This window comes from Onychomys torridus, chromosome 12 (genome assembly GCF_903995425.1).
Source record: "Onychomys torridus chromosome 12, mOncTor1.1, whole genome shotgun sequence".
Lineage (NCBI taxonomy): Eukaryota > Metazoa > Chordata > Mammalia > Rodentia > Cricetidae > Onychomys > Onychomys torridus.
In genome coordinates, this window is record NC_050454.1 from 46,985,725 (window position 1) to 47,129,903 (window position 144,179).

Below are 144,179 nucleotides of genomic sequence, written 5' to 3' on the forward strand. Positions count from 1 at the left end.
CTACCAGGGGCCAAACCAAGAATTATTGTCCTTCCATAATCAATTCTCTATTTCCAATAGCTCCTGAAAAAATAAGTGGCAGGTCCTACCCCACCTGTGCTGAATTTTTGCTGGCTTCATACTTCTTAGAGACCCACAGCTGCTGTGCTAATGAGTAGTATTGCAATACCATGTTAAACATTCTTCACCATCCAACTTTTGCCTGGTTTATTGCCATGTTTAAATGAGCTAAAATTTCAAGTCTTAAATAATTTCAATGATCACAGAGCCTCTATCCTAATAAGTACTCCAAGGACAACTAGACACATCTGAGGAAACCATTTATTGATACGTTACCTGTTTCTTACCATATATTTGCTCACCATATTTTCATACACACACACACACACACACACACACACACACACACACACTCACACACTTGCACACATACAACACAAATACACAAATACTTAAGCACACACATGCTAATGCATATAGATTGATTTCTATCCATTAAGGATCTGTATTCTCTTATCTTGTCATCATATCAGCCTATTTTGCTGATTTTTTCTCCATTGTCGTACCTTAAGCAGACAGGGCTTGGGGTAAAAGTAAGGTATTTCAAATTAGCAAATACTTGTTTTTATTTTGTTCATACACACACACACACAAAAAATATATAATGTCTAAATATTTCAAAATATTACTACTCAATTCCACATAGCTTTATCTGTTAAATGTACTAAACCACTACAGTTTAAATGGGGATTGGCTTCATTGCTACCAGGAAATTCTAGTCTCAGAATCTTTATATAAAAATCCAAGAAATCTATCTATCCCTCTCTGGTGACCTCATTATCTTCCCCATATGTGTCTGAGGTGAAGGATGATTTGTCAATCACTGTCCTGAAGGACCCGTTTCGGCTCACTGAGATGATCCCATTTTATCGTTGCTGTCTTTGATCTTCACAGGGTGCAATTATCAGGCCACTGACTCTCCTGTCATATTTGTCTTTAGGGAAACACCTGGGAGCTTCAGTTCTTAGTACCCTGAACCCCAAGCTCTCTTTTATCCTACATTCATATCACAGATACAGTGTAGGCACATCACTACTTAATAACTATTTTATCAAATTATATTTGGTGTTCTATTTTACTTCTGGAATGTGTACATCCTTGAAATATTGTTACATTTCTCACACAGTTACAGAATAATTTAATGTTACTTTTTTATACAAAGTTTTACATTTATTTTTTAAAACATTTGTGTTTTATTACTAATCAAACAAATTCATATAGTGAAAAAGGCAGTGTTATCAACAATAAAATGACTATAAAACTTTAGTCTCAGTTGATAGCAACTTCTCACTTGAGAAGTTCAATAATTACCATAACTTACTAGTTGAAGCCACAGTATTGTAGTGCATGAAAGCCATTACTGTGCTACCAATTGTGTTTGCTGTTAGATATCTACTCAAAAGAAAAGAAAACACATATCCACACAGTGACATTTACATAAATATTCATAGCACCATTTATTCTAATATCCAAAATGTAAAAAGTATTGAAGTGCTAATTGTATTGTGCTGCATGTATCCACACAGCAATCAGGAAGAATCGTGTAATGGTGTTTCTCACTGCGTGCACAGCCTTTAGACACCTTGAAGAAAAAATTTCATTGTAAATGGAAAGTGGAGCTTAAAAATGTAAATATTTGTGTATTAATTTTTTTATTTTTTATAAAATGTTTGGGCACATGGAATGGGAAAAGCTGATAGATTATTGCTAGCCTCTGACTAAAAATAACTTCAGGTTTTTTCCTTCATTATGGAAATATTCTATTTCTTTATGATAATTTTAATTATGTGTGTATGTATGTGTATGTGTGTTTATGTATATATACACCATATGTGGTGATAATACTATCCCCATACAATTGCCATAGGCTACCTAAAGAAACTCTGGTGGTAGACAAGGGGTATGCTTCTTTCATTTCTTCGTCAGGGTGATCCAAGAAATTCCTCATAAAATGTGCTATTGCAAGTGTCCTTGATTACCTCCCATACTTAAAGTTATGACTCTATTACTGAATAAACCATTTAGTTTGTGTATAGGAGTTAGAAAAATCAAAATGAAACTGACCTGGATATAGACAAATTTCTAAACAGTTTTATTAAATAAGAAACACAGAGCCAAATACAAGGGTCCAAACCATAGAGATCAGAGCTATAGTGATAGCCACCAAACTAACCTCAGCTCACAACACCACCATTGTTTCCCAAGAGAAAAAAACAGCTTCATCCTGTCTAACCTGTGCCTTTATTGCCTTGCTGTTCTGCCTTGTCATTGGCTCTAAGCCCAGTCACATTACTTCCTCATCACTGACTGTCTATAAAGGCCTCCAGATCTTTATAGTTGGTACTGGGTTTAAAGGTGTATGTCACAATGTTGGCTGTGTCCTTGAACACAAAGAGACTCTGCCTGTCATGTGATCAGATTAAGGGCATGAGCTACCACTGCCTGACTTCTGTTTATGACTGACTATGACCTCTGATCTCCAGGCAAACTTTATTTATTAACAAACAAATAAAATATCATCACATTTCAGCACAAATAAAATATCACCATATTTCCCTTTTTAATAAAAAAGAATTTAAGTTATAACTAATATAAGAAAAACTACATACAATAAGTACAATAACTACATACAATATATACAAGCAATAAATACATAAACAATGTCTGGCCCATTTGCATTTGACAAACTCAGAGAAAATATTTCATTATCTATCCTATTTTGGTAAGTCTAAAGTGTATCTGGTTCACTTTCTATCATAACTTATATTACTAACAGGGAACTATCTTATAATGTCTTTCAAATTTATACACTTCACACCTCTACAGTGAGTTTCTGTTTTGAAAATTTTAACAAGGATGTAGCATGAATCTTAAAATTTCTTATTAATAAAAACAAACCTGAGGCCAGTTATTGGGGTGAATGCTGGAAAATCAGAGAAGCAGAACAAGCCACGGCTATCTCAACTTGCTAGTTCCTCAGGTGATCTTGTTTCCTCAGACTGCAACTTCTGAGTCCTCATTCCAATGGCTCTCAACTGAACTGTGCTGCTCCAAAGCCTGAATACTTTTTCAGTTATGCTTAACTAACTACATGCTTTACTCCTCTAGTTCCTGGTCCTCACGCCTTATATACCTTTCTCTTCCTGCCCCCACTCCCCGGGATTAAAGGTTGGGTTTCTGGGATTAAAGGTGTGGGTCACCATTCTTAGCTGTTTCTAAAGTGGTCTTGAACTCAGAGATCCAGCTAGCTCTGTCTCCCAAGTGCTGGGATTAAAGGTGTGTACCACCACCTCCCAGCTTCTGCTATAGCTTGCTCTGTCCCATTTTCTAGCCACCATTTCTGGCTTTGTTCTAGTGGCTGTCTGTTCTCTGACCCCAGATATGTTTATTTCGGGGAACACACAATATTTCAGGGAACACAATACCCACAACACAAGGAAAACTATAACTATCTTATCTTCAACTCCCTAAGAGACCCAAGAATAATAAATAATATCTCCTAGTAAAACAGGAAGTACAAACAAGCAGCTTCCAAAAAAACAAAATGTGAGTTGACAGAAACTTCCAGCTGCCTGGACAGTCACCCAAGGTTTCTCTGCAATGTTGGGGCATCATCTTCAGCCTATAGGCTTAGCATATCTGACAGACTCATTTATGAAGTAGGGAGTACGTAAGGCCTACAGTTCGACCTCACATTTGGTGAGAGTAGTCCATGTACCAGTGTCCCATCATGATTCAGGATTTTAAATTCTAGAAATTGTCGGTGTTTTTGGAATTCAGCTGCCCATTCTTCTTGACTTGTGAGTGGCTTCATCTCCTTTATTAAATGCCAGTCTACCATTGAGAGGTTACACTCCATCAGCTTTGGGATGACTCATCCCTAACAGGCTTGTGGGCCATCTGGCCCAAACAAGTAAAAAAAAGGATACTTTCTGAGAGCCAGCCTGAGTCTGCCTAATGGCCTTAGCAACAGCAGCTGAAACATGATCTGGAGATGACCTGGACCAATGAAAGGCAGCCATGTCACAACAGCAGATGCATATTCATCAGACCTTCTCCCAGGGTGGGGTGGAGGGTATATAAGGCTTGCCTCTTCCTGAATAAACTGAGCTTATTGTTTTGACATTCTCCTGTAGTCTGTGTGTTTGACTCTGCGCCTACTTGGTCCCCGCCCCCAAAGGGAACAACATCAAGGACCCTGCTACAGTCAGCCTAGTTACTCCTTCAAGAATAACTGTTTTAGCTACAGTTCCACTGCACACCAGAAGCTATTGGTCCACTGCCTGAGTAGCTACCTTCGAGGAAAGGGGCACTTGACCTTTTCCAGATTGCAAATGCCATTTCAGTGATGGTGCCATATTGTCCTGGCCTGAGAGGACAACTGTTACTAAAGTTGCAACCCCACTTGCCTTGGCAAGGATCAGTAGTCGTTTGTTTTGTGTCATGTTTGTCCATTTTGTATAGCATACTGTCAGCAGACGATTTGAGGACACTTTGTTCTCCAGTGGCTAACTTTTTCCACAATGATAGTTACCTCCATATGCAGTTTCTTTAATGCCCATATCTTGTCTGAAGTAGATTAGTGCTGCCAGGAGCTGACCTGTCTCATAGTCATAAAAAAGAAAAATTTCCTAAGTTGCTAAAACATTTTAAATGTCATATTCTGTAGATCTATGAAGGACTTGAAGATGACCTGTCTATCTAATATATCTCAGCTCAATCTTGAAAACATACCTAATATGACTACAAGTTCTATTGTAATGACTAACTAACTTTTATTACTTTATATCCTAATAGTTGGTAATAGTAACATTCAAGGATTAGCAAATTATATTGCACTGCTAAGTGAACTGTATAAGTACAATATCCTGAACAAGATCAGAAATATACATATAACATTTTCTAACAACATCAATCTCAATATATATAATTTGCATACAATATACTAAAATCTAATCCAATGTAAAATATTTAAAACTAGTAGTTATTGTTATGCCCAGATCATGACCCCAAAGAGACCACTGAAGACCGTGGATGTCCAGAATGCAACAGCAAGGTTTATTGTGTTTAAGTTTACAAGTCTAGATAGGGAACTCGTTCCTACACACAATACAGTGAGGCAGGGAGGAGTTGCTCTTCCTTTGTGAGGCTAGCTATTTAAAGGCTAAAAACTGAAAGCCCTTCAGGGCGATTGGGGGGTTGGCTTGGGTGCTACTGGGATTGGTTTATTTTTATCTCTATTCTCTTTTAATTGGGTGAGGGTATGTAACCTTTTAATTTATTGGTTGGGGGTCACATTTATCATTTTAGGGGCTGTCTGGGACAAGTCCCAGGGTTTGTTCTTGAGCTGCCATGGGGGCTGGCTGGACTATAGGGGCTGGCTCAGTGGTCTGGGCTCTGTCCTTGAGCTGCCATGGACATAGTGAGGGGTCCTAGACAGTAAACACCTGGCTAAACTTTGAGCAGTAAGAGTACATGCAAAAAAGGGAGCTACTGCAAGGACTATGTCTATTGTTCACGGCCCTCCTAGAAACTTCTTGCTCAAGTCTCAGGAAACTGAAATTGAGGCTTGATCTCTGAGAGAAGACTGAGCAGCCTGTTGTGGTATCTGCTTGGTCCTTTCAGTTATCTTAAAAGTAAATTCAATAATGTACCTTTATATCTGTGTCATGTACATATCCTCTATTTTGTACAGTGTAGATTCAATAATCTACCTCTTCTCTATATCCTCTTTTTTCCTTTTCTTCAAGCAAGAACCCTAAGTCTAATCTATAGAAATGTAATACATTTTTAAACAAGTTGTTACTCTTTAAAAGTAGGTTCAATAATCAACTCTTTTATCCTATCATATCTATATCCTTGAGGTTTGCAGGCAAATGGATGGATCTAGAAAAAAATCATCCTGAGTGAGGTAATCCAGACTCAGAAGGACAAATATGGTATGTACTCACTCATAGGAGGATACTAGATGTAAAACAAAGATAAATAGACTGCTACACAACTCCAGGGAGGCTACCTAGAAAACGGGACCCTAGGAAAGACAAAGGGATCACCCAATGACAGAGAAATGGATGAGATCTACATGAACAACAAGGACAACAGTGGGAGTAATGAAGGGCAAGATTTGTGGGAAAGAGAGCTTAGGGGAGCAGGAGATCCCAGCTGACAGAACAAGGAGAACAAGCAATAACAGATCATGATAAATGAAGACCACATGAGAACCGGAATAGGCAGAGTGCTGGAGAGGTCCCCAGAAATCCACAATGACACATCCTCTGTAGACTACTGGCAATGGTCAAGAGAAAGCCTGATCTGACCTAGTCTGGTGATTAGATGGCCAAACACCCTAACTGATATGCTAGAACTATCATCCAATAACTGATGGAAGTGGATGGAGAGATCCTCAGCCAGGCCCCAGGTGGAGCTACAGGAGTCCAATTGTTGAGAAAGAGGAGGAACTGTAAGACTGTGAATTGTTGACACCAAGATTGGAAAAAGCACAGGGACAAATAGCCAAATGAATGGAAGCACATGAATTATGAACCAAAGGCTGTGGAGCCCCCAGCTGGATCAGGCCCTCTGGATAAGTGAGACAATTGAATAGCTTGAACTGTTTGGGAGGCATCCAGGCATTGGGACCGGGACCTGTCCTTAGTGCATGAGCTGGCTGTTTGGAACGTTGGGCTTACACAGGGACACTTTGCTCAGCCTGGAAGGAGGGGACTGGACCTGCCTGTACTGAATCCACCAGGTTTAAATGAATCACCAGGGGAGTCTTGGCCCTGGAGGAGATGGGAATGGAGGGGAGGGGCTGGGAGAAAGGTGGGGGGGGGGGGAGGAGGGAGGACAGGGGAATGCATGGCTGATGTGTAAAATTAAAACACAAATATAATAATAATAATAATAATAATAATAATAATAATAATAAATAAAAATAAAAAATAAAAGTAAGTTCAATAATCAACTCTTTCATCCTATCGTATCTATATCCTTTTTTTCTATATCATATTTTCCTTTCTTCTTTTAGGAAGAGATTGACTATGACTAATAATAATTTGCTACCAACAATCTAAACAAAGATAAAAATTCTTACTTCATTTTTTGCAAATGTGGGCATAGTTTTCTAGGCTACTTCCTGTTGATAGAGGTCACTGTATTCTTATGGGGGTCCTGAGAAAATTAAGAATTACAATTAAGTCCTGACTGGAGTAGTCTGTGAGGCTGCATTGTCTGAGCCAATTGCCTTGAAGCCATTCTAGATGTTGGATTATCTGGGCCATGGTGTCATTGGAGACCTTTTAGGGCATCTTCCCTGGTCAAACCTGATGTATCTTAATCTGGAACAAATCCATAACCTCTTGCTTCCTGTGGAAACAAAAACAGAGCCTCCTTTCCAAAGCAACATATCCTTATATCCAAATTTTGAAGTCAAAGTACCTTTAAAATATACATATCATTTTAACTGAGAAGCTTTTACAGTCAAATGTCTTTCTGTAGTTAAAAATATCAAAGACAACACAATTCAGAATCTATGTGTAATATCCATCTTTATGTGGCTTATTTTTTATATTACTTTTACTTTCTCTTCAAAGAGTTTTTCTTTTAAAACTTTCTATTTTTAATATAACTGTCTATATTCCTTTTCATTTCTCCTACAAGCCTACGTACATTTTTTTACACATTGTAAACCATTTAAAGTCTTATCCCATCTGAATCTGCCTTATTGCGAATCTATTGCTTTAAAATGCAGCATTACCAGGACTGAAATGGTAGCTTTGGCTGCTGGTTCTGCCCACCTCAGCTTTCCAACATTTACTCCCAGATCTGGGAACCAGGCTGTCTGCTGACTCTGGGAGGCAGTAGGTTTATGCTTCCATCCAGCAGGGTATAACCTCAAATCCTTTTCTTTCTTTCTTTCTTTTCTCTCTTTCTTTTCTTTCTTTCTTTCTTTCTTTCTTTCTTTCTTTCTTTCTTTCTTTCTCTCTCTCTTTCCTTCCTTCCTTCCTTCTTTCCTTCCTTCCCTCCTTCCTTCCATCCCTTCCTTCCTTCCCTCCCTCCCTCCCTCCCTCCTTCTCTCTCTCTCTCTCTCTCTCTCTCTCTCTTTCTTTCTTTTTTTGTATTATCAAAGGCTAAATCCAGCACCTAGTGTAATTTGCAGCTTGGAGATGAATCTGTACCATGGGAATATGTTTGGGTGAAGCCCAAACGCTGTTGCAAACCTACCATACTGTAGCTAATGGCTTGCCTGAGTGACACAAGTAGGAAGCTGTTTTAGCTCCATTTCAGAATCTTATTTTTTAATTTTTTTTTAAGTTTTCTCAGGTTTTAGTTGGAATCTCTTGTCCCACGTTGAGCACCATTTGTAGCTGAGGTTTTCTCCATTCCTACCCAGACCCACAGACCCCACAGCTTCTTATAAAATAATCACTCAGAAGCTCATATTAATTAAAACTGTCCATTAGCTCAGGCCTACCAATGACTCTCTCTTACATTTAAACTCAGTCCATTTCTGTTAATGTATATTTTGCCATATGTTCCATGGCTTTACCTGTGTGCCATTACATGCTGCTCCGTGGATGGTGGTCTGCCATCTAATGACTCAGCCTTCCTGTTCCCAGAATTCTCCTTGTCTGTTTACCCCACCTATACTTCCTGCTTGGCTACTGGGCAATCAGCTTATTTATCAACAAATCAGAACAACACATGCACATCATTCAGAATATCCCACAGCACCTGGGAGACTTTTCTCTGAAGACTAGCTTTGTTAGATGGTACTATGCGAGCTCCCAAGGAAGAAATGCAATATAGAGTCCTACCCAACTTCAAGACTAACAAAGTACAACAATAGTGAAAGATATTCAAGCCGGGCAGTGGTGGTGCACGCCTTTAATCCCAGCACTCAGGAGGCAGAGGCAGGTGGATCTTTGTGAGTTCGAGGCCAGCCTGGTCTACAGAGTGAGTTCCAGGACAGGCGCAAAGCTACACAGAAAAACACTGTCTCAAAAAAAAAAAACAAAAAAAAAGTGTCCCTGTGTAAGCTCAAGGTTTCAAACAGCCAGCTCATGCACTAAGGACAGATCCTGGTCCCACAGACTGGATGCCTCCCAAGCAGTTCAAGCTATTCAATTGTCTCACTTATCCAGAGGGCCTGACAAAGCTGGGGGCTCCACAGCCTTTGGTTCATAATTCATGTGCTTCCATTCATTTGGCTATTTGTCCCTGTGCTTTTTGCAATCTTGGATTCAACAATTCACACTCTTACAATCCCTCCTCTTTCTGGACAACTGGACTCCTGGAGCTCCACATGGGGCCTGGCTTTGCTCAGTCTTGAAGGAGGTGACAGGACCTGTCTCTACTGAATCTACCAGGTTTAAATTAATCCCCAGGGGTGCCTTGATCCTAGAGGACATGGGAATGGAGGGGAGGGGCTGGAGGGGAGGTGGAGGTGGGGGTGGGAGTGGGGAGGACAGGGGAACCCATGGCTGATGTATAAAATTTAAAACACATAATAATAAAGAAAAAAATATTTATTAAAAAAAACAAAAAAAAAGAAAGAAAGATATTCAAATGGTACAATAATTTCATTTTTATCTGGTCAATAAGCAAAAATTATTTCAATAAATTTAAGATCCACTCCACTGATGAGAATACATGCCTAAATTTCGGCAAATAATTATAGTTTGGCTTGTTGCTAGCCACCATTTTTTTTTTCTTATTTAAGTTTTTTTCACTTTACATACCATTTCTTAATTTTATATTATCCTGTCTATCTTGACCTTGGGGCTTTTATGTTTCTCTATTCCTGTATACCTTTTCTCCGTCTTACTCCATGTCTGGCTGGGTAGCTGTCCCGTGAAATCCTTCTCCTTTCTCTCTTGTACCCTCTTTGATCTTTCTTACCCTTCTCTAAGATTTCTCCTTCTAATTCTTTTCTGCCAGCCCCACCTATTCTTTGTCCTGCCTCAACATTGGCTGTTCATCTCTTCATTAGACCATCAGGTGTTTTAGATTGGCACAGTAACACAGCTTCACAGACTTAAACACATGAAACATAAACAAAAGTAACACATCTTAAGATAATATTCCCAACAAGTATGTTTGTAGTAGATTTATAGTTGTTGGATTTAGAATTATTTATTTGAATATCTAGAATGCTAAAAATATCAGACAATAAAGTAAGACTTATGTATATGTACTATTACACATCTTTAATTATAGTAATTAAGAATGCTAACAGAATAATTTACAGATGTTTTATTAAACACTTAATCTCAATCAATTATTAATAAAGTTATCTGTGAACATAAATATTGTAATATTGGTAGGCTACTTGTACAATCAGATGATATAAATGCAAGGCATGAAATTTAATTTGAAGTTTGAATATACAACTTAATAACTAATTTTTTGATATTTGTTTATTTTTTAATGTGACATAAGCTCTCTCCCTAGAGCTTAGGCTAGCCCTGGACTTACAAGTGTTTGGATTAAAGGCATGGACCTTTTAACCCAGTTCAAATATTTCTATTAACTACTGAACACTACCCTTGGAGATGAAAAATTGAGGTTAACATTCTATAGTGGAGAATTGTGTAAAGTATTTTTCTCAAAAGCATTACAGCATGGTTCTTTTACAGAAAGCAACAGGTTATCAATCTCAGAAATGAAAAGACAATAATGTGTCAAATATAAATATCAAGTGAAGCCCACACACTCATTTGAAATTTAAAGCTGATGAGAATATTTTATATATTAGATAAATAGATAGATAGATATGTATATATATGTATATATATATATAGTTAGATAGATAGATAGATAGATAGATGTTAGATAGATAGATAGGTAGATAGATAGATAGATAGATATAGATGTATATATATATATAGATAGATAGATATAGTTAGTTAGATAGATAGATAGATAGATAGATAGATGATAGATAGATAAGAGAGAGAGATATTTTTCTTCACTATTAACTTTTTTTTTCAAGAAGAAAATAAAGTAAACTGGCAGGATCTAATGGGATTAAGGGAAAAGATACATAATGGATGTCAATAAAATTAACATGATGATAATTTGGAAACAATAGTTAAAAGTGAGAGTGCCTGAGCTGACCTACTCTGGTGATTGGATGGCCGAACACCCTAACTGTCATGATAGAACTCTCATCCAGTGACTGATGGAAGCAGATGCAGTGATCCACATCCAAGCCCCAAGCAGAGCTCCAGGAGTCCAATAGGCAAGAGAGAGGAGGGATTCTATGAGCAAGAGATATTGAGACTGTGATTGGAAAAAGCACAGGGACAAAAAACCAAACTAGAGGAAACACATGAACTGTGAACCAATGGCTGAGGAGCCCCCATGGAACTGAATTAAGCCTTCTGGATAAGTGAGACAGTTTTTTAGCTTGAACTATTTAGGAGGCCCCCAGGCAATGGGACCAGGACCTGTCCTTGGTGAATGAGCTGACTTTTTGGAATCTAGGGCCTATGCTGGGACATTTGCTCAGCCTTGGTGCAGGAAGGAGGGAATTGGACGTGCCTCTACTGAATGTACCAAGCTGGGCTGACTCCCCAGGGGAGATCTTGCCTTGGATGAGGTGGGAATGGGCGTAGGATTGGGAGGAAGACTGGGGGGTGGGAGGAGGGAGGACAGGGGAATCTGTGGCTGATATGTAAAATGACTAGAAAATCTCTTATATAAAATAAAAAAAAGGGTGAGAGCAGAACAATAGTAGGCACTGTCAAGAAGTCTACTGAGGGAAAGATAAAGTATTTGGACACTGTTTGATTTACTGAAAAGTTCCAAACTAGAGCTCCCATCTAGGACAGAATTCCACAGTAATGTTAATCAGCTGCAAGGTTATTTAAAGGTAATAGTAAAGAACAGAGGTTGATAAAATGGCAGGTTTGTATGACTAATTCATCATTAGAGAGCATATGCATGGCCATTACAGGAAGTGCTATTAAAGAATTTAAATAACGTCAACAAGATCTACGTACTCACTGGGAGTGATAAAGAGGCCAAATACTGGGAGAATGAGATCAGGGAAGTAGGGATAGTACAACATGCAGAACCTTGCTTTTATTTTTAAAAAGAGAGATTGCTTTTTAATACCATAAAAGAGAAAGAAAACATAATATTTCAGTCCATCATAGTTTTACTTATTTTTCTTATATTATTGAGAAAATAGAGTTATTCCATTTGTCCACAATCCTCCCATCAAAACTTCCTTATTTTCCCTAAAATATATGTAATATATGTCATCTTTTTTTCTTTAATTGCCACTGCATGTATACATGCACATGTAAACAGATGCTTGAACATATACATCTGTGTGTGTGTGTGTGTGTGTGTGTGTGTGTGTGTGTGTGTGTGTGAAATTTAACCGTACTCAGTCTGAGCAATGTTACCTGCATGCATTTCTTCAAAATGATTTTATAGCATTAAATTGCTGTCATCATTTGTGTGTGAAATATTCACTGACTGGCTAATGATTTGATTCCTTTTTCAGCAGGTAGCATTGTATGGAATTGAGATGGTATTTTTAGGAGGTGGGGTCTAGGTAATAGAAATGGGCACAAGAAATGTGTGTTTGAAAATTAAGCCCAGTGATAACAACTTTTAATTATGCTCTGGTTGACATGAATGTGCCTATTAAGAATTATGCAGTGAAAACTTTTGAAAACCATGAGACAGAAAAAATCTTTGAAACTTTAAATTATTTTTGTCAGGTGTTGTAGTCAGAGCAAGACAGATATAAATAATACAGTAGTGGAGTAAAGTATGAAGGAATTTTTTAAAAATTTAATTGAAGGACTTTTTATTGTGTAAAGAACATAGACAAGGTGCAAGATTGGACCCACAACTGCACTAAATAAATAGTAAGCATCTATTCTTACTTTTTATTTCATAAATATAGAACAGTCCATATGGACATATAAATGCACGTGTATACTTGCACAATGATGTACATGCACAATTTGTCTCCCTGACAGTGTCCTGAATAACATGAAGCAATGAGAAATACAATCCCAGCTGAGGAAAATGTTGAATATAAGACTGAAAAGATTCATCTTTGGATGTAATATATTTATATAAACTATGGAGTTTATCATAAGGGATTTTCATATGTTTATTTGTGTGCATGTGAGTGTGCATATGTCTGTGTTTCTGTGTAAGTGAATGTGTTTGTGTGTGTGTGTGTGTGTGTGTGTGTGTGTGTGTGTGTGTACCCAATGTAAGAGGACAATTTTGGCAGTTAAATTTCTGTTATCACTTGTGAGTTCTGGGGGTTAAACTCAGGTAGTCAGAATTAGAGCATGTGCCTTTACCTTCTATGCCATCTCTCCATCCCTATCACAAGACCTTGAAGTCAAGCTGACAGTACTATTCCTAGCCAAAATTATAGAACTCCTCTTTTGTATTTCTAATAATTAGTGCATGTTCTGACACATCAATAAGCTTAAACCAATGAGGAAATATATTAACAACAGTAAGCAATATCAAACAACTTCAAAATTCACAAATCAACAATTTATTTTCCTGAAAATACTTTAATAAAAGATAGTCATCAAATATGTATGCTAACTTCCCTATTCTTTTCCTTTTATTGCAGCATCCAATTCATGAATACATGTTAATATTATTCATATATTGCTGCTAACAACTAAAATAACACGCACAGACTTAGTTGTGTTTACCACAGTCTTAAGTAGAACAATTTCTAACCCCTATAAATTGTCGATGGTTAAAAAAACAAATAAATCATTATTCTATCAACTCCTTTAGAGAAATTGCAGTTGTCTCAATTCTTCCCCCTTGAAATTATTTATCCATTGATATTTGCATATTATGGTACTTCTTTTCTGGTATCTGGTATCATCTTCTTTTAGTTGCTAAATTTTGTGACTTCTCAATGTAAGAAGAATGTTGGAATCAATTCATAGATCATTCCATAATCTCCTCACCTGAATGTCTCAAAACTAAACATATATTTATCATCTCCAAGCTTGCTTTTTTTTACATTCTCCTTTATTATAGTACTAAAAAAAATTATCTCTAATGAGTAAGACGCCAAAACCTGAACACTCATTTTCATACTTAATTATTTGCCCATATTTCTAAAGCTGGACATGAATTGTACTTGCTTCAGCTCCCTGACATCAACTGGTATGATTTTCTTCTCATTTTCATCTTCATACAAAGATCTATGTTCATTCCTGAAGGTTTTAATTACAAATTGTATAAAACAAAATTCCTTTGGCATATACTATAATGTATTTCTGCTTATATTTTTCTTCTTCAAAATCATGAGGTCTTATGTACCAGATTTTTATTTGCTGAACTTATTTATCTAAAAAGATTTTTTCATGGCAACGTCAATTCACTAAGGAATGAAATTTTGACTGTTTATTACTGTAACATCTGTCTTATTTAAGCTCAAACCTAATAAGCATTACATATATATAATTTAATATATATACTTGAGGAAGTTAACACATATGTTGTACATAGTATGAGGAAGGGTAGTTTGGAAAAATAAAATTATTTTATTATTAATTTGAGCTACCGATTAAAAGAAAAGAGAAGAGTGTAATTTATACCTAGAAATATAAATATGGCTTTCACAAAGAATCTAAACGTCATTAAATTCAGTATTCTCATTTTGTCTGTTTTAAGCTATGCATCTACTCAAAATAATGGAATGAACAAATGCATCCATCTAATGCTTGCAGTGAACTGTATTTCTTTTAGTTGGTACTAATTTAAATCTTTGTAATAAATAAGATTATTCTTTAGAATTTATAGTGCAATAATTGCCAAATGCATAAAAAAGCTTTTGAAAATCCATTTTACAGGGAAGCAGGAGAAATAAACTGAATTAAAAGCGAGACAAACACAAAGAAACTCCAAGGTTAAATTCTCTAAAGTGAAAGAGAAGATTTTCAAGAGTGTATTCAACAGTGCCAAATTCTGCACTAGGATTAAGGAGGATGAAAACAAAACCCAGGGATTGGATATATTGATGAGGAATTCATTAGCAGTTGAAGCAAACTATCCTTCAGTGTAGTCATAGAAATAGGGACCAAATGCAATGCATTAAAGGATGAAGTAAAAATAAAGACATCTCTGTTATCCATTAATGGTCATGAAGTTTGTGCTAAAAGGAAAGAAATAGGCTGTGATATGCTGAATTTTCACTCCTTAGGAAAGAGCAGGAGGGTGTCTGACTGAAGAAAAATAACAATAGCTGGTGACAGAGGTTGTAGGACAGACAGCAAGAACAGCAGAAACAGCCAAATGAGGACAGAGCAGTCATCTAAAGCTTTACAAAGAATATCATATCAGATTGAATATATTTCCTTGTGGAAGTACAAAGTCAAAGTCCAATAGCACGTGGGAACAATTAGTGGTGCACATCTTTAATCTCAGCACTCCGGAGGCAGAGCCAGGTGGATCTCTGAATTCGAGGCCAGCCTGGTCTACAGAGAGAGATCCAAGACAGGGCCCAAAACTACACAGAGAAACCCTGTCTCAAAAAAAAAAAAATAAAAAATAAAAAATAAATAAAAAATAAAAATAAAATAAATGTTTCATCATGAAAGATCTCAGGAGAAATCATTTTGGTATATCAAGTCACTGTACTTGGTTAAAGTTTGTGAAGCCAGTCTCCTTTCCAATACTTCCTGTGCTCCTTATTTGATTCTGTAATTTTAATAAGGAAATATCTGTATTTATGATTGGTACTATTCTGTTTTATCATATACTATTCAGAGACATTTCAGCATAAGTATATCATCTTCAATTTTATGATATTACAGTGGAGTAAGAAATAAGAATTACCACCATAGTGACAAATTTTTGATGGTGCCTGAAAACATGTGATGACCATTGAAGAAGATATAGAATAAGCTCTAATCTAACATGGACCAAAGACAGAATCAATGAAAACATTCGTATCTAACTAAATTCAAAAAGTTCTACTAATAGATGTTTTTTATATATACTAAAAAAATAGAAAAAGTGGTTATCTTTTTATGCAAACAATAAAGAATCCAAGAGTGTTTTAATACTTGAGGATAACAGATGGTAGACAGCAGGCTGAGGTTTCTTTGGATATCCATCCACTTTTCCATGAGCAACAATGAGTAATCAGTTTTGACCTCAAGTTAATAAGCAATGAGTTGTTTTTTTTTTTTTTTTTGGTTTTTGTAAGAATAGACCGTGTTAGGACACATGTAACACACTTTGTTCTGGGCTGAATTTTCTTCATATAAAATTCATGCAGATGATCTAATACCCTTAACTTGAAAAAGCCATGATATTCAGACACAGAGCTTTTAATGATGCAATGAAAATGAAATGAAGGTCATTGGTGTGCTATCATAAAATGTCATCATTGACCTTACAAAATAGACACACTGAGGTTGCAGGTAAATATATGCACAGAATAAGGCAAAAGAAAGAAGTAAAAAAAGAATCAACAAACCTGGAAGAGAGGCCTCAGAGGAAACCAAATATGCATGTAACTTGATCTTGGAAGTCTAACATCCTGAGCTCTAAGATATTGAATTTGAGTTGTTAAGCACACAGTCTGCCAGTATGGTGTATCTTGTTAGGCTATTCATATCAGAAGTGAACATAAGCTATTTTGTTATGTTTCTAATAAGCATTCTCAAACTTTCTATCAAATAATGAAAATAATAAGCTGTATTAATTAAAATAATGACATTAAAATTATTAATAGTATTAATACCTAAATTCAATATTTATTAATAGGCCATATTGAATATCCATCAAAAGTTATTGGCTCCATCAAAAATTATTGCCTCCACTCAACAAATTTTAAGTATTTATTTACAATAATATTTATAAATAAAAAATTAAAGGTATTTTAAAATAAAAAAAATAATTTCCCCAAATGCTAAGCAGTAGTGGCAGAAATCATGGCAATCATTGACAAGTTGATTTACTGGAATTCTGTATATTTCAAAAGATGGTTATATTACAACAAACTTAATTACAGGATAAATTGAAAACACTTAAGGGTTTATACAGGAAGACTATAAAACCCATGAAAACCTCTTTAAGGTCTATTATCAACATATATGTCATCTTTGTAAAATAAAATTATCTGACATCTTTTCAACCAACAGTCTCTGGAGGTAAATCATGGAAAACCAATTGCTAGATTCAGCCAGAATTCTGCTTTTATGATTTATTATGGTTTTAGTGGGATGTACCTCTTAAAAACTTTTGTGTTGAACATGATCTCATTTGGCTGTGATAATTTAATATGTGGTATCTAGATGGAAAATGTGGGACACTAATGCATTCCCCTTGAATGGTGTACCTAGTGTCTGGTCCCTACATTTTTCTGTTTCTAATTTGCATGATCCAACTTCCTCCATAATAGGATGGACCAAAACTATGAATGAAGTACTTTTTTTTTTCCTTCTTAAGTGTGTTACCAGTTATACCATTAGAGTGACAAGAAATTTAACATATCCATTTAGAGTGACATAAAAGAACATTTTGCATATAAAAGGGTATTTATAAATAATTTCCTATAATCTTTAAACATGACAGCTAAAAGCATAAGGGGAAATGATGGCCATGGTGGAGTACAAGAACTTTCATAGACTTAACATTGAAAAAAATGAATTAACCTAAGATGAGTTCTAATCAGTGAGCTGTATGTTAAACATTCAAATCACTGAGGGTTTGTCATGGTTAAGAATAATAATTTCTGCTTGTAGATCTATAAATAAGTGATTGAGAAAGCCTGTTATACATATCTTTGATAGATAAAAATTAACAGTCCTGAGAATCTTCCCCTGGAAAGATCATCTGCGTGCTTATTAAGTATTCAGACACCAGGAATTTAAACAGTAACAGTATTGGAATGAGTCTATGAAATTAAGTAGTAAAATAATCGAGACTAATGAGGGACTACACCAGAATGGATAGATCAGTGAAAGAATTATTATGAGGTAACATACTTATTATGTGCACTTTCCAAACTCATAGTGTGTGCTTGCCCAAGATTGACACAAACGCTCCCAAACCCTTTTATTGGTGACATTACTCAAGATGAGTTAAGAGGAGGTAGTGCTCTCAAAAGAACTGCCATATTCTTTACACAACAAGTCCGTGAAGATGACGAAAGATATGGAGAAAATTTAAACAAATTTAAACAAATTCAGAACATTACTGATTTATCACAAATCCAACAGAATATGGTAAAGTTGAAAAGGTAGGGGAAAGGGGAACATGGTGGAGAAAGTGAGTTGCATACAAATGGAATTGAGTCTTTCCAACATAATTTTTAGATCAGCATCGCTAGGGTCAAATGAAAACGTATTAAACCAAATAGGAACCAACATAGTCACCAAATATTTTCTGAAAATATGCTTGCTACTACTGTCTAACATTCCATGCTCCTGATTCTGAATTCTTAGAAAGAATTGTCTTCATTTTGTTGATTGACCAGTGCTGGCTGCTGATATTGAGTGTTTCCATGAATGTCAACAAGATGTTAAGATATTTCACAGATTTAATTGTTTCACCAAGACTCAGAAATTTATACTGGAAGAGACTAGTAGCATATCCCCACAAATTAAATATATCTTATTATGATCAGCAAGGAGTATATAGTTGTCTTTAGTAAGTGTTTATAAGCATTTTCTTCATTCACCCTCTGAGCCTGTTCACACTACTGTATGCAATTCACTTTTCATTATTTATGATTAGTTGATGGAGAAATGGTTTGTGTTTTAGTAGAGTGCATAAAACTAAAGTTGAAAATAATGATTCAAGTTTCTAATTTGTTCCATCGGTTGAATGATCTTGAATGGTTCACATTGAACTTGTTGACAACTCCCTTACCCTTTTAAGAGAAACAGTTCTGACTGAGAAAGGTTCACAATCCCTAGCAATTTGGGATATGCAAATTAAAACTATTTTGAGATTTTTTTTTAATCTCATCTCAATCAGAAAGACAAAGATCAACAAAACAACAGACACCAAGTGCTGACAGGGGTGTGTGGAAAAGAGAACCCTCATTTACTGTTCTTGGAATCAGGTACTACACCAGATACTCTGGAAATAATGAAAAATCATCACAGAGCTAAAAGTAAAGTCCCCATATTGCCCAGCTATATTCCTCCATGACATATGCCCAAAAGTCTTGACAACTTGCTTCACAGGTAATTGTTCAGCCATGTTATTTGCTGCTAAATTTGAAATATCTAGGTTTTGAAAGATACCTAATTGACTTTCAACTGATGAATGGACAAGGGAAATGTGGTACATATTTGCTATGAAAACTATTCACATTCAAAGAAAGGTAAAATCATAAAATTTATAAGTAAATGGATAAAACAGAATAGATAATATTGAGTGTTTTAACCAATACTTTTCAAGATAAATGTTGTGGGGCATGAAGTCATGAAAAAGCCACAGCCACTGGCACAGACCTTAGCTTCAGGCAGCCAGAATCACTACCACACTAGCTGAGTTTCTGTTGTAGCCTGTCTGCAACAAATTTCATAGGCTTTTAGGTTTCAAAACCAGCAGGAATCAGCCGCTTCAGCACATTCTCCAGTGCAGATGGCTGGCTCTTTGTCTTCTCTCCTGGTGGGTTGGGCTTTCCCTGGACTTCCTCTTTTCCCTGCTGCCACTCTAAGTAGGTGCCTCACTTCACCTTCATCTGAATAGTCATTGTCAGCAGATTTACTTAGTAAATTGAGATTTTTTAAAAGGGAGAATTAGTTAAAAAAAAAAAAAAAGGACACAGTTTTTTCCTACATTAAAAATGGGAAACATTTTTACAATGGAGGAAGTTAGGTGTCTCTCTGTATGATAATAGACTGGATGGTTTGAAAATGGAACAATTAAATGAGAGGATAATTAGTTTAGATGGAATTTACATAATGCCAATTATAAATATTATGTTTGATCTTTTTTGTTTTTAATTACAGAAGTCACTTAATATGAGTACCAATATAAAAAATTTTATAAACACTTCTTGAAACAGATCATAGAAATATTCAGACCCACAGTAATTTAAAGAAGAACCAATCTCAGCATTACATTATAATGTTACAGAGGAACAGTCTAAGATCTTCAAACAGCCAACCTTAATTTACCCAAACATAATTTAACCTTACGTGAACTGTCAAATGATACATATCCTCAAGACTGTATAAGAGCTGAATGGACTCCTGTGCAAATACTAGACTTGAGGAGATTCAAGGAAGTGATATTCTCATATGGCATGCATTCACCTTTTGTGAATCAGATGCTAAACTCACAGTCAACTTGTAATAGAATTTATACCTCAATATTAGAGATACTTGGTTAGAGCAGTCACAGAGCCTGGTCTTCAGTTACATGCCTATTGTAAAAAGCCATACTACTCTGGATGATAGAATAACTACAGAAAATAAAACAAAAATTTCAGGAGAAATTATAAATCAAAATTGATAAAGATTAGATTTGAACAAGAGAGACCTCCTAATTGAAAGAGATCATAGTTCATCAAATAGTGTGATCATTCAATCTAAACTAAAGAACTAACAAAAGCTTTTAATTTGATCAAATATAACTTGACAAATGGGAACCTTCCCAAACTTAGGGTTGGGAAAGGGTTTTGATTTTGTCTTTTCAAGAGAATGAAGTCATCCAGCTAAGGAATCTGAAGACCACTGGACAAATGAGACATGTGAAGAAAAAGGACAAATCATCTACAAAAATAATGTCACAAGAAAAAAAGTAAATTGGCCTATTGGTATATCACATTTTCAACAGGATGAAATTTCATAAATCTTCTCAAATATTTGTTTCTGCTGTTTGGTATAGAAACATAAAGCAAATGGTCTTTTAATCCCAGTTCAATTAAAACTTAAAAGCTGGATTTGGAACTAGAGTTTGGCTCTCTCCTTCCCTAAACACAAACATGCTTGTCAAAGTAAAATCCAAAATCTTTGTCTTATGTCAGAAGAGCCACCTGATATGAGACAGAAGAAAATAAAAAAAAAAAAATTAGGGACTATTTTATTGCCACTAAATTCATAATCCTTTGGTCTTTTCTTAAATTTTTAGAGCTTTTCTTAAAGTATAAATATTATCCCAAAATATATAAGATTAGTATATATTGAACCTTTTGTCATGATATTAATGATCATATAGAGTACTAACTAATTCTAGCAAAAGGCTTCATCTAGCTTCCTGTACATGATTTCAGGTTTGATTCTCTATCAGTTCACTAGGAATTAAGATTTTGTTCTCTGGATGTATACAACAAATATTGACCCTTTAACCTCTTTGAGTTCTGCTGCATATGACATTTAAAATGTTTTAAGTTTTCTACAGTGAATCATAACTATGCCTAACAGCAGCCTTTGAAGTCTCCAAAAGGATGATGGGGCCCCACAACAATGATTCAACATGGACTATGATAATAGAAGTAGCCTGACAAATAACACCTAAAGATCTGCTTTGGACTACAACCTGCTCAGGACAAATTAGAAATTTCTCTGAGATGATCTAGCCTCACAGACTACTCTAGCCAGGCATTGAGATATGTCCTTCCACTTTCCCACTACACATAGACTGGACAACAAATAATGTACCTACTTCTCCCAGGACTTGACAATGAACCCTAATTTTTCTTTTCAGGATCCCCTAAAGATGCCACCAATCCTAGAGAGCAGGAAGTAAATTTAAGAATATGCCATCCACATTTCCAAGAGATGGGTTGGGTATATTTTGGTCTTTCAATGGGCTATGGATATTTGTCATCATTTAGGGTGGTTGGTTACAAGTTGTTACTGGTAATGCTAAAGAAAAAAAAAATTGAAGGAAGAAGATTAGAGTCAGTGTTCTTGTTTGAAAAAAAAGAAAAAGTAAAGAAAAAGAAAAAAGCAGATATGATAAGATAAATAGGTAGGTTATTGAATCTACTCTGGAAAGAAAAAAGGGAGGATATAAATTGATAAGATAAAATGGTAGATTATTGAATCTACTTTTAAAAAGCAACTACTAGTTTTAAATATTTTATATTGGATTGGATTTGTGTATATTGTTTACAAATTTTGTATATTGATACAAATTTGAGATGTAATTTCATAGTCAGTTTTCAAAGTCAAACAGAAATATATTTTAGATAGATAGGTTGTTTCCAAACTCTTTAGAAGTCTACAATGTATGTTATTTAAGATGTTTTAATAACACAGGTTTTTGTTTGTTTTGTTTTTGTTTTCAACAATGAGACATGTCTGCTCCTGGCAGCACCAATCTACTTCAGAGAAGATAATGGGCATCACAGAAATTCCATAACGAGTTTACGAGTTTACTTTCTTTGTGGAAGATGATAGCCACTGGCAAAAAAAAAAAAAGCCCTGGACTGTTGACAGTATCCTGTATAAATGGGACAAGCAGGACACAAAATGAAGGAACGCTGAACTTTGTCAAGACAAGGACAGCCCTTCAGAAAATCCTGCTTCACAGATAAGTATAGCTGGAGTTTTCTCCAGTCCTGCCTCGCCCAGGGTCAGGACTAATCTCTCTCACCCACCAGTCCTGCAGCCACTCAGACCCAAATGAATAAACACACAGAGACTTATATTGCTTACAAACTGTATAGTCATGGCAGGCTTCTTGCTAACTAGTTCTTCTATCTTGAATTAAACCATATCTATAGATCTATAAGTTGCCATGTGGATTGTGGTGTACCGGTACCTTGTATCTCACTTTTCATGGAAATGGTTGGCAGTGTCTCTCTGCCTCAGCCTTCCACTTCCCAGAATTCTCCTCTCTCCTTGTCACACCTATACTTCCTGCCTGGCTACTGGCCAGTCAGCATTATATTTATTAACCAATCAGAGCAACATATTTAACATACAGAACATCCCACAGCAGATAAGTCTGTTGGATATGCTAGGCCTGTAGGCCCAAGATGGATGCCACAACATTACAGAGGTGCATTGGGTTACTGTTCAGGTAGTTTCTGTTATTTTTCACACTTTGGGGAAGTAGTTTGCTTGCATTTCCTGCTTACTCACTTAATTTTATTTCTTTCTCATGGTTTCTGAGGTAGTTGATGTCTAGATAGTTATAGTTATAATTTTCCTTGTTAATAAATTCAGAAAAGAAACTCACTAAAGGGGTGTAAAGTGTTTAAGTTTAAGAGAGATCAATAGTTGCTTTTGATGGTAATACAAGTTCAGATAAAAAGTGATTAGGTACAACACTTTGGACTCACAAAAATAGGATAAATAATTAAGTATTTTCTCTGAATTTGTCAAGTGTTAATGGACTAGACATTATTGATGTAATTATTGCCTTTATATAATATACTTAGTTGTTGGACCTATTGTATATAATTTTTCTTACACTAGTTATAATCTTTTATTTTTTTTTTATTTTACACAAAAAGGGAAATGTGGTGGTATTTTGTGTATGATCTAACAAATAAAGCTTGCCTACAGATCAGAGGACAAATTCAGTCACTAGTTAGTCATAGGGGCCAGACAGTAGTGGCATATACCTTCATTCCTAGTACTTGGGATCTCAGGCCTTTGCTCCCAATACTTGGGAGACACATACACCTTTAGTTCCAGCACTAGAGAGGTTGAGACAGTAAGTGATATGGCTGAGCAGAGAGGTATATAAGGTAGGAAGAGACAGGAGCTCAGTCCTTCCAGCTGAGGAGTTGGTGAAGTGAGAGGTGGCTATGGATTGCTCCTTTGTCTCTCTGATCATTCAGCATTTATTCCTATATCTGACTCTGAGTTTTATTATTAAAACCAATTAAGAGTCATGCTACATAAATAGCTCCATATCTTGAGATTTGAGGACTGTGCAGACTTTAAATACAGGAGTAAAATCTAAAATAGTGGCAAAGTAGACATGCTGATCCCTAAGCCTTCCGGAACAGTACTTATGAACTCCATGTGTGAATCTCTGGCTATAACAATTTTGTTGTTACAGTTTCATTCATTCAGAATGGAAAGCCCATTTCCTTAACACTATTTTCCTTCCTAGTCATCATAAAATATTTTTCCTCCAATGATTAACAATTCTGTTAATGGCCCATTACCTTTGAAATGAGGACTTATTTACACATTAATCATCACTTGCTAAAGAACTCTTAAGTTAATTTTTCTGACAGAATGAAATTTTTATTATTTGTAGATTAAAACTTAAAGGGGCTAGAAAGAAGATTCAGAATTGAAGAGCACACACTGCTCTGGCTAAGGAACTGAGTTCAGCTTCAGTATTAGCATGGATTGCTCACAATTATCTTTGCCTCAGCTCCAGGTTTCTGAACTTCTCTTCAGTCCTTTATAAGGATCTATGGGTACACTCTCCACATAATTCATGTAGTCCACATACACACATATAAAACTGAGTTAATAAATAAGTATTTAAAGATGTGTGTGTCATTTACAGAAGTGATGGAAATTATGAGTACTTACCAATGACTGTCTCACAAAGATATATACAGAAATGTTCCAACACAGCAAAAAAAAAAAATCTACAGAACATAAATATACTTATGTATAACCCACAAAATGATCACACAAAGAAAACAAATAATGAAGCACTTTGAAATGGAATATTTAGGTTACTAAATTATAGGAAAATAAATTACTGTTAAATAGACACATTCTTTGGGAGCTTAGTATAAATGATATCCAATTCAAGAAAATTAATTATATTATTTTATAGAAAAAAGATAATGTTGTAGTGATTAAAACCTCTACCATTATTATTTTAGTAATAAAGTAGCATATTATTTATATATCAACTACAACAACTGCTTTTTAAAAATATATCATTACATGTGAAGTGTTCTTTTTCATATATATATATATATATATATATATATATATATATATATACACTTGTCCCTTAAGAAATTATTGATAAGTAGAAGTATTTCATGTTAAGAATATGAAAGTTTCCCAGAATGATTTAATGTTTAGAATATTTGAAAAACTAAAAATAAATAAATATAAACAAAAGAAGCAACCCAATTAAAAATGAGGCAAGGAAGTAAAGAGAGATTTCAAAAAAGATAAAATATAAACCGATGAAAAAATAATTAAAAAATAATCTACATTTTTAGCTATCGTGTAATTACAAATTAAAACTACTTTGAGACGTCATCACACACTAGTCAGATTGTCTGAGGAAAATAAAAATATGACAACTGAAAGCATGCATATGGGGAAAGTGTATCACTTATTCACTGATATGGGAAGTGAAAATTGTTGCAGGCATTAGGGAAAAAAGTGTAGAGATTACACAAAGAGCTAAAAATAAATCTACCATAAAATCTTGCTATAACCCTGTTGGGTATATAGTAAAGAAATCCATATCCTACACTACAGATATCTTCTCATCTGTGATTATTGCTGCTCTATTAACAGTTGAAAGGAAATAGAAACATCTTAGATGTCCATCAGCTGATTACTGGACAATAAAAATGTTCTGTACTTATACAATATATCATTATTTAGCCTGAAACATTTATCTAATTATTTTTATCAATAAAAACATGAGAGTCAGATATAAGGGTAAGAACCTGATTGATCAGAGAAACAGCTGAAGAAGCAATGAGTGACCTCCTCTCTCACTCTCTTTCCTTAATACAAAAGACCTAGAAACTGTCTAAAGCTCTCCCTATGACATTCTGTGTCTTTCTATACATCCTCAGTCCTCCAAAACATCTATGGCTAATTTTGGTCAGCTAGTAGCTAGCTCCATCCTCTGATTCAAAGCAAACTTCATTGGCAGTCCCAGGAGTGTTACAGTGCAATCAAAATATCCCACAACATCAGACATTAAGGAAAACGAAATATTGACTCACAAGTAAGTGTATGGAGTTTGAAATAATCAGTCTGAATAGCATATCTAATCAATAAATACAAACATCATTATATCTTTTCTCTTGTGTGCAGATACTAGTAGTGAAATTTTAGATATGTGTGCTTAAGTTAGAATAATCATAGTAGAACCATGAAGCAAAGGACCATGAAGAAGATCTTACAGTGAAGATGGCACAGAACACACTGGCATAAAGTGTTATAATAACAGAAATAGAAGAATATTACTAGGGTGGTTGAACAGAAGCCAGGATAGAGAAGACAATATGGGAAGTGGTAAACATCTTTAAAACATTCCAAACAAAGGCATAGAGAACCTTCTACTGGAGAAGCGCGCTCTCTCTCTCTCTCCTTTCTCTCTCTGTCATATATATATATGGAAACATAAAAATAGTTGGAGTAGAATTATCTCATAAGAGGATGACAATGTCTCACTAGATAACAGAGGTTAAGAAATAAAAAGAAAGTGCTAGGAATTGGTAACTTCCTTTGGCGTTATTGTCTAGTAAAATATCTTAGAACTACAAACATTACAGGCTACTGTCATTGTGATTGTTTATCCTCCATAAATTGGATTGAGGACCCTATTTCTTTACATGGAATATAGATGGGTCATGGAACATGGGGAAATTATGCTGATACTAAGATGGACTCTTTGTCTCTATTCACAACTTTTCAGAGTGCTCAAAGGTTCTATGTACTCTGCCAGTATAAAAAAGAAAAAAAAATCATCAATCAAACTGAAACTGTGAGCCCTTAGAAAGAAATAATGTCTGGCCTGGAAAGACATATACCTACTGATGATACTATGGCACAAACATGGAGGTAACTAATGATTTTATGATTAAATTTAGGGAACAGTCCACAAGATAAATTCCATGCATGTTACCTTTATTTGAGCAAGAGCCTATGACTACAAAGGTCTTAAGCCATAGAGAGAGCCCACTGCTCTTTTTCTGCTAAATGGACACAGTATTATTCAAACTGAAATGGCTTAAGATAGTACTTGCAGACAAATCTCTCAACCCTTGATCAAGAAGTTTCTATTTGAAATACATAGTGATTAACACACAACTGAACAAGATGCAGAGAGTAAGAAAAGGGAGAATGTCCAGCACTAAAGGGAAGGTTTCCATTGTACTCCACTCCCAGGTTCAAGAGATTAACACTGAGGAGGGAACAGAAAGACTGTGAGAGCCACAGGGAGTAAATGATTACAAGGAAATAGTATCTTTTAGACAACAATGCACAAAAACATATGAACAAACAATGATTATAAATAGCATGAACAAAATTTGTGTAAACCCTAGTTTGTACCAAATTCCAGCATGAGGAGAGTTAGGAAAGTAGTGCACACCAAGTCGTGGAGATATTGACAACTTTTAGCTTCTGAGAGAGGAAGTCAGTTTTAGCTAAAAATGCAGGACCAGGTTGCTCTACTAAGAGCACATATCCAATATTATTTGTGCAGCATAAATCGGTCTTGAACCATTGTAATTAATTGTTTGTTTTGTTCTGTCTTACAAAAGAGGCAAAAATATAGAAAGAAGTCATGGATAGCGATAAAATAGCAGACCTGGAGGAGTGTCAGGAGGATAGTCTCTACGATAAAATTATGATTTTCAACTCTGAAAGAACTAACACACACAAAACACACACACACACACACACACACACACACACACACACACACACACACACACGAAATTAGACTGGTAGATTTTTGACTTGGAAAGAAACCAATTCCATTTGTTTACACGTGACTTTTGGGTATACATCTATCCTGCTTGTTCCTTCTTCTTATGTTGAAAGTAGACAACTAGCTACATTTTATTAATTCAGAGATGAAAAAGAAATGGAAAAATTTGTGTCTGACAGGAACATTATTTAAGTATCTTTTACTCTTGATATAGATATTTAGATACACATTTAATATTGATTAGAGATCGAGACTTCTCACTAGTTGGAAAGTGAGGAGATATATTACATGTGAGGAGGACATGATTTGGGTATTTTAGCTTCCTTTTATTGGATATGACTTTCTCTATGTGAGGCATCAGGTTAATACTGACTTCATTAAAAAGAATTTGAAGCATTTTTCCTTTTTATTTTATGTTATAATTAAACAATATTGAATTTAGTTTTAATTTCTCACTGAATTAATTTGTTTTATTTTTTCAGAATAGGGAGGCAGGTGAAGTGGTGGTACCAGGTCTTAGGTTTGTATTGTTGCTTAAATCTCATTGCTCATTATATCTTTAAGTTACTCGTTTGATCTTGATTTAAGAATTTAGTTCACCTGCATCTGAAAACTGATTCATTTACTTAAATTTTGCTGTCTGTATTTCATTGATATATAATGGATGTCTCAATTTTTGTCTCTAATTTGATTAATTTAGAAAGAAAGTACTTTTCTCTTTTGGTTAATTGGTTTAGGGCTTTTTAATCTTGTGCTTGTGAAGAACCAGTGTTGTAGAATATTACTTTAACTAGGCAAAGACATGTTACATTTGTTTATGCAGAGGTATATTACTTTAACTGTGTAAAGGTGCATTGCTTTTTTATGCTGCATTTGTATTATTATGAAAAGATGATTTGCATTTGTTTCACCTTGCCTGTCTAAGGCAAATGACTGGTCTAATAAAGAGCTGAGTTGCCAACAGAGGCAGGAGAAAAAAAAAAAGGTAGGACAAGCAGGCAAACAGAATAAGTAGAGGGAGAACTCTAGGCTGGAAAAGATGGAAAGAACAAGAGAAGGAGGAGGACAGAATGAGGAACACACACAGTCTGAGAAGCCAGGCGGCTGCCAGGCAGCCAAAACACAGAGAGGCAGTGAAAGTGAGATACAGAGAAGTAAGAAAAGTAACAGGCACAGAAGCAAAAGCTAGATAAAGTAAAACAGGTTAAAATAACAGAGCTGGTCAGAAACATGCCTCCGCTAGGCTGAACACTGAAAACTAATAATGAGTCTCTGTGTCTTGATTCGGAAGTTGGTTGGTGGCCCAAAAGAAAAAGCATGGTACAAACCAACTCTTAATCTCATTGAATATTTCTATTGCTTTTGAACTTCTATTAATTGGGAAATTAATAGACCTTAATTATTTTCTCTTCTACTTTGTTTTTTTTTTTTTTTTTTATAAGATTGTAGTATAGAGCATTATGATCTTTATTTTAGATAGCAGGTTCCTGGCATGTGTGTCTGACCTGGCGTGTGCATCTCACCTGCAGTGTGGAGGGAATGAGTAATCCACAAGTGTCACTTCACTCTGCTGCATGTTGGATTTAGCCTTTGCGAGTTAAAAAAAAAAAAAAAAAAAAAAAAAAAAAAAAAAAAAAAGGTTTTCTGGGCTATGTGCTGCTTTGATAGAACTGCTTCTGATAGTTGATGGTACACATGGCTCCAGACCCAGAGCTGGCGGTAAACTGTACCACCACCATGTTGGGAAGCTAAGGTGGGTGGAGCCAGAAGCCACAGCGGCGTTTTAGTCTTACAAAGATGGATATTACACAGAGAATCTGGTTTGTCTTGTCTTTGGGATTTTTAACTACAAAAAAAAATTTGATCATAAAAGCTGTTGTATTAAACAAATATGTAAATTTTAAAGGAACCTTGACTTCAAAATTTGGATATAAGGATATGTTGCTTTGGAAAGGAGTCTCTGCTTGTGTTTCCACAGAAATCCAGAGGCTGTGGATTTGTTCCAGATTAAGATACATCAGGTTTGATCAGCCCAGACCACCTGAAAGGTCTCTGATGACACAATAGCCCAAATGATCTGATATCCAGAATGGTTTCAAGGCAACTGGCTCAGAGGTTTACCCTCATGCACTACTCCATAATCTTAAAATTTTCTTTGTGTCTCCATAAGATACAGCGCCCCCTTCCAGCAGGAAGTATTAAAAAATCTATGCCCAAATGTCCAGCTGGCTTTGGAGATGGAATTGGCTCACTCCTTCCTAAACCCAAACACATTGTTTAAAAAAAAAAGGTTAAGAGATTCTTGTGTCCCACGTCAGAAGAGCCCTCTGGTGTGGGACAGAGAAAAACCAATATTTTTATTTGAAACAGGTTGATTATAAATGCCATCTCTTTCTAAAGAAGAAAAGGGGATATGATATAGATATAATATGAAGGGGTAGATTAAGGAACTTACTTCTAAAGAACAACAACTTATTTTAAATGTTTTACATTGGTATAGATTTTAGTCTATTGATACAAACTTAAAGTTATTAATTTTGATATACTGTGTATTTTTCTACTCTTGTTTAAGGTATTATGTTTCTATAGCTCAGTTAAAATTGTAATGGATAATTAAAAATAGATTAATAATTAGTCATCTATGGTAATCATACTCGTAGCCATGTTAGTTAAGTCTTCTAGGTATACACAGAGATATTTCAAATAGACAGGTAATCTTCAAACACTTCAAAGGTCTACAGAATATGGCATTTAAAATATTTTTAAAATTTAGACTTTCTGGACAGTGAGACATGTCTGTGCCTAGCAGCACCAATTTACTTCAGAAAGGAGGATGGGCATTGAAGACACTTCATATGGAGTTTATCTTCACCTTGGCAAAAATAGCCATTTAGGCAAGAAACTGTTCTTGCCTGGACTGCTTGATCAACTGGACATGCAGGACCCATAGAAAGGTGACCACTAAACTTTGCTTGACAAAATAGTCCTTCAGGTTCCTGCTTCACAGAGGAAATTGCCAGAAATTCTACAGGACACTGAGAGAAATGAACGAGAGACTCTAGCCCTGTGGTCTGAAGACAAATGCCCCAACTTTACAAAGGAACATTAGGTGACTGTCCAGGCTGCCAGCTGTCTCTGTCTACTCTTACAAGACTCCCAAAAAGTGCTTGCATCCTTCTCCCGGTTTTCAGGTAATATTATATCCTTCTGAGGCCTTTGATATGGTTAAAGACTAGATAGTTATAATTTCCTCAGTTATGATAAAAGATAGGTTAGATATAAAACCTTAAACTCACAAATATAAGATAGATAGGATATCTTCTTTAATATTGTAACTGTAATTCTTACTTTATAATTGTTTTGTTATCTGTAATTTTACTATGTGAAAGTTAACCTTCCTTTTTTAACAAAAAAGAAAAGGGGAAGTGCTGTGGATATCACTCTGTATAAATAAAATGCTGATTGGCCAGTAGCCAGGCAGGAAGTATAGGTGGGACAAGCAGAGAAGAGAATTCTGGGAAGTGGAAGGCTCTGGGAGAGACACTGCCAGCCGCCACCATGAGAAACAACAGATAAAGACACTGGTAAGCCAGAAGCCATGTGGCAAAGTATAGACTAACAGAAATGGGTTAATTAAAGATAGAAGTAGATAACAAGAAGCCTGCCATGGCCATACAGTTTGTAAGCAATATAAGTTTCTGTGTGTTTACTTGGTTGGGTCTGAGCAACTGTGGGACTGGCAGATAAGAGAGATTTGTCCTGACTGGGCCAGGCAGGAAAACTCTAACTACAAATGATAATTGTTTTATTATCTGAAATTTTACTATATAAAAGTTAAAACCTTGCTTTAAAAAAGAAAAAGAAAAGGGGAAGTGCTGTGGGATGTTCTGTAAGTCAAATGTGTTGCTCTGATTGGTTAAAATAAATAAAGTGCTGATTGGCCAGTAGCCAGGCAGGAAGGATAGGGTAGGTAGGACAAGGAAGAGGAGAAGGATGGGAACAGGAAGGCTGGGAGGAGACACTGCCAGACACTGCCAGGAGAAGCAACATGTAAAGACAATGGTAAGCCACGTGGCAAAGTATAGACTAACAAAAATGGGTGAATTTAAGAGTAAGAGCTAGACAATGGTAGGCCTGAGCTAATGGCCAAGCAGTTTAAATAATATGTGTCTGTATGATTATTTTATATGTGGGTTGTGGGACTGCGGGGGCTTGGTGGAACCTGGAGAGAAGCTCTCCAACTACAAGGAAGGGAAAGCAGAGAATGGAAACATGAAGGAATCCACTTGGGCAATTGAGGGCTGGATGGAGGAAAGGGGAGAGCAATGATAGGGATGTCTTGATAGGGGACAGCATTTTGGGATTAGGAACAAATGTGGTGCCAGGGAAAATCCCAGAAATCCACAAGGATGACCCCAGCTAAGACTGCTAGCAACAGTGCGTAGGGTGTCTGACCTGGTCTTCTCCTGTAATCAAATTGGTAAATATCCTAACTGTCATCAGAGAGCTTTCATCCAGTAAGTGATGGAAGCAGTTGCAGAAATCCACATCTAACCACTGTGCTGAACTCTGGGAATCCTGGTGAAGAGAGGGAGGAAAGATTGTATGAACCAAGGGTGGGTCAAGGTCATGATGGGGAAACCCACAAAGATAGTTGGCCTAAGCTCATGGGACCTCATGACTCTGGACAGAAAACAAAGGAGACTGGATGGGACAACCTAGGTCCTCTCTCTGCATGCCTGTGACAATTGTGTAGCTTGTTCTGTTTGTGGGGCTCCTAGAAGTGGGATCAGTATCTGTCCCTAGTGCTTCAGCTGGCTTTTGGAAACTTATTCCCCAATGCTGGATTCCCTTGCCCAGGGGTAGGAGCTTTGTCTTGCCTCAATTTGATGTACCATGCTTTGTTGATGCCCATGAGAGGCCTGTCCTTTTCTGAACAATGACAGAGGAGGAGTGGATTAGGAAAGGGGGGGATGGGGGAGGGACCGATGCCGGGAGATGAGGGAGGGGAAACTGATATGGATGTTAAATCTGGACTAGGATTTATTCCTCTGGATACAGGAAACAGTTATTTAGCTCCAACTGTTTGGGGGACACCCAGGCACGGGGAATCAGTATCTATCCCTGGTGCATGGGCAGGTTTTTGGGAGCCCAATGCCTGCAGTGTGGCACCTGCTCCAGCCTTGGTGAGGCTGGGAGGGGACTGGACCTTCCTAGACTCTGTGTGCCTGGCTCTGCTGACTCCCCATGGGAAACCTTGATTTGGAGGATTGGGGCTGGGAGGTGGCATGAGAGGGAAGGCTGAGAGGTGGCAGGAGGGAGGAGGTGGGATCTGTGGGTGGTATATGGAGCGAGTAGAAAATTTCTTAATAAAAAAATGAAAAAAAGAAAAATTTTAATTAATAAAAGTTTCCCTTACTAATATACCTTCAATCTATCCTATAGACTTTTATGTAGTTTGAGTTTACATTTTCACTCTACTGTAGAAATTTTTATTTTCTTTTTTAATGCCTCCAGTTATTTGAGACTCATTTAATAAATTGTTTCATCTCTTGATTTGTGTGGTTTCTGTTTATCTTTCTGTTTATATCAAGCTTTATTGTGGTTTGGTAAGACAGAATACAGGATACTATTACAATATTCTGTTGAGTCTTGCTTTCTGTCCTAAAATGTGATCTATTTTAGAGAATGAGCATTGATCTCCTAAAAACAGTACATATGCTTTAGTGTTTGGGTGCAATGTTCTGCAGCTCTCTCTTAAGTCTGTTTGATTTGTGGTTTTATTTAATTCCACAGTTTCTCTGTGTTTGTTTTATGCTGTTTTTGTTCAGAATTGCAATAGGGCCATTCTATCTTGTTCCCTTAATGTGTATAAAATGAAATAATATATAATTACTCATTTTAATTGTCAAGGTTATCATTACATCATTTCTTCCTTTTCTTTCCTTACTCCAACCCTGCCCAAATATGAACTCTTTCTTCTTCTTCACCTCTTCTGATCAGTTTTAGTACAAATTCTGTTATCCAGATTTAAGATTAATTATTACTCCTGTTTTCCTAGTTCTAATTATTTATTTACCTAGTTCAAACCTTTTATCTTAAGATTGTGTCTATCTTTGATGGTGAGGCGAGATTCTAAAAGGGAGCAAAAGATGGATCTGGTTTTCTATTCCAAACAGCTTGGCTGTGTCTTTTTCTGGGGGGTGTCAAGGTATTCAAACCTTTAATATTCAAATTACTTATTAAAAGATGTTTATTGATTCCTGCTACATGGATGATAGTCTTGATTTTTAGACCTCTTTTGACTACCTTGACACTGTTCATTTCCACTCTGCTTCAGTTGGAATAATTTTATCTCTCTTCATTTTCAAAACTTCCCCCTAGTACTGTCCGTAGATCTAGATTGTTGGCAATGTATTTTCCTCTATTTTTATCATGTACATTGTTTCTTTTGTGACAGGAAGTTTTGCTTTATTTGTAAAGTTGTGTTGTTAATTATGGTCTTCCAGAACTTGGAATACATCTTCTATCAAATGACCAATACTTTTTCTGATAGCTCATCTGTGATATGTGACTTGACTCTTGCCAAACAGGTTGTTAATGTATAATTCTTCTTTTATTTCCATGATTGATAGATTGGGTGTTTTCAGGGCATCTCTGCTTTCCTACATATTTTTGTGGGCTTTGAAAAAATATTATTTTCTTTGACTGAGTGGTATAGTTCCTCTGCTTGTCTTCAAGTACTGATGATCTGTCTTCTTCAAAATCTATGCTTCTGATATAACTTCTTCCTTAATTTCTGTCTCTTCAGTAAAACTGATTATCATATCATGAGCTGTCCTTATAAATTTATTCAGCCACTTGCTTATGTTTAAGTAGGACCCCTTAAAGGGATGTTAGAGAGAAATCCATGTGTTTTGGAAGAAAAACATCTTAGTAATCTCATAGTTTACCTTCTTGTCATGGCATATGAGCAACTGGATATTACAAGTTACTGGTCTTTTAAAATTTATTTATTAAAACAGTTTTTTTTTTCACTTTACATACCAATTCCAGTCTCCCCCTCTCTCTCCCCCTGCCTCCCCATTTTCCCCATCCCATCCATTCCTCAGAGAGGGTAAGGCCTCCTTCAGAGAGTCAACAAACTCTGGCATACTAAGTTGAGCAGGACCAAGCCCCCTTCCCCTGTGTCAAGGCTGAGCAAGGTATCCCACACTAGGGAATGTGTCCCCAAAAGCCATTTTATGTACCCAGAATAAGTCCTGGTTCCACTGCCAGGGGCCCCACAAACAGATTAAGCCACATAACTGCCACCCACATTCAAAGGACCTAGTTCTGCACCATGCATTTTCCCCAGCTGACAGGCTGGAGTCCATGAGCTCCCACCAGCTTGGGTCAGCTGTCTTTGTGGCTTCCCCCATCATGATTTTGACCTCACTTTGCTCCTGTGATCCCTCCTCCCTCTCTTAAGTGTAGGAGCTCAGCTCAATGCTTGGTTGTAGATCACTGCATCTGCTTCCATTAGCTACTGGATATAAGTTCTATGATGTCAAGTAGGGTAGTCACTAATCTGATTATAGAGAAGTAGCATTACTTGTCTTTTATTGTGAGCTATTGTCCACTAGACCTGAATACTCAGGAGAAGTGTCAGGTTTGATGGTTTGGAAGTATCTGCTAGAAATAAGTGCCACCAAATTGATGGATCAGTTGCTGAGACTGGCATTCTTGCATATTTCAAGGGATGCACTACCACATTGTATATCTGTCACCCACTTGTCTGAATACTGAGCAAGAAAGGCATTCCTGATGAAGATGGGGCTGCTCAGTGGACCTGAAAGAAACACTCAGATATAGCCAATGTGAGATTTGCATCATCTGAGACCAGGCATTAGATTATAGAAGATGGCTTCAGAGAAGAGGGAAGGCATGGGACAAGATGATGGCAGGATTGCTATGGGCAAGTGATGCTATAATAGTACCTGAAGCAAGGAAGAAGACAGAGTCTGGATAATGACAGGGTCAATTGCTAGGCTGAAGTGTTCTGGAACCAGGTACCAAGAGGTAAGAAGGGCAAGATGAAGTCTGGATGGGAGAAAGATCAATCCTATGGCATAGGCAGATTTATATGAAACTGTGGCATGTAAGGAAATTAGAGTCAAAGTAAAGTAAGTGGGCCAGGGTAGAGGAGATGGTAGGGTCTTTCAAACTCAGGTATGGAAACCCCATGGAACAAGGTAGGATGAGGTAATAAAAGGAAGCAAGGCTGGAATTTTTAACATTTATAGATTATATGATCTAATATTAATATATTTCAATGAAAAGCCTCTATATTACAGATACCTTTGTAAATACACTCCATTTAATGATTTTGAAGAGTTTAAGAAACATCATCATTAATTTGCCCATCTGTCTCCCTTTAAGTATCCTCTGAAATTAGGGATTAAAAAATGTCTTGAATTTCCACTTCAAATTTCATTATATGGTTGCTTATCTGTTTAATTTTCAGGAAGACTAGTATACCTAAAATTCAGGATATTTTAGAGTTTTGTAAGATATGTGTTGTATCATGCTCCACTCTATGTGTAGTGAAGGGCATCACCTTATAATCTATGTAAAAAATGTCTATACAAAATTATGTAAATTTACACCATGTTTATAAATAAAAAGTCCTAAGTATTCTCACCTTATTTGGTGCCAGATTTGTCATTTAATGAGTTCAGGTTAGATCAGCATTCAAAACAAAATGAATGATTAAAAGACTTACATTGTCAACAAGGTTTTAGAGTGCAATAATCTTAAAAATGTTGAATATTTATTATAACTGTATATTTGGAAGTTTATGTTACAAATATTTCTCTGGGCATTATGATTATTAACAAAGTGTATATTTGAGAAGCATTCATAGTATGCTACCTTTCCATTTAATAACTAAAATCAGAACAAAGATGAACATGTTGTTAACTATCTTGTACTGTTGGAGTTTTCACACGTTGTTAATGGGAGCACAAAACACTACAACTTACTTAATGATTTCATAATGTTCTATTATCATCAACCGTATGAATTAGAAATTTTCAGTTGTTTAGAACTTTAAAAACATTGAGGCATTTTATAGTAAAAAGATGTGTCACATATAGAACATATAAAACTTTCAGCAAAAGCTTGGTTTATAATAGCCAATGTACAAATAAATGATGATTTGTCTATAATGTTGAATATTATTAGGTTATTAAAACTATAATTGATGATTGCAAAATTACTGAAAATATTGAAGTGTTTATATCAAGATAAAGGAGGCAAACAGAAATGTGAATCTTTCTTAGATGTACTGACTCATGCTTGTAATTTCAGTGCTCAGGAGACTGAGGCAGGAAAATTTCCATGCGTTTGAGGGCAGCCTCAGGAAGATCAGTCTTAGTTATTGTAAAATCTTGCTTTTCACATCAAACATTTATATGTGTATGAAGGAATACACACTGCACACACACATGTATTTTATGTATGTAAGCATATGCTTTCATTTATAGGAAATAAAAAAAAAGAACTAGTTTATGTGAATCATAAGTGTTATTCCCAGATGTTCAGAGGTGGGAGAACACACAACATGCAAAGGCAAATTTGTTTGTTTGGTAAACAATGGGAATTGATGAGATAGTCACAAATTTATATCTGAGTATCAAAATGTCTTGGCTACTTATTAGAATGATATAATCTCAATGTCGGATAATTATATAGCATTAAATCTTGTGAAAATAAAGTTGAAAAGTCTGGATAGATGAGTGAAAATGAAAACAAACTTTATATTAGAAAAATATACATTTTAAAATGCTTTCCAATATTTTTCAGATTTCAGAATATAATATCCCATGAAACTAGTATTTATTTTCTCAGATATGATATAAAAATATTTCCATAGAAAAATATCAAATTGCAACATAATAAGCTGAAAACATTGATTTGTTTCCTTGTGTCTATCCACAGGAACAGAAAAAATGACCATGTTGCTAAATTTGGTATATATTTAATTTGGCTACCAAACGCCTAATATAGATTTCAAAGAATTTCTATTCCCACGGGCACTGATTCCTCTGGCAATAAATGAATAAAGGGTATTGCACTCTCTGAACACCTTTAATTTAAATCAACTTAATCAGCCCTCTTCATTGAAAGATTCTGGAGTACAATTACAGCTCTAATGTGGAGCTGTGGGTTCATTTCAGGCCTCCTAGGAGAGAGTAATTGCATTACATGTATTTTCTTGAGGAAATTGCTTTGTGCCTTGAGGTGATATTTTAAATAAAATAATTTCTTCTGTATGATGTAATTTTGAGTCATATGGAGGGCCTTTTGTATATAATATACTAATACCATTTTTCTTCATTTGAACAAAACCTATGTGAAAATAAGAATAAAAATTAGAATGAATTTATCGCTGATACATTGCAGGCATCATTAACATAACTAATGATTCTTTACAATAACATATTCTTTTGTTTCATATTCTGAATCAAAAGCTTAAGGGTTGGTTTTAAATTGGAAGTTTTGTTTTACACAAGAAAATTTGAACTATAATATCTTAATTATTGTTTTGTGACTTCATGCTTTAAAGACATTTTGGGACAAATCAGAAAACAGATTCTTAATAACTGAGTAAAACATATATTTTTAGTAATAGTGCATTATGTAAGAATTTTTCTGAAATAAAAAGTAAAGTTATAAACATTATTAAAGTCTTCATTTATAAAAGCAAGTCATATTCCAATGAAAATTGATGATCTAAACAACAAATTACTTATTGAGTATTTAGATGCTTAATACTTAAGGATTATCTTTCATTAATTAAAATTCCTTGGGCTAATTTTACTAAATATAAACTTACTTTATTCTGGTTTTCCTCATATGCAGAGTTTGTATTCCAGTAGCAGGTCCTCCTAAGTTTCACTTATAATCCCTTATCTTCCAATAATGCAGTGATTTTCAATAGCTTGTTGAAATCCTTTCAGAAATTCCAAATAAAAGTTATCTTAAAGAGGTATAACCTTTTTTCAGAAGATTTGGAGCCATTTTGAGTGATCATGTCCCAGAAACATAGATTTAGGTAACCCCAAATACCATGTGCCAGCATAGAAGCAGCTTCACGTAGTTTTTATAGCTTTACAGAATGGAGGAAGGCAAACTTTAAAATACTGTGACATGAATACTTCTTGCCCACCAAGTCATATTCTGTCTATACCAAGACAACTTTATCACCAACCAGTGAGAGAGACATGGATTCACAGCCTACAGAAGGACATCTCACAGAACCTCCACATGCTACCACAGTCACTTTGAGCTCATATGCGTGTCATTGTAGACTTAGGGAGTCTTTCATTGTTGTTCTACTTCCCCTGTGGGATTTACATTCTCTCTACCTCCTCTTCCATGGGGTTCCCTCAGCTCTGTGCTCAGGGATTTGAAAGAGATATCCCATTTAGGACTGGATGCTCCAAGGTCTCTCACTCTCTGCCTAATGTCTGACCATAGGTCTCTATATGTGGTTCCATCTGCTGTAGGAGGAAGCTTATCTGATGATAACTGAACAGGCACTAACTGATCTACAAATATAGCAGAATAACATTAGAGTAATGTCATCACTATTTTTTTTTCTTTTTTTTTAGACCAGTATTATTTGGTTTTCCCATAGGTCCCTGAGCTATCTAGTTTCCGTTTCTTGGTCAGCCAAGGCGTTTTGGGTTTGCATTAGATCATGATATATGGGCCTGTTACATGTATGAGGATGATTGTGTTGATTATAATTAGTTGATAATATTAGTTGATATAGGAAGCCCCTTCTCCAATTGCTGTGTCTGCTCTACCATACTTAATTTCGTTTTCTTCTCTGCTCTAGATTGTAGATTCAATAAGTGTTTCAAGTGCATGCCTCAACTTCCCCCAAATTGAAGAACAGGAGCCTTGGTTTGTGAGTCAAGCCGTTTCTTCTCTAAAGTCTTCATTAAATTATTTTGCAAAGCAATAAGACATATGATACAGGTATATATATCTTCACAAACAAAAGGCATATAGCTCAGTAGAAAAATTGTGCTAGAATTAAGCTTATAGCTTCATATTTAATCTATGCTCTTTGCAATAACTGCATTATTTAATAATAAACATTTTTGCCTTAAGAATCTCTCATTGATAAATTAGAAGGCAGTCTTATTTCTCATGAACAGAAGCCTGTTCATACCAGTGTTTAAATTACTGAGTTTTATTTGCATGGACCTAAACATGTTGCTACTCTTCAGCATTTCTTTATTGCTGTTACATTTCAAATTCTAGTTTGCATCTATTGTGACTGTAGAAGGACCAACTAAGACCATAAGACAGGTGGTTTTGGAGTCTATATTAGAAATATAACCAAGGTTATTATTTAGACAAAACATATTTGTGCAGCTATACTGTAGTTAGAGTTTTCCTGCCTGGCCCAGTCAGGACAAATCTCTCTTACCCGCCAGACCCACAGTCGCTCAGACCCAACCAAGAAAGCACACAGAAACTTACATTGTTTACAAACTGTATGGCTGTGGCAGGCTTCTTGTTATCTACTTTTTTTATCTTAAATTAACCCATTTTTGTTAGTCTATACTTTGCCACATGGCTTGTGGCTTACCAGTGTCTTTACATGTCGCTTCTCATGGCAGCAGCTGGAGGTGTCTCTCTCCAGTCTTCTACTTCCCAGAATTCTCTACTCTCTTGTCCCGCCTATACTTCCTGCCTGGCCACTGGCCAATCAGAACTTTATTTACACAGAGCGATATCCACAGCACTATACTGTTCACTAAAATACTGAAATTTCTGTGTTACTGAAAAATATGCAACCCTAAGAAGTCTTCATGGAGGATATGCTCTTCCTCTCCCTATCTGAAATAGTTCTTCTAATCTGCAGATTCAAAGGTTATTGCTTACCACACCATAAGACTTTCTATTCATCTTCTATCTCTTCTGCATTTGAATAGGCTATGTCTAGGATTTATTAACTATCATAATGCTCGCTTTTATCCCCAGGGTATATCTTTGTATGTGAGGATAATGCCTGCTTTGGTTTATAAGGGGTATCTAGAAGTGCAGAGTCCTGGGTCCAGATATGAAGAACCCTAAATTACTCCAAGATTCTGAGGCTATTCTTACCCTCGAGTGACAAGAATATGTTTAAATTTGTTACTGCAGTGTTAGCCATTCATATTTAATACACAATATGTACAGATTAAGTCTGGGTAATTTGCATTTTTATTTTCTTATTACAATTTTCTGGGTGGAGCCTTCAGTTTTCTCTTTGATAGCTATTTTAAGAAACATTAGTTTACTGAAAATTACAGTTACCAATGATGCTGATCAACATTGAATTATTTATTTAAAAATTCTCATAGGAAGAAGCATAGTACTGCCCAGTGCTGTGACAGGCTGACTGGGACAAAGAGAACAAAATAAATGGCCCGGGCACTCTGCCCTGGGCTCTGAGGGCAGGTAGTATTATTATGGTGAACAAATGTATGGGGTAGTATGAGAGAGAGACAGAATGGTTCATTTACTGTAGACAGAGGCCTATCTAAAGAGGTGAAAGAGATGAAAAGTGAACTGAGTGGGTGGCGTGATTGCTACCCAGAGCAATGATGATGTCTGGGCCTGGACTCTTGCCAGGGCCCATTGCCAAGATGCAGCCATGGTCTGTGTTGATATCCATGGGCCCTCCTATCACCAAAGGCCGGGACGATAGGGCTGTGCAGAATTGACCCTGCCCCTCATTGGCCTCAACACTAGGGAGAACTGGTCCTGCTACTCACTAGCTAAAGCAATCACAAAATACAGCTGACCTTGTTTGCGGGGGCATGGGGGAGCTTGCCCTGGGCTTCTCAGAATGGGAGAGCATGTCACACTGCCCTTGTCTGTCATGTGGTGTAGGTGAGGAAAAGATGCCCTCCTCCCCTCGCTCCTCAATGATACCTGCGGCAGGTGGAGGACCTGGCTAACCCCCTCACCAGCTGTGGGACTCTGAACCTTGCCTTGGCAACACTGTAGAGTTGACCCTGTAGACTAGGACATGAGTGAGCCAGCCCTGAGGGCATGGGAGGGACATACCTGGTACTGCCTCTGTCCTCTGCAGTGTGGTGGTGGGGGAAAGGGGAAAATGCCCCTCTTCCCCTATTGCTTTTAGCTGGCGAGGGAACTGACCTTCCACTTTATCAGCTGCAGGACCTCAGGAAAGCAGGAACTCCTCACCTGGGCAGCACAGTAGACCTGCCCCTGTTGCCAGAGGCACTGGTGAACCAGCCCTGAGGGTGTAAGAGTGGGATAGTTGGCCACACCCACTTTAATGCCATGTGGTGTTGAGGACAAGGGAAAAATACTGTTCTTCCCTTCCCCTATCACCTGTGATGAGCAAGGGAGACGACTCTTCCCCTTACCAGCTGGACCACTCGGGAAAGTGGATCTTACATCTCACCTGGGCAACACAGTAGAGCCTTTTGACTGAGGTGCCAGTGAAGTAGTCCCCACAGAAAGTGAGCATAGGAAATCTGGCCCTGCCCCTTAACTGCCATATAGACGTGTGGTGGGGAGAGTTGCTCTCCTCCCTACTGTGACATGAGGGAGAGTGCTGTGGGATGCTCTGTATGTCAAATGTGTTGCTCTGATTGGTTAAAATAAATAAAGTGCTGATTGGCCAGTAGTCAGGCAGGAAGGATAGGGTAGGCGGGACAAGGAGGAGGAGAATTGTGGGAAGTAGAAGGCTGGGTAGAGAGATACTGCCAGCTGCCGCCATGATAAGAAAGATGTAAGGTACTGGTAAGCCATGAGCCATGTGGCAAAGTATAGATTAATAAAAATTGGATAATTTAAGATAGAAGAAGTAGATAAAAGAAGCCTGCCATGGCCATGCAGTTTATAAGTAATATAAGCATCTGAGTGATTATTTTATAAGTGGGTTGTTGGACTAACAGGGTTTGGCAGGGGGCTGGAGAGAAGGTCTCCAACTACAAATGACGCACAATGTGTTGACAAGAGTTTCCACCTAAAACCTGACAAAAAGGTTCTAAAACAGAGCTAAAAACAGCTTCCTAGTTGTCTCCAGTTAGTGGCAGTCTGCCAGTTTGAGCTACTATGGCAGGTTCCTGGTATGCGCCTTTGACCAACAGTGTGGTGGGAATGAGGAGTCTACAAGTGGCACTTTACTCTGCTGCATGGTAGATTTAGCCTTTGCCAGTTAAAAAATAATGAAAAAGAAGGTTTCTGGGCTATGTGCTGCTTTGATAGAACTGCTTCTGATAGTTGATGGTACACATGGCTCCAGACCCAGAACTATACCTCCACCACTTTGGGAAGCTAAGGTGGGCAGAGCCAGCAGCCACAGCGGCTTTCCAGTCTTACAAAGATGGATATTACACAGAAAATCTGGTTTATGTTGTCTTTGGGACTTTTAACTACAGAAAAAGATTTGATCGTAAAAGCTGTTGAGTTAAACAAATATATAAATTTTAAAGGTACCCTGACTTCAAAATTTGGACATAAGGATATGTTGCTTGTAGAGAGACACTGCCAGCTGCTGCCATGACAAGAAAGATGTAAGGTACTGACTGGTAAACCCTGAGCAACGTGGCAAAGTATAGATTAATAAAAATGGGCTAAATATAAGAGTAAGAGCTAGACAATGGTAGTCCTGAGCTAATGGCCAAGCAGTTTAAATAATATAAGTGTCTGTGTGATTATTTTATATGTGGGTTGTGGGACCGTGGAGGCTTGGATACACCTGGAGAGAAGATCTCCAACTACAGGAGAGCTGGCCCTGAGGTTGTAAGATCAAGAGAGCTGTTTCTGCCCCCACCATCTACAGCACATGGGAGAGTAGCCCTTACACTTCACCTGGGCAACACAGAAGAGCTAGCCCTGAAGGTACAGGTGTGGGAAAGTGGACACTGAGGGCATGAGATCGGGAGAACTAGCCCTGCCCATTGCTCATCACTGCAAGGGTCCAAGGGGTGACCTATCCAGGGCATTGCTGGAGATCTCACCTTAGTGGTAAGTGAGGGCAGGGGAGAGCTGGCAGGCTCACCAAGCCTCCAACAATGCAGGACCAGAACCAGGGCTAAGAAATGGCCTATACCAACAACCACCCCATCTATGATGTGCTGGAGCATGTGAAGGAGCCAATTCTGCAGATCCAAAGCTGCAGGATCTCCATGAGTGCCCTGAATCAATAGTGTTACAGGAACCAGAGGGCTCAAACTGGACTAATGACTCTTTGCAATGAACACTGGCAAGTAAAGACATATGGATAAAAGGGTTTACTGCATGACTCAGTGTGTCACACTACAGCTTCTATGAGATTTCCCTCCCTTTTTTCCTCTTAAATATTATTTTATTTTATTGAGGGGGGGATTGCAAGGACAGAAGATCATGAAGATCCATGGAAATGACTGGAATGGAGATGCATGATGTGAAAGACACAAAGAATAAATTTTTTAAAAAGTTAAAAAAATCTTGTTATATTTACTCCAAATTTTACCCTGTTTATTTTCATGCTTCAAGGTTTCAGAATCACTGCTGCACATGCAGGTCTACCTCTGAAACTTCACCCCTGGAGTGGGGGCATGTAAAAAACATTTTCTTTGGTGACTGACTTTACTTAGTATATCTTATGCTAACATATTTTTTACTACAAATATTAGTAGGATTTCAAACTTGTATTTATGAGTACTACCCTCTCTATATAGATATAACTAATATATATTCCATCTCAGTATGCATAAATATTTCCTTTATCAATCTGCACATAGGCTTTTTGTTTCAGCATCTTAATGACTATATATAGTGCTAAGGTTTAAAAAAAGAGGGATTTAGTCATCTTTTGGATACAATAATTACATTTCTGGTTAAAGTAGATAGGCTATATTCCATATCTCTTGCTGTTTTGAAATACCTCTGTATTTATCCTTAATGTCTATACTACTGTTTACTGACTTATACAATATGTAGTAACATCTCTTTTCTCCCTTGTTACCACACTATTTTATCTACATCTTATGATAATAGTCATCCTAATTGAGGTGAGATGGCATTGTATTTTCCTAATACATATTGTTACTGGACTCTTTTTCCATATATTTGTTTACATCTTGACAATTCTCTTTGTTAAACAAATATTAAGATGATTTGCCTCTTTTAAAGACTTTTACAATTTTGTTTTGTTGATGAGAAATTTTCTTTTATTATATTCTGCAGCCTGGTCCATTGTAGAAAAATAACATTGAAGCAGCAACAGTTTCAACTCCTTCTTTATGTCAGGCATGAGAATGTGCAAATCAGCTTAAATATATATGTCACATTGTACATAGTGGTTTCTTTCCTTTCTATGTTGAATCCTCCAAGAAATACTTTAATGAATTCCACTTAATAAATTATTTATTTAGAAAACTATGTGAAACACAATAAAGATATTTCAATTATATATATATATATATATATATATATATATATATATATTAAATAACAAAGAGAAAATGGGGTATTTGATAATGCTTTAAGAATTTTGGTATTTCCAAGTTAGTAAAGCAGGAAAAAGTTTCTGCTTAAAGAGTACAATACCTCATAATCACAAAAGAAGCAAATGGAAATTAATATATTATTCTACCAATAGCATATATTAAAAGTCTAGCACTAGGAAGAATATAAATTATATAAAAATATTAAAAGCATGTGGCATATTTTAAATATTAACTATAGTCACAATTTAAAAGCAAATAAATATTAATCAATATACAAGTGGAATTGAATATTTTATAATGACAAAAGGAGACAAAAGTAAGAATAGTGAAGAACTGGAACATAACTTATTTCCTAGTATTTCAGAAATATTAAAAGCAAATAAAAAACTATATTAAATGAAAAACATTATTTAGTGGCTGAATGAGAACGTATAAACATATCTGAGAATAAGTAATAGAGATGTATGATTTTTGAATTTCCCTAAGTATGGATATATTTTTAAATTCATTTTAATATTTCTGAATAAATATAAGGCTTAGAACAGTGTGTCGTAGAAAGGCATTAAAAGTCAAGAATGAAAAAAGGCTTTTAATTTCGGTAGAAGCTACCATAGAGTGCTTCATCAGAATATATAAATATATGTAAGTATGTGAAAATAAAATAAAAAAATTCATTTCTAACAGTTTACTAGGAATGTACTGTGTGGTTAAAGAGATGAAACACTTGGGATACAAGTAATTCATTTCAGCATGAGATACTGACACAGCTGTAAATACAAAAAAGTTTTGCAACTAATTAATAACATTAAACTTAGGACCATTTTCAAATCCTCAGTACAACCATCAGAATAAGCGACATATATGAATTGTTCCATAACTGTCATCATATAGTCAAAAGTTCACAAATAACACATTCATTAAGAGAAGTAAATATGACCTACAATTAGAAACACTAGGAATTTATTGAGATATAGATGATGCCACGACCATGGTTTTAATGCTAAAGTTGTATCATTAAAAGTCTGAGGAAGAAATATTATAAATTTAAAGTGGGATCAGTGGGAAATGGAAAAGAATGGGCTTCATTTAGATGACATTTGAGAAACTGTAACAGGTAAGACTTGATAATGAGCTGCATATTTGAAATCAGGAAAAAGAATGGTGCTTCCTTTTGGCTTTGTATTGAGCTCCTCTGAAAATAAATTAGCAATTAACTAAAATCATGAAAGTAGGAGAAAGAAGGCATTTTATCCTCACACTAGGTAGCTAGGTTAAATATTCAGACATGAAATTAATAAATTGAGCTGCCTATGGGCTATTGAATTGAAAAAAACTTCCAGAAATAATTTAGTTCATATTATTGATAGAAGATAAAGATGTTAAAAGCTTAAAAATCTTTATAGTTTATATTGTATATTATAAATTGAAAACATACAATAAAATTAAAAATTAATAATTATGTGGATTTGTCTAACCATGATACTGATGCCTTCATGTGTAGAGCATATATTTACTATCTCCAGTGATAGATTTAAACACAAATATAAATTCAAAATAAAGTGTGTACCTTCAAGAGGACAGCTGTCTATCATTTGTGCCTAAATGTAAATAGAATCTAGACATTATTGCATATTTTATATCATGTAATCCTTTGTGGTCTTCAAAACTTCTAAAGAGCTCAGAAGTAACTCCACATACAGATCAAGGGAAAATTAATTCAATTGTATGTTGTTAATATTTTCTACAATAACTCTAAGGATGCAGTAATGGCATACTTACTTTGTTTTGTTTTTTATAATTTTACATATCAGCCACGGATTCCCCTGTCCCCTCTCCTCCCCCCTCCCAGCCCACCTCCCATTCCCATCTCCTACAGGGCAAGGACTCCCCTGGGCATTCAGCTCAGCCTGGTAGATTCAGTTAAGGCAGGTCCAGTCCGCTCCTCCCTTCACCCAGGCTGAGCAAAGTGTCCCTGCACAGGCCCCAGGTTCAAAAGGCCAACTCATACAATAAGGACAGGTCCCACTGCCTAGGGGCCTCCAAAACAGTTCAAGTTAAGCAACTTTCTCACTTGTTCAGAGGGCTGATCCAGTTGGGGGCTCCTTAGCTATTGGTTCATAGTTCATGTGTTTCCACTAGTTTGGCTATTTGTCCCTGTGCTTTTTTCAATCATGGTCTCAACATCTCTAGCTCATACAATTCCTAGCAGTCTAGTCATCTTCATTTTACATCTAGTATCCTCCTATGAGTGAGTACAGACCATGATCATCCTTCTGAGTCTGGGTTACCTCACTCAGGAGGATTTTTTCTAAATCCATCCTGCGAACCTCATAATGTCATTGTTTTTCTCTGCTGAGTAGTACTCCATTGTGTATATGTACTCATTTTCCTTATCCATTCTTCAGTTGAAGGACATCTAGGTTGTTTCCAGGTTCTGGCTATTACAAACAATGCTGATATAAACATAGCTGAGCAAATGCCCTTGTGGTATGATTGAGCATTCCTTGGGTATATGCCCAAGAGTGCTATAGCTGGGGCTTGGGGGAGATGGGTTCCCAATTTTCTAAGGAAGCGTCATATTGATTTCCAAAGTGGCTGTACAAGCTTCCATTCCCACCAGCAGTGGAGGAGAGTTCCCCTTGCTCCACATCCTCTCCAGCAAAAGCTGTCTTCATTGTTTTTGATCTTAGCCATTCTGACAGGTGTAAGCTGGTATCTCAGAGTCATTTTGATTTGCATTTCCCTGATAATTAGGGATGTTGAGCAATTCCTTAAATGTCTTTCAGCCATTTGAGCTTCCTCTGTTGAGAATTCTGTTTTGCTTTATAGCCCATTTCTAAATTGGACTGTTGGGCATATTGATGTCTAATTTCTTGAGTTCTTTATATATTCTGGATATCAGCCCTCTGTCAGATGTGGGGTTGGTGAAGATCTTTTTCCACTCTGTAGGCTGTTGCTTTGTCTTGTTGACCATGTCCTTTGCTAACCAACAATTCTCTAGTTGGAATTAAGACTTAACATATTGATTTTCTTCATATCTGTATGTTTATAGGTTTATCACAGGAAAGTGTAAGAGTGGATACTTTACATCACAGAAGTTTATTTTCTCACAGCTGAGCAAACCAAACTTTCAAACTCAGAATAAGCCTGGGAAGCATAAGAAATAGTGTAGCTTGGGAACAACATTTATTTTATGTTATGCACCCATATACTTTGTAGTAATACACTTCCAAGCCTTGTATATACATGAATCCTTCACCAAACCATGCACCCAGCAGCTTTACAAATTTTAGAGAATGTTTTGTCCCAGATAACCCCATTCAGTAATATGAAATTCCAATACAACCATTTCATTTCTTTTTCACTTAGGTGAAAAAATTTATCTTCTCTTGCTACACTGTTAGGTTTCATGCTACTGTCGTCTTTGTCAAATTGTCCCTTACTCATCAAATATGTCTCCACTCCTACATTACATTTTAAATACATGTCTCTGATGGTTTAAATAAAAATGGCCCCCATAGGTTCATAGGGAGAGGCACTATGAGGAGGTGGGGAATTATTGGACTAAGTGTGGCCTTGTTGAAGGCTAAGCCACTAGAGGCTGACTTTGAGGTTTCAGATGCTCAATCAAGCCAAAGTGTCACTCTCTCTGCTGCTTCAGATCCAGATGAGATGTCTAAGCTACTCTCCAATACGATGCCCGTCTGCCTGCAGCCGTGCTTCCCTCCATGACATGGGCTAATCCTTTGATCTTTAAGTGAGCTCCAATTGTATGTTTTCTTATAAGAATTGCTTTGGTCATGGGGTCTCTTCATAACAATAGAAAACCTGCAACAATGTCAAAAAAATACTGTTTAGAAAATTTTAAAAAAAGCACATCCTATCATAGCATGTTTACTAACAGTGAGATAAAATTAAATATAATTTCTATCCATGTTCAAAAAAGAACTTAACTGCTTTAGTGACAACAAGCATGCATCACTTCATGGATACAATTTAAAGGGCATTCTAAGGCAATTTCATATAACACATTTTGCCATTGTTTGAATGTCAAAAGTGTATTTACCTGATCTTTATGATGAAAGGTTAATCAACCACTGTGTCTCTAGAAAGGGAGGAGGCAAACATGGTGTATAGAGTGATTTGGGGAGAAAATCACAGCTTACAGGATTATAATTTCAAAATATTGCCTATTATACTATGACACCATCAGATTTTTTTGTGATCTGTTACAATCTTTACAGAGGAATGGCTCACTCAGACCATCTTTTTCCTGAATATCACTGTGTAGTACACAGCCATACCTAAAACATCTATTTTCTAATCAAGTTCATGTTGCCCATCATAGCAGTAGCAGAGAGAGCACGTTCTGCAAGTCTTACCCTTAAAGAACAATAATAATTTGTTCAAAGTAAATTTAGTTTTTATTTTGCTAAATTGAAAAAAAAGAGTTAAGAACATTTGAAAGAGAAACAAAATAAACTGAGAGTAAAAGCAAAAGAAGGATTGAAGGAAATCTGTTTCACAATAACCGACTTTGGGCTTACTGTACAGAAGGAACAAATCTCTACAGCATTAGAAACATACAGCAAACCAGTTAAATCATACATTAACTTTTCCCCGTAGAACACTAAACAGTAAACCACGCTCTTAGTAATGATTTCTAATAAGGAAACATTTAATTCTTTGGTAAGTTTTAAAACACATATAGAAGCCAAATCAGAGAGAAAACATACCAGTATGGTTTTGTAGTGAGGTGGTATGCTATAATTCCATTAGGTAGAGATAGATTAGTTTTCATTTATCATTCTGTTCTCTTAAAAGTGCCAATGGATTTTCATATGTATAATCACTTGCAAAGGAAGCTTCATTAGACATGTTTGCTTCCCATTCCTCAACTTTAAGTTTTTATGAGAAAACTTAGTAATGTTCACTGCAGGCATTATAAGGATAGTATTATTTATATTAGTTTTATTCAATTAATAGTCACAGATGAAAGCTATATAGGTAGCTAGCTAGATGTAAAGAATGCAAAAATAAAATCAAATGTGAACATATGACTAATTTATAAAGGGTAGGGAAGGAGAAGAGAAGGGAGGGTAAGGGAAGGCTCGGGAAGAGAAAAGGAAGGGAAAGAAAAAAAAATCATCATCCACCTTTTGAACAAACATATTTCTGTAAAAAGTGTCTCCTATTATTATGAAAATATACCACACACATTTATTGGTATATTTTCAACCACAGGTATTGTAATGCACATGTAGCATGAATCATAAAGGTACTTGTTAATAAAAACAAACCTGAGGCCAGTTATTGGGGTGAATGCTGGAAGATCAGAGAAGCAGAACAAGCCACAGCTATCTCACCTTGCTAGTTTCTCAGGTGATCTTGTTTCCTCAGGCTGGATGCCTCTGTGTCCTCATCCCAAAGACTCTCAGCTGAACTGTGCTGCTCCAAAGCCTGAATGCTTCTCCAGCCAAATGCTTAACTAACTACATGCTTTACTCCTCCTTTAGTTCCTGGTCCTCAGGTCTTATATACCTTTCTCTTTCTGCCCCCACTCCCTGGGATTAAAGGTTGGGTTTCTGGAATTAAAGGTGTGGGTCACCATGCTTAGCTATTTCTAAAGTGGCCTTGAACTCAGAGATCCACTAGCTCTGCCTATTGGTGAAATTATTAAGGCCACTCCATGTAGTTTAAAGGGAGGTTTATTTTGTGGGGTAACTTACAAATGAAGGGGTAGGTTGCAGGATCTGGCAAAGGTATAGCGTCTGGAGAACTCTGCTCGGTCTACCTCCAGCGTCCAGGGTCCTGGAACCAAGAGCAAGCTCTCCTCTGGATCCTCCGTCTTCTGCTTCCTCCTCCACCCTGCCTTGTGGGCATGACCATTACCGAAGCCTCAATGGGGGTTGGAACTTCCAGGCCAATGCTGGGATGGCTATCCACTACATCTGCCTCCCAAGTGCTAGGATTAAAGGCGTGCACCACCACAGCCCAACTTCTGTTATAGCTTACTCTTCCCATTTTCTAGCCACCATTTTGGCTTTGTTCTAGTGGCTGTCTGTTCTCTGACCCCAGATATATTTATTTCGGGGAACACACAATATTTCAGGGAACACAATATCCACCACATGCACAGGTTCTGTATAGATCTTACTCACATCATATACACAGACATACATTCCAGATGGGTTGCTTTGTATATGTTGCTGCCATGAAAGCAGATGTTTGGTTTAAATTGCAAGGTCAGGAACACTGAGGTGAGTAAGAAGTCTCCTAGCTGATTATGAGATTTCAATGCTTACAACTTAAGGGGAAGAATGGGCTCTTGGAAAACTATAAAAGATACATCAAGCTCTCATAAAGCTCCCCTGAGGAACATATATGCAAGACACATTTGCCCTCTCTCCTTGTAAAGATCTCAGTTTTATGGGTTGATGTACCTTTGTACATATCCCTTTATGTAATACAATGTATTTAGGTCAGGACAGCTTCTAAGAAAGTGTCTACTTACTTAAGGAAGGAGACTAAACACACTGAGGCAGTTGAGTTCTGTGGTTATGCATATCATATCCGTACATTTTTTTTTTCTGAGACAGGTTTTCTCTGTGTAGCTTTGTGCCTTTCCTGGAACTCACTTGGTAGCCCAGGCTGGCCTCGAACTCACAGAGACCCGCCTGCCTCTGCCTCCCAAGTGCTGGAATTAAAGGTGTGCACTACCATCTCACAGCCTCCATACATATTTTTATGAGCAATATATGGTGCCTATATTGTAGGATTTATTTGTTATTCAAACTAAAATATAATTTTAAATTTGTTTAATCCCAAATGTGGCATTCTAGATTCTCAAATGTAAATAATTCACACTGAGCACCTATACAAGGAATTTGTCAAGGTTTATTTAAGTAGATATGGAAGTGAAAGAAAAAATAAATATACTTTCCAGAGTAGGGAAGTTTAGCTGAATGCCATCAGCTGAAGGTAGTCTCTAGTAATCAGACTTCTAAATTCTAATAAATAATTTCTCTTGCTCCTGCCTACCTGTCTTGTTTTGTCAACTTCCTGGTATCCATAAAGGTATCATAGAAGCTATTTTTACTCATTAGATTACATTAGCTACACAGATAAGGATGATAATGTAACTACCCATAGAACTGAGAAGTTATTATTGGACTGAATCTATGCCATCAAAAATTGTTGTGGCCAAAGAATAAGAATATGAAACATCCTAAATAATTAAGCTACTTTAATCCCTTCTGTGTTAACATCATGATTATTCTTAATTTGTCTTTGGAAAGAAAAGTAGTTCTATCCTTCAATCAAGCATATTACCAAATAAGCAAGCAAACAAACAAAAAACAAAAATAAAATAGATTTTGAGAAAATAGTACCATGGATAGACATCCCTCTGAGACCTCAATATTTCTTGTTCAATTGAATCTTCAGTTATACTTCGCCTTTGGAAACATCACGCTATGGATTCTTTTTCATCTAATCACAAGTATACTGTTTCTTTTTCTGGCTTCTCTTCATGACATTAGATTATCATACTAAACAAATATTTCAATCATCAGTACAAATAATATCTACCACCAGAGACAAGAAGATTATATCTTTATGTGTGAGAACAAAAGAGCATGAAGATATATTTCTTCAATTTCTCACAGAACAAGAATTTTGCAGTCTAATTTTATTTCAGTGTCTCTGTGACTGTGTTGGTAATTTAACTGATTTACCACAAATTTTATTGAACACATACAATGTACAGGATGAAAAGATTATTGTAAGAATTTAGAATGACATCTAGCTTCAGGCTCAGTGTGAACTCTACTGTGTCCACAGTATCAAAATGAGTACAACTTCTGATACACACACACACACACACACACACACACACACACACACACACATATGTATATATACATATATATATGTAATAAAATAAAATATATTTGATGATACAAATTAAAATATTATTATTTAGTCCTCATTCAGAACTGCTATGATTCATGTAGGAAATATTGTAATGTGATTATATCAGGGAAAATCAAGTTTTATACTAAATATAGAATTATAAGTGGGAAAACATAGCCAGGGAACTGGGTGGAAAGAATGATGGATGTATTACTGGAGGACACATTCCTATGAACAATGCTTTTTAGGGAGGTGTTCCATTCAGAAACACCCTCACTAGATTATTTTTGTAAGCACAGTGGTGGTGCTTCATTCAGAAAATGAGTGTGGAGCTATTACCAAACAAATGGATTTGTGATAATTAACAATGGCAATGTTTGCTGGCTAGGATCAATGATGACAAGTCTTCCAAAGAGATATTTTACAAAAATAAGCAATTAAATTAATAATTTCAGAGAAGGGCTAAGGAGATGATCATGAGCCTGACTTAAATTTTCTTCAAATAAACAAATTTCTATGAGGACTTCTTATCTACTACAAATTAGTGAATGACAATTTTAAATTCCTTTAATATAGAATATCCACTATAGAACTTATTTAAATTATAGTAATAGTTATAAATTATAGTATAGTTTTAAATACATGAATATTTGCTTAAATAAAGGTATGTTATTAAAAGGATGGGTCAATATGTTATTGTTACCAAGTCAATTTAAATTTTGAAAGTATAAAACTAAAGCATAATCAAGAAACTACAATTAGTAGAGTATTTAGGGAAATGTATGGCTGTGTGAGTTGCAATATTAATGGAGAGGTGGATATTATACATGAGGCAGAGATTTTTAATTATTTTACCAAACCACCTTATCAAATTGTATCCATTATCTATGTATAAGTAAGAAACATAAAAGAAAAATGAAGATTACAAGAAGAGACAGATCCTAATTTCACTTAGGTTGTATAGTTTTCTCAATATGGTAAAATTCTACATTATTTAAAACTTACATCTATAAAATTGGATGTTCTCATTTACTATCTGATACCAGTTTTTGTATTAGTTCTCTTTTGCTGTTGTTATAAAATATAATGATGGAGGGGACTTACAGAAGGTAAATGGTCTTTGTCTTGTGTAGCTAGAGTTTTTCTGTCTGGCCCAGTCAGGACAAATCTCTCTTACCCGCCAGTCCCACAGTCGCTCAGACCCAACCAAGAAAGCACACAGGAACTTATATTGCTTACAAACTGTATGGCCATGGCAGGCTGCTTGTTATCTACTTCTTCTATCTTAAATTAACCCATTTCTATTAATCTATACTTTGCCACATGGCTTGTGGCTTACCAGTGTCTTTACATGTTGCTTTTCATGGCGGCGGCTGGCGGTGTCTCCCTCCAACCTTCTACTTCCCAGAATTCTCTTCTCTCTTGTCCCGCCTATACTTCCTGCCTGGCCACTGGCCAATCAGAACTTTATTTACACAGAGCAATATCCACAGCAGTCTTGTTATTTCAGAGGGATAATACCCCCAGCATCAATATATATGTTCCATGTTCTTTTACTTTGACATTTTTTGTCTGTTTGTTTTTATTATATATATTTATTAAAATTTTTATATATTTGTTTTCTCAAAGAGTGGTTAAGGCAGTGGATTTGGGTGAATGGAGAAGTGAGGAAGATCTGGGAGAGGCTAGAGAAGGAGAAACCATAACTAGAATATACTGTCTGAAAAAATAAAACATATATTCAATAAAAATGAATGCCTGTTTTTGCTAGAAAAGCATGGTAGCATTCAGTAGGCATGGTAGCAGGCACAACAATCTGAGAGATCATATTCTAATCTCCAAGTGTAAAGCAGACTGAAAAAACCTGATATTGCACAAAATCATACTTCATCAATCAAGGCTATACCTCAAAAACCTTTCAAAACAGGTGAGGATCATGCTTATAAGGCCCAAGACTTTGAATGATATTTATCTTTAAACCCACACTCAAGTCTTTGGTAGTAATAAGAATATAGAAAATTAGTAACTGCGTCATGAATGGAATAATGACCATAAAATAATTATACTTTGCCCTAGGCTTCATGCATGTTGAACGTTTACTGTGTTTGTCTTGGAAAATCACTGGTATCCCATTAACTACATTTAGGTGTGGTGTTATTGTGTTCCCGAAATATTGTGCACCCTAATAAGCTTATCTGTGTTCAGAAATAGAACAGCCACACTATTAAACATGAGGATAGGCAGTGGTAGCACACACCTTTAATCCTAGCATTCCAGAGGCAGAAATCCATCTGTTTAAGGATACAGACAAGCATGGTGACTCATGCCTTTAATCCCAGAAAGAGAGCCTTTAATCCCAGTGAGTGATGGTAGAAAACAGAAAGATATATAAAGCATGAAGACCAGAAACTAGAAGCATTTAGCTGGTTAAGGTTTTAGGCTTTGAGCAGCACAGTTCAGTTGAGATCCATTCTGGATGAAGACTCAGAGGCTTCCAGCCTGAGGAAACAGGATCAGGTGGGGAATTGGCAAGGTGAGGTAGCTGTGGCATGTTCTGCTTCTCTGATCTTCCAGCATTCACCCCAATAATTGGCTCAGGTTTGATCTTATTAATAAGACCATCTAAGATTCCTGCTACACTTAAGAGTAGCCTGAAGCTGTTCATCGTTCTAACATCATGTGTTAGACTTATCTTGTTTTTATTCCATAGCACCTGAACTGTAAGAAAAAATTAAGTTTCATATTGATAGATTAAAATTGTATTTCATTGTCTTGCTTTCTGATTTCATAAAGAATATTGCTATTTTAGAAATTTCAATATAAGCATAAAGTTTGATTTTTTTTCTAGAAAACTCAGTAGTAGAAAAAGGCTTAGGAAACATGCTATGATGTTCCTAAGGAATAGTGAGAACATAATTAGTTCACAGATCATCCAACCTACTTTTCAGTTTGATTTTGAATTTTGGATTCCACCTTTGTTCATGACTGCTCTTCAGTGTCTTTCATCCATGTCTGCCTAGGAAGACATTTCTAGGAGATAATGCATATTTCTAGGTCAAGAAGTAAAAATTTTGTTCTTATTCTTAGATTACATATTTTATGGAGTTCTTTGAAATACCTTCCTGCTTCTTCCTAAGATAAATGGCATTGCCTCTGGCATAACACTCCTAAATTTTGGTAACATCTGGAATTTTCATCTCCACTGTACATCTATTCCAGTAAGAAAACAGTTCACATTCACAAACATTGGAGAATGTAATATCAAGTTATGAATATTTCAGTTATCACAGGGAACAGTTGTATAGTAGATGAACTAATATCAAATAATGACCATTACAAATCACAAAAAGATTCAGTCATGTTTCTAAAAAGATTTTGATTTTTATGTTTTCTTCTTTTGTTAATAACAGTATTGTTGATTTTAACACATGCTGTCCACAAGTCACATAAATATGCAGAAATTCCCTATGTAGTAAAATAATTATATAAAAATTCTAAATTAGTTGGTTAGTTAGTTAGTTAGTGATATATTGCAAGGAACCTAGGACCTCATCCATATGAACTTGCATTCTACTCCATGGTTTATGCCCTTATTCCTCCATGCTACTACTTATATGCATATGTGAAATTTCAATCAATACACTTCCTTATTCATCTTCAGAATTTACTATTATTTTTATAGGCTGAAGATTTTAAGACAATTACAAAATGAGCAAGTACATGTAACTAAAAGCACACATCCATCCTTAAGCTAATATAATGAACCATAATTATTAGTTTAAATTCTCATTAATACATCAATGGAAAAATACACAAACTGAATCCTATTAAAAATCTGGAAGCATCGCAATCACCAGCTGACATCCCATCAAAGAAGATACTCTTTTTCATAGGAACTATCCATAGCCCCCAAGTAAGTGGGGAAGTCTTCTCTACTTATGTTGTAATTTTGGTTGTCATGATCATTTATTAGAGTAAAATGATGTATAATTTTCTAAGTATTGTTCGTAGTACAAAGGTATGTTGAAATTTTACATCCAGTAAGTTTTAGCCAGTAGACCAACTCCATTCAACAAGTGGTTCTGGAAAAATCCTTCACCATATCACAAGCTGCTTCATTGAATGTATGTATAAAAGAGAAACTCTTGTTCTTGTTCCTTAATGGTTTACTCTGGTTGGCATGATCTTTTAAAATATGTCATTAATTCTTTGAGAATTTCATATAACATATTGTGACCATCAATTCCTCACTTTTATTCTTTCCAATGTGTTCCCCCAAATTTATCCTTATTTACTCACTCACTAGCTTACCTTGTTTTTGTTCAAGAGCTCATAAACTAAGATTTGTGTTCTCCATATACTTCTAGATGTGAGAACATCTATTGGAGCATGACTGAAATGCCCATATCTATAACCTGTAAGCAAACTGATTCTCTGTCCCCCAGAAAGCACCAAGTCTCTATTTCTCTTCAGGTAAGTATGATGACTCATGAATTACTTTTCATTTGATGCAAGAATATTTACTTGCTTTACCTCACTAAGGATTTTTTTTTTTTCTATTTCCACCAATTTGCCTTCAAATTTCCCGGTGTCAATGTTTTTGACAGATGAGTAATACTCCATTTTCTAAATGTAGTACATTTTCTTTATCCATTCCTCAGTTGAGGGACATCTAGGCTGTTTTCAGGTGATTTGGCTATTACATATGAACATAGCTGAGCCACTATTCCTGTGGTATAATTGTACATCCTTTGAGTGCACACCAAAGAGAGGTAAAGCTGGGTTTCGTGACAAATTGATACCCAATTTTCTGAGAAACCACCACACTGACTTTCAAAGTGGCTGTAATTTTGCACTCCCACAAGCAATGGCTGAGTGTTCCCCTTGCTGCACAGTCTATCTAGTCTAAGCTATCATTTGTGTTTTTGATGTTAGCCATTATAACACATTTTAGATGGAATCTCAGAGTCATTCTGATTTGCATTTAGCTGATGGCTAAAATGTTGGATATCTCTTTAATTGTTTCTCAGCTATTTGAGATTTTTCTGTTAAAAATTCTCTGTTTAGGTCTGTACCCCATTTTCAGTTGTATCATTTGGTTGGTTTGTGGATGTCTAGTTTCTCGAGTTTTTATATATAGAGAAAGACAAACATAATATGTACTCCCTCATAAGTGGATATTAGCTGTAGTATGTTTCATGGAATTCAAAGATAAGAAGTATTAAGTGCTTGGTTATAAGAAAAGCATCCCTGATTTTATAAAAGAAAAATTGGCAATTTTTTTAGGGGGTAGATGATGAATATTTGAGGATTTATTCACCACAAGGTCTTGTCATAGCTACTTAACTCTGCTGCCACAGAATGAAATGGCCATCAAAATATGTAAATAAGTGGACGTGACAATTTTTTAAAGTGAATTTTGTTTACAGTTAAAAACAAAGAGCCTTAATTTGCCAGATTCTAGTATAAGATAGTTAAGTTCCAGGTAGAAAGTACATTGTGTTATTAACATTTAAGTTGTAGAATATAATAAAGGTCAGCATATGATATATGATAATGTCAAAAGTTTGAATGAAGAGGTACAACAGGTGAAATGATGTAACTAAAAGAAAGAGAAAAGAGAGAGAGAGGGAGGGAGAGAGAGAATATTAAACAAAATACAGCATATTTTCAAATAAATAAAGGTTGTCAATAACAGTAAAATATTCTAACAAAGATAACCATGTACTATTCTGAAACAGTATAATTTCTAAACGTGTCCTCAATAGTAATTTTTAGACCAATAGGTCTGTGTAGCTGTCACTCATCATCAAAGAAGCTTCTTTATACAGTGAAGAAAAAAAGGAGACAATTACAGAAAACCACAACTGGGCACTATGAAGAGAATGACTCAGTGTAGAGTCCCCCATTCCTGTTGAACATCAACAAAACATACCTTATCCTAAGACTCGGAGAACATCATGGAAGAGGGAGTGGACTTTGTAAGTCCCAGAAAACAGAACATATGCTGAGAGACTGTGTCTTCTTTAAATGACAGGGAATTTTCCCCATGAAATCTCAACAACATACTTTCTTAAACAAGACCTGACCAATGATAATACCAGTGGTCATGGTAAGGTGGGTGGAGAGAATACCACAGGGTTCCATTCCTTGTAGATCAAGAGCTACAGACAATAAATGATTTCTAAAAGAGTTAGAATCAATATTTTCCAGGCACAATCCAACTAATGGGTACCCCATACCAAATACTCAACTCCAAGACAAATACATAAAAGGAACAAATAAAAATACCAAACAAATACATAAAAAGACTTAATGGAATAGACAGGTTGTATTTATATGTTTATACATATATACTTGTGTTTGTTGATAATTAAAGAAAAAGAAGGGAGTAATTTAATAGTGAGCCAGAGTGGAAGCTGAAACTATGCATTAAATATAGGCCAATGGAAGATAATGAAATTACTTAGTAACAAACAAAATAGATTTTACTTCTTCAAAGCATCTTTAATACTAGGAGCTTGATATATTAGTTAGAAAGCTTTTAAATTGCTGAAATATATGCTGCACTTTACACTATAAGCATTTGTGATAGTTCGATATGTTATTTTTCAAAATATTCACTTGAATGCTTGTTCCTCAGTTGGTGGTAATGTTTACATAGATTAAGTGAGTGGAGTCTTGTTTGAGGATATATGTCACTGAGGGTCGGATTCAAATTTTCAGAACCTGCAGGCCATGACCACTTCACCTTCTATGCTCCCTGCTTAGAGTTCCAGACATGAGCACTCAGCCTGCTGCTGCAGCTGCCATGCCTGCCTGCTGCCACACTTACCTTGACAAGCTGATGGACTCTCTTCCCTCCAAAACTGTAAGCCCACTCCACCTTCCTTTCATAAGTTGTCTTGGTCATGGTGTTTGAGCACAGCAATAGAAGAGTATTAGTGGAGAATGCAATACTATAGCTTGAAATGGAAATGCTTTGTTAGCAATGTACTTACTTGGCACATGAAAGGCTTTGGATTTGGTCCAATAAGAATAAGATCAACAACAATAACAATACATAACCAAATCAGAGGATATAGTTAAATACTCAGACATAAAGAAAGTCTTTAATAATCTTCAATATATAATGAGATAGAGAATCATTAAAATTCTAGTGAAAATGAAATGTTTGCAGCTTTTATATAATATATGATATATATATATATACAAATATATATATGACAAAAATTGAAGCTCTTTCCGGAATTGTTTAACTCAGGATGTCCAGGAGGTAAGAACAATGTCAGTGAATGAAAAAAAAATTGGTAAGTTCAAGGACTATTTTAACTAAATCAAAATTAAAAAATATAAAACACTGAAAAGCCCATCATCAAATATAAGACAGGGTTAATTTTATATTTCATGTGTGTGGATTACTGTTTTGTGAAACCATGCAGAAGTTTCAGCTGAAACTATGTGGCCACTGACAAATGAATTTTTTAGATAAAGCATATGCATTGATTTAAGGTACTAAGTGAGTAACTAATATTTTTAGAGACAGAAAGATTTGTGTGCTAAAGAAAGAACTACCACTACCAGGGCAAAAGTTTCAAATGAAATGTTGAGGACTTAATAAACCATACTTTATTTCTCCCTTTCCTGAGGTTTTGACCAAACAAGGGGTTGTGAACTAGAAAAGTTGATTGGCTGTACAAACAAGAGGCAACTACATGTATGAAGAAATACATGCAGAGAAAATGGAAGAACCAACAACATGCCTCTCACTCTAACCTAGGCCTATGGCTGAGATGAATGGAAAGCTATAAATAGTATACTTTGGTAGGAAAGCTAATGACTCCAAAATCTGTTCATATTTTGTATCAGAAATCAAACTCATATGGAATGGGTAGTATAATAAAGTAACTGTCCATACTAAATGTCTAAATAAGTTCATAGATGTTGAAATTATGACAACTTTAAAAAATTAAATATTGAGTGTGAAATAATGGTTTTCAAAGTCATGGAAATTAAAATGGAAAGGGGCTATCTGGTCACTGGTAACTGGGTGTTCACTAGATATAAAAATTATATTCTGCTGTGCTCTTTCATAGTGAATTTGAAAGACTATACATAATAATTTACTACATTTTGAAAGAATGAAAGGAAGATTTTTAAATATTTTAAGCACAGAGAAGTGACAAATATCAACAAGATATAAATATTAATATCTATATAAATTTTAAAGTCTATCTTTCCTTTTATTCTCTAGATTATTAGTATTTTTTTTGTTTTTCAAGACAGGGTGTCTATGTAGTTCTGGCTGTCTTGGAACTCATTTTGTATACCAGGCTGGCTTTGAACTTACAGAGATACAACTTTGACTCCCAAAAGCAGAGTGTTGGGATTGAAGATGTATACCACCACAGCCTGGCTAATTGTGATCTTTTAAGAAGAAAAAAAATAAAAACAATTTCATTTTCTGTTCTCCTTTAGAACAGGAAAAAATGAATACTAGGCATCACACACAATTTATCCTGTTCACAGTTGACTATTTTCCTTTTTTAGAGAATAGATTTTTTTCATCCAATATTATCTGAGGTTGGTTTTTTTCTACACCCACCTCTTCCAAAATCCACCTCTATCCATATCCACACCTTTTCTATCTCTCCTTAGAAAAGGGTATCTAAAGATTAATAATAAACAAACTGGAATAGGATAAAATTATCACAGCAACAACAATTTTAAAAGTCAATAAAAAGCACTAGAAATACAGACAGATGGAGCTGCACACATTCACACACATAGAAATCCCATAAAAATACAAAATCGGAAACCCAATAAGTAGCCATAAGGTAGGTGTGGTGATATTGTCTTCCCCTATATATTGTGCATCCTAATAAACTGATCTGGGGCCATAGAACAGAACAGCCACTAGATATAGAGACCAGAAAATAGTGGCACACCCACCTTTAATCCGAGCATTCTGGAGGCAGAGATCCATCCAGATCTCTGTGAGTTCAAAGCCACACTGGAAACAGCCAGGCATAGTGTCACACACCTTTAATCCCAGGAAGTGAGCCTTTAATCCCAAGAAGTCATGGCAGGAAGCAGAAAGGTATGGAAGGTGTGAGGACCAGGATCTAGCCTGGTTAAGCTTTTAGGCTTTTGAGCAGCAGTCCAGCTGAGATCCATTTGGATGAAGACTCAGAGGCTTCCAGTCTGAGAAAAAAGGATCAGCTGAGGAACTGGGGAAGTAAGGAAGCTGTGACTTGTTCTGCTTCTCTGATCTTCCAGCATTCACTCCAATACCTGGCTTCAGGTTTGATTTTATTAATAAGACCTTTTAAGATTTGTGTTATAGGTATGTATGTTAAAAACATAATAAAACAAACAAAAAAAAACATGACAAAGCATTATGAGACAAAAGACCTCAATGTGTCACTGAGTTTGTTTTGTGTTAGAAATCTACTGCCAGGCATGGAGCTTGTATACTGAGTAAAAACCACTGGAAACACTTTTTTTTTTTAATTTGCAAGCAGTTATCAGTTGGAGATAGATTATAAGTTAGAGATGGAAGTTTGTGTCTACTTTCCCTCTCAGTACTGGGACCCCATCTAGCTCAGATCTGTGCAGACTGAGGTCATGATGCTACTGATTCTGTGAATTTATATGTGTGATGTCCTGCTCTCATTGTCTGCACATCGTCCAGCTGTGAGTCTCTGTATTTGATCTCAGCTCCTGGAGATGATATCTTCTCTGAGGGTTCCTGAGGAAGACACTGATCTACAAGTGTAGTAGAATGTCATCAGGAGGCATGCAATTTCCATGTTTCTTTATCAGAACACTAGCAGTTGGTTTCCCCCCCAGGTTCCTGGCCTATCTTGGCCACATCAGCAGAGTCAGATATAGCATCCAAGTCATGGAGTGGGCCTGAGATTAAGTCAGACATTTACTACCATGTGTTCTCTAGCACTTCCACTAGTTCACCATTGCAGAACAAAGGGTTAGTAGTTGGGTGGGTGATTGGCTTTTTCCTTTGGTAGCCTGTAGAGCACCTTCCCCTACCAACAACACATAGTTATTAGAGTTTAAGTCTCCTGTATAATTTTTCTGTAGTTGTACAGATATGAAGTTGATCTAATGAATTCACCCAACAACAGGGAAGATAAAGCCCCAGCTATCTATTTCTGGTCAATAATGACTCTTCTACTTCTGGAAATTGGTTACATCCTATCAAGTTTTTGGCCAAAAGGAGCCAATGAAATCTCCAAGCAACCCAAGATATTGCCAAGGTAACTGATTGTTCTATACAAACTGCTGGTAGTATCCTATTGCCAAAGACAACACCCACACAACTCATTAAACAATCAACATTTTATTCACCGACTTAGCAACATTCTACAATCTGTGCTGCTTAATATTTTTTATAATTCTTTTTACTTTTATAATTTTTCTTTTCAATATTTTTATTTTCATTCTAATAGTTTGTCCACTGGGGTATTTTCAATTATATGGCTTAATTTCTGAGCTCTTTTAAGTTTTAGCTTTCTTAATTTCAGTTTTATTTTATTATAGCAACATAAAATCTGATTTAATCTCTTGAAAGTTGCTGAAATTTTGTTCTGTAGAACAACATATGGTCAATTGGGGTGTAGTTTTACTTCATCTTTGAAATAATTTCTATCATTCAGTTGTGTTTTCTACAAAAGATAATTAGGAAACATTGGAGTAACGATAGCAACATAGTTAACTGTGTACAAGAACATCCATATGCAAAGAACAGTAGATCCTGTGCATTTTTGCCATGCTGTGGGGTGAAAAGAGAACTGAACAATTTTAGAAATATCAAATGCTAATATTTTTACTTATTTCAAAAACATTATCAATATATGGCTTTCTTGGCATTCATGATGATAGATTTATACACATAAATGGTAATGTTAGTCAAGTACTTCATAAAATTCATTCAGTCTTTTTTGCCTTATATTGCTTGTTTCACATACTTTCCATCTCAATCTCAATTAGACACTTTCTGTGTTTTGCCTTCATTGCATTAACACCATCATCTGTGATGACACCCATATGGCTTCTGGGAGTTGATGACTCTTCCTGCAATGTAGAGATTTAAGTGGAGCAATTTACTCCATGTTTTCCAAATATGGTGACACTGCAATATCCAATTGCTTTCTTTTATATGCCAAACAAAAACAAAATGAGTTTTTTTTTTCTTGAAGAAATGAAAAGACAGATTATGAATACTAGTTTCCTAGTACATTAAAAATGAAACTTATATGGATATAAGTTAGAATTTTAACATGTATGTATAGCACTTAAAATATTGTTTTTATTTTCAAATACTAAAATATAGAGTGTGCAAGGATGACACTTTGATTTTATTCTTTATTTTTGGAACCAGATTCACTTATAGTCATCATGGAGATGTTTTTCATCATATTTCTAATGTTATAGCATAGCACATTTCCCTCATATCCTTATGTATTCATCCTATACACAAAATTCCATGATTTTTACAGATCTCTCATCCATTTTCTTAATCAAAATTGAGAGAAAACAATTATTTATTTTTTCAGCTATATGAAAAAATAAATTTTCATATACTTTTTTATTAGTTACTACATATAGAGTATACATTATGCATTAATTTAAATGGCAGATCTTTAAGTTTTCAAAGATTTTTAGACCTATATTTTAACACTAGCATTGACTGAAATTAAAGCATAACAGGTACTGGAAACTCTGGCTGAAGCTTAAGCATCTATTCTTGAGATAATTTGCCAATGTGGTTATTGACTATTGTCTTAGGTTTTCATGGGCTGTGAAGAAGAGTCTCCATTTTCTCCTTAACCATTTCTTCATGTGGGTGTTTGTATTTCTATTTAACATGTCATTTATCTTCACTTATATTCACAACATTGACAGAGAGCAGTCCTTTATGATATACTCTCATATGTTATGTGTCCTTATTTCCATCATATTCTTTTGTATAAGCCAGCTAGGATGTAAACAAAGAGGTGAAAATATACAGGTATAAATAACAGAAAGTAGGATCATTGAAAACCATCATGAAAGTTAAATTCTATAAATATTTTTCTCATATATTGATGGGACTTCCCCAAAATAAGTAATAAAATGATAATATTTTGTAAGGTTTTGTCATAAAAGGACCTATAAACTTTTCCACCAGTGACACTGAAATCTCTAGTCAAATAACTATGGAGTATTTAACATGTGATCATTCAGTATTTACAGTGATGAAAATATGCTTGTCTATAGTATTTTGTAACAGAAAAAAAATCATAGAACTAATTTGCCTTTATGAGTCATTTAATACTCAAGCTTTATGAACTTAGTACTACTCTCATTGGTCTTTTATGTAAAAAAAAAAAAAACAAAAACAAAAAAAACCATGACCCTCAATATTTACACTCACATTACTAGTAAACAAATGATTAAATAAGTTAATAAATTTATAATTTAACACATTCAATCAAATCATCATAAAGCTCATTCTAGCCCAATTAGTGTTTGTTTATTTTACAAGCAATTCCTTACTTCTGGAATAATGTGAGTTTCTCTGTTTGCTTATAAAATAATGACATGTTCTAAATAATGGATGTCCAATCATTTAAAGTTATCACATGATATGTGTTGAAAAATATACTAGACAACATTCTGAGCTATCAAGGAATGTATGGACTATGTTTTGTAAGTTGTAAATCATGATTGTTAATTATTCTTTCTATTTAATGTACTTTGAACATTGTGTTCCAAGATTTCAAGTAAATATGGATCACTGCATTTCAGGACAGACAATTATGTTAGCAGTTTGTTTTTCTACTAACATTTTTTGTTTTAGGACAAAATTATCAGTTTACTTTACTGGAATATAGAATTATGCATGATGCAAGGTAATTATGTTTAACAATATTATTATAATGGGCTTCATATGTTCCCATGAAATATCACAAAACTGATTGACTGCATTCTATATACATGGTGTTTAAATAAATATGTTTAAGAAGAGAAATAATATCAGTCAAAAATTAATATATATGTATATATGTACAAACAAATGTATTTTTAAATAATGTAAGGACAAAAACAGTAAATAAATTAAGAAAATTAGAATCCATTTCCTATTTATCATAACATGGTAAGTTAAAGACCAGGTCCATAAAAGAAAAACTTAGTATTCTCTATTGTAGATTTATTTCTTTCCATTATAATCATACTTGTCATTAATCCCAAACTCCTTACTACATTGAGAAAAATCTCAAATTCCACATCTATGAGAATTTGGAATAATCAAGATAAATTGTATTTTTAAGCCTCCATTGGTAATAGTTTTCACATGGATTTAAAAATAGCTATTTTGAGCCGAGCGATAGTGGTGCATGCCTTTAATTCCAGCACTCGGGAAGCAGAGCTAGGTGGATCTTTGTGAGTTTGAGGCCAGCCTGGTCTACAGAGCGAGGTTCAGGAAAGGCACAAAGCTACACAGAGAATCCCTGTCTCGAAACACTCCCCCCCCAAAAAAAAATAGCTATTTTGACAAAAATCAATTATTTTAATTATTTTTGGGTATGAGGATAAACTTTGCCATTTTCTATATTTCTCCTTGTAGATTACTAATAATAGTATTTTAAAATATCTATTACTTTATTTTTTCCATAGGGAGGTAGATAATTTTATATTTCATTTTTTATCAAATGAAATGAAACATTCCTATTTTGTTTTGTAAAATACAAAACACTACTAGGCATTGGATAACTTAATAATTTACTGCCATGTATTCTAGGAACCCATTTATTATAATAATGAATCTTATACTGGTACTCAAATCCCAAGAGAAAAAAAAAAGATTAAATTCGATTTCTCTTCTCTGAAGAAGCACAAAATGAAAGTTATTAGTGACATTTGAACTCCTCTTGTGCTGTCTCTCATTTCTAAGTTATATTCTATTAATGCTAAGAAATCCTTTGGCATAAAAGTAAGTCGTTTACAAGATTCATGGACTTTTCTAGTACCCCTTTCACCTTTAAGACTCCTTCAAATCTGGTTCATATCAATTGTGGCACAAAATCGTTTTGAAATAACCTTGGTTCATGGGAAGTGAACAGGTGGTCTCTGTTAAGTATCCCTACATAGGTGACTACATTATAAGTACCTTCTTGGCACGTTTCAACACAGAAGTCAGAGGTTGAGTCTGGGTAGTGATGAAAATCTATTACAGAACTATGAGGAAGAAAATCAAAACCCTTGGCTGATGGTAAGATTTTGTTCATCAGATCTCTCAGAATAATATAGCTATCCATCTTTTATGATGCTTCCACTGGCTAATTTTGTTACAGAAATACATTCACACATTTTCTTAACAACCTCCTGAGCATAAGAATTTTATTTAGTATATCTTTGCTTTACCCAGAAATAAAAGCATTGTAAGCTGTACTAATCAGAATTCTTCAGAAGAACCAAATCAGTCAAATGAGTATATGCCAAAGGGGATTTATTAGATTGGCTTACTCAATTGTGACTGGGTTGTCAAAAATGGATGGCTCCATAATGGAAAAGAAAGGAACCTTGAAACTTCTTAGTCCATGATACTGTGTGTCACAGCAGGAAGAAAGATTGCTTGAGAGCCATTTTTTTCTCCAGTGTGGTAGTTTGAAAGAAAATGATCCCAATAGAGGGTGGCACTATTAGTAGGTGTAGCCTTGTTGGAGGAAGTGTGATCTTGTGGAGGAAGTGTGTCACTGTGGGGGCAGGCTTTGAGGTCTCTTTTCTAAAGATTCATTCATTGTGACAGGCAGTTGACTTCCTGTTGCCTCTGAGTCAAGGTGTAGGACTCTCAGCTCCAGCTCCATATTTGCCTGCATGCTGCTTTGCTCCCTGTCATGATCATAATGGACTGAACCTCTGAAACTGTTAAGTAAGTCCCCAAATTAAATGTTTTCTTTATAAGAATTGTAGTGGTCATGGTGTCTCTTCACAGCAATAAAAACAAAAAACCCTAACTAAGACAACCAGTCTATCTTGAAAGATTGAAAAATGTTGTGCTCTGGAGTCAGCAAAGAATCACAGCTTTCAGACACTGCAGAAGAATATCAGAAGATAGAAAAACTTGTCAGTGCCACATGAGAGAAAGTAGGATAAAACCAAAGCCTTCCTTAATGATATATTCTGGTCTATGAGTTACTCTCAGAAGAATTGTGGGGGTTTCCCTTCAATTAAGTAGATCAAGACACTCACCAGGAATAAAGATTATAAATACATGTGGCAAGAACGCAGCTCACTACAAGACAGAGCAGGACAGTGTTGATACCAGAGTTGTTAGAAAGCACAACGCTGTTGTAGAACAAACAAACAAAAACAGTTACTGACCTGGCCTTTTTCATGGTAACCTGTAAAAAAGGCACATATTTTCTTATCAGATAATGCACATATAAAACAAAAATACCTATAAATGTGAATAGATCTTTTGGATGTTTTAAGGAGAGATGTACAGAGAACAGTTAAATACACATCAACACAACAAAACAAAAAACAAACAAAACAAAACTAAGATTTCTTTGAGAGAACATTGGCCAGAAAATTGGGAAAATACTAGAAGAGAAAGAGAGAATCCAAAGAGGATACATCAGGGTTTTTTGTTTGTTTGTTTGTTTGTTTGTTTGTTTGTTTTCAGAAAACACATAAATAATTTTTAACAGGGTGTTAGTCAAACCAAAAGGAATTTTGGAGAAGTCTGAGATATACATAATAAAGTTCCTTGGAAACAAGCAAGGTAATTTTATTATAAAGTATCAAAGAACTGTCTGAATTAAGTTCTTTGATTTTTTTTTTTTTTATGAGCTAGAACTTTGAGAGGATAAAATGTATATTGAGCTGAGAATATTCCCAAGTAATGTGATGAAGGATCAGTTTGATTACTCCTGGCGACTAACCGTACAACATAAGAAAGACAATGATTTGAGAAGACAATTTTGACCAAAAGGAGTAGATGGACACAGAAGCAATTGTATTGACTGAAATAATCAAGACTCAGAAAGATATATTCCCTCCATATTCCCTCTTATCTGCCATGCCACCCCAGATAGGAATATAATACATGAAGTAACCATAGAGACTAAGAAAGGATAAGGGGAAGGGAAAATCATTTTAGGGAGTAGGAACTGGGAGATAAATTACACAATACTGAAGATTGTGTGTGAGAAAGATAATAGAGCATGTACACTCCAGTTGGGGAGGATGTAAAGAGGTCAGTACAGAAGGGAAGAACAATGAGGAACAAAAAAACCCACAGAAGTTATTGGCTAAAGCATCATGGAATCATATTATTTCATAGTATTTTGTATTTACCACACACATGTATATACATATTGGATTATGGGATATTATAATTGGATATGATATATCCCATAATCCAAATATGCCCCTATGCCCTTCAATTCCCATTTCCCAAAGGCCAAGGCTTTTCATGGTGTTCTAGAGCTGTCCCATCTTCTTTTCTGTCTTTAAATAACTACCTAGAAATTCCAGTAAAATCATCCAAAAACCACTGGTAGCTTCTGCAGACACATGCACATATTCATTCACTCTGCCCTATATACACAGAAATAAATAATCAAACAAATCTTTTTAAGAAAAGAAAAATAGTCAGGAAGGAAAACATTTTTGAATTGGAAAGTCTCAGTCTCTCCATTTGAGTAAGAATGAGAAAAGTTGGCTTCTCAGGAGAAAATTAAGAGTGTGGATCAACTGGGTATTGTCCGCCAAATTACTCTAGATTTTAAGCTCAGTGGACAGAGAATAGAAAAATGATGGCAGTTGGTGGGTATCTCAGATTCTGAAGGATGAGACAACAGAACTGTTTTTCCAGAAACCTGTATCTCGCACCCTTCTCAGGGACAACAGCATGTCATAGCCCTGGGATTAGGATGAAGCACTACTGATATTCTCCTAAATTTCCATACTTTTAAATCCATTCCTAAGTAATTACCTTTATAGCCACTCATTAGTTCATTTATCTATACTCTTCAGAAAAGATTCTTTATGCCATTTATGGTAAATGTTACAGTTAAACATTAAAACATTATATGACCCACAACTTGCCAGGATGCAAAAAACATGAGACTACTGAACATTCCATGGTAAAGAGGACATAACATATAACACCCTCCTCCAAGGCTCAAGGTAAATTTTATAAATGAGTTCTGAAAGGTTGCAAGATCCAGAGAAATGAATGAGTACAAAGAGAGGCGTATCCAGGACAACACAGTGCCATGGAATATGGACTCACAGTTGTGATAGTATGTGCAACACCTGAGAACACTCAGATAAAAAAAATTATGCAAGAATGGAGAGAAAAGTTGAGTGTGGTGATATTTTATTTGTGCTGAAATGTAGTGTTATTTTATTTTTGCTTTAATAAAAAAAGTTTGTGTGGAGATCAGAAGAAATAGCAAGCCATTTTAAGTAAACAAAAAAATCAGGCAGCATTAACACACACTCTTAATCCTATCATTTATCATGCAGGATCTCTGTGTATTCAAGGCCACGCTAGGGAACAGAGCCAAGCATGGTGACACACGCCTTTAATCCCAGTACCAACCATAGAGACCTGGAGGTCTGTAGAGAGAGACAGAAAGTGACAGAGCTGTGCAGCAAGAGGAAGTGAGATAGCTGGACTAAGAGAGCCAATGAAAGGGCAGAACAGCAAGGCATACAGACATGGGTAGACAGAAATTAACTCACATTTGGAAGCTGCTGAGGAAAGGGAGCCAGGAAAGGGAGATTGAGTTTTCCTTTATGTTGAGGTCTGTGGCAGGTCTACCAAGCTCCTCTGGACAGTCTAGAAATAAAAATCCTTCACACATTTCACCAAGATTTATCTCCAAGATAATCCTAAATATTATCAAGCTCACAATTAATATAAACCATCAGTGTATCATATTAAGTACAAGAGCATGCATTTATAAACAAGTACATGTAAGAACTTAAGCCTGAAATATTCTTTAAATGTCAAGAATAAAAAACCTTATGGACAGGAATACTGCCTACTCTTTGATATTGAGTGAGCTACATAAATCAAAACTTAGAAAGAAAAGAAATTGTTATTCTTTGAAACAAGCTTACCTTAAAAGGAAGGACTTTCTCACCATTAAGCTTACCCTGGCAGCTGGCACTTTTTCGCTTGCCTGCCCTGTAGTTTATCTCCCAGACTGTAATAAAATGGTCATTGAGATTAAAAGTAAATAAGAAATATTAGAGCAAACTACCTCATAACAAAGGCACTAGCTGTACTGTACCTTGTGATTGATGTCTGTATATGTGTGTGTATCTGCATGCATATCCTCTTTTAACACATATTTTGGCATATGTCTATGCTGAACATAAATATACATATGTTTTTCTGTATTTATTGACTTATATTGCAATTTAGCCATACATTATAATAATTACTTGCATTTTTTTTAGGTAATCAATGTTTTTATGTTTAAAGATACATCTTTTTCTAAGCAATCATCAGCATTTCTTTAGCTAGTTCAAAGCAGTTTTTATGATGTGTGTTGTGCAGCCATTACTGATGAGAGATTTGTCTCCCTGGTAGAAGCATGTGTTTCAAATTCTTCCCATCCAATGGGGCATGAGATCTGGTACAACACAGTTGTACCTGTGTTGGAAAGCAGAAAACTCCTGAGGCTTCTTCTGATTGATGCAGCCAAGGAAAGTGCAGCTCTACAGCAGAAGGCAATGTATTTTTTCTTGTGATTACACAAAGCCTCTCTGATTCTCTATAGCCAACTAACTACATTTGAATTTTCAAAATTCTAATACACAATAAACCTCCTAAAATTTATGATATCTAGTACCCATCATATAAAGTCAGCACAAAGAGAAGAGAAAGACAACAAATATTTAAAATGGGTAAACAATATTGTTTTTTAAGTAAATTTTCTCTATTCATTTCTTATTTACTTTTAATCTCTATGAATTGTATCTATTCATAACATTTATATATAGGTACACGGCTTAATGATATAAATTTACTAACATTCAGCATCAACTGAAATCTAAATAACAATAAAAAGGATGAGTTTTCTGACGATTTTAAGAAATGGTGACAAGAAAATATTTTCCTGTGGTCTACAACAGATTGTCAATGGAATTTTATTCTGAAATTGTCAAACTGTGATAAATTTTGATAAAGGCATAAAATTTCTTGTTGAGGAACAAAGAAAAAGGACTTAGCTTTTTAATTTTATTTTTTCATGAATCTCAATGACAGACATGTATTTCTCTATATATTGGCTTTTTCTTATATAAGAGTTTAGATTCATTTAATCTTAGCCATTTTTACATAGGATGCAGGTATTATCACTTTCACACATTTTTTTTCTACCACAAATTTCCTATTGGATTTTTCTAACAGGAATTTAATTGAAATGTTATATTTTCAGTAATAATCTCATTCTCTCATATTTGTAAATAATCATAGGCCTTTTATATTACCAGGCTCCAAAAGATGTGTCAGTAAAATAGCATACCAATTTTTAATTTATTTTAATCTAGGGCAAGTTTCAGATTTGATTCTTGAATCTCACAGATAAAGTAACAATATTAGTTTGCAGACTCAGCAAGACTGCACTTTTTAAGAAGGATGGACCAGTGAATAATGATATTCTTTATCAGTGAAATCTCACAGATTCACACAGATAAAATGCTAAATAATGAAGGATATAAAGATCACATTTTGTTCATGAAAATTTAGCTCAGAGAACATTGTAGAAAAGAAAATGACTTAAAAACTATACTCCTTAAAATTATCAAAAGAAAAAGAAAATTTAAAAAGGAATATAAGAAATGAAGGATGAGGAGGAATGCTCTGAAATACTATTTTAATAACCTACAAACTTGTTGAACTCAGGAAGTCATGGCAGTCATAACCTGAACAAGACTTGCATAAGCTCATGCCAACTAAAAGTATACCACAATGGGGGAAGTTTTATGATAGTCTGTGACGGCCGGTTTCCCGACTTCCTCCCAGGGCGGAGCCCTGGGTTGTTTACCACATCGGCTCTCCTGCTCAGATGGCGCTGACTTCCTCCCAGGGCGGAGCCCTGGGTTGTTTACCACATCGGCTCTCCTGCTCAGATGGCCCTGACTTCCTCCTAGGGCGGAGCCCTGGGTTGTTTACCACATCGGCTCTCCCGTTCAACTCCGCCCAGTAACAGCAATGCACCAATCCCAATCTGCCTAGTGTATCAGGCCAGCAGAGCACGCCCACATCCTGCATAAAAGCCCATCAACTGCCGTGGTCGGGGGCCCTCACCTCCCGCTCTCCCTCAATCAAGAAGTGCTCCAATAAAGTGTGATCTGAGAAGAATCCTCAAATGGTGGTCGTTCTTCCTCGCTGGTCGAGGAGCTCGCCGCAATAGTCCACCCCTAGGTGAATAGCTATTGGTAGTTGATAGTTCCTGAGAGAAGGAGTAGATACTTTTCTTTGGGGTGTGTAGCTCCTGGTAGATTACTTCATTAAATGGTATAATTACCATATTACCATTGCATATCAGCAGCACTAGTAGAACTCAATGATATATGTGTGTGTGTGTGTGTGTGTGTGTGTGTGTGTGTGTGTGTGTGTAGATCACATTCAAGACTGTCATGTATCATGTTTTACAGGGCTTTTGCTATGTATATAAAATTTTCAGTTTTACTGGATATATAGACTTAACTATGAAAAAGAAAAGCATAGTACTTCCTCACTGCTGTTCTTCAGCATGTAAGTTTCAAGGTAGAATGTATTTTGATTGTTCTATGTTAAATTGATGATTTTAAATTTATCATTTAAAGTGGCAGGCTTACATTTCCTAAAAAATAAATATATAAAACAAATAAATAAACTTTGGATTGGAGTTAAAAAGAAATGTACAACAATATGTAAAGCTGTCCTAAACATAATTCTGCCTTTTAATACTAAAATTGTTGTTAAGCAATATCCCTAAATGAGTGCAAATAGAACAGGAAAATTCTGAGAAATGTTGATGTGACTCTTCACCCTACAATATAATTCTTTATGTAAAATATACTATAATATTTACATTAAGATGTGAATTTGTTTTTATATTAAATAAATAGTAAATTTAAATGTGTACCAAAATCTATTTCAGAATAAGTTTCCTTATAATTGATTGTTTTATTGTATTTATTTTTTTAACTGTATACTTCAGGTTTTGTAAAACTCCATAGTCTCAAAAATAAAAGAAAAAAATCTAAAAAGAATTATCTTGGGTAAGAGAGATCATGAGTGGATAAGTTTTAATAATCTCTGCTACAAACTATACAAAAGAATTGAGTACTGATGATACAACTTCTCACCAGAAATTATCACCAGAAAAGTTATTTTAAAAATCATAAATACTGCTTTGTAAAAATGTATCTAGACAAAGTTTATAAAACTCTCTCTGTGATGGAATTTTTTCCGTTTTGACCTCTTTCATAGAACTGGGTCAGGGTGAAAATCAGAAGTAATAAACAAGAGGAGGGTGAAGGGTCTGCAGAACACTACTGTTTGATTAATGTCATACACTGAATGAGAATGAGTTTTATTCCAACATAAGGAGAGACTCATCCAGGAATACAGCAGGGTTCTGAAAGATTGGTGTAAACTCCTGTTGAGTTCATAATGTGTAAATGTTAACTGCTGAAGTCAAGCTGCCTGACTGTTCTTAAGCAAAGTCAACTGTAGCTAGAGTTTATTTTCTTCCTATTATTTAGATTCAAAACATTTATTAAAATATTTGTATTTTACTAAATATATTAAGCTAATTATTTAAAATAATGTTCATACTCTGTTAGATACAATGTGGCAGAAAAGGATAGTTTTTAAAGTGGCCTTTTGCTGTCCTATTTATCTATGTGACCCAATTCATAATAATTGAAGTCAATGTGAATTTACAAAAGTTTTCTGGTATATTCAAATATACAATATACATACAATTTTCTTAAAGTAAACATGATAAGTTAATTTCCCCTTGTTCTACAAAAAAATTAACCCAGAGCATAAGTATGTACTCACTAAAAACAAATACAACCCATCATTTATTTATTTGGTCCTTTGTTATAAAGTATCTTCATCTGAGACAAATAACATTTATGTGATTTTTATCCCTAAAATTAAAGTAAAAGCTAATACAAATAGAATACATACTTATGTAGATCATGTCCTTGAGTATGAATAATTCCTTTCCAAGATGATGTGAAAGGTTAAGTACTTAGGCTGAGGTACATTACATTTTTGTTTGACCTTTATTCTTATACTTATTGAGATTAAACTGTTCATTAACTAAGCAGGTTTTGATTATGAATATACCCATTTTCTAAAACAAAAATGTAACGTGTATCCTTGCTACTTCTTTATCTATCTATATTATTAAGAAAACTTTGTGATATTTGCACAAGGTTCCCTGAGCCCTAAAGGTAGGAGAATTTTTTATTTGTTTACTGGAGACATTCTATTTAGGGCTGAGTGTTCCCAAGGTCCATCACTCTCTACATATTGCCTGGCTGTGGTCTCTGTCTTTGTTCCCATCTGCTGAAGAAGGAAGCTTCTCTGCTGATGGCTGAACAAGCTGCTGATCTTTGTGTATAGCAGAATGTCATTAGTAGTACTACTGTACTAACATATCGTTCAGGCAAGATATTATTGCAGAAGGATTTGTAGCTGGGATGATATTTACACTTTTCCTGTGGTATCATAAAAAGTAGCTTCAGTACCAAGAAAAATTGACAGCTGGGATGAGGGCCCTATGTAAGCACGATCTCAACCTCTGCATGTTCAACACGTTAGGCAGGTATTGTTGTCAGTAAATAGGACCTCACTGTAAGTTTGTGGAGAAGAACCTAAAGTCTTGTCAATAGCCTGGGTTGTTTGGGGGTTTCTGTGGGACCCTTTTATCCAAAAACTCAATAAGGTGTTGCCCTATTATAGTACTGGAAGCTTCATTTGGTAAAAAGAGATGTCCAGTTGGGGTCTGTCTATCTAATTATATGTCAGTTTCAGTCAGAAAATGTGTAAGAACCAGGGAGATGGAGGATACCAGGGAATCAAGACATTCTAAACACAATAGGAGAGTCTCCTGTGTGATATCACAGAGATGTAGGCAATATGCACAGAACATTCAAAAGTCTGCACCAGATGGAGTCCTAGAGCTAAAAGGAGAAGTAGACACCTGTCCTGTCCCTAACCCAGAAATTATCTTTTATTGATAACCATTTACAAAGAAAAAAAGTTTTCTTCAAGAAAGTCTCACTAGGAAACAAATCATTGTACAGGGTTGACTGGATGTCCATCAGTAGATGGCCAACAGAAAACAAATTCAGCAACATCTTTGGAGGTTCCTTTTCTCTGAATTTATTTCAGGACTTCCCTTTCTGTTCTTTTGTAGTTTTATCTTTTCATATTTTTACTTGTAGTCTTATTTTTCTCTCTTTTATATTTTACCCTCCAGGTTTTTTGTACATGTGTGATGGCTTCCAGTTTTGTGTTTGATGAGATTCCTGAGTGTGTGAATGAGTGGGTCTAGGCTTCCTTGTCTGTTTCTTGTACTTTGTCTGGGGTATTTTCTTTCTGTTTGTTTTTTTTTTCTTTTATCTTATGTATTTCATTTAATTTAATTTTTTTATCCTTTAGAAGCCTTTTTGTTTTTTAATGAGAGGCAGAAAGTAAGTGTATCTGGATGGTAAGGGAGCAGGGGAAGAACTCAAAGCAGCAGAGATAAGGAAAACAGTAATCAAAATATTTTATGTGAAAAGTATCTACATTCAGTAAAAAAAAAAAGGCACAAAGAATAAATATTTTAAATATAAAGAAACTAATTAGGCATGCAAATATGCCCCCCAAAGTACCAAGTACACAGTGCCAAATATTTTATCATCGTTATATCTACCCCTTTGAAATGATATTCAATTTTCTGTCTCTTATGGCATTCAGCTACAATAACTTGGTCACTAAATTTGATGAGAATCCATTTTTAGATACTCAGATGCTATATATTTTCCCTGCAAAACAGCTTTAAGACAATATGGTTGAACTACTTTATCCCTGAGGCTTTAATTACTATTAGATTTGGAACAGAAATTAAACTGAACATTCTACACTCATGAGTAGCCTCTGAGAAGAAATACTGATGTAAAAATCTTCCAGTTTATCTCAGGCCCATGATGTCCAATCTCAAATGTCATCTGCCTAAATGTATTACAAATCATAAAGCAAAAAAGCCATAAAATTAACTCATTACAAAATTTCAAGATAATATATTTTAAATATAATTATGTGAAATGGAAAATAATTTCTAAATTCTTTGAGCTTATTAAAATGTAAATGTAGTAATAAGCATAAAGCTCCATATATATCTTTCAAGCCATATAAAATAAACAGAATGGAAACATTTGTAAAAATAATTCATTATAGTACAGATTAATTTCTAGCCATTAACTAAGCTAAAACTTTAAACACTAAGTGAATAAAAAGTATTCATTAAAGGAAATACAAAAAAGTATTGCTTATCCAAAAGTTTTTGAGAGCTTAAGTTTTTTTTATAAAACAAAATGTTTTTAAATATTTCAAATCTTACTTTAAATGTTTCATTTATTTTAATTTACCTCTTTATTAGAACTTTTGAATTTCAATGCCTGTTTCAGTAAAATAGTATTTTGTATGATATTTTAATGAAAGACATTTTTATACTGCTTAAATATACATTGTTACACTGAAATGAGTCTAGTTTTCACTTCTATAAGGAAAATTAATATCTATGGGGCATGAGTGTAGTTCTACAACTGGATCTGCCCTATTTTCCACTAAGTTTATCAAATTCCGAGAAGCTGTATCCAGTTCTTTGGGATTTTATATTAGTATTCTCATTGTGAAAGAGCTGAAAGACTGCATGTAGGATGATTGTATCAACTCTGCAAACAAAAGTACCTTGTACACCATGACACTGTGTACAAAAAAAGCTAATATTTACCATGTAGACTGAAGTGAAAGTAGAATTAATGTATTTTTGATAACTGGATTTAAAAGGACAACATTTTAAAAAATAATGTATTGCAAAGTATTCCCAATATAAACTACCGATTATATTTTTTGAACGGGATGTGGAACACATTTCTTGATGAGACATTAATCAGAATAAGCATCTGAGAAGAGACAGGTAGATCTCCCCAGGAAACAAAAGTAGAATAGATGGTTATGGATAGATGTGGAGGGATACTAGAATGGGAGGATCAACTGGAGATGGGGAGTGAAGAGGAAGGTAAGGTAAGGGAATACAAGGAAAGAGAATTTAAACTAGGCCACTTGAGGGTCATATGGAAATCTTAACAGCAGAAGCTTCCTGAAATATATACATATATGTATGTACTGTAAATGAAATCAAATAATGAGAGGACCAAGAACCTGAGTTAGTCACCTCTTGTAACAACACGAAACTTCCAATACTGGAATTTGTCTCCATCTAATTGAATTGTCGTCCCAAGGGGTCTCATATAAACTTCCAAACAACAAACAACCCAGGCTGTTGCTAAGACAGTAGGTTGCTTACCACAACTTGACAGTTGCTGAAAACAATACTTACACAACTCATTGAAGAAGGCTGAGCTATTGCCTACATAGCAACTTCATCTTTTCTATTTTCTTTGGTACAGGATGCTACTCTGCATACCACCAAGGGAGAAATGTAAACGCCAGCCCAGACAGAAACCCTTAGATGTACAATGCTGTCCTCCCTGCAAGATATACTAGTGAAATGGTGGTACAAAACTCGTGGGAGTAACCAACTGATATTTGATTTGACTTAAGGCTCATTCCATGAAAAGGAACCCCTACCCAACACTGATGGGTTACCAAGAATCTAGACTCAACAGCCCAGGGACCTAAGGTAAAACCAAACACTACTCTTTTATTTTTTTTAAAAATAGTAAAAAAAAAAAAAATGGCTACTAATTAAATCTTTGTATATTTATAGTTTTGTGCCTTGATCAGCCATCAAAAGGGAAGCTTTCTCCTGTAGCAGATAGGAAAAAATTCAGAGACCTGCATCTGAACAGTATGCAGAGACCTTGGAACACTCAGCCTTAAAATAGTATGTCATGCAACAGAAAACACATTTTCCTTTTCTCATAATGTCATATTAGGGCTCTTCTATAAATTTTATCTTTAACCAGTCTTTCTTTTCTCTTTTTATACTACTGGTAGGTTGTACATATATTATGGCTTCCAGGTAAGTGTTTTCACAGGATTTGTGACAATGTGAGTATGGGTTTCTGTTTTTTCTTCCTTATCCTGTGCTCTTTTCCTATGTTTCTTTTGATGTGTTAGTTTTTGTTAAGCTTTATTATGTTTTATTTATTTTATTATTATCCATTAGAAGCCTGTTTTGTTTTTGTTTTTGTTTTGCTAATGAGAGACAGAAAGCAGGTGGGTCAACATGAAAGAGGAGATGAGTATCTGGGAGAAACAGAGGAAGGGGAAGATGTGATAATATCAATATACTTATTCCTTCCTATATTTTTACCTGTTCAATTTGCTCCTTTACTCAGCTCTCAAGATGATGAACATCTTTCTTTTCATGTTGATGTAGGATTGATTTAAGTATTTTCTGCGGTAGATGGTATGCTTTGGGGATGGACTGTCTATGATGAACTTTATCAGCATTAAGTCACTTTGTGATTTTCTGTGATGGTCAACTTCTTTCTTAAAGGTGGTAGCTACACTCATTTGTGCATGAAGAAAGATGTTATGATATAATAATGCATTATGCTGTCATAGCAATGTGACAGGAGCAGATTCTTTTCTAAGGTCAATGACTTCATTAGCCCATGTAGATGTCTAAGATTCCAGTAACAAGCATGATTTGCATCCTATTGAGTGGGCTTTAGTCTAATAAGAAAAAGGGTCAGCAATATTCTAAGAACAAAAATAACAAGAAGTCTGTGACAAAATAGTGTCTCCTCAGAAATGGCTTCATAAACAAGATTCAGACAATAGCAATACCAATGAATGTGATTTCATTGAAGGTAAAAATCTTTGTAGAATTTCTCTCTTAGACAAAGAACTAACAGCAACTATTGACTTCTAAGAGAAGGAAAATTAGCAATGTTGTGGCACAATGGCACCCCAAGAGTCTATTTGGCCCCAGAGATAAAGATGGTCTGAGCCACCTATTGGATATCCTGGATGAACTTAGGTGAAAAATGATGGTAAATAGCTAGGGAAGTCATCAGTGGAGCTACTCCAGTGGTGATGACAGCAGTTATACCCAGAACTGCTGGGGAGGGTATGCCTTGAACTCCCGTTTGTCATGCCATGTGAGTGTAAAACCTGTGATGGGAATTTGCAAAGATTCTTCACTGGATATCACCCCTAGTTTTGCTAAAAGGAATATGAGAGCACAAGTTCTAGACCACCTACCAAGGAGGCAGCAATAAACTTGAATGCCATAGATAATTGAAGCATTGGAACTGGTGGGGCAAAAGTTTGAGGAGTTATTGCATTCTGTAGAATCCAGCATGCACAGAAAGCATGTTTCTGAGGAGGTAAAGCAGGCTGGGATATCCAAGAGAGGGAAATGTGGGGGAACTAAGGGATGGTAATGACATTTCACTTAAAGCAGTTAATAAGAGGTGAGGTGAGAGGTAAGAGAATCTAATAAAATAATGAGTGAGACCACAAATGATGGTCGTGACTTTGACCCAGGAGTGATACACAACCAGTATTCTCCAAATGGGTCAGGCAAAATGTTATTCAATAGCTGATACGTAGAGCTTAAGGTCTACAACAAGAGATGGTGTGACAGGGAGGTGGGATCAATATCATCATCAATATCAAGGATGTAAGGCCCTTTGGGGAGCTTTAGACCACTGTGCCCATCCCAGGGGTTTGAGAGAGTGGGCTGTATAACATCTGTAATTTGATCATTCCTGATGGGTGGCTATGATAAGTGCTATAATAAAGTTTACCAATGACTGTCATCTCCCATCTGGGGTGGCATGGGCCATTGATTAAAATAAAAAGATTTGATCATTTTGCATAAAAGTTAGAACACATTCATGCATATGAATCATGTCTCCTACAAGACCAATAAGGACAGCCTCCATAAGTCTCTGGCCAACATCTAGTTTGATTGTATAGCAATTAAACGTAGGTGGTTTAGAAGTCAATTTAGACATTACAGGGTCAAGTATTTCCTTTTGGCAACTTTCTGTGAGCAGTCTCCAGACCCCACTAAACAAGTGGTCTGGTAAAACCATTAAGTATAGATTTCCTAAACCTTTGAAATATTAATATAACTGTAGCACAGAGGAAAAAAATCTGACCCATTGTCATTACCTTAAATCATTTTCTTATACTTTCAGAACTTAAGCTTTCATATCCTCAAACTTTTATACATTTTCTTGGACACTCAGAACTTACTGAAGCTTTCACCAACAGCCTCTCCTGAGCTTTATTTAAGAACTTCAGTCCTGTCACACAATGCCAAGTCTCAGTTTCTCCCCATGATTACTTCATAATTTTTTTTAAGACTAATACACCTAGGTGACTTTTACATTACAAAGTTTGGCTATCAGTATGAGGTACATTCCTGTATGAGTATTTGAAGGTACAATTTTAACACCTTATTAAATAAGCATTGTTTCCTGTTTCTTTTTATCATATCATAAACCCTGTTTTTATGATTTTTGTTTTAGGACATGGATGATCATATAAAAATATAGAAAACAGACATAGGGTATAAGCCCCAGTAAAGGAGAGATGGATGAGGAAGCTATAAGGAACTGAGTTAGGCTTTGACAGCCTGATATAGAGCAATTTCCCAATCCTATTAGGATGGGCTGTTGGTTAAAGGTGAGGGTCTCTTGGATGATAAACAACCATATATAAGAGCTATCCCACACAGTTATAGTTAAGAAGAAATAGAGGAAGAGAGAGTGAGTTTAGCTGTAAAAGATTTCCAGATCATTTGTGCAGTGGAAGAAGTTGCCACCATTGAAAATCAAGCATGCCAATTTAAACCATCGAAATGTACTGAGTCTAAGCTCTTTGTGGTCACAGAGTAGTGGGCTTTAATAAGGTCTGAGTCTTAGAAGGAAGCAAGGAAGGGTGTCAAAAACAACCCCACTGGAGGTACTTTCCATAAGCTCCAAGTGGGAGCTGAGAGGCAAGATAGAATCTCAGGAGGGCATAGAGAATGTGTGAGACTTCCAGGATGCAGCTGAGAGACAGGAGTGGCAAGATCATAGAGGCCCCAAAGGGCTTAAGGAAGTTTCAGGATTTAACAAGCAGCTCCTAAACAAAGGAGCCAAGTACACGGGGAGGGTTCCAATAGAGAGAGAGCAGAGTAAATATCTTAGTAACTAGGGAGCTGATAACGGAGTAGGGTACCAGAGGGTGTACCATGCTCCAGGAGCCAAATGGAGGATGGTTACCGAGTAAGGGAAGAAAGATGGGTAGATAGAGCAGGAAGGGGGAAGAAGCAGCTGAAGACCTGGACTCTAGAATTTGGAACCAAATATGTTGTGTGGCAGAAGCTGGTAGTAAAACTGATCCACATACACCTTAGAAGAGTCAAATCAGCAATTTAGGTCAGTTTGAAATGTTGAGACATGGGTATGGCTGAAAGATGAAGTGTAGGATCTTCTTCCAATGCTATCTGAAATAAGTATGTAATAGGCGCAAAAGAAAGTCCTTATTGGTGACCCAAGACCCTGAGGGCATATCCCTCCTTTTCTGCTACCCAGAGAGGTTTTATTGAGCCTGGGTGATGTATTTGGTGGGTTTTGGTGAAGCTGGAAAAGCTGTTACACTGCTCTAACAGAGAAGAATGACAAGAAAAGGTGGGTCCTTAAAATTCTGTGAGGACAAAGTAGGTGGCCCTAATGTACAGAAGGAGAAAGATAGATCACTCTGATATACTGAGACTACTGACTAGCGATGGTGGTGTTTGGTCCAAGGGAGCCTAAGCCCCCTCAGTCATCATGTCCAGACCTAAGAGGTAGGCTGCTGGGAGATTGGGGCTTGAAGTCCTTATACCTCAAGGGACATGAGCGCAGACAACACTCCAATGCCCTTCTTGACTACATCTTGGACACAGTCTGGGTGGTTTACAAGTGACTGGGACCAGTGACTCCCCTGATTGCATATGAAACAGGGACCTTGGGGTTCTCAGTTTTTAGGAGGCCAGGGATCCTGAGAAGCTGCTATGGCCAGTGCAAAGGCTTTTGCTAGCATCAGGTATTTTTGGTTTTAAGGCTTTTTATCTTTCCCATGGTAAACCTAACATAACCAAGACTTCTGCCTGTGGAGTGAGGTGTCTGTTCTCTAAATGTTTGTTTGGCACTAATATCATGGAAACTCTGGGAGACAAAGTAGGTGGTAAGGAGCTGTTTCCATCTGGGATCTGGGGATCTTATTGATATATTGTAAAAGGGCCTTTGTGAGGTTACCAAGGAATTGAGATTGGTTTACTAAGAGTGCCTAATAAACAGCACAACAGGCTCCTGAGTTTTCAGTCAGAAACTAGACCTCAGTTTCAGTTTCCTGGAACTGAGCAAGCAGTTCTCAAGGAAAATCAAGAACAATGGGTAATCAATCAACAAGGCTTCTGACAGCAGGGCAAGGGAGATAATGTGAACCAAGCCTGTCAGGCCAGCCTTTATAGTATTTCAAAACAATGATCAAGTAAGGACAAATCCTGTAGCACTGCCTCCCCCACCTTAGGAGTTGCCCAGACATACCCAAAGAGGAAAGAATTGTAGCCCCAACCAATCAGAAATGTATTAGTATAACTGCCACTCGCTAAGGCAATTATATGTAGAATGACCTAACGCTTTCTGAAATTCCTGTAGCTGTGCCTAAAAGGAGTCTACGTGCTCTTTTAGGCGTTGTGTTCTCATCATGTGACTGACCGCTCTACGTGTTGGAAGTTTTACTCTTGAGAAATAAATGTTCTTGTTGATTGCATACATGAATGGTGGTCTTTGTTGGACAGCTATTGGAGCCTAACAGTTACATGTTTGTCCTAGATGACCTCTTGGATTTTTCATAATTTGATGCTTTAAGGGTGGCATGAAGACAAACCAAGGGGCAAGCTACAAATACAAACCCCTGGGGTACTATAATCCCATTCAGGGTCCAAGTCACGGAATGTCTCAGCACTGACTTGGAGGGTTAACCTATCACTGAGGAGGGAGAAAGGGAAACCAGAGAGGTTGGAGAGGTAGAGAAAGAATTATGGGTTGAGGTTGATAATGGGGAGGCACATTAGTGGGATGATTGTAAATAGTGGAGGAATCATCTGGTTTGGACCTCACAGCTAGGAGGAGTTGTTTTTACCTTTGTTGGCTTAATGTCATGTGGTCACTTTTAATCTAGATGTGAGTGAGGTCACATGGCAAAGTCCATCCTTCCCAACCCTAGCAACCATGGCTGTCAGACATCCTCATGTCCTTATGTGGGACTACTACTAAGATGGCAGTGAGCCATGTTTCCTTTATGATTATCTACATATAGATTTTTGATTACCAGCCATGGTTTTACAGTTTTAAATTAACCACTTTCTTAAAGACTTTACAGGGTTTTAATCATACCCAATATGTTTACAAATCTTGTGATACAGAAAGTTTACACAATAGTTTCTACAAATCATGAGATAAGATTTATACCTGAACAAAATTTTAGAGGGAGTTAAACTGGAACCAAAAGAGTATGATGTGTAGCAATAGTCCCCATTGGGAAGAGTCTGTCCCTTTATTTTGCTTTGCTCTCCTTTCTCTGTTACATAATCAGGCAGATCTCTTGATATGAGACAGAGACTTTGGGGGAAAGCTTTAAATAAGCATGTTTGCATCTACAGGAGCGAGAGCCATACCCCAACTCCAGAGCCAAGTTTTAATTGAAGTAGGACAGCATCAAACAATAGTTTAATGCCACTCATACCTAAAAGACACCTGAATTCCTGTAAAACTGAATCCAGTAATCTGAGAACAAAGAAGGTTTGGAGATAGGAAACTTTTGGGCTCCAGCTACAGACAGAGGGCACTGCAGGAGGGAGCTGAGATAAGAGTGTGTGCACGATGTGCACTGGTTGCAATTGGCCTACTCATTTGCATTCTCTGGTTCCTTCTGGGCCCTGCTCCTGGATCCCACTTTGCAATAAACTTACAGATTCATCAATGGTAACTTAAAATACTGGCGGTTAAACAGTTTTGCAAGGAAGGCTACACAAACACAAACAAGGCTTGAAGTGGGAAAGGAGAAATAGGGAATGGGGAGTCTCTGTTTCCCAGTTTGCTTGCATCATTGATAAAGGTCCCAAATAATATTAGGATCTAGGGTGCCATTGGGTGGCCCTTTGCATTGATTATCTAAGCAGCATTGGAGCCAGTTTTTATTCCAAAAGCAAACAAACTTAGAGTCTTTCAGGTCAGGTGCCAGGTGTAGAGGCTGGATGTTTTCTAAGAGGCATCCCAAGGGTGAATGAGAGGGAACAGCAGACACCAATTCTCTGGATGTGAGAGAAGGAAAATGTCACTGCAGCCTGTAGTCATGGACATCCCCAGGACTCAGGGAGGACTGAAGGAGGACCAAGGGTGTGACCACACACAATGAGAGTCAAGGGCTTAGCCTTGCTAATCCACAGGAAAGACTCAGATTCCATGCCTGGAAAGAGGGCTTTCATAGAGGCTAAGAGAGGGGTCTCATCCACAGAAAAGTGCTGGAGAATGGAGTCAAAGAAGCCATGAGGGCCTAGAGGAACTATGGGAGTAGTAGTAGGGAGCTATGAAGGGAAGACTGGAGAAAAGAGCAGAAGGGCGTAATAGCCCAGTTGGACCTAAGGAAACTGCATGATTGCAGTTCCAAGGACTAGGGGATGTGATCAGGTGAAGGCGGCCAGCTGTAGCTTTAAAGACCTAGGCTGAGGGTACCTCTGCCTCTAAGAACATATCAGAGGGGTGCCCTATGCTCATTGGTCATTTCCCCAGACTCAGGAAAATGTTACACCAACTGAAAGTGAGCTTAACCAGTAGGTGAAGGTGAATCTGGTGTGGGTCACTACAGAGGAGGGATTGAGTCCCAGTGTAGCTTAGGTCCTCAAGAGGAAACACAGGCAGCAAGTAGGAGAGCCTCTTTCTGATTCCTGTACTAAATGTAAACTTTACACGGCTATTGGAACGGTATCCTGCCAGTTGGGATCCGAGGAATAACACAAAGTCTCACGGCCAAACAAGCCTCACACAAGAGGTTTATTGAGACAGGGAAAAAAAATAAATAAAACAAACAAAACAAACAAACAAACAAAAAACCAGGAGGGTCATTGCCTCTCCTTGGTCAAGAGACAGCAGGGAATGGAGCAGAAGGCAGGGTATACAAAGAGTTTCTTGAGGAGAGGGTTGAAACTTTTCAGGATGAAGTTTGCCAGGGTTAATGTAGGTGGAATTTCAAGTTCAGACTTATGACTTTTTACTCTGTAGGGCCGGGCCTGGGTCCAGCATTTGGGACAATTAGGGGATTATGTGAGTGGAACATGGCAGTTGGAGGTCCTCAAGGGAGAGACTTCCAGATGAAACCTATTGGTTGCCTAGTGCAAAGTGGTCAACTTTGAAACCAGATACACATAAGCAGCAAATACAGACTCAGAAATGTATATTTCTGCATATATACATACACTTATATACAAAAGAGACTCTTTAACACAAGAAGGGTTTGAGTCAGTGTAACCAGGAAAAGTTAGAGAAAGGAAAAAGGAAATGGAGACGGGCAGTAAAGTCATTTTAATTTAACTTTTACCTAGAAGACTTTGCATGCCTGCATGATAGGTTTCTATAAGCGTTCCTTAGTTTCTGCACTCATGATTCAGTCCTTTTCAAGTAGAGATCATTCTAATCTGAGGTTTTCACTTTTTAATTCTTGTCTAAATTCCCTGGCTTACTGAAATGAAATGAATGAAATTAAAGATGGAAAATAATCTTCAGAGTTTCTGGCATAGTGGACTTGATGTGCTTTACTTAGTTTGAATTATCTTGAAAAAGTATTTTTTCTACTTTGAAGTTAAAGGAGCATTTTTGGAAACAACATTTTAGTTTGCTGGATACATATTCTCTGAGCTTTTGAGTTTCTGCTAAGAGATGTGATGTTATTGAGACATTTCGGTTTTACTGTAAATTTGCTATTCTGTCCTTTAGTTTGCCAAATAGATAAACTCAATTTGCTGATTTTGATGATGTTTCATATATTTCTCAAATTTTATGATTTTTTTTGCTATAATTTCATGTAGTAGGTCTCCTGTGCTTCCAGTTTTTATATTACTTTTTCCACTACAGTCATTAGTTCATCTGTATTGTTTCATACTTGTGTCCCATAGTTTATAATAAAAATATTAGTCATGTTTCTTTACTTCTTTTTTTGTTATTGTTATGTGAATGCATAATTACTTTTTGTTATTGTTATGTGAATGAATAAATTTGTCTTTTAAAAAGTAATTTTCTCTTAATAAAATTTGATATGTCATAAAGTTTTAATTTCTTTGATTTTACTATGTTTATGAAAATAACAGTACTACTTTACTGTTAATGGTAATATTCATGTTTTTTGTTTATAAAATTTTAGCCTCCCATAGAACTAATGCAATAACTGATATTTGTGACAGTGGAAATTATATCACGAGCTGTAATTTGTGGTTTTGATCAATCAGGTCAATTTTCAAAATTAATAAACATTACTTATTTGGATTGCATGTGAAGATTTCTTCTTTACAGTACTATAGTAGTGCTTTCAAATATCTTATGTCTTCATAATATTGCCCTGTTTTCCTACTGATACACAAACTACCAATTTCCTAAATGTGTATTGTTATCAGCTTGGATACTTCTGCCAGATGCTCAAATTATTATTTGTAATCTAAATCAAAATTATCACTACTTTGTTGATATATAATGAATTATATATATGTATTGTATATAATGGATTATTAATAGAGTTGTAAAATATTGTGTAAAATGCTTAGCTTTTAATAACTGGTCAGTTTGCTAATTAAATTTATTAAATTTATGAGACATAATTTTAAATTCTCAACCTCATGACCTACCTATAATAAATTACATACTCATAAATTTAATATATTTTCAGAAAAAGCTAATAATTTGTTATATTTAAACATATACATTAATTTCAAATAATTCACAGATTTATCTATCATCAAATCAGTTAAGTTTGCCTTTGCAGTAAAAAATGCATTTCATAATATACATTTTACCCATTAAGGGAAACATCTCTGAAATTTTACTATAAGAAATATCTGAATAAATGTATAAATAGGAAGAATATGAAGATTTTATTTTCTAAATTCAGAAATGTACATTTTCAAACACTATAGGAAACAGTCAGGAAGAAGCAGATTTAAAATTGTGTGTCCATGGTTTACTGCTCACATACATTAAAGTTACCTCATTAATAATTATGTACAATTGCTTCTAAGGACACATACATTAATGGATAGATATTTGGTTAAAATTGTCCTTTTGTGCATATTTTAACACTTTACCATGCTGTGGATTATTTATATATTCCATTTGTAATATTCATTGTTTAACTGTCACATTTGTAGAAACCTTGAATGATCATTATGTCAATGGGATGGTAATACGATCCTGAGTATATCTACATTCCGAATTAATAAGAGACATTTAATACTGTTGGATAAAAATGAGCAGAGAGAATGGTCATGAAGAAGAAATGCTGTTGAGTGTAACATTTTGGAATTACATTGGTGCAACCACCATGCAACTCACTGTAAATACTCACTGAAGCAGAGCACCTGACAATATGGGATAGTCACCCACTGCTGAGAATCTACACAAGCAGCAAAGTCAGAGCTCACCAGTGCAGCTGGAAACTCTCAAAGACTGTCATATCCTTTTCCTTCTGGGGAGGGCCTTCTGGGATGGTACTAGTTGTCAATTGTTAAATTAAAATATTTAGGGAAGTGTTATCCTGATAGGATGCATTTAAGTCAATGAAGCATAAAAAAAATTAAAAAGAGAGCTATGTAAGAACAAACTATTTTTAGGAAAATAGATGTACATAACTGCATTGTTCTGTTGAATGTGTTCATTAGAAATAACCCCTAGTTTCAAGCTACAACAAGAAATGAGACATTAATGTGATGTGACCCTCCAAGTATGAAGTATAAATTATATAAACTTCTAGGTTTAAAGTAAGTGATGTCAAAATTTCAAAAAATATATAATGGCATGGCACTTCCTTTTGTAAAATTAAGGTTTGGAATAAAGTGGAAAAATAGATTCTTCTTTTTGATATTAAAAAAAAAAATCGCACACCTAGAAATGGCAACGCTAACCTGTCAGAAAGAAAAATATCCACTTACGTAGGTTTTCAGTTGACACACAGGAGCAGATCAGAGACAAATATTTGTGTAGTAAAGCAGCAGATGTCTTACAAAAAAGAATTTGAAAGTGAATAGGATAATGAATAAAAGATGGTGAATGAAACGATCTTCCTGCACATTTCTGCCTTAAGCTCTAAGAGATATAAATTGATAAATATGAAAACATGCAGACACATACAAATACATGACTATACAAAGATGAAATCACATTTACCACACATCAAATAGAAAGGAAAAACTGAAGATGAAAAGGAAAGGGTTGGCATATCGCTGAAGATGCTATAGAGATGAAGGAGGAAAGCCCACTTGGTAAAGTAAATGATGCTGAATTATCCTGTATGAAACCTTGTAGTATTTGCTTAGCCAAGCAAGACAAAGCCCTCTGAGCACCCCTAAAATTCCAATACTTCATGTTTATTGAATGATTTAATGATAAAAGGGACATGACTTACTTACTAGGGTAAATTTCTCTAGGTTAAATCACTTATTAAAAAACAACCATCAGCCAGGCAGTGGTGGCACAGGCCTTTAATCCCAGCACTGGGGAGGCAGAGGCAGGCGGATCTTTCTGAGTTCGAGGCCAGCCTGGTCTACCAAGGGAGATACAGGACAAGCTCCAAAATTGCACAGAGAAATCCTGTCTGAAAAAAACAAAACAAACAAACAAACAAACAAACAAAAAACCAACCATCAAAAGCTATGGGTATAGATTTAACAAATGCTGAATTAGCTTGAAGTCACATATAGATATAGATGTTATGTATATGTAAATGAGTGTATCTCTATGTGTGAGAGGGACAGTTGGAAGTGTGTCTGAGTTTGTGTGTGTGGGGGGGGGAATGGTGTGCATGCATATTCATGACATTAATCATTATGAAAGAAGAGAACCTAAATTTGTAATGGAGTAAGGAGACACGTGAAAGTTTAGAGAGGGAGAAGTGGAAATTGCGTAAATATACTGCTTGTATATGAAATGCTCAAATAAATTTAAAATTAAAATATTTAATTTTATCATGGAAGATTTTTCTACCCCCAGTATCTTTCATAGAATTCAGCTTTTAAACCCATAATCTACAATAATCCTTTCCCTGGCAAATATGCCTACTGGTATTATATTGGTGGGACAAGTAACTCACTGTATTATTTGTGTTTCAGTCCTCTGGAGGGAAGACAAGCCAATTACTACAAACCTGCTCAAGAGACCATGGCTAACATGGTCCGAAGTCTTGAAGGAAGAAGCCATTCTGTAGTTATGCTTAAAGGACATAGTTTTGAACTGCCTACTAAATACCTATGGCTAGAACCATGGATTAATGCTGCTCTTGATCTTGATCAGAGAGTCTTCATTTTGCAATGGGTAGTGGCTAATGAAGAAACTCTCAACCAGTCAATCTGCTAAGACTATATGACTGAAGAGTTCTTGGCTCTAAGCACTGCTGTATCACCCTTCTGAGGATCAGGGGACATTACAGAAAGAAGGCCAAGAATGTAAGAGCTAGGGTTAGGAAGAAAGCACCGTGAAATAGCAATTTATGAGCCTAACCTGGACATGGCACCCGAGAATTCAGTGCATCAGTTCCTCAGATTACTGTTAAATTTTAAGGTGAAGTTAATAGGGTTACTCATGTGAAAAGAAGAGACATCAGTCAATTTAGATATGAACCATTCTAAGTAGGCTTAAAGTTAAAGTAGTTACTAGGTAACAAAATTATAAATGCTTTTCTTGTATAAATATATTATATTACCCAAATTCCTGTTGGAAAATATTTTGATGGCCTAACACACTTTAATGTTTAAGAAAATATTCACTTCTACTTAATTATAATAATTTCTAAGAGACCCAGCTAAACCACTATCCTGGACAAATAAATTATAATAAACAAGCATTAATCCAGGCTGGGCATAATGCCCGGAGCCATAAAAATGAAAATGGGCAATGATTTCCAAAAAGAAAGAAAGAAAGACAGTGGGATAAAGCAAGGTAATCTAATATGAAACAGCTATTGGTATACAAACAAAATCTTTCCATTTCAGTAATAATTGAGAAACATTTCTGCACACCAAGATCCTCAGCAATTACTTGCATAAAACTGAGTTTTCTCTTTTTCTCCGTTTATAAACACTTTTTAAGATTGAAAGCTAAAATTCTACAATAATACACATCTGTGAAATCAAAGTGTAATTTATAAGTATGCGTTATACTGATGTTTTAAAATAGGGAAACCAGCCTTTTCAGCAAGCTACAGCTCCATTGTTAGCAATCAGTAACAAAGAATATAAGGGAGAAATTTAATTTCCCTCCAGAATCTTAACGTATCAAGACAATCTGTTGCTTGCTTTTATTTCCTCACACGGTTTGCGTGACAGTAGCCTTAGTATCGGTGAAAGATCTAGAAACCACTTGAGAACAAAGGTTAATCTGAAATGTAATATAAAGGGGGAAATTACAAGAAAGAAACATGGAGCTACTCTTATTCATTCTACATGGAGTGCAATAGGTTCATATGAAAAAAAAAAAAACAATGATTTTTAACCTTAGTTTCATTGTTAAAACAGTGACAAACCCGATGTAACCTACAACTGACAGAGTTCATGAAGTAGTCTGGTTCAACATGCCCTTTGTTCCACAGAACACAAAGCAGATAGAAGGGAAAATGGGAGAGGGAGGGGTGGAAGGAGTGAGAATTGGTGAGTCCAAAGCCAAAGCAGACCAAAACTGAAGAAGCAAGGGGAGTCCTTAAAGGGGAAGAGGGAACATGAAGCAATGTAAAAGTATCACAGGGTAGAAGAGGTAAGTCCCGAAGGACAGTGCGAGGAAACAAAAGGAAAAAACCAGAGTGAGCTCAGTTGCCCCTGATAACGCCACTGGCAGCAAGTTAAAAAAAAATGTGATTTCTATTTTTTCTTTTGGAGCTGAGGATCGAACCCAGGGCCTTGCGCTTGCTAGGCCCAAGTGCTCTACCACTGAGCTGAATACCCAACCGAAAATGTGATTTCTGATGCTATCATTTTTACAGAGAAAAAAAAAAAAAAAAAAAAAAGAAAATGTTCAACCAGGTGTAGTACAAAAATTTTTTTCCCAGATGAGGGACATTAGCACATGTCCTTGCCATGCCCTGTAGCCCTAGGTCTGTGTAGAATGAAAAGAAGTAAATGGGAGAAGGTTTCGAGCCTATGCTGTGAGTGACTTTTTAATTATAGTATTGCTATTAGTCTCATCAATATGCAGTATCTTATATAAGATCACCACTTTTATTATGCTCCCTCTAATACAAATCAGACAACATAATTCCCTAAGCCTCAGCAATAAATAAATATAAAATCCTAAGCTCAAGAGTCTAAGCGAGTAAATCAAATTTGTGAATTGCTCATACATAACGCAGCTTTAACACAAAATTAACACCTCTCATTGGCGGAAGTAAAATACACCAGTATTCTGAGTATGAATAATTTACATCTCTATCAATTATATTAAATCTGAAGGAAATACATGAGACAGATGTGAGTGAAAAAACAAGCACCTACTTTAAACATGAATGCATTTAAAAAATTTGTGATTTTTCTATCTTTTATGGGTTTACACAATCTATCACTGATGTGACAAATTGCTACAGATTTATAAATGAATGTGGACAGGCCAAACTGTGAGGTCATCCGAATTCTATTCATTGCAGAGACTCTAGGGGAAATCTCTTCTATTGTTTTTATAGAAGGTTCCTGTATATTTGCATTTATGCCAATATTCCATCTTTCAAATTGCACTTCTGTGTTTCCCTGTCAAAACCCTCACTCTAACCAACACCTTAATCACACCCTCATCTCTTAGATATTTGTATGTTTCTCAAACCAGAACACTATCATCAAACAGAGAAAAATATTCTCTTCTAGTAATAATATCAAAAGTCTCCATCCCATTAAATTTATGTTTTCTTAGTTTCAGTAGTAGGGTTTAGATTCTTTGGAGGGATATTTTATGCCCAATAAACTAACTTAATTTTGTAATATTCATAATATACTTTAGCCATAAAAATAGTTTCTAATTATTTATTTTTAGTTTATACATAATACTAAGAATGAATTTAAAATATTTATTATAGGAACAAACATTCTGCTTTAAAATTTCAAGGTACCATATTTTCTCCATGAATATACTTAATTTCTTCTTATAAAAAGTATTTTTAAAAACATTTGTAGTTTTAATTATAAAATTTATAGTTTTATTTCAATAAAGAAAAACTCATCCAATTTTAATAAAAAGTTTAAATTAACTTCAATTTCAAATATTTATTTTAAAGATTATTTCTTACATGCTTGCTGAATTTTACAATAACAAATTTTCTTCCAATTATAAAAATTCTGACCATATATTATACATGTGTAATGTAAAGTAGTATTTCAATTTTATTACCATTTTCTCATGCCATATATTATAATTATGTAGATGGCTGGCAATATTTGCTATTCAACAAATTATATTCAAAATTTTTAAAAAAGGTCATTGTCCTGCCTTTAGGTTATAATAAATACAATGCCTAAACAGAAACTAAGTGCATATATTTAAAGTTTTAAATGAATGCAATTTCAGTTATTATGTTTGGTTGAATACATCATTTCTTCAGTTAGAAAAAAATGAACATATTCTGTGAAAAAATGTTTATTTTAATACCATTTAAGATAATGTTTTATAAAAGTGATAGAAATATAAATATCTGATAATTGGAATTTTACAGAATTCAGACATAATCTTAACAGTAACTTCTTGAAAGGTACGTGAACCATAAGAGTCAGTGAAAGGGCAGACCAATATTAAGCAGTGGTACCAGAAATGTACTAGACACTTGAATGGATCATTCTATAGTATGCAGAGCTTATATTTTGAAATATCAAATTTGAAACAATATATTTATTATAATATATTTTATGTTTTAAAATTATAATATTGAAATTTATTATATTTGCTTTGTTTCAGAACAATAAGAATTATAATAAATATGCTCCAAGTTTCCTAAATGATACAGTGCATTGTGTGTGTGTGTGTGTGTGTGTGTGTGTGTGTGTGTGTGTGCGCGCGCCTTGACTAAGGTAGATGCTCTCCTGTGAGTATTGAGGGATGTAGGTCTTTCTATTTGTATGCCGGGGCTACTAATACATTTTAAGATGAAATTCACTTAGGAGGCTTATGTAGAAAGCACTTGTAATATAACTGAGAGTAGCTGAAATGATGAGATGACAGAGAAATGGTCCCTGCACAGGACAGGACAGTGAGCACAAAGAGCAAATAATTTCCCATCCAAAGGCCAAGAGCAAGGGGGCTTTGTAACCAGGATGGACCAAAGAGCGATGACTCCCTTGGTTTTCACCATTTAAATATTCTTACCCGCAGACAGGGAGCTACCTAAAAGGCTCTTTTAAGCTAGACTAATCAAACAATGTCTTCTCAATTGTTTAGGCATAACACTATTTTGAAATGTGAAGATTGTATCAAATAATAAGACCAATGTTTTTGAAAGAGGTTCTCACAGTTTCAGTTCTCAAAACCATTGAGAGTCACTACCAAAGTTTCTGGTACTTAGCTAGGGCTTCTATACAGACTTTCCCATAACTGACAGTTGGGTTGAAAGGCTCATATTTCTTATCTTATATTTTTCTTTATCATGAGTGTGTATTTTGGAGAAACACAGCTGAGCTGGAATGAATAGCTCAGCTGCTGGGCGTCAATCTGTGGCCTGACAGGTGCTGGCTCATCAAAGAGGTGTGAGCTTATGTCTGCTCCCCGTGTAGTTTCTGAGAGGTCAGGCCAATGGAACAGCAGTAAGGCTTGGAAAGCTCTTCTCACAAAGGTGGCATAGGCATGGGAGGAGAAGACGCATGCAAGGTCTTTCAAGGCTAATACTCCCATGACTTTATCACTGGGCTGACCAAGGAGCTGTACTCTGACTGCAAAAATTAGTTTGATAACTACAACTTTTCTTAACTGTAGAGACGAGTAACATTGCACAGTTCACATACATGAATCTATTTTCATATTACTAAATTGTATAATGCATGGTCTGGTAGTATTTCCTAATTAAAAATATGGCTTTCCATGTAAAAAATAATTATTTCATTTTCACTATATATACTTATAAATTTGACATCAGAGTTATAACACTGATACATGATGATGTCTAACTGATTTTCTATCATAGTATATTTTACTTGAATAATGTATGTTTGTATGAATACATTTATCAGATTTTTAAAAATTCTTTTCTCATATATTATATCCAGATCAAAGATTGCCCTCCTTACACTCCTGCAAGTCCCTTCTTCAACCCTGTTCCACTCCTCCTCCATTTCCTTCCAGAGAAAAGCTGGCCTGCCAAGAATATAAACTGAATATGGTATAACAAGATGTAATAAGACTAGGCACAAACCTCCATATCAAAGCCTTCTGGATGAGGCAACCCAGTAGAAGGTAAATGTTCCCAAGAGAAGGCAAATAAGTCAGAGAAAAAAAATCCCACTCCTATTGTTAGAATTCCCACAAGAACACCAAGCTACACAACTGTAGCAGATAAGCAGAGGACCTTGCTCAGATCCCTATAGGCTCCCAGATTGTCAATTCAGTCTCTGTGAGGGCCTAGGAGTCCTGCTTAGTTAGTTCATTTATTCATTTGTTCATATGGGTTTTCATCAACTTGTCCATTTTATAATAATTTTAATGAACAATCATTGCAGTAATATATACAAGATATAAAAAGATTAAGATATTTTAAATATGGATCCAGGATACTAAGTTCATGGGCTTCTGGTACAACCACAAATCTACATTTATCTTGCCCCTTGGCATTTGCTCAGTCAACTTTTCTCAGCTTCTATAGACTGAGTGATCATATAACAGTTTTTTTACATATACGATATTTTGGGTGATAAGTGTGGTCTTCTGAGGGTAGATGCCTGAATATGGATTTGAAAGACATGTCAAATTGTATATTATAAAGATTACATGTAGCTACTTGGGAAATTTTCACCAAGATTTTAAAATGCCTATGACAGATAAAACTAAGTTTATTATAATTACATGAAGCAAAATCTGAATAATTATGCTAAATAACTACAAAACTGTACTTTGAACAGATCTAGGAAAATCAAGCACAGAGAGAATAGTTAAAATATTTATTATTATCAATTGAGAACTTTACCTCCTTTTAATTTACAATCTTAAAGCCTGGGCTTAACAGATGATGTTCTAGAGTTAAATAAACAAGGGAGTTTATGTTAGATAGTAATGGCAATCAAATTTTACACTGTCAGAGAGGGAATCCGTAAATAAGGAGAAGGGAATGAGGGAAGCCAGGCTGAAATTGGAAATGTAAGTAAACACATAGCTAAATTAGACATGGAAATAGATCCATTAATCTGCACATGTAAAAGAGATAGAATTAATTAACTTTTAAAAATTATTATTTTTTATATTGCTTCACTAGATACTAGAGACAGCATTGCCATCAGAGATTGAGCATCTTTGACCACCTCACCTGAGTTGTTTTGTCTATACCCCAATGACTTTTTATTATCTTATTCCTCCAGACATAGGGGCTCATTGTGGGTTAGGGTTTGTGTTTGAGAAATGAACTATAGACTGTTTCCCCATAACTGCACAGAGTGGTTGCTATATACATATACATGTATGAGCATCATAAGAATGATGAGTTTCCTGTCTATATTGATTTTAAATCAAAGAAAAGCCTTTTGTGAAATGAATTACTTCAAATAAAAAATATTGATTTACAATGTAATTCATAATTACCTATTTAAAAAAAATTGTCAGAATATTCAGCATTATAATCTAAGAACAAATACAACTAACATACTTTTTGAGTCATGTCTTAAATGCCCAAGGGAAAAATTACATTAGTGTTAATGTTACTATATATTTTTCAGAGACGAGATATATCCCGATAGCAGAAAAATAATAATTGTGTTTTGTGTTTTATTGCTCTAAAGAAAAAAAGGACTGAATAGAAGAGGTCATGTAACAAAACTCCTTGACTGTGAATAAGTTTGCTAGAACATAAATGCAAATTGACTCAGAAAAAAAACTACAAAACATGTTTGCTCGTTTCTTGAGGAAGTTGCAGTAATTTCCTTTATAAAATATCTGCAATCAATACCTATACATATGCATGGTGACAGAAATATTACATTACAATTATGATTATGACATGAAAAGGGATGAATGAACAGAGTGAGTTCTGTTTAATAGCATCACATCGTTAAAGGAGAGAACCATCCTGATGATACAATGCTTAAACATGTCAAAAATTGATGTTGGCTCTGGAGAGATAGCACAAGGAAGTGGAAAGCTAGCTCATCAGTTAAGAGCACTGCAGGGCAGATCAAAGGACTCAGGTTTAGTTCCCCCAACCCACATACAAAAGATAACATCTGCCTGTAACTATAGTTACAGGGAATCTGACATTTTTTTTTACAGGCTTCCATGGGCACTTACAGGCCATATAGCATACACACAAATGCTCCAGAACATGAAGGTAATTATAAAATATTAAAAGGGCAAAATCTGGAATAATATCAGAAGTAGGAAAGTAAAAAGGATGGAATATAAGGGGGACTTTAGGAAGGGGTATCATAGGAGACAGATAATATGAAAGAGGAAATGGGGCAAAGGGTTGAAGCAATTTTAGCTGGGAAGACAGAGGTAACAAAAACATGAAGAGGAAGAGGAGGAAGTCTAGATAAATAGCAATCATGGTGTTTGAAAAGTCCATAGGAAACTGTATTTTATATAAGATTCCTTGGGTCCTGTAAGCTTTCAGCTGGACTACTGATCCAATGATCTCAGCATCTTAGAGAAAGTCCTCACTTTATTAATTAGGAATGCTGGGCCAAAATACAGCTGTCTCCCAAGATTGATACAATAAGAATAATGATTATTATTATTTTTTTATTTTTATTTTTGGTTTTTCAAGACAAGGTTTCTCTGTGTAGCTTTGTGCCTTTCCTGGAACTCACTCTGTAGCCCAGGCTGGACTCAAACTCATAGACATCTGCTTGGTTCTGCCTCCTGAGTGCTGGGATTAAAGGCATGTGCCACCATCGCCTGGCACAATAAGTTTAATGATTATTTATGAATGATCTCCAGTAATCATCAGAGGATTTGAAAGTTTTGGGCCATAATTGGAAGGTGATCTTCCCATAAAAACAGAAAGGCACACAACATTATCAGAGAAATATTTTTTATATGAAGATGAGACCTTATTCACATCTAATTTTCTGAAGTATGACTCCACTACACACAAATTGGTACTTTAGAAAAATAGAATAAGCATTAATTCATAAAATAGATAATGCCTCAGATTTTTCATGATTTTGTGAGGCAAACCCATTTAGTCAAATTTCCTCTTTTAACCTTATAATAATTTCTTAAAAATAATGTAATAGAGCATGCTTCTACAGTGGAAATTATCAGATTCAGAATATAAATCATAAACAGTAATCATTTTTCTCAGTTAAATTTTCTTTAATTCTTTTGAGAGTCTGTGCAATAAAATAAAAAAAAACCTAGCAATTATGTTAAGAATACTTCACAAAAAATTTGTAAAATTGATTTAAGAACATAGCATTTCCAATAAAACTATATCACAAAGAGTGTCCACTTATATCCTGAGTATTGGGAGCAATTTTTTAAAATCTCATTGCCTAAACTTATTTCTGAAAATTGTTAAATATGTTTAAAAATAATATGTTCCTCTAAATGTATTTTTTATGAAAATATAACACTTTTCGAGTTAGAATATTTTTTCTTTTCTTTTTCCTTTCCATCTTTTCAGTTATTGAGGCAACATTTTACTTGGGCACTCCATCATTATAAAATATCATATATTGGGTAACTTAAACAGCTGAGGTCCAACATATTTTTGCAGTTTGGTTTATATAGTGTAAGTTCAAGATTTTTCTCATTTGGCTTCTGGTAAGAATTGCCTCCTGCACATTACATGATACTTTCTTTCTCTGTTATCCCATATCCTGTCCTTTTTAAATTCATATATAGAGGTTTACTGTCCTCTTTTCTTGTGATGACTCCAGTACTATTATAAGACAGTACCCTCAAAATTATGTCATCTAATTTTACATACCTTCTTAAAGACACTGTATTATTTTTAAGTTATTATGGAAATATTACTAAGGCTGGTACTTTAAAAAAAATAAGGTTTCGTACTAAACAAATTTCATTGGTAAGTACATGTTGCCAACAACTGTGGTGAAAACTTTAAGATGGATATCAGCAGAATGACTAGAACATATACCAAATAGGTCATATGATAATAAACATACCAAGAGAACATAGATATTCCAGACATGTTATTTGTGTACATTCCATTCTTTTAAAAAATAGTCTACACTACTTCTGGAAGACTCAACTAACTGTGCAAGATTATTATCAATCATTTATGAAAACACAAGTTCTTATATTAAGAGTTTTCACAGCCATGTGATTAGAGACTGAATGCCAAATTTCTACATCATGAAATTTTGGTGCCATACTAAAATCATATCCAAAAAATAGAGCAGTATTCTCTATCATCAAATTCATTCATATGTGGGTTAATCAAATGGCTTCAACATATGAACTCGGAAAACATAAGTACTTAAAGTATGCAATTCAGTTCCCAGAAAAGAAGTTTTTATTTTATTCTAAATTATAAATTCTAATTTGTGAAATATATTTGTTTTCTAACACAAACCCTCATGGCAAGGATCACACCTTCAAATGACTTTTTTTTTTTAACTACATAATTTTTTGTATTATTTGAGAATTTCACATGAAGCCAGATCTCACGCACTTCTGAGTCTTCCCAGGTATGCACCCCCCCCATTCTGACATCCATTTATACTTTAGTCTTAAACAATTATTTACGTCAAAGTTGAAATCTAAGTGCTTTTGACTACTAGATGGTGATAAAGGTCAAAATCTGTCCATTGTAATTATTAGTCATTATCTCTAGTAACCTTGTTCTTGAATTGAGTCTTTTTTTCTGATTTCTATTCTCTTATATATTTTTTTATTTTTTACTTTTTGGTTTTTCGAGACAGGGTTTCTCTGCATAGATTTGTGCCTTTTCCTGGAACTCACTTGGTAGCCCAGGCTGGCCTTGAACTCACAGAGATCTGTCTGGCTCTGCCTCCCAAGTGCTGCAATTAAAGGCGTGCACCACCACCGCCCAGCTCTCTTATTTATTTTTATTAAGAATTTTTTATTCATTTTGCATGCTAACCATGGATCACCTTTCTTCTCTCCTCCTGCACCTCCAGCCTTGCCCACTAGCCCTGATTCAAACACCTATTCCCTACTCCAACAAGGTAAGTCCTGCCATGGGGAGTCAGCAGAGCCTGGTATATTCAGTAGAGGCAGGTCAAAACATACCCCCCACACCCCCACACCCCACATCAAGGCTGTGCAAGGTGACCCACCATAGGTTGTGGGCTCTAAAAGGCCAGCTCATGCACCAGGGATGGATCCTGATCTTACTGCCAGGGGGGACCTTAAGCAGATCAAGTTACACAACTGTCTTACTGGTGCAGAGGGCCTAGTGCAATCTCATGGAAGCAGCCAGGTACTTGGCTGTGGATCACTGTATCTGCTTCCACCAGTTTTTGGATGAAGGCTCTATGATGACAGTTAGGGTAGTCCCTGATTTGATTACTGGGGTAAGGCAGTTCAGGCACCCTCTCCACTATTGCTAGTAGTCTATGGTGTGGTCTTCCTTGTGGATTCTTGGGAACATCCCTAGAACCTGGTTTTCCATATCCCCATGATGTCTCCCTCTATCATGGTATCTCTTTCATTGCTCTCCCCTTCATCCCTGTTCCAGTTTGACCATCCCATTCCTTTATGTTCTCATTCCCCCATCCGCTACCCTCCATTGTCCCCCCTCATTCCCAGTTTACTCGTGGCGATCTCATCTTCCCAGGGAGATCCATGAGTCCTCTCAGGGTCTTCCTTGTTACCTAGCTTTTCTGGAGTTGTGGATTTTAGTCTGGTTATCCTTTGCTTTACATCTAGTATCCACTTGTCATTGATTACATACCATGTTTGTCTTTCTGAATCTGGGTTACCTCACTCAGAATGATATTTCAAGTTCCATCCATTTGCCTGCAAATTTCATGATGTCATTATTTTTACTGCTGAGTAGTACTACATTGTGTATATGTACTACATTTTCTTTATCCATTCTTCAGTTGAGGGGTAACTAGGTTTTTTTCCAGGTTCTAGCTATTACCAATAATGTTGATATGAATATAGTTGAGCATGTGTCCTTGTGGTATGATTGAGTGTGGTGATATTTTACTTGTGCTGAAATTGGATATTTTGTTTGCATGTTAATAAATAAAGTTTGCCTGGAGATCAGAGGTCATAGGAAGCAATAAACAGAAGTCAGGTGGTAGAAGCACATGCCCTAAATCCAGTCACATGGCAGGAAGTGTCTCTGTGTGGTCAAGGACACAGCCAAGTGTGGTGATACATGCTTTTAATCCCAGTACCACTCATAGATACTGGGAGGTGTGTATAGACAGGCAGTGATAAGGAAGTGATGTGACTGGGCTTAGAGCCAATGAGAAGGCAGAACAGGAAGACAATAAAAGTGTGGGTTAGACAGGAAAAAGCTTTCCCTTAGTAAACTTGGCAAGGGGGTAAGCTAAGGTTAATTGGTGACTATTTGCTATTTCTCTGATCTCTTCAGTTATTACCCTTGTATTTGGCTCTGTATTTTTTTTTTATTTAATAAGACTGTTTAGAAATTCACCTACAATTGAGCATTCCTTGGATATATGCCCAAGTATGGTATAGCTGGGTCTTCAGGAAGATTGATTCCCAATATTCTATGAAACTACCATACTCATTTCCAAAGTGGCTAGTGTGAATGCAAACTTGTACAACCACTTTGAATTGAGTCTTAATATCATATAAAAATGAATGTGTTGCTAATATTTATTTTGCAGTGAATTATTTGTCTCATAATTATCAGGATACTATATGAGTAATTTTTATGGGCATACTTTGTATTTTAAAAGAAATCACATAAAAAAATGCTGACAGGTTATGTAATTCTTAAAGAATATTTGTTTTACCTTGGAATGTTACCCTATTTATTATTAATTCTGTGAAAATATCTACTATATGTAATGTGTATATACAGAGAACAATTTTTTAGCTTCCTATAGTTTGTATTATTCATTTAAGTAGTAGTTTTTACTTCATATGCATTTCCCTCTTGACCATTCTCAGTTACTATAATATACTTCAGCATGCTTTGAATTACAGAATACTTGGATGGAAAGATGGCTATGGTATATGCCATTTTTGTGAATCTGAGCAATTTTCTTATTTTTCCAAGATTGCAATCTATTTGACAGAGATACTGATGCAACAAATCTGTAAATGTGAAGCAATAACCTTGTTCTGGGGCAAGAGGCATGTAAGATTGGATGAAAGGAATCTGAAGAGACAGAGTGCTGCATGGTTGTCTCCTAAACAGAAGATACATAATAGCATTTGACTATCGACCATGTATGACTTATGAGACTAATGCTCAGTTTATCAAGGTCTGTTCTTTGCTATCAAAGATGATATTATCTCTTTACATATTCCAAATCTAAGCCAAACTTTTGTCTCCTGTGTAAAATGGCTCTTGGTGATTTCCTTTCTCTGAGTTCCTCTCACCATGAGGCATGTGGCAGATAAAACAGAAGAAAACAAAACCACAACAATGGAAAATCTCCCTATGCCCAACCATGTCTCACTCTATCAAGATATCTCTTTCATTGCTCTCCCACTCCATCCCTGTTCCAGCTTGACCATCCCATTCCCTTATGTTCTCATCCTGATGGAGTTCAGATTTAACAAAGGTTCTCTATCCATTGGAATCTAGCCAGTATTCAACTGTTGCTTTTATGTATTTATACATGAATTTCTACTTTTCAAAGCCACACTAAAGGGAGGAATATGTACAAAACTGTAAATTTAGATATTTCAAACTGTATTCTATTCTAATTCCATATTTACACAGACAGACTTTTACATTTGAAAACTCTAACTCTAAATAAAATAGAGTAGGAATATTTTTCTGTAGATGTATCCTGCTTGTTAAATAAGAAACACAGAACCGATTGCAGAGTTAAAAACCATGAGGTCAGAGCAAAAGCAGAAAACCTTACCCTTCACTGCTTCTGCGGTTCCTCCTCTCCGCAAGAGACCTACTTCTGTGCATCCTGTCTATTTAAAGACTTTCTGTTCTGTTTTCTCATTGGTTGTAAACCCAGCCACATGACCTCCTTGTCACTGCCTGTTTGTACAGACCTCCAGGTCGTCTATGGTTGGTATTGAGATTAAAGGCGTGTGTCTACCATGCTGGCTGTGTCCTTGAACACACAGAGATCCGCCTAGCTCTGCCTCCCAAATGCTGGGATTAAAGGTGTGCCCCACTACTGCTCAGCTTCTGCTCTGGCTTGCTCTGACCTCAAGGCAACTTTATTGACATACAAATAAAATCACATTTCAATACAAATAAAATATCACTATATTTTTCTGATTTCTAGATGCAACATATATGTTTTTAGAGACAGGCTTTCTCTCTGTAGTTTTAGTGCCTGGTATGGAGCTCGCTCTGTAGACCACGCTGGCCTTGAATGGACAGAGATCCATCTGTCTCTGCCTCCTGAGTACTGGGATTAAAGGCATGTGCCACCACCTCCCGGCGCTGATTTTATGTTTTTAAGACTACAAAAGAGTGTGGGATAGAACTAAACATGACTGGCAAAGAAAAAAAAGTCAAAGAAATGATTCCTAAAGATATTCTGCTACACCCTGAGATTGTTCATTAGTCCAATTGTCATCACAGAGGCTTTATCCAGCAGCTGAGGAAAACACATGCAGACCCACAGGCAAACATGGGACTGAGCTCCTGAAATCCAGCGAAAGAGAGGGAGGTAGGGCTGTAGAAACCAGTGGGTTTAGGGGCACCCCAAGAAAAAAAAAAACAAGTAAGCCCAGGCTTGCAGAGACTGAACCGACAACCAGGGAGCCTTCACTGGACTGATACCCTCTGAGTATATGTAAGAGCTATGTTTCTATGTCTCCTAACAGTGGGATCAGGGACTGTCTCTGACTTGGTTACCTGGCTTGAGCACCCATTCTTCCTACCAGATTGCCTCCTCTAGCCTTAATAGAAGAGCAGATGCTGAGTTCCCTAGCATCTTGACATATAATGGCTGGCAAATGTCCATGGGAAGCCTTTCATTTTCTGAAGAGAAACAGAGAAGGCAGAGTGGATGGGGGCAGAAGATGGGAAGCAGTGGGAGTGGGGTGACTGGGAGGAAAGGAAGGAGTGGAAATGTTGACTGGGAGGTAAAAACAAAAATAAAAGTACATGAATAATAGCCTTTAGTGGGCTGGCATAGGGTTTCGGTGGATAAAACACTGGCTACATTGAGTTTAAATCCCCAAACTCCATATAAAAATGAAGTGTGGAGTCATGACCCTATTGTCCTAGCACTAGGAAAAAAGTGACCATCAGATTGGGAGCTCACAGGTTAGCATGAATCAATGACATTCAGCCTAATAAGAGACCATGCTTCAAAAGGGGGGATAACAGTCATGTAAATACCAGAAGTAGATATCTGCTCTCCATACACATGCCCAGAAACCTCCATGTATTCACATACACACAGAGACACAAACTAACACAAGAATGAATACACCTGCAAGCTCATATACTTTATCAGTACCAGAGTTATCAAAATTATTAATGCTGACTGTGTTATACTTCAAAACGTTATTCTAAATACTGCAATACTATAATACTAAATCACATTCAATACTAACCAATAAGTACATGTTGGTTTGACCTTGTTTTTACATAATGAAAAACATAAACATGATTAGAAACTACTTAATACCCGAAGAAAGACTCACGAAGTCAATTACAAACTATTAATTATCAATTTAAAGAAATAATATGAATATAATGGCGTGTTTTATTATATGTGTTCATTTATAATTTTTTAATTATTAAAGTTTATTAATAGTAACTTTATTTATAGATTTTTATGTACCTAATTACATTTTATGAATTAAAATAGTATTTGTATTTGTATTCATAGAAATATTTATTTTTCAAAGTTAGTAAATAATTCTTGCTTTATTCGGACAATATGCAAATGATCAAATAATTCTATTATTTGACAAATGGTCATTACCTACTTAATAAAAAGATTTCACCAGTACCCCAGCTATCCACAATCAGAATGCAAATTATGTTATACTTCAAACAGAAACTGTATACTATAGGCAGTTTCCCTTATGAAGACATTTTAACAGCTATGTAGTCAAAATTCAAGTAATGAGAGCCTTATCCTACATTTGGCAATTATTCAAAGCTGTAAGTCAGACTATGAATATATTATGTGTCTTTATTACTATTACATTAATCTGTGATAGCTACACATGTACAAATGCTCTGACTGGCTACATGGTATGGATAGAACAGCTGGTTGCCTGGGGCATCTATGTATTAGAGGAGTGAAGTGTTCTGAGGCTGTTTATTATGTGAATGATTCCTTGCTATAAGGAGGGGATATTTTCATATAGCCGTGGGCAATGAAAACCCTTAAGATGGCATTCATCCTGTTGCTTCAGCAAGAGACACAAGGAACAGAATGCATAAATTAACATCTCAACTTGACAGTGGTGAGCACTCTATATATTAACCCTGGGTATTCCTTAATGTGAAGGATAGTCCTGAGTACTGTATTTTATATATACTCAAGCATTGCAAGATTAGTCAATGATATAATGGGGCTTGCATTTCAAAATAAAGGATTTCTCATATGGCTCTATACAGAGTGACATTCCTTAATAAGTTGAATCATAGTGATGTTTCATTGAAACTTTATTCCAATATGCTACAAAACATTCAACATGAACTTAAACTATATTCATAAAGGTTATTTTGTAGGAAATATATTTAAAATTTATCTTACATCTCTAGTCAAGAACTGTCACACTAATATTCACAACATGAATGCATGGAATTCCTTTTCACATTAAGACTTTGCTGCAATGGTGAGTGAGAAATCATTAGTGTCAAATCTTGCTTCAAACGGTACAAACGTCTGTAGGCAAATGTATTGATTATTACTTGGAAACATAAAAACCTCTCTTACACAAGAACAAAGTGAAGGACAGGAATATTGTGGGAGAATGGCTTGCAGTGAGAAGAAGAACACAGGGTCTAAAATGTGAAGTGTTGTAAGAATGACATGTTCAAGGCATTACTTCTACATATATACTTTGAGTTGAAAAGTACAATGTAACTTAACTGTTCTTCGCATCAGTCATGCAACCACAAAAGGGGCTGGAAAGTTCAATCAGAAATGTAATGTGGTCCTTAAAATTTGGCTTCACCGTTCATTTTTTATATTAGTATAAAATGACATTAAATGCTAATATGGTTAGATCACACACAGAAAAAAATAGTTCATTATTGAAAATGGCCCATTTTGCCACCTCTGAGGAGATAGAGGATAAGTATATGAAAAAGATACTCCAGCTCCAGGATCCTAATTGTCAAGAAAGAGGAGGGACTGTAAGACTGTGAATTGTTGAGACCATGATTGGAAAAGCACAGGGACAAATAGCCAAACTAATGGAAGCACATGAATTATAAACCAAAGACTAAGGAGCCTCCAGCTGGATCAGGCCCTCTGGATAAGTGAGACAATTGAATAGCTTGAACTGTTTGGGAGGCATCCAGGCTGTGGGACCAGGACCTGTCCTTAGTGCATGAGCTGGCTGTTTGGAACCTTGGGCTTACACAGAGACACTTTGCTCAGCCTGGAAGGAGGGGACTGGACCTGCCTGTACAGAATCCACCAGGTTTAAATGAATCCCCAGGGGAGTCTTGGCCCTGGAGGAGGGGAGGGGCTGGGGGGAAGGTGGGGGCGAGAGGAGGGAGGACAGGGGAACCCATGGCTGATGTGTAAAATTAAAACACAAATATAATACATTAAAAAAAGGGAAAAAAAGAAAAAGATACTCAAACTATTGATAGCCATGGATCCAGTTTTTTCAGTCAGTGCAATACATTTTATTGAAAAATAAGTAATTATTATTATTATTATTAATAATAATAATTTTTGAATTATTAATTTTTTATCAAATATTCATTAAGGAAAATTCAGTGGCAGTAACTCAGAAAATATTTCATAAAAATAGAATCAAGTAGAAAAAAAAATCTCAAGGAAACATCGTTGAAATTCCTACAATGACACATAACTGCCCTGACTCTAGTTTCTTTCTGAGGAGTGCCATGATGGTGTTGATAGACAATCAATTCTGTCAGTCATTATGGAGGTGATTACTGGTGGATTTTATTGTCTTAGACTCAGTAACATCATGTTAAAAAAAATACTTTGCTCCAGATTGGATTCTTGACATACAATCAAAGCTACAAGGGCACAGAAGACTACAGAAAGAATTGTCACAAAGAACAATTGCTACAGAGTGATCCATAGGATCAGGTCAAGGATTTGTGAAATGTTTACCCAGGATGAAATGTCAGAGCTCTAAAAGTAGCTAGGTGTAACTGAGAAACTTTATTCCCAGCCAATGTGTCATTTATGTTTGTGTGAAGAAAAGTCCAAATTCTGAAATTGTGTTTGCGGTATCAGTTAAACAACACTATTGCAATAAATGCAACTGTGTAAAATAATGGGGCATAATAATTATTAATAATTTAGAGCACATTCTCTGTATGTGAGACAAAAGTACATATGAGCAAATTTAATAATTAAATTGTAAATGCTCAAACTATATAGAAATGGTATATAAATAAAAATATAAATGTTAAGTAGTTTCACTACATAACTGAAATCTGAAAGTTCATAAATACAATCACTGTTCTGAATTTTCTGCTTATGATTTCTGTTATAGATAGTTAATGATAGATTTCAGTAGAAGTTATAATTATTTGTAAGTAGAACTATCATTTTAAAACCAGTAAGGTAAATATTGGCTAGAACATAGATATACAGTTAATATTTGAACCATTTTGACTTATCTGATTATGTAGCTGAGAGTCAACATTTTAAAAGTCTGGTACAATTGATTCTACAATGATTTTATAAATTCAAGATTGAGGACATAGTACTCTCTGAGGTTCCTGTCAGTTCAGATAGTTCACACAAATGGTCTGACCACTGGCTACCAATATGAGTTTCTTCATGTGCTTTCTTAGATTCAGTACTTCATACACAGTCAGGAGGAGCAAGACATTGGGCATGAATTGGAAGATTTTTAATGTAAAGCATTCATTGTCCTGATAAATGTATCCAGTTTCTACAATACTACTGTATGGTGAATATTGTTTAGGAGGGAAGTCCGTCTTATTAACTCCAGTACCAACATTTTCATTGTGCTAGAATTGTATTAAAATGAATGATTAAAGGAATCCTTCACAGGGCTGAACTCCTAGATAATCAGTATTTGAACTAATATGACATGTTCAAAGTCTTCTTTTATTATGAATGTTTTTTCTGTTTCTCTACTAAATTATTTATTAGGGGAGATCCCTGAATCTCATGTACTTATCTCAAATCCAGGATCCCATGAGGAATAATAAAGACATTTTTACCTCTTTTGTAAGTCCAAATATTTCAAAGGACCTTCCAGATCCTACCATCAAATGTTACCCAGATTATTCATTACATGGTTTGCATATTAGTTTTATTAATATAGCTATCACTGTGAGTATGACATAATAAAGATAGGTAGGAACTTTCCTAGAGAGGACTTCACAGTAGTAGTATTGGTAGAATTAATTTTACATACAATAATATAATAGCTATGGAGAAAATTCAGTGAATTAAAAATAGTTTGCACAAATATGACTGAGAGTAGAGAACAGGAAAAATTAAAGAATAATGGAAAATTGAAAGACAAGAGCAATGATGAAACAATATACAGGGCATTTCCAAATCAAATATCTACTTCAAAGGAACAATAAGGTCATAATATAGAAATATATTTATATAAAGCTGTGTATGTTGATGCCTTGAAAATATTTTAGGCATAGATAATTAATAAACAACCTAAACATATTTAAATACATCATAACTTGAAAATATTTGAATTGTAAATTTAATATTTCCTTTGTGACTCACCTCAGAAACACTACTACAATAGAAAGAAATTAAAAACCTTTGGAAGATGGTGAAGCATGAGCAGCCAGCAGATGCCATAGAAAAATACAAACTTGGATATGAATGAGTGCTCAGTGACTATCTCTTCACTGAATGTGAAAAGGAATCTTCGTGTCTGATATGCTTTCGTTCACATAGCTGATAAAGTCACTATTTTGCAATCTCAAATGCAAGAAAAGATTCCATAAAGGAGCATCAGTGATTCTAAAAATACAACACATAAAGGAGGAGCTGGTATTAATAAAGATATCCAGAGCATACCAATGCATTTCTCCACAGAGTGTTACTAACCAAACAGGAAAAAAAAAAAAAAAAGAATCTACTAAATCATAGAAACTAACAGTTTCCGTTTAATCAAATGATCATTCTTAAAATAACCACAATTAGGACAACTCTATTATGAGCATTTTTAAAAAATGCAGCTTGAAACAAGAACTGTAAACTATCTTTCCAAAGACTGAATTAAGGTATGATATGAATTCAGCCAAATTTATAAATTATAATGTTCTGTACAAATATTATTCTAGATTGCTGAAGGTCAGAGTTAGAAAGTATAGAACAGAAGACAATGTTCTAGAATTAAATTTTTGAAGACAAAATTTTATTTTTTAAAATAATAAATCTTTTCTAGATTATTAAGGGAAAAGTGAACACTGAAAAAGACACTGTTGTGAATGGTTGCTGAATTATGACTTCATTTATTTTTTGTGTTACATGAGTATTGGAAATGCTTTCAGGTATAAAAAGATAGTGTTAATATATAGAAAAATGATAATTTTCATAGGGGTGAATATGAATAAATGAGTGATGTAATGTGATCTTTCAGTCTACTTTGATACAAATCAGAAAACCCAGGAGAGAAAGAAAATAGTACAACCTTAGCTTTGTAAAAAAATGTACTAATATATGTTTTGATAATTTAGTGGCTTTGATTTTCACACAAAAATGATTTTTCAAACTTATATTCTCATGCTTCCACAGCAAATATTCTGAGCCACTTAGCCTTCTGGAATTTTAACCACCACTTTAATATTTTATTTATATTGATTTTAAATCTATCACATTGTTCTGATGTAATTGACTTAAGTGTAACGAAACTCTGTTTCTTCAACTGTTTCAACACATAAGCCATGGGGGCCATTTGTATTCCAACCACAATAGGCCTTTTGAGTGCTAACATGAATAAAGTTTGTGCTAAGATTGCAGAGCAGATTAATTAGGGATTAGCCTTTGCAGAAATAACACTTCACAATAGTTATGTAATCACTCACATGTACCTATTAATTTTCAATCTTGATACACACCTTATTCTTTCAGTAACCATAAATATCCAACTGGCCTAGGATTTACTGAGTTGAGCTCTTTAAATTCTCAACAATGGTCATGTAGATTTACCGCCATGAACACTACTCTTGTTTTTATGCATTGTGTATGGACAGACACAGCTGGACCTGAACTCTTATTAATTTCTCCTTGGTCTCCTGACTACTGACTACAGAAATTACAGACATGTCTTTACTCAAACAAGATTTTGTAATTGATGTTTGTAATTATTGCTAAACTGAAAAGAAGGTATCTTATTAAATAGTTGACTCCAACACAATAAATACAAAATATTTGGTTAATATTTTAATTTTTATGAAAATTTCAGATAAATGGATGCTATATGAAACACCTTTTAAGAATAAATATCTGTGAAAATTACTCTAAAATCAATTCCTTATCTCATTTTATTTATGTATTTCTGTTTGGCTTTTCATTAAGATATTTACATTTTCTTCCAGTTTAGCTTCTTTGTACTTACAGTTTCTCTTCTCAAAACACCTGTCTCTCTGCTTCCTTTTGTTAAACAAAACTTCAGCCCATGAAAGAAGCTGCTGAAATGCAAATGGATAAAATGCTCCAGGCAGCTGTTTTTATTTATCCCTGCTAACTGAATTGAGTGTCTAAGAAAGGGGGAAAAGCCATGTTGTCTCCTGGATACGGGGTGTTATATAATGTGTAACACTACTTGTACTTTGAAAGAAATTGCCCAGCTATTATGAAGTAATTCCTTTTGAAATTATGGTAATTATGAAGTCCGGGAGCTTTCACTCACCACTTCTTCATTGTCTGGGGCATTTACTACAGTCTGCTTAAATAATAGTTGTCATATATTTATCCGTTTGGCCATTCTTGTCTTCATGAGATAATAGTGACTGTTGACAATGTTTGTAGCACAGTTCCTGTCTAATTTCTCTATAATTTAATGCATTTCTTTGAAGCATTGTGCTTAAGAATGTTACATCCAATGAGTATGCAAGGATATAGGTAAATATTATATTTCCCATTGAAATGAAGAGCTAATATTTTCAAAAACAATTATAATCAAGATCAACACACACTGCTAACTTGTCAAAATTAAAAGCAAGGCTTTCACATCATTAATTTTCTTGTAGGTTATTCTCTCTTTTTTTCAAATTAATCTGAATGTCTTTAAGAGATTTTTGGTGATGGTCATTTCAAAGAGTTGACTCTCTGACATCGGAACCTCTCAAGATTTTGATCTGGCTCAGGATGAAATTGTTATCCTACTCATTGTCTGCATCCCTCCTCTAAAGTTTCACAATCACCTCTTCATAATGTGCTGAAACTGACAGCTTTGATATATTATCTAATTGAATTCCCTTCTACCTGTATGTTTCACTTCTCAGGGAGGAGGCATTAGATAATATTGTATACAAAATAGATATCAATTCTTGATTGAATGAATTAATGAATAGAACTATATTTTCATTAGGCAATGAATTACTGACAAAATCACTTTGTTTTATGATGCATTTTGTTTGTCTGTGTGCCACAATGTGCATATATGTGCATGTGCAGGTGATGGAAATTCAGAAGACTGCATTGGATACCACTTTATCATCCTTTACCTTTATCATGTGAAGCAGAATCTATCCCTAAGCTTAAAGCTCAAGTGTGATATACAAGCCAGTAATTCAGAGTCCTTCCTGTCATCACTCCCTCCAAATGGTTACAAGCATTTGAAGGAATGTCTTGGCTTGTTATATGGGTGCTGGTATCTGATTTTCCATCCTTTATAGTTACAGAGCAAATGCTCCATACAACTTAACCTCTCTTTATCCCCAAATTGATAACATTCTTCAAGGAAAATATTTTTACTGTTTATGGCTAAAAAGAAGTAAGATTTCTAAGATTCCAACTGTAGGTCTACAACACTTGAAAAAAGTGTTTTATTTTGTTTCCTTACAAGAAGCAAATTAAATTCATATGTGATTTGTCTTTTGAGATAATAAAACATATATATATATATATATATATATATATATATATATATGTGTATGTGTGTGTGTGTGTGTGTGTGTGTGTGTGTATGTACATATGTGTGTATGTATATTCTCCATGTTTTGTTCAGATATTTGAATGTGATATTTCCACCATATAAATCTAGAGAAAGATGTGCATTAGAATACACAGTAATCACTCTTATCAGACTTTAGTTGAAATGTTCTTTGTAATTCCAATAAGCTTCATATTCATAAATATAAAAACTTACATGGAAATATCACAGGTCATACTATATGTGTATCCCAAACACACTATCAAGAAACAAGTGTAGCACAGAAAATCTCTGATAGCTTTCCTTAAGAGTAAAATTTATCCTTTTATTTTTTTAGCTTTACAATTTGAAAAACATTAAGGAAATTATGAAAATAATGTGGCACAATAAAGAGACCAATTTATGTAAATATAAGATGAAATGAAAGCATTAGCAAATGTTTTCAAAATCACCGCATTGATCTGGAGAAGTGAAATTTTTTTTTCAATCCTGAGACTTTATGTCTAGTGGACCCTTAGATATATCTAGTGAGAGGCAGACCCTGTGTATTCCTCTGTTTGCTTCTCATCTAAAATTTCCAGTCATCAGATTGACTGGAAAGTATATTCAGCATTCATGCAAGTTTCTTAGATAATCAGTATATAGCATACAGTGATAATACACATTGGTTATTCACTATTAAGCTTCAGAATATGAAAAGGAAGTTCAGTGAAAAGAAAGAAAATATAAAAGGGGCTAGATGCTAAGTGGACTGGTTTTATTTCAGTCTTAATTGATGTGTCTTTTCCTTTCTAGTTTTTTCTTATCCTTGTGACCATTTTCCATACAAAGTGTTTTTTAAAAAGCATACTGAATTTTGAGACATTCACTGCCAGGAAGGTTATTCACTAGAACAGTGTAAGAGAGTTTTGCCTTTTTAAGCAAAACAATTCACAGTGGGCAGTACTAGGCATGTAACCAATTACTTACTCACTTGGCCATATACCTTTTGTTACATAAATATTTTCACAGTATGATTTTCTTGAAGACTCACAAAGATGCTTTTGGCAGATCATCAAGTATTTGTTGTATTTTTAAAAAGTACTTTTAATAAGGGCACAGCAATCTTGATCACACTATAAGAACCATTGTGCATTATAAAAACAATATGCCCATACCTGCACCAATTATTTCTGCTTTTTGTATAATACACTTTAGAATAATTTAGAGAGTACATATGCAGAGAATATTCTGTGTTTTTCTTTTTAGTCATGCATACTGTAAACTGAGAAGTAAGAGAAGCTTCTACATTGCAAGGCAGTCAACATATTAGACTGCTTGATTAAAAACCTTGCATGTAAATGGGTGATGAAATAACAGTGACTCAATGGCTGCTTGTTTAGTTAGTGTGAATGTTGCATCTTCATTTAGTTTATACTCGCATCTCTTTCAAGGTTCTTTAAAACCTATGCAGACAATGAAGATTAAGGTTTGAGTAAGTACGTTAATGTACCTTTTTGTTACCTTCTTCATAATTTTCTTCACCTCCCGTCTTCCCTTTTTTTCCTCTCCCTTCTGTCTCTCCCATCTTCTAAACACACCCATACACACACACACACACACACACACACACACACACACACACACACAATCTAAAATCCTAAAATATTGCTTAGTTATAATGACTAAAAGAAAGGTAGGGTTTTATATTATTTATTCCCAACAAATCATCAAATGCCCTAACCAAATTAGATTGGGTTATTTGTTTCTCATTTATTACATTCCATTTCTGTCTTGTAATTTGTTTCATTAGACTGAATGCTTGTTTAGGAAACAATGATGAAGCTGGAGAGACTGTAAAATAGTTAAGGACATTTGCTGTGTTTGTAGAAGACCTGAGTTAAGTTCCCAGCAACCATGTCCCTTGGCTCCTAACCATCTACATGTACAATTCGAGGGGATGCAACAACTCTGTCCATAATGGACCACTGTGCTCACATACTCATTATTGCAAAGAGACACATAATTTAAAAAATTATAAAACAAAATTTTAGGTAACTGGAATATTACTCCAATGGCTGATACATCTCATTCAACCCATTCAATTTGTTTATAATTCACTTGTCTTAAGCTTTATATTTCTAACATATACAAATAATTATTGCTCCAAAGAAGACTGTCCTAGACAACTTTCTCCTTTCTTTACATTATTTGAATCTAATTATATAATTTTATTACACTGAATTTCTTCAGTTTTTCAATTTATTAGTAAATCAACTCATCTTTCTTGCACAGCTTAGTACTAGTGTCTAATAGACTGGTATTAAGTACTTTTCTCAGGTTCTTACTCTAAGTCCTTGTCTTTTAATGTATTCTCAAAGATTGAATGAATTATCAATTTGAATATTTTCAAAATCTTCATTAATTTTTGCTGCTTCTTTTTAAAATCCTCATCAAATATTCATGAAATCTACAGATTTTACTATATGTACTTCTATCTATCTATCATTATTTATTGATTGATTAATTGATTGATTGATTGATTGTTATAGTTGTGTGCAAATAAATGTTTCGGTGATATTTTTCACTTTAGTCCATCTCCAAAACATCTCCATAATAATGAGGGTCAGTTTACCATAAAAAGAAAACTCTTTTTTCAGCCCTTTACCAATCACTATTTGACCTTATTTTCTCACAATCTGATTACCCTTTGTTCCTGGTATAATTAAAGTAAGTCAATATTCATGCCATTCCTCACTCCATTATTTTGTTTATCATAATGTTTTCAACTCTGATGTGTTACATGCTGTGTAAAAAATTCTTTCTTTATAAGGGTGAATTAGTTTTAAATGTTCATTTTTTTCAAGAAAACCACCGTCTGCTGTAACCAGAGGGCCTAGCTTAGTCCTATGGGGGCTCTATAGCTATTAGTCCAAAGTTGATGGGGGCTTGGACCTGTCTCAGCTGAGTGTGCCAGGCTCTGCTGATTCCCCATGAAAGATCTTGATTTGAAAAATGTGGGTATGGAGGATGGGTAGGGGAGAAGGCTGGGGGGTGGGAAGAGGAAAGAGGGAAGAGGGGGATCTGTGGTTGTTATGTAGGTGAATAGAAAATTTCTTAATAAAAAAAGGAAAAAAAATCATTTTTCCATAATAGACTTTGAATCTTACAATTTCAAAAAATGAATTTAAAAATTTGCAAACCATGTTGCATATCTTTCCAGTCCTCTTATTATTATAAAAATTTACAATTCTGAAACATTTATACATGTAAAATCTGTGTAAGAATAGTATAAGCATGTTTTTAGGGATTGGTCTCCATGCTTTGTGATAGATAGTGATGAATATTATATACAATCAGCAGGAGTTTTGTGGCCACAAATGCTTATAAAAGAAATTCCTACTTCTTGGTTTTATTATACACATTAATTTGACATCTCCAATGTCTTCGGGAAGGTTTAGATTGCAGCCTCATTTTTTATCACATTCAGAAATGAATCCATTGAAATAGATCATGTCATCTCTATAACATTTCAGCTAAACTGTGACGCAGAGGAGAAACATGGGTTTAAACTGATTTGTAAATCTAGATTAACTCAGTGGCTTGCTCACAAAGTCTCATACAAGAACATTTGATGTTTTGAGTTCAGTTTTACCCTCTTACACTTTTGTCTATCCATCATGGTTCTCACAGGAGGGCAGATTATAGACATCCAAAGCAGTTCTGCTGCTGTCTTCCTGGAAAGAATTCAAGTTTATCTCTGACATTTTCTTTCTGATTTCTCCAGTGCAACAATATTTGCCTAGGTTAATTGGAATGGTTTTGAAATCCAAAGTCAGTAACTGCTCACAATGTGACTAGTTAATCATAACTCACAAAAAAATGGAAGTTCCACCTTGCATAATAGTACCACAAGGGCACTATCCGAGTAACAATTTAATAAGTCACCTCTGTATCACACAGACTACTTCTTGAATTTTCTTGAACTTTCTTGAGTGATCAGCTGGAAGAACATGCAAAGTCTTTAAGAACATATGTCCGTTTCAACATATTTATTACTTTTATACTACAGAAAAGATGTAGGCTAGTATTTTCTGTCTACTTTTCTAGTTTTCTACTGATTGACAGTTTTCAAAATCTCCTGGTTGGTAGGAAGTTTGAATAACCATTTCAGAAAATTACACACTATTGTTAGTCATCTTTACTGAAATTTTAAGTAAGCACAATCATTATTGACAGAATATTTTTTTCAAGTAAACAGAAAGCTAAGCACATACAACCTAAAGAAATAACTTGAAAATAAATCTACATTGTGAGATACCTGTTTAGACAAAACTAATAATATCTAAGCTAATTAAAATATAACTTTGAAATTATAAATGCAAACAACTAAAGTTTGTATTGAAATATGTCATGGGTTAGAATGATTTACAGGGAGATAATGAAATATAAGAATCAAAATACCAATATTTTTTAATCAATCAAAATAAAGGTTAGAGTCATCTATATTGGTTTGATTATTTGAAAATCAAAGACCTCGCTGAAAATAAATGAAATACCTATATTAAATTGAAAAAATAATGACTGAAATTAGACTGACTGCTTTATTTATATAGCTATTGGTAGATGATAAAACCAAACCTCTGAAGATAAAAGCTCCAAAACAAGCAAGGCCACACTAATGGATAATGGTCAAATAACTGATAAATTAACACACACTGAATTTTAAGGTGCTTGTTAGCAAGTAATTAATTAAAAAGAAACTATATTCTGTGAAAAACAAAATATCAGTTTCATACTTAGCAAAGGTCTTATTTTATGTTGATCTTCCAACAGTAAGTACCACATATGAAGTAGAAAACATGTTTTAGGCAGATATCTAGAAATCAACTTTCATTTTTCAAATCAGATGATATCATCTTTTATTAGGCACCAGATCCTTTTAATGGTACTGAGATGTATGACTTTACACAAAGGTAGACTTACGAAGTGGAGTTTTGTTTTGTTTTCATTTTGGTCAAAACCTCATACTGAGAACTTACAACAGTATCTCTCTGCAAAATATCTTGTCATTCATTTTCCAAAATTTAGTTTATATGTATTATATAATTATCTTATAAGAAAATGTAATGAATATATTCCCTACATGACTTGAACGGAAATAAGCTATAAGTATGTGATTTTTGTGGGGCTGCAGAACACATGATCAAGACCACCTCATCACAGATACATAAAGGAAATTAAAAACAGTTATTACATTTGTGAAATATATTTATTGATATATTGTTAATAGTTTTTTCCACATTAGTTAGTTTCTGAAATATGCAACTTATAACTTAGGTCTGAAGAATTTTAGGTTATTTTTGGCCAAGAGTTTTCCTAAAGATACTCTTTTTAAAACATCTTTTTTTTTCAAAATTGAAATGTTTCTCAATGAAAATGCAGATATTTATGTGGTAAGCTTTTATAAAGTATATTGCTTTGTTATTTATATTAAAGACACACTGGTATGAAAAAAGTAATCGTACTTTTCACGTGTTTTGAAATATTTACAATAAACAAGAGATGCAATTTTCATTCCCTGTCCAAGAACACTTTGACTGGGCATCAGCTTAGTGAATGAATGTACTTGATTGATCACTAAAATATATAATAATAGTGTTATCTATAAATTAATCAATTATTGAAAGCTATAATTCAGATCTTAACACTTCATGATATCTTTTATCAAACAGAGATTTCAGTCTCATAAGCATTCTTTAATGGTAAAGATGGTATGCATACTGAGAAGAAAAAGAGAGCTTTGTGAACCTGAACTTCATTAAGTTAAAGAAAATAAACATTCCTGAAAATTACATTTTGTTTATTTTAAAAATGATCATATGAAGTATATTTTATATGACCAAACAATTTCTGCACTAAACTTAGGACAGATCTCTAACTGAAGCTTGTGAATAGAACTTGTATTTTTTGAAGGACTGATGTCAAATAGTGTGACTATCAGATAAAATATTCACAAAACAAGGAAGTAAATTTTAAGTATAGATTCTTCAGGATGTGAGCTCTTTGTGCTTGTTCTCAGGTCTTCTCTATTAAGCTGTACAATCTGTGATTTTCTACCCAGGAGTAAACCTTGGCAATGAATCAGCTTAAAAATCCAGTAGCCATGAAAACAATTCTAAATGACAGGTCCATCACAATGAAAAGATCAAGATAGAATTTTGTGTCAGCCACCGGGAATAAGAGAAAAAGCAAGCTCTGGAGCCCAGAAGAGAGATAAAGTAAAATGTTTGCCCTGGGTTCTTCCACTTTCCTCTAGGAAAGAATAGCTATTCTAAGCCACCCTTTTCTGGTATGATTTTATGGGAAGAAGTACAAATAGAGTCTATCTAGAAAAGGCCTGTGTAAAGTGACAGAAATTGAACTTATGCCACACTTAGGGCACTCTCATTCCGCACTTAGGGCACTTCAAGTGAAAAACTGACAGGTGAGAACACATCTTTGTTAGGATATAAAAGCCAATGAAAGGACAAGAAGGGGCAGTCAGTATTTGCCTTACCTCAAGCCAAGAATTTTTGAACTTGAAACCAAAGTTCTCACTAAGAGCAGGACTCTTAACTGTTCTCAGGCACTGGAATATGGAAAATAAAGTAATTTCATGAACTAACTACCTGAATGAGGAAAAGAGTTTCTAAGAAAAGTTTAGGAAAAGTAAAGTCTCTGCATAATTAACAAGCTCCCAGATGTCAGTGGGGATACCAGTCTAAAATTTTAATGATATCAGGGAATTTAACACACCAATTTTTAGGCATTGATATTCACTAAAAAAATTAAGTAGGCTAACTCTCCCCTTAGGTTAGGATTACAAAAGACAACCAAAGAGAATATATTTTTAAACAAAGAAATTCAAGATGTTTTATATATAAGCAATGTTATGAAAGTGAAAACAGATATAGTTATGTCTATGGGGAAAGGAGGAAAGATTTTATATATACGTGTGTGTGTGTGTGTGTGTGTGTGTGTGTGTGTGTAATATACTATGTACATAGCTATATTTCCTTCAGCTATTTTCCATATCTTCTGCATTAGATGAAAGTATACCAGTTCAATATAATAAATAATAAATGATTTTTTCTAGTAAGAGATCAAGCAGTAGAAAAAAATTAAAAATTATTCTTGAACTTTATATTATATTAAAGTCCTTAATTTCTACAGATGCCGAACAACTTCCTTCTGTTTGGATTTTCCTTGCTGATCTTTTTAGTTTGTATTCAGACTGATTCTTACTCTGAAGTCAGAGCTAGCCTGAAACTCACTGTGTAACACATGCAGGCCTAAATCAAAGAGGAATCTTCCCATAGTTAGCTCTCAACTGCCCAGATGCCTGTGAGGACATCAGCTCCCCATAAAAATAAAATGTCTATCATTTGTGTATTTTATAACATTATTATAAGGAGCAGTAGTTCCTTTAGGGAGAATAAAGGAGTTTGAAAATAACAGGACACTGTTCAGAAAAAAAAAAAAAAATTCTGTCGGATTATTAAGATGGTCCATTTAATCAGCTTAACAGTTCATGGGTGGGTCTGTGAGGACATCACTGGAGAAGACTTCCCCCCCAGAGTAAATAGTATCTTTCACAGTCCAGAATCTGGCCTGAGGCTTTCCTTCTTTCTGGTGGGTATTGAAGGTCCTGAGGCTAGTGCTTTATAAGGCTTCTAATAAACATCAAAGAAAGGAAGCTCTCCAGGAATTCTCCATGCATGCTTTGCCAGACTGGAGCTCCGGAGGCATCCAGTGTTATTTAGTTTGCAAAGGTAAGTGGTGGATGACCCAGTGACCTCTATGTAAGGCCTTGTAGTGAATCACAATTTTAAATATATATTAATTCTATTGTGTTTGTTCATTCTGAGAATGGTACTAATAAAGAGGATATCAAAATATTACTAACTTACAAAAGAAAATATATTTTAAAAGAAATTCAATTTTGGATTTAATAAACTGATATTATGAGCATATAAACTGAATTGTTAAACATCAGTCATAAAATATAAAGCAGAGGTTTTCTACAAAATAATCTTACATGTTTTCTAAAGATAATAGGGCTGTAAAATGGAAATAGAAAATGGAAGAATACTTAATTCCAAATATTTACAGTTAATGGAAAATGAACTTGTAATATATTTTGTATTGTTTTAAATAAATGCACCAGAGCTATAGGTGAAAGATTATTCAGCACAGGGGTGAAAGTGTAGTGTTGATGAGTGACCTATCTGCCATCTAAACTGCCTCATTCCCTAAATTCTATTCACAAGGACCTATTCCACTACCTGCTCCTGTCAGCCTCATCCCTCTCCCTGTGGCTCATCCCTGCACCCAACTACAGAGGACATCCACTGCTCAGGTGCAGGTGACACCAGTCAGAAGAACAAAGACACCCTGCTGTGCCTAAGGGTAAGCCAACTGCCACAAGGCCATCCCTTAACGTGGCCAGACTCACAACTACATCAAAGGTCACGTGGGCTGCTAGAAATCCAGGCCACAAACACCAAAGACTTAAGAGGAAACAGAAAACAAAGAAGAGGATACCCATTCAACACAGACAAACTTAGAAATCATGACTTAAACCTATAATCATCCCAAACCCAGAGGCCTAATGCCAGTGCCAGAGTACAAGAAAAACAGCCTGGGCAGCATGGTACTACCAGAGCCCATCTGTCCTACTACACCTGAGCATTCCATCACAGTGGAGGTACAAGAAAACAACCTGAAAAACAACTTTATGAGGATAATGGGGGATTTTTAAGAGAAAGGGGAAATTAAATCCCTTAAAGTTTGCCAAGAGGTTGAAGGAAAACAAACCCAAAGAAGAAACAAAACAAACAAAAAACAAAAACAAGAATAAAAACAACAAAAATGTATAAACACAATATAAAAACAAAACCACAAAAATATAAAAACAACAACAAAAGTAAAAACACAATTGAAAATTGAAATAGAAGCAGTAAAGAAAACACAAAGAGAGGGAATTTAGGCAATGGAAAAACTGGGTAATTAAACTGGAACTACAGACACAGCATCAAACACAGAATAGAAGAGATGGAAGATAAAATCTTTAGGACTTGAAGACACCATAGAAGAAATAGATTCATCAGTCAAAGAAAATGTTAAATCTAAATAATTCCTAACACAAAATGTCATGGAAATCTGGGATACTATGAAAAGACCAAACCTAGGAATAATAAGAATAAAAGATGAAAAAAGGAGGTTCAAAATACAAAAAATATATTTAACAAGAACCTAGAAGAAAATTTTCCTAACCCAAAGAAGGATATGCCTATAAAGGGAGAAGAATCTTATAGAACAGCAAATAGGTTAGACCAGAAAAGAAATTCCCCAAGCTACATAATAATCAAAACTCTAAACACCAAAGAAAGAATATTGAAAGCTGTAAGGGTAAAAGGCCAAGTAATATATAAAGGCAGACCCATTAGAATTACATCTGACTTCTTAACAAAGACTAAGAAGCCAGAAGGGGCTAGACAGATATCTTGAAGAGCCTAGAGATCATAGATGGCAGCACAGACTACTGTACCGAGCAAAACTTTCAATCACTGTAGACGGAGAAAAGAAATTTCAAGACAAAGTCAAGTTTAAACAGTATCTATATATAGTTACAACCCTTCAGTAGGTACTAGAAATAAAGTCCAACCTCAAGGAAGTTAACTACACCAAAGAAAACACAGGCAATAAATAATTTCACAGCAGCAAAACAAAAATAACACACACACAAACACACACATACACACACACACACACACACACACACACACACAACTACCACCATATAAGAAGCAAGCTGGTGTAGCCATTTTACTATCTAACAAAATAGATTTAAAATTAAAAATAGTTAATTGAATTGGAAGACTACAGTCTCAACAGAGGAAATATATACTAAGAGGACATTTCAACTGGTTAATTAAAATGCTGATTGGCCAATCACCAGGCAGGAAGTATAGGCAGGGCAAGCAGATGAGGAGAATTCTGGGAAGAGGAAAGGTGTCAGGAGTTGTCAGCCAGACACATAGGAAGCAAGATTGCAAGGCAGAACTGAGAAAAGGTACCAAGGCATATGGCTAAACATAAATAAGAATTTGGGTTAATTTAAGTGTAAGAGCTAGTTAGTAATAAGCCTGAGCTAATGACTATATAGTTTGAAATTAATATAAGCCTCTATATGTTTCCTTGAAGGATGTGATGAGGAGAGATTTGTCCCAACCACCAGCTGGCCGGGACACAGGAAAACTTCCAACTACAAGTCTCCACTGTCTCGCATGTGATATCACAATGTACAGAATAGGTATTCCAACACAAGTTTCTAGCTTCAAATCATAATACTTATACCATTATATTATCAGTGTGAAGGGATATAGCTTCTACTAGTACAACTTCTTAAAAAGAGACTACATCACCTTCCAATAGCAACAAAGTCAGTTGGGGACATTTCAGCTTCAAACCATAAACCAACCATATCCTGTTATGATCAGTCTATGTCTTTTGTATCAAAAAGATGTAATATGTATTTTTTTCCATTTTGGATAAGGCTTTTTGGTACATAACTTTATGGAAATTTAATTTTACAGATTGGTCCTAACATTCAAAATTAACTTTTTGTGTATTTAAGACATTTGGATTCACTTTAAGTATGTGATTTTCTTTCTTTCTTTCTTTCTTTCTTTCTTTCTTTCTTTCTTTCTTTCTTTCTTTCTTATTTATTATTTATTTATTTATTTATTTATTTATTTATTTATTTATTTATTTATTTTGAGACAGGGTTTCTCTGTGTAGCTTTGTGCCTTTCCTGGAACTTACTCTGTAGTCCAGGCTGGCCTCGAACTCACAGAGATCTGCCTGGCTCTGCCTCCCACATCCTGGAATTAAAGGCATGCACCACCACCATCCAGCTAAGTATGTAATTTTAGACAAACTCACTTCATTTATTAATTTATTCTTATTATACTTAAAAAAATTAAAATTATTTTTAATTAACCAATGACATCTTTATGTAATAGTGAATGCTTTTCCCTATCATTGGACTTTGTAATATTTTGCTTCATTATGACTAAAATATGTATGTGTTAATATTATTGAGTGCACATAAATATGAATACATATTTTAAAATGTAAAAAATATGTAGGCATATTTGCTTCCTATTATTTCTAACATTACTACCAATAAGGAGATTTAATATATAAAAAAAAATGCTATAGCAGAACTATGGTGATGTATAGCTTTCTGTGAGATATTTCAGCTATATTTATATGACATAGTTATATTAATTTTCCTAAACTGGAATTACAGACACAAGCATCAAACACAGAATAGAAGAGATGGAAGATAAATTCTTTAGGACTTGAAGACACCATAGAAGAAATAGATTCATCAGACAGTATATATAGTCACAAAACAGAAATAAACTTATATTTACACCTACATATTTATTGAACTTCCATTAACTGTGTTTAATATTTTTCCCCATTTTTTATGGCAAATACCTGATGTAAAGAGGAAGAGTTCATTTTGTCTCACTGGTTGAGTATATTTTCCATTATGATATGGAAGTCATGGTGATATGGGATTGCTAGGTCATATGTATCAATAGTCACGAAGCAAGGTTTATAAGTGTTCAGTAAACTTATTTTTATTTGATGCAATCTGGGACTCCATCCAGAATGATGCTACCCATATTAAGGTGAGACTCCTACATAATTAACTTATTCATGATAATTTCTCACAGATTGGCTCAGATGATTGTATCTGGATATTCTAAGTGCTTTAAAATCCATTTGCAATTTTAGCCATTGTTACTACAGATATATTTTAAATATTTACTTGTTAACCAATTTCTCATTTCCTATTTTATGAACAATAGAGTTTAGTGAATTGAGTAATGTATCTTCAGTGTTGTAGAGCATTCATTTGCTTCTGTGCTTAAAGTAAATAAGGATAATTTATATAGAATAAAAAAAAAAAACCAATGCCAACTTTCATGATGACATTAAACACTAAAAATAAAGTGTTAAAATAGATGTTACAAGGCTCTCATTTGTTTACTTGGTTGCTCATAATTAAATCTCAGGAGCAATGAGATCAACAGATAATTTGAAAGATGGCCATATATTGAAATTAGTAAAAAATATTCTTCTCTCATTGTTATCTAACTATTACCCCTTGACTAATCATAAAATAGAGACATATGGGGATGGAGAAATGGATTATTGGTTAAGAGTACTAAGCGCACATTCAGAAGACTCAGGTTTAGTTTCAAACACTCACATTGTTGTTTTGGTATCAATGGTGATGAGGCATACATTATATACTTACATACATGCAGGCAAAACACTCATATGAATAAAGTAAGATTAAACATGATTTTAAAAGAAAAATAAAGTATCACTATGATTAAGTATATGCTTTTCCATTTTTAAATTACAATAACACTATAATAATTAGCTCTACACTCATGTATAAAACTATTTACTTTTGTTGATAATATGTAGTAACTTTAATAAAACTCATACAGAACTAGGCCAAGGAGCTGATGAAATATTTTTGGGTAGAATGTAAAGGAGAAAAATATATTCATTTGGTCAGTAAAGGCCAGACAGTTTGTTAGTACTGGAGAAAACTATGAATCAAACCAGACAAACGCTCGGTTGTTATGAAGTGAAAGCCCAGGTTGGGGCAGTGCCATAATTGGAAAATATGTCATTTGTCAAGTGGGATAACTGTCCTGAAGAAAACTTAGGGCAGTAAAGGAGCAGAAAGCTATGATGGTAGAAAAGTGCCCTATCACATGAAACAGAGGAGAGCTGTCTCAGAAGGTGAGTCACAAGCCCATGACAGAAAGAAGTGGAACTTAGAGTGATCAAGATGAAGAGCCTCTCAAGAATGAGCAGGAAAAGGAGTGGGCAGTTAATAGAGATATATTTCCAGCTTTATGTTTTACTACTTGGAAAAGTATACTTTTATTTAAGTGAAGCCATGCCAATTATTTATAATGACATGATAAGAAGGCTAAGATGATTTACCTCCTACCAGGTTGCAATAAGAGTGATGGTTTGGTGTGATGATTAGAGTCAAGTGAACAACCATTGAGGTGAATCACTTATTTGGATAAGCTCATAGATGTTTTCCAAATTGTATAGATCATAATACAAGGTGGTTTTAGTCTCCAAGTAGATTTCAAAACATTTCCCTTCTCTGTGAAATGTACTTCCTCTCCTTGAACCATTAAGAGAGACTAGGTGATTCATTTCACATATTTATTTGTGTTTTATACCTAATGAGAAAGTCAAACTATCAATGTTAAACTTTTTTAATTGATCCAGCAACACAAGTGTACAAACTCCAAATTACTTCCAGAGTCCTGATATATGTAAGGATTTTATAATATAAATCACAGGATATCTACTATGTAATTTACTTCTATAAGTATACTGTTTTAAATGTATATTTAAAGAGAAGATACTTATTTTCTTTTAATTTGCATTTACCCTTAGTTTTTCTAAAATATAGGAAAATATAATACATTTATTTCCTAGGTTGTTGACTGACATATTTTTGCTTTGTTCAGAAAAAAAATTCTTGAAACGATAGTGATTCAGAGACAAATAATTTTCTTCACTTTTTACTGTTATTGTGTTTATTTGTGATGCATGTAAATAGATTTCTCCACTAAAGTCGTATCATTTATAACAAAGTAGGTGAAATAGGAATACTGATAGTGAATGGTCAAAGATTTACAAAAATTACTTAAGACAAATTTTTTAAGTCTCTAGCTCTCTAGGTTTTTTATTAAAAAACAGTCTTATGTTTGAATGCGTATACTACTTATTGATGAGTAGTATAATTTTCTTGATGAGGAACAGGTCCAGGGTCTTGAACAGGAAAAGTAAACCCTCTTCCCCTGAGCTATACCACCATAAATATCCATTTAATGAAGAAAAAAGTTGAAACTTATAAATCAATGAAATAGAAATGAATAATGACAGAAAAATAAAAGATACTTTTGTTACCAATACGGTTGATTGCAGGTTTCATATTTTGCAAAGTGGAAGCTCCAGCTTATTAGGAAATGAAAGCGAAATGAATAGACATGTATTTTAGAAACTAATGTTTATTCTACAAATAACACATGCACTTGATTCATTGTCTCTGGAATGCTAGAAAATATATCTTCATCTTCCCCACCTCCAAAGCACTACTAATGTTTACTTCTGGGTGTAAAGAAGAACATAAGAACCTGGATGATGGGTACAGCAACCTGTCAAAATGAGACGCATCTTTTCTGCTTTGCAGGGTTACTGTATTAGAACTAAATCAATTTATGCACAAATTTATATTTAATTATAATTAACTTCAAATATTAATTTCAATGTATAGCTATTACATTTACAATAATATAAATGCATATAATAATTATAAACTACTATCACAATAAAATTAAATTTAAATAATGCTAAAATTATAGCTAGACATTTTAAAGATCATACTATTTGATTACTACCATTTCTTATTTGAATTGAGAATTGAATCACATTATATCAAAGTAAGACATCTATAAGGTGATCAATAAATATGGCTCATTAATCTTACAGAACATTATGAGTATTCTATAATCATCCATTAAATAAACTTTAGTCCTGAAGTATTTACTAAACTATATTTGCATATAAGGATGAAGAATCTCCTTATATGTAAAAGCATTCGTTTTCTATAGACCTAATCTGATACAAAATCAAAACCAAGCCTCAGAGGAAAGAAAGTCTCCATTAATTGCATTATTTCACTACAATGAACTAGTTTCCTAAATTAACAGAAAAATAGTCTCATATGCAAATTTGTTATAAAGGCATGCTATTTTTTAAAAATCTGTGTGTTGAGAGTCAAAATGGATAGTTTAATATGTTCGCACAAATAAATAAATTTTTACAAAAAATTCTTAATGTTGCTGCTATATCATTGTTTAATAAAAGCCCCTTGAAAAATTAACGACTGTCTGATATAAGACAAAAAAAATGAAACTGGACTGACAAGATATTAATTGTGCCCTTGTACACAAAAGTCAGAAACACGCACACATGCACATCAAATATATTTTTACTTCAAATTTAAATATGAGTTTATGAAACAGAGGAGCAGAAATTTGAACTGCATTAGGCCATCTGTTCTGCTGAAAAAGCACCATCCTGTGAAAGGCAGTATGTGGCAGACATCAGTTCTTACCCTTCGCCAAGGAAGTGTTTCCTTGGTGGCTTAGGCCCAGTAGTAAGTTACATGAGAATCTACATGTAGACTAAACTTTAGAGCAGTCTCAAACTTTTATTTCTGCTAAGATTACAGAACACTTAACTCAGGCTATTTTTCTAATCATCAATTAGATCTTGGTGATTTAATAATTTAGTAAGAACCCATAATAAATTTCCAAGACGTGACTATTGCTTGCATTTTAGATAGACATGTTTTATAAAATTACTAATCTTAAGTAGAGGCCACTCTTCAATGTAGAGTTAGTTCTCAATGTTCACTGCTATTGAATAACCAGATATTTTGATTTATAAGAGAATTCATTCATGTATTCTTTTTTAGTAATTTATAGAAGAATTCATTGTGACATCAGAACTCAAGTTTCTCTGATTTCTAGTTACTTCCTTTCTTCTTAGATCAGAACTTTCTTATGTATGTGATACTCACACAATTATGCAAGGTCATCCCTTTTGGGAATTGTCATTCAAGTAATAAAATCATTTTTAGCCTCTTGGCTTCTGTTAGAGGAACAGATGGTTTAGAATAAGAAAAAAAAACCCAGTAAATTATAAAGGACAGGCAAAATTAGACAACAATGTTAAAATATGGTGAAATGTTGCAGTTCAAAAAGAAAAAAAAAATACTTATGCCAAATTCAAGGCAGGATAAAACTCCTAATTTACATCAAAAGGGTAGAAGATTTGAATTTAAGTGATTTCAGCTGACCATGAAATAATAAGTTCTAATGTTCTCTTCTGTTACTGTTTCACATCACTCTCTCAAAATGCAGTACTGCAAAGTCAGAAACTGAGAAGTCTTAAAGGGCACTAATTAAACTGAGCAAAGTTTGACAAATTGAATTGCATAGTAATGGAAAACTATAAATGATTTGAGAACATGTTCAATAACTTAGGTTTCTACTAAGATACATTGATAAAAGAAGTTTCAGAGACATTTATATTCCTTAGTAGGTGCTCATATAAAAATTTTATAATCCTCAAACTATAATATTGAAAACACAGTGTTTAATTTTGTGTGGTCCCTCCATTTATGGGCTGTCAGCAATGAAACTAAGTTTAAATACGTTTGGAGATAATGTCATGATTGTGGTTCAAACAACAGAGGATTGGAATTTCTTTAATGATGTAAGAATCACAAAAAAATTATAGTGTTTATTCTATGCATATGATCCAGTAATGGTCTATGGAAAAATAAAAGTAAAAGTAAAAGGTGATGGGACATTTAGAAAGAACTGCAAAGTCAAGGAAAGACACTGATCTCATTTCCATTATACCCAGTGATACATTCTTAGTTGGCCATGCCCAACAACAACATGATTAACTGAGTTTTCTTCCAAGATCTTGAGTTCTGCAGAAGCCTGTTCCTAAATCTCTTCCTATTTGAAACATGGTACTAAAAACTGCATCGCATTAACTCTGTGATTAATTAGATATTTGATATTTGACCATTGGTATTTTGTCTTGCACAGTTTCCAGAACAAGAAACATTGTGAATCCAATATTTTATATAGAAGTTTAAAAGTATTCGATGGTAGTGTTTTGTGTCATACTGTCTCTAAGAAGATAAGAAAAACATCTACTCCCCCCAGATGGAGAATCAAGAGCAGATCAAAGTAAAGACACCACTAAAATCTAACTGGGAGAATCAATGTGTTTTATTGTGGCTACTTAGGAATACAGATGAGGGAGTACGTAGAGCAAAAGAAAAGACTCAAATAAAATAGCATAACCAAAAGTCCATCCCAGCATTACTCATACAATTTTGCTTCAGTGGTGGCTTGTCTGCTTGCTACCATGTTTCCTAAGACAACGGGGCATGGATTCTAACTCTCAGGAACAATGAACTCCAAAATTCAATGTCTTCTTTATAAGTTGCTCTGGTCATTGTCTCTCTTCAGAATAATATAAAAGTAACTAAGACACCTATGCTATTTAATTTGTAAGTTTCTCCAATTTTTAGTTTGGAAAACTTTTGACATTCTGGTGAACAATATCAAGTTCTTCATTTTCTTCTGGAATAAATTTTCTATGAAGACACAAAAGTAACATTGTCTTTGTTTTCATTTTAAGTCTGTGATTTTAATGTAAGATTATGAAGTCTTCATTAGTCATCTTTATATAAAAAAAAAACTACTCAGTTCTTCTGCCTTCAATTAATTTTGGTGAAGAAAATGCATCTCTGCATTACAGGTAATGACCCTTTGATCTTCATGTAGAAATAATAAGCTAGATATGTAAATATTCTTTAACAATCTTCCTCTATCTTGCCTAGACATCAATATTAAGACAAATCCAAAGGGTTGAAAATGTGGAACATCTGGACACATTTTGTAATTTAAAGGTGATATGACCTATGATGAGCTTCCCATCTGGTATACTGAGAAGTGTTTGCTCTAAGAGTTTTCAGTATTAGCACTGTATGGGAATACTAGAGGACTTACAGTTAAGCAGTATTTAAGGGGCACAGCAGCCATGACGTTTTTGACACTAAAAATAGTACATAAGAAATTTAAAATTAGAAGAGTCAACATGGTATTTTATTGATGCTTAAGTAAAAATCCACATTAAGCATTTATCTGAAATGATTAGGAAAATAATACATTAGTTAATAGTGATAGGCATTTTCTTTTAGTTTTAAGATTTATGAAGAGATGGACCAACTACCATTTGTAGGATATTAAAAAATACACAAAAACTTTGCATTTGAATGTGTTTACCTATGAAAGTGTATGTTAGTTTAATTTTTTTGGAGCACTGATTGCTCTATACCATTTCAAGTGTCATCTTCTATTGTAAGAATTCTTCCTGGTGATGTGTGAACAACTGTCTACTCATTCCAGATAGGGCACACGTGACAGACCAACAACACTGTTCCTTCTGAATCTAGTTTGTTAAACCAGCAAGTGTGTAGAGGAATCAAAGAGTGTTTACTGCTAGGAAAATGGGAGACTCCAGTAGAATTACCTTTTCTCCATGAATGCACATTTGGATCACAGTACCAAACTTGAATTAACATTCCACTCTCTGCATACCCTAGTATCCCCTCAGACCAAAGGTAACTGGAGAATTACATACTATAGGACACTAAGCCAAAAGACAAAGTTTATGTACAAAATATATTAATTGGAAGAAATAGAAACTTATAAATCAATGGTTGTGAAAAAAATATAAAAAGTAACTATATAATTTGCAGAAAAAAATTCATTTTAAAGTTTTCTTTTTCTGTTTTTGCTAAGTAGACCTTGCTCATTTTATTTAAAAGTATCTCAGTAGTCAGTTTAAATGTTACATATGTTTTTACACAGATCTTAATATATTTTATAATAATATCTTATGGAATGATGAAGAGTTTAAGGATCTTGGTATTCATAGATTAGTTGGAGAATATTTCATATAAAAAGACTGTGAGGTGATGTAATCATGCTCATATGGTAGCAGAATGAATATAGATTCATATCACAAAACCTGCTATTCTGTCACAGTTGATCCCTGTGACCCAGACAGTGGAATTAGAGAAGAGACTCCAGCAACTTATCTGTTGACCTGGACAAGTATGTGCATACTAATTCTAGCACATACATACCTCTACACACACTCAGCTAAGCAGTAGGGGAGGGGATATAGACATGTGGGAAGGAAGGAAGGGAAGGACAGAGGGAGGGAGGAACAGAAGGAGGGAGGTAGGGATAGAGGAAAGGAGAAAGGAAAGGACAAAGGAAGGAAGGAAGGGAGGGAGGGAGGGAGAGAGGGAAGGAGGGAAGAAGGAAGGAAGGAAGGAAGGAAGGAAGGAAGGAAGGAAGGAAGGAAGGGAGAGAGGGACAGAAGAAGGAAGGAAGGAAGGAAGGAAGGAAGGAAGGAAGGAAGGAAGGGAGAGAGGAACAGAAGAAGGAAGGAAGGAAGGAAGGAAGGAAGAAAGGGAGAGAGGAACAGAAGAAGGAAGGAAGGAAGGAAGGAAGGAAGGAAGGAAGGAAGGAAGGAAGGGAGAGAGGGACAGAAGAAGGAAGGAAGGAAGGAAGGAAGGAAGGAAGGAAGGAAGGAAGGAAAAGAATGGAGAAACAAAAGGGAGGAAGGGAGGAAGAAAGAGAAAAAGGAAAGGAAGATAATATATTTCAAAGAGAATGTGAATTTAATGCTTTTATTACTGCATTGGATTCAACATTAATAACATATAAGACTATTACGGAACATTTTCAAAGTTCAAGTGATATATTTAAAAATTTATTGGACATGTGACTAAGAAATGAATGAACCATAACATGAATTTAACCAATCAAAAAGAGAGTGACAGCACAATTAAATAAATCTGCATGAAATTTTGTGAGTAATCATTTGCAAATCATAACAAGAAACATAACTTTTATATCATGCCATGACCTAAAGGAGCTAAATAGAAGGAGAAAACAAAATATTAAAGAGATTAAGGTGAAGCAAATTCTTTGTTAGAGGAAAAAGAACAAAAATTTAGAAATTTTGAAGGAAGTCAGGAGAGAATTAAAAGAAGTTCAGTCATTTCTTACAATTGCCAGTGATTTTCTCCCTTGTAGAAAAACGTTCAGTTGAAAGTAAGCTCCCCTTTTTTGAAACTGTACCTATAAGAGGACAACTACTACTTTAAAAATAAGATTAATAAATATGTAGTGCAAATAGCTAATTCTGTCTTTAAACTGCCAGCCAGACATCTTTGTTAATTAATGCATAGCAGACATCTAGAAATCATTGAACAAAGTTTGTGATAAATAATGAAATTTAGTGTATATGATTTGAGAGCTCAATGTTTGTTTAGTATAACACAAGCAGTATAGTTTCAGTAAAAAATTAAATATTGCATCAACATGACTTTTATTATTTGTATAGTGGGAACAATTTCAAAAATAGAAAAAATATAATTCAGTAGTTCATGCCCACACAGTAAATTTGTGGTAATGTAAACAAGGTAAGCATGATTCTTGTCATGTCCAAATGTATGATCAAGTTTTATCATGGGAATTGTATAGTATGGGTGAATATAGGTGTCCGCTTGTGTTTGTTAAGAGCATAGAGTTGCTGACTCTGGGCCTTGATTACTCTACCACTGAATTAAGGCTCATAGCTACCTTACACACGTCCTTTATTTTCATTAAAGTGAGACTCAGGCTAAAGGTTTTCCCTCAAGTATGTTAACATGAGTGTGTATTCCAGATCCATGTTCTCCTATTAGTTTATGCTACACCTTTTTGTGTCCCCATATCAAGAAAAATTATCTTCATTGGAATAGAACCTCCTTACTTAGAGCAAAATGTATCACCTTTGTTATTTTTACAGATATATTGAGAAAATTATCCTAATATTTGAGTCTTTGCAATGCCTAAAACAGTCTATATTTTATTTAATATAAAATTTTACAGTTTAAAAATATATTGAATAAATAATATTTAATACAAGAGGCACAAATATATATACAACTACACATCTAGGGGTACACAGACAGCCACAGACAGTAAAACACTACTTCTTGCTTTGAAAATAAATATAATTATGATTCATTCCTCCATTCCACACAAGTGCATTCCCCATAGTATATCATTGCCATATCATCATTGAGTTTCTGAAATATTATTAATCATCACAGTTAGCAATAACTTTACACTTTTGATCCAGGTACTAAATTAAAGCATTGTAATATGATAAGATGAATCTCCTCACCAGATGGCTGCTCTCTCAGGGAGCAAAGGCCTGTCTACAAAATTAGCAGAGCTGACAATTTCTCTTTTCTTTGACCTCAGTTAATATACTCTTGGTTCACTCTACTTTAAAACTTTGAAAAAAAAGGAAAGCAAACTCTTCCAAATATTTCTTTTCCATTACTTCTCAGTCTGCAGAGTCTATTCATGCTAAATTAGGTTCTTTGATTTAATGGATAGAATAAGTTAGCTTATTTGCTCACACCAATTTTATAGCTTCAAGTTCAATAGCTCTATCGCTTGAAATACACAATAAAAAATAAGAGCTTCTCCTCCTCTTGATGGTCATCTCCCACAACATTAAACACATGCTGACACCTTGAGCACTCCAAGTCAGGATTCTGGGAAACGGATTCATCTACTATGCTAAGCCCTACATTAGAGATAAGGACACATTTCTCCCCTGTCATTGAAGAAAGAATGTGACCAAAGTTTCTATAGACTTTCACAGACTACATTTAAAATAAGTATGTTCACAATTCTGGTAACAAATAGTTCAGAAGGGTCATTTTCAGTCTAATCTAAAAAGTTAATAGAAATTGTTTTAAATGTAGGAAGAGAATAATTATAGCAAAAGGAAGTGAAACTGAGAGAGCTCATTCACATGCTTGCCATAGTCTACCGAATAATATGAACATGTAATATCTGTTTCAGTTATATGCCCATCTCAATCTGGGTTCATGTAGGGTTTCTATTGAACCCATCTCCAAACTTGATATACACAGGTATCATTTATTGTGTATGTAGATTTATATACATAAATCTCTTTTTGTGGATATATTTTTACATATAAATATCCACTTTACATATATTTAAATTTTTTAATTAATATTAACTAATATATTTTACCCTGATCATTCAGCAACTGCTTCTCAGTGACCTTCGTGTTATTTAAAGCTTTATATATTTACATACACATGTGATCTATATTTTATCACTGATACTACAATACGAACAAATGTAATGAGGAAATAATTGCAAAATTGATGTTTAAGTTATTTAATGTTTAACCACCTTTGTAATTGTGAGGTTACAGCAATTACAGCTTTCTGCATTCTTCCTGTATAAGATTAGACCTGTCAATAAACAGATCAAGGAAGGTCTCACAGGACCTTCCCCCTCACTCTTGAACTAATGGATTCTGGGATAAGATAATATGTTCTCCTCAGTTTCAGATTCACTGATGAGGCCATCATGATACAGTGTGTGGTTCCAAACTCGGGGTCACACAATGAGGCATAATTAACTTAGTATGTCAGGAAACAAAACAAAAAGGCCTGGAAGTAGAGATGGGAATTGTAGGGAAGAACAGAGGATTCAAGGTGATGGAAAGGACTAAAGGAGAAAAAAGTAGAAGTTATCAGAATGTATTGTACAAGAATACTTGTATAAGATTGTTAAAAAATCAATTATGGTAAGTTATACAGAACAGTGCAAATTTTTATTCTATAATATCAAAAAATGATGGAGAGGAACAGAGGAAGATAGCTCTTGGCATCTTCTGGTCTCCACATACATACAAATGGGTGTATCCATCTGCATACATGTGTGCACATACGTTTATGCACAACACACACATACTACTTGATATTCATTACGTTTCTGGGATGAATACCATGACCAAAGGAACTTGCATGGTGTCTTAGTTACTTTTCTATTGATTTGATCAGACACCATCACAAAGGCAACTGACAGAAGAAAGGGTTTATGGGGTCTTTCAGTTCCAGGTGGTTAAATGAAAGGAGCATCATGGATGGGGCATGACTGCAGGCGGGCTAGCATGAGCAGAAGCAGCTGAGACCTCACTTCCCACCAACAGGCATTAGGCAGAAAAAGAGATATGTAGGAACAGTGTGGGACTTTTAAAACTCAAATATCACCTCTTCCAACAAGGTTAGACTTCCTAATCATTCCTAAACAGTTCTTCCAACTGGGGACCAATTATTCAAACATATGAACCTAAGATGGACACTCTAATTTAAACCACCACACTATATTATTTGTCTCCTAAAGCCTTGTGAATATAACATAAACTGTGCTTGGTTCAACTTCAAAAGACTCAGTAGTGTTTTTAGTCTCAAGATAATTTAATAGTCCAGTCTATTTAGAGATGCAAAGCAACTTTTCAATTTTAACTTACTGCAAAATCAAAAAGCATGCTAACTATATATAACGATATGGAATATACACTGTCAATGCAAAAGTGAGAAACTGAGCATAGTGAAGAAATACAGGACCAAAGCAAGACTAGAACTCAGCAGGGCATGCTCCAAATCCTATAACCCCATGTCTAATTGCCAAAGGGCTCAGGTGGCTCCACGCTTCCATCTTTGCTGACTGCAACACACTTTTCTCTCTTGGGATGATTCCAATTCCTGTGTGCCTCTCACTCTGGCAGATATCCAATAGTTCTGGCATCTCCAACATTTTGGTGTCTCCATTGCGATCCACACTTCACCTCTACATCTCTGACACTGCCCTCTTTATGTATCTATGCAGGGACTCCCCTGTCACAAGCCTGGATCTGTAGACTTTCCTTAACCACAGAGGAAAATTTCACACTGTCTTACTCCAGTATTTTTCATAATTCTAAAGGCAGAACCATGTGGCTGTTGCTGCCAACTTCTGTTTGCTTGGAATAGAACTTGTGTTTTAATTAAATTTGCTTAAAAATAGATTGGTTGTCTTTAACTTTTGCATAAGCTTCTCTATAGTTCTTTAAGTATTTTATTTTATTTTTTCAGGTTGGAATCTTAGCTGAACAGGGTCTTGCTCTAACGTCTCCAATTTTTTTACTCTATTCCATATCAATCCTCTCCTAATCTCTTTCAGCTTAAGCCTTTGCTCCAACTTTAAATTCATTGGTTTCTTCTTGTCTCCCCCAACTGTACATTTCGGATTCTTTTGTCTCTGCTTGCTATTTTTCATTGTATACCTGAAAAGGGGTGACAGCTAATAACATCAACAGAGTCAATATCAAGCTGTCTTGAAATCTCCTCTGCCAATAGAATTCGTTAAAAAAAAATTCTTTCCTGGAGTTGTGTAGCAGTCTAGTCATCTTTGTTCTACATCTAGTACCCTACTATGAGTGAGTGCATACCATGTTCGTCCTTCTGAGTCTGGGTTACCTCACTCAGGATGATTTTTTCTAGATCCATCCATTTGCCTGCAAACCTCATGATGTCATTGTTTTTCTCTGCCAAGTAGTATTCCATTGTGTATATGTACCATATTTTCTTTATCCATTCTTCAGTTGAAGGTCATCTAGGTTGTTTCCAGGTCTTACAAACAAGTGGCTGGGGGGAAGGTGAGGGTGGGGGCGAGAGGGGGGAGGACAGGGGAACCCATGGTTGATGTGTAAAATTAAAACACAAATATAATAAATTAAAAAAAAATCTTTCAAACCTCAGATATATTCTTAAAAAAAGGGAAAAAAAGAGCAATATTAGTTGTCAAAATATCACAAAAATGGTGTATAGAGCAGTTATTAAGGCCATTCCCCTGGAAAACCAGGCCCTAACAGTTCACAGAACAGCGTTGTCTTCCTCTCTTCTACTAGGAGGGCCTCTTCAGCACGGCTGGTAGAATTCAACTACTTGTCTAGCCCAAAGTTCCAAACTCTTCAACATTCCTCCAAAGAAACAGAATGGTCGGGCCTAACATTGAAAAATTCCCACTTTTTTCTTAGTTACTATTCTATTGCAGTGAGGAGACACTACATCCAAGATAACTGACAGAAGAAGGAGTTTCTAGGGAGCTTGCAGTTCCTGGGGCCTGGAATCTATGACCATAATGTCAGGAATCATGGCAGCAGGCAATCAGACAGTAGTTAAGCCCACATATTTCACCCACAGGCATAAGACAAAGAGAGAACTAACTGAAAATTGCAAGTGCTTTTGAAATCTCAAAGCCAATGTCCAGTGACACACCTCTTCCTATAAATCCACACTTTCTCCAACAAGGTCACACCTAATATATTTTTCCAAAGTTAGTTCCACTAACTGAGGAGCAAGCATCCGAATATATAAGCTTATGGAGGATAATCTCATTCTAAATACTATGGGTGGGGCATTTATTTTGTTTTATTGGTGGGTCACAGTGCATCCAACACAAAAAGGAGCTTAAAGCCAAAACCATAAAGAAATATTACTTTCTGGCTCTCTTGAAGGCTTATACTTAGATAGTTTTCTTATACAGACTAAAATTAGCTTTCCCTTGATTAGTACTTCCCAAATTGGGCAGTGCCCCGACAGATATTTCTCCAGGAAAATTTTAAGTGAACAATCTTCCAAAAGAGTTTTCCTTTTCAGTTGAGTCTAGGCTTTGTCAAGATGACAATCAAGGCTGATTAGGATACTCCAATACTCGTGAACTCGACAAGCAAACCCCTTACTTTAAACTATATACTATAAATTCCTTCTGCTCAAAATTTCATGTTAATATTATATTATAAAATACAGTGCAATTGTGAAAGTCCATTGGTTTTCAAAAATTCCAGTAATTTAAAACATCAAGGTTTCTTTGTAAAAGTCCAAATCTCTTAACTGGGGGTTCCTTTTACAAGCAAAGTTATGTACTTTATTATTTCAAAATAGATATGACACATATGGCATATAAGCTATGACACTTCAGTGAAACCCAAATCCAGCAGTGTTAGCCCAGATCTTTTAACTCAGTGTCCCACATCTGAGGCTCCTTCATCAGGTTGTCTTTGTCTTCTAGTTCTGAAGGCTTTGACAAACCTACCTCTGCAGCTCTGCCATCTGAGGAGAACACAGATTGTCTTATATGTAGGTTCAGATCAGATCAGCTTCACACCTGCCACTGTGCAAGGTGGATATCTCACAATCCTGCATTCTGTGATAATCCAGAGTCTCCATTATGACAAGTGTATTATCTTCACAGTGGTTTATGTTTGCCTGTCTTCAAAGACTCTGACACTGACACTGGTGTCAAGCCTTAGTCATCCTTCATGATATCTCAAATCTTGATTCTTACATGTCTTTAAAACCATTACCACTAAAGCCTGGCACACAGTGCCAAATTCAGCTACCATTTTCAGATATAGTTTAGTGCTCCTGGACAACAGTTCTGTGTCAAGCCTAAAGAAATATTTTCCTATTGTCCAAATATTTCAAAGAAATAGTGATAATATTTTCTAAATCACAGCTCTTTCTCAAGGTCAGCTGCTGAGTATATAAATGTCCCCATGAAACATAAAAGGATTCACTTCAGTGATGTTAATCACTTGTTATTACCAGCTGATTCTTCAGGCTTCACTGATTAGCACATACTGATTCTTTATCCAAAATATATCACAGATGGCCACAGCCCCAAATCTTGATAATAACCTTCCTAATGCTGTGGCTACATGTTGTGGTGACCCCCGACCATAAAATTACTTCCTTGCTACTTCCTAACTGTAATTTTGCTACTGCTATGAATCATAATGTAAATATCTAATAGGCAGGATACCTGATGTGTAATCCCAAAGAGGTTGTAATCCAAGGGTTGAGAAACCCTGCTATAAAGCATGTTTACACATCTCTGGGCACTTGTTTTCCAAGATTACATAGAATAGCCCATGAAGGCCTCAAACATCCAAGACCTTTGTTAGGTCAAAATTTCAAAATCCTCCACAAACCTCCAATAAAAGAGTCCAACAACACTAAAATCCCCATGGTAAGGGTCTTCACTCTTGAAACTCGTTTGGACTTTAGTGTCATTCAACTGCTGTGATGAGTGCCATGAACAGGACAAATTACAGGATTATCTCAGTAAGGCTTCTGTCACTGTCATAAATCACCCTGGTCAACTTGGGAAAGAAAGGGTTTGTTTTTGCTTAAATTCCACATCTCAGCCAATCACTGAGAAAAGTCAATGCAGGACCTCAAACAGGGAAGGAACATAGAGGAAGAAACTGATAGGGAGGACATGTAGAGTACTACATAGGGGCTTACCTGCTTATGGTTTGCTCATACTACTGCATTATAGCACCCATAACCATTAGACAAGGGATGACACCTTGCACGGTGAGCCTGGTTCTCACACATTAATCACCAATCAAGAATACACACCACAAGGTCGTCAACAGTCATGTCTGGTGGGAAGGTTATCTCAATTGTAGTCCTTTCTTTCAAAATTATCCTAGCTTGTATTAAGTTGACTTAAAACTAGTTAGTACAATTGATTTTTGTCACCTTGACTCCCAAAGATATCACTATTAAGTCACTGCCTTTTTCTTGTTTATTCCCAACAGCTCATATTGATATAAAAATATAAAACACTCCATTCTGTAAAATTATCTGTCTTTAAAATATTTTAAATTTCACTCTCCTTAAAATTCAACCCTATCTAGATGGCCAGGATCTAGATGACTCAGAGATATAGCATAGTACCAAATATAATTCAAAAAGAAACAAAACAAACAACAAAAAAATCAATGAAATGATTCCTAATGATGTTATGCTAAACTCATAGGACAGTGCTTGGCCTGTTGTCATCAGAAAGGCTTCCTCCAGCAGCTGACGGGAGAAGATAGAGACACACAGCCTAACATTAGGTGGAGCTCTGAGAACGTCACAGAAGAGAAGAAGGAAGGATTGTAGGAGCCAGATGGTTGAAGATCCCAAGAGAACATGGTCCACAGAATTAACTAAGCAGGTCTCACAGGTGCTCAGAGAGACTGAGGAGACAATTAAGGAACCTGTATGGGTTAGTACCCGGACATCTGCATACATGCTGCGGGTTCCTTAGTTTGTATTTTGTTGGACTCCTAATAGTGGAGGTTGGGTTGGCTTTGATTCTTTAGCCTGCTTGTGGGACCTCCCACTGGGATGCTTCCTTCCAGCCTTGGTATGAGGGTATATGCCTAGTATTATTACATCTTGCTATGCTGAGTTCCATTGTTATCATAGGAGGCCTGTGCTTTTCTGAAGGGAGACAGATAAGGAGTGGATCTGGGGGAGAGAGGACATATTGAGAATTGGGAGGAGGGCAGGGAAGAGGATACAGTTAGGATGTATTGTATGATACAAGAATTAAAAAAAAAATCTAAAGTCTTTCCTAAAGTTTCATGCCTCTCTAAATTCCAAAGTTTCTGTAAAATACACCAAGTCTCTCAGTTATCAGCTTCCATAAAATTAAAGATAAGTTAAATACTTTCTAATTACAAGAGGAAAGAATTAGGGAACTGTTACAACGAAATCAAAACAAAACCAGATCCATCAGTGTGAAGCTCAGAGTCAGAGTTCTGGGACTCACAGTCTTCCAGGTTCTAGAGGGCTTCATCAGGTGCTTTTCATGACCTCTTCATGGCTTGAAACCAGAACTGCCTGGGTGACTCTTGCATATTACTCAGTTTGCCTGCCAGCATGAGATGTACCCTCATTCCATTCTTGATTACAATTTCTGATTGCTAATACTAAAGAAATATTCCCAAATTTTACCTCAATGACACTTGCCCTCTATAATCACAGCAGATTCTTCAGCATCGGATAACCAGTATTAATTGCCCTGTCAAAGCAACTGTTTCCCTTTAAAGGGTCTTAATTATATACATAACACAAGCGGCCATAGCAGTCTTTGAGGAACTCAAAAAATTCCCACAAAACTTCATAATTCAGGCTGTAATTTTCTACATTTTTCTTAGCTATAACTCATCTTCGAAGGTCCTACCATAGCCCATTTGTCTTTGATCACTCAGCAGCTTTTCTAACCCAAAGTTACAAACGCTTTATACAACAGTCCTTCAAAAACCTGAGCAGGTCTGTCTCAACCATAGTCTACTCTGAGATATCAATTTCTGTCTTAGTTAAGGTTTCTGTTGCTGTAATAAAACACCATGACCAAAGGCAACTTCATAGAGGAAGGTTTTAATTCTGCTTAGAGTTTCACATAACAGACCGTCACTGAGAAGTGATAAGGGTAAGAACTGAAATATGGCAGGAACCTGGAAGCAGAATCTTGTACAGAAGTCATGGAGGATAGCTGCATGCTAAATTCTTCCTCCTATCTTGCTCAAACTACTTTCCTATAGCACCCAGAACTACTTTCCAAGGAGTGGTACATCCCAGAATGAGCTTGGTCCTCCCATATCAATTATCAATCAAGATAATATAGCATAGGATTGCACACAGGCCAATCTGCTGTGGCATTTTCTCAATTCAGGTTTCCACTTCCAAAATGAATCTCAGTTGTGACAAGCTTACTAAAACAGCCAGTACAAGGAGAAAGGGTTTGATTGTTTGAAACTTGAAGATCAGACTCCACCATTGAGGAAATTCATGCTCAGATGCAAGCAGTAACTTGAAGCACAAACAGGGAGGAATGCAGCATCCTGGCTTGTTCACAGTTTGCTCATACTTGGGCAGTTTGTATAGCACTGGACCATGTGCATGAAGAACTATGATTCCACAGTGAGTAGGGACCTCCTTCATCAGCTGATCAAGGAAATTCTCTACTGATGTGACCATATGATAATCTGACATGGGCAATCTCACAGTTGAAGACTCTCTTGTTAGGTGACTCTGGGGTATCGCAGGTGACTAAGATAAGTAGGACACTTCCGCACATTCACATACATATATCTAACAGGCAGTTTCAAATGTCCTTAAGATGTTTAACCTAGAAAGATCCATTTTTTTCACCATTTAAGAAGACTAAGATTATAACGCAAGTATTTCATTCTGATTGGTTAGAACTCTTTAGTTTAATAACTCCATTTCTTACTATGGCATAGTACTGATAAGGGAAACAGTATCAATGAAGAGTTTTAAAGGTCAGTAATAAATTTCTAACATCTGCTGAAATTTTGCATTTATTATTGCCATAAATGTGGTGATATTGTGTTCCCCAATATATCATGCACCCTAATAAATTTATCTGTGATCAGAGAACAGAACAGCCACTAGTCAGACATAGAGGCCAGAAAATAGTGGCACTCACCCCTTTAATCCTAGTCTTCTGGAGGAAGAGATCCATTAAAATCTCTGTGAGTTCAAAGCCACACTGGAAATAGCCAAGCATGGTGACTCATGCCTTTAATCCCAGATAGTAATGGCAGAAAGCAGAAAGGTATATAAGACGTGAAAACCAGGAACTAGCCTGGTTAAGCTTTTAGGCTTTTAGCAGCAGTTCAGCTGAGATCAATTTGGATGAGGACCCAGAAGCTTCCAGTATGAGGAAACAGAATGGGCTGAGAAGTTGGCAAGGTGAGGTTAGCTGTGGCTTGTTCTGTTTCTCTGATCATTCAGCGTTCACCCCAATACCTGGCTCTGGGTTTGTTTTTATTAATAAGAACTTTTAAGATTCATACTACACATAAATGTTACACGAAATGTGCACCTGCATTATGTCTTCTATGCACTGAGAGTTGGCCTACAGTTCTGAGTTGTCTTCCTAAGTATTGATTCCCATATGCCATTAGTTTGAATACATGAACTGTTAATAAGTAGCTTTCTTAGTAAAATCCAAGATAACAATTTTTTTCTATATTCTGTATTTATTTGGTAAGAATTTGCTTAATTTTTGTAGGTAGCACTTATATAAAAAATTTTCAATTCCAGAAACCATCAAATATAAATAACCCTAACCAAAATGATACACATCTATCAGGAAGCAAATACAGTTATTTTGTCTTACTGATAACAATAATTTAAGCTATAACAAAATAATTCTTCATCTAAAAGTGAATTTTTGTGTTAGGCCCATGAATTTTTGTCTTAGGTCTGTTGCTGAAACAAAATAAATAAAGCATGATATAAAAATTAAATTTTATCACCTTCACCAATTTCTAACTTACTCGTAGACTAGAGAAACTTGATCTCCACAGGCTTCAACCTGACACAGGAATTATATAATAAGGATAGGAAAGGAGTTTCATTGCCCATCTATTATTTTTAAAGACCAATATTTCTGCCAAATGCCTAACTTCCACAGTGAGTGTCTGCAGAGGTACATTGATCAATGTGCCAGAGACAGGTATATG